Source organism: Molossus molossus, unplaced genomic scaffold (genome assembly GCF_014108415.1).
Source record: "Molossus molossus isolate mMolMol1 unplaced genomic scaffold, mMolMol1.p scaffold_m16_p_13, whole genome shotgun sequence".
NCBI lineage: Eukaryota > Metazoa > Chordata > Mammalia > Chiroptera > Molossidae > Molossus > Molossus molossus.
The window spans coordinates 89269078-89405707 of record NW_023425348.1 but is presented as its reverse complement, the minus strand read 5'-3'; the positions used below and the strand labels follow the sequence as shown (position 1 = coordinate 89405707).

The 136630-nt window shown below is 49.7% G+C and overlaps 11 protein-coding genes, 1 long non-coding RNA gene and 9 other non-coding genes across 27 annotated transcripts; 18 read left to right on the top strand and 3 right to left on the bottom strand.

Annotated features, from left to right (window-relative positions):
• Positions 1-565: 565 nt before the first annotated feature.
• Positions 566-1364, top strand: LOC118628844 (microtubule-associated protein RP/EB family member 1-like). The gene is given in 2 exon segments (XM_036259826.1): positions 566-1056; positions 1058-1364. Coding segments are annotated over 2 exon segments (798 nt in total).
• A 10592-nt stretch (positions 1365-11956) lies between these two features.
• CHRM1 (cholinergic receptor muscarinic 1) lies at positions 11957-23873 on the top strand. The gene is made up of 2 exons (XM_036259159.1): positions 11957-12268; positions 21369-23873. The coding sequence occupies exon 2, from the start codon at positions 21445-21447 to the stop codon at positions 22825-22827; it is 1383 nt and encodes a 460-aa protein (XP_036115052.1). The 5' UTR covers positions 11957-12268; positions 21369-21444; the 3' UTR covers positions 22828-23873.
• Positions 23874-38222: 14349 nt separating this feature from the next.
• On the bottom strand, positions 38223-44272 carry SLC3A2 (solute carrier family 3 member 2). 2 transcript variants are annotated; one of them, XM_036259268.1, is made up of 9 exons: positions 43713-44272; positions 43173-43346; positions 42481-42575; positions 40598-40666; positions 40444-40502; positions 40137-40317; positions 39886-40029; positions 38831-38914; positions 38223-38718 (listed from the first exon to the last, which is right to left on the bottom strand). In XM_036259268.1, the coding sequence occupies exons 1-9, from the start codon at positions 44140-44142 to the stop codon at positions 38362-38364; spliced, it is 1593 nt and encodes a 530-aa protein (XP_036115161.1). In that variant the 5' UTR covers positions 44143-44272; the 3' UTR covers positions 38223-38361. The 2 variants fall into 2 exon arrangements, with proteins under 2 accessions (XP_036115161.1, XP_036115160.1); XM_036259267.1 differs by lacking the exon at positions 39886-40029 and having other exon boundaries at positions 43713-44251.
• A 16923-nt stretch (positions 44273-61195) lies between these two features.
• LOC118627990 lies at positions 61196-64597 on the top strand. 2 transcript variants are annotated; one of them, XR_004959231.1, is made up of 11 exons: positions 61196-61250; positions 61580-61630; positions 61919-62004; positions 62221-62271; positions 62608-62643; positions 62815-62862; positions 63419-63465; positions 63642-63676; positions 63886-63922; positions 64255-64301; positions 64538-64597. It is a non-coding gene; the product is annotated as an uncharacterized LOC118627990 (long non-coding RNA). The 2 variants fall into 2 exon arrangements; XR_004959230.1 differs by lacking the exon at positions 61196-61250 and having other exon boundaries at positions 61300-61630.
• Positions 61701-61770, top strand: LOC118629144. Its single transcript, XR_004959387.1, has one exon. It is a non-coding gene; the product is annotated as a small nucleolar RNA SNORD26 (small nucleolar RNA).
• On the top strand, positions 62076-62147 carry LOC118629143. Its single transcript, XR_004959386.1, has one exon. It is a non-coding gene; the product is annotated as a small nucleolar RNA SNORD27 (small nucleolar RNA).
• LOC118629142 lies at positions 62461-62535 on the top strand. The gene has a single exon (XR_004959385.1). It is a non-coding gene; the product is annotated as a small nucleolar RNA SNORD28 (small nucleolar RNA).
• LOC118629149 lies at positions 62905-63031 on the top strand. The gene has a single exon (XR_004959392.1). It is a non-coding gene; the product is annotated as a small nucleolar RNA SNORD22 (small nucleolar RNA).
• Positions 63507-63573, top strand: LOC118629141. Its single transcript, XR_004959384.1, has one exon. It is a non-coding gene; the product is annotated as a small nucleolar RNA SNORD29 (small nucleolar RNA).
• LOC118629145 lies at positions 63742-63811 on the top strand. Its single transcript, XR_004959388.1, has one exon. It is a non-coding gene; the product is annotated as a small nucleolar RNA SNORD30 (small nucleolar RNA).
• LOC118629146 lies at positions 63990-64057 on the top strand. The gene has a single exon (XR_004959389.1). It is a non-coding gene; the product is annotated as a small nucleolar RNA SNORD31 (small nucleolar RNA).
• LOC118629148 lies at positions 64342-64467 on the top strand. Its single transcript, XR_004959391.1, has one exon. It is a non-coding gene; the product is annotated as a small nucleolar RNA SNORD22 (small nucleolar RNA).
• A 5881-nt stretch (positions 64598-70478) lies between the features above and the next one.
• On the top strand, positions 70479-74673 carry LOC118628738 (metallothionein-2A-like). The gene is made up of 2 exons (XM_036259670.1): positions 70479-70662; positions 74654-74673. Exons 1-2 carry the CDS (start codon positions 70479-70481, stop codon positions 74671-74673), a joined length of 204 nt encoding a protein of 67 aa, XP_036115563.1.
• On the top strand, positions 73904-74094 carry LOC118629202. Its single transcript, XR_004959434.1, has one exon. It is a non-coding gene; the product is annotated as a U2 spliceosomal RNA (small nuclear RNA).
• A 1507-nt stretch (positions 74674-76180) lies between the features above and the next one.
• Positions 76181-82616, top strand: WDR74 (WD repeat domain 74). Of its 2 annotated transcripts, XM_036258411.1 has the most exons (11): positions 76181-76346; positions 76428-76534; positions 76615-76736; positions 79147-79222; positions 79359-79505; positions 79670-79771; positions 81192-81292; positions 81379-81434; positions 81858-82003; positions 82092-82148; positions 82391-82616. In XM_036258411.1, exons 1-11 carry the CDS (start codon positions 76283-76285, stop codon positions 82568-82570), a joined length of 1158 nt encoding a protein of 385 aa, XP_036114304.1. In that variant the 5' UTR covers positions 76181-76282; the 3' UTR covers positions 82571-82616. The 2 variants fall into 2 exon arrangements, with proteins under 2 accessions (XP_036114304.1, XP_036114305.1); XM_036258412.1 differs by lacking the exons at positions 76181-76346; positions 76428-76534; positions 76615-76736 and adding an exon at positions 78852-79052 and having other exon boundaries at positions 82391-82609.
• An 843-nt stretch (positions 82617-83459) lies between these two features.
• STX5 (syntaxin 5) lies at positions 83460-101369 on the top strand. 2 transcript variants are annotated; one of them, XM_036257932.1, is made up of 11 exons: positions 83460-83588; positions 84234-84477; positions 85667-85737; positions 85909-85964; positions 86084-86154; positions 91363-91479; positions 91564-91620; positions 91799-91880; positions 92341-92447; positions 92616-92737; positions 100357-101104. In XM_036257932.1, exons 2-11 carry the CDS (start codon positions 84253-84255, stop codon positions 100514-100516), a joined length of 1068 nt encoding a protein of 355 aa, XP_036113825.1. In that variant the 5' UTR covers positions 83460-83588; positions 84234-84252; the 3' UTR covers positions 100517-101104. The 2 variants fall into 2 exon arrangements, with proteins under 2 accessions (XP_036113825.1, XP_036113826.1); XM_036257933.1 differs by lacking the exons at positions 83460-83588; positions 84234-84477 and adding an exon at positions 85404-85457 and having other exon boundaries at positions 100357-101369.
• Positions 101370-102475: 1106 nt separating this feature from the next.
• On the top strand, positions 102476-115676 carry NXF1 (nuclear RNA export factor 1). 2 transcript variants are annotated; one of them, XM_036257929.1, is made up of 21 exons: positions 102476-102644; positions 104621-104804; positions 105022-105172; positions 107072-107155; positions 107241-107345; positions 107464-107544; positions 107662-107731; positions 107851-107939; positions 108063-108170; positions 108350-108459; positions 110267-110303; positions 110593-110661; positions 110742-110797; positions 110993-111100; positions 111457-111515; positions 111621-111736; positions 111851-111893; positions 112461-112533; positions 113056-113238; positions 115131-115191; positions 115308-115676. In XM_036257929.1, exons 1-21 carry the CDS (start codon positions 102617-102619, stop codon positions 115344-115346), a joined length of 1854 nt encoding a protein of 617 aa, XP_036113822.1. In that variant the 5' UTR covers positions 102476-102616; the 3' UTR covers positions 115347-115676. The 2 variants fall into 2 exon arrangements, with proteins under 2 accessions (XP_036113822.1, XP_036113823.1); XM_036257930.1 differs by lacking the exon at positions 113056-113238.
• On the top strand, positions 105256-106326 carry LOC118627607 (transcription factor BTF3-like). The gene has a single exon (XM_036257931.1). The coding sequence runs from the start codon at positions 105400-105402 to the stop codon at positions 105880-105882; it is 483 nt and encodes a 160-aa protein (XP_036113824.1). The 5' UTR covers positions 105256-105399; the 3' UTR covers positions 105883-106326.
• Positions 115677-115840: 164 nt separating the features above from the next.
• TMEM223 (transmembrane protein 223) lies at positions 115841-116914 on the top strand. Its single transcript, XM_036258934.1, has 2 exons — positions 115841-116153; positions 116566-116914. Exons 1-2 carry the CDS (start codon positions 115841-115843, stop codon positions 116856-116858), a joined length of 606 nt encoding a protein of 201 aa, XP_036114827.1. The 3' UTR covers positions 116859-116914.
• A 64-nt stretch (positions 116915-116978) lies between these two features.
• TMEM179B (transmembrane protein 179B) lies at positions 116979-119467 on the bottom strand. Its single transcript, XM_036258933.1, has 5 exons — positions 119292-119467; positions 118299-118486; positions 118083-118217; positions 117838-117916; positions 116979-117633 (listed from the first exon to the last, which is right to left on the bottom strand). The coding sequence occupies exons 1-5, from the start codon at positions 119385-119387 to the stop codon at positions 117472-117474; spliced, it is 660 nt and encodes a 219-aa protein (XP_036114826.1). The 5' UTR covers positions 119388-119467; the 3' UTR covers positions 116979-117471.
• TAF6L (TATA-box binding protein associated factor 6 like) lies at positions 119463-136401 on the bottom strand. 2 transcript variants are annotated; one of them, XM_036258932.1, is made up of 11 exons: positions 136293-136401; positions 130648-130807; positions 130125-130211; positions 129312-129462; positions 129104-129154; positions 128536-128630; positions 126443-126517; positions 126078-126298; positions 125596-125728; positions 120388-120516; positions 119463-120266 (listed from the first exon to the last, which is right to left on the bottom strand). In XM_036258932.1, the coding sequence occupies exons 2-11, from the start codon at positions 130792-130794 to the stop codon at positions 119493-119495; spliced, it is 1863 nt and encodes a 620-aa protein (XP_036114825.1). In that variant the 5' UTR covers positions 130795-130807; positions 136293-136401; the 3' UTR covers positions 119463-119492. The 2 variants fall into 2 exon arrangements, with proteins under 2 accessions (XP_036114825.1, XP_036114824.1); XM_036258931.1 differs by lacking the exon at positions 136293-136401 and adding an exon at positions 136079-136208.
• Between the last annotated feature and the right edge of the window lie 229 nt (positions 136402-136630).

Sequence of the window (136630 nt, the reverse complement as noted above, 5' to 3'; positions counted from 1 at the left end):
ATTTTTTTTTTAATTCTGACCACCTGTTTCACTATAAATAAGGTGAAAGGAGTAAAGAAAATATTTTCAAGGATGTGTAGCCAGCATTTATTTTTAAAAACTCCTGGAAATCAGTTAGAAAAAGGACTTCTATGTCCATTAAAACAACAAAATAACACTAAAAACAACCCCCAAAAAGTGTGTGTTTGTGTGTGTGTGTATTTTATAAATTGTGTTTTTAATTTTTTTTCTTTATTAATTTTGAGAGAGAGGGAAAGAGAGAGAAACATCGATGAGAGAGAACATCAATTGGCCGCCTCCTGCATGCCCCCACTGGGTATCAGCGTGTGCCCTGACCTGGAATCGAACCGGCAACCTCTTGGTGCATGGGTTGATCAATGCTCAACAGTGAGCCACACCAGCCGAGCTAAAGTATTTTTAAACATCCTTTAAGACATTGGTGTGTAATGGGGGAGTGTGGATTCATCGTGTGGGCGGGCAGGATCGGATGGTTTGAAGGAGACTAAGGCGGAACCGAAGCCGAGCACAGCAGTGGACTTGGTTCCACCCAGAGCCGAACACGACCATGAACGCATATTCAACGTCAGTCACCAGTGATAACATAAGTCGACACGACATGCTGGCATGGATCCATGGGTCCCTGCAGTTGAACCTGACAAAGATGGAACCATCGTGCTCAGGGGCTGCCTATGGTCAGTTTATGGGCATGCTGTTCCCTGGCTCCACTGCCTTGAAGAAAGTGACATTTCAAGCTAAGCTAGAACATGAATACATCCAGAACTTCAAAATACTACAAGCAGGTTTGAAGAGGATGGGTGTTGACAAAATAATTCCTGTGGACAGATTAGTAAAAGGAAAGTTTCAGGACAATTTTGAATTTGTTCAGTGGTTCAAGAAGTTTTGTGATGCAAACTATGATGGAAAAGAGTACGACCCTGTAGCTGCCAGACAAGGTCAAGAATCTGCAGTGGCTCCCTCCCTCGTTGCTCCAGCTCTGAACAAACCGAAGAAACCTCTCAGCTCCAGCAGTGCAGCTCCACAGAGACCCACTGCGACACAGAACTCCTGCAGCCCCTGAGGCTGGCCCAGGTGTGGCGCGAAAGGATCGTGGTGTGGGCGATGGGGATGACGAAGTAGCCGAACTGATGCAGCAGCTCGAGGTATTGAAACTTACAGTTGAAGACTTTGAGAAAGAAAGAGATTTCTACTTTGGAAAGCTAAGGAACGTTGAATTGATTTGCCAGGAGAATGAGGGGGAAAACAACCCTGTGTTGCAGAGGACTGTGGACATTCTCTGTGCCACAGATGAAGGCTTTGTGATACCTGATGAAGAAGGCCCACCGGAGGAACGAGAAGAGTATTAACAGCCGGGACCAGCAGAGCAACATCCAAATTCTTCACTCCAAATCATGTGCTTAACTGTAAAATACTCCCTTTTATTATTTTTAGAGGACTCACTGGTTTTTCATAAGCAAAAAGTACCTCTTCTTAAAGTGCACTTTGCAGAAGTTTCACTTTTTTCCCAATAAGTTTGAATTAGGAGTTTTTACCTTGTAGCAGAGCAGTATCAACATCTAGTTGGTTCACCTAGGGAACAAAGAGGCTGACCATGGGCTCACCATATGGATGCTGGTAACACTGATTGCTGGAGAAGATGTTTTTATGTGATACACGGAGGTGGAGACCTCAGTAGAGAAATGTAAAGACTGATTTGAATTTTAAACTAATGTGAAATCTTGGCAGAGAACGTTTTAATAAATAAATGCCTTAAGAGTATTTAAGCCCTGAGCAGTGGTTAGAGCGTTGGCCTGCAGTCCAGAGAGACCTGGGTTCAGTTCCCACTAAGGGCGTGTACCTCGGTTGCAGTTTGTACCCAGCCCTGGTCGTGCGGGTGGCAACCACTCGATGTGTCCCTTTCACATCCATGTTTCTCTCTCTCTCTCTCTCCCTCCCACTCTATCTGAACAAAATATGGAAAAATGTCCTCGGGTGAGGATAAAAAAAAAAAAGAGTATTTAAAATATGCTTGCATATTTCAAAATATAAAAAATAAATAAATATATATATAAATATCCTTTAAAATATCAAAGAGCTGAGCCCAGCCAGTATAGCTCAGTGGTTGAGCATCGACCCACGCACCAAGATGTCGCTGGTTTGATTCTGGTCGGGGCACATGCTCACGTTGTGAACTAGATCCCCAGCAGGGGCTATGCAGGAAGCAGCCAACTGATGTTGATGTTCTATCTCTCTCACCCTCTTCCTCTAAAAAAATATGTATACCAAAGAGCTGGAACAAGAGTAAGGGAAAACAAGACTAGCCATCTAAGGGTGGGTGATCAGGAACCCAGAGAGGGAGGTGAAGCGCCTGAGCCTCAAAACAAACATAATGGGAAAAGTTATGCACATTCTCTTCGACCTCAGACTCAACTGTTTAACACACTATTGGGGCTCCTGCCGATACTGCTCTGCTGAAGAAAAAGAAATTTTAAAATGTTAAAGGGAAGTTTTTCAAATGTCATTATTTTGGAGAGAATATGGTCATTTAACTAGATAAACTAGTAAAATCAATAAACAATTGAAACTAATAAGAGAGTTCCTCAAGGATGCTGGATACAAAATCAAATTACCAAAATAGCAGAAACCTAGAAGCAATAATATACAGAAAGAAACTAGAAAAAAAATTTTTTTTTTTTTTTATTTTATCCTCACCTGAGGACATTTTTCCATTTTTTGTTCAGGTAGAGTGGGAGGGGAGAGAGGAAGACAGACAGAAACATCGATGTGAAAGGGACACATCGAGTGGCTGCCACCCGCACGACCGACCAGGGCCAGGGCCGAGGACAAACTGCAACCGAGGTACATGCCCTTAGCGGGAACTGAACCCGGGTCTCTCAAGACCGCAGGCCGACGCTCTAACCGCTGAGCCAAACCGGCCAGGGCGAAACTAGAAAATCTTTGAAAACTAAAATACCATTCAAAATAACACCAAAAGCTAAATCCTGTCAGGGAATTAACAAGACTTCCATGGAGAAAGTTTTTGAAACTCTTTTAAGATCATGAAGATTCATGTATGCGTAACCAAGGGACATAGACATCAATGCTGGGGACAGGGTGTGGGGAGTGGATTGGGAGAAGGGTGTCAATGAGGGGAAAAGCAGAAAATGTGTAGCAAAAGTAAATTAATAAAAAATAATTTTTTTTTAAATCATGAAGATTGACCAGCCAGTGTGGCTCAGTGGATTGAGTGTCAGTCCCATGGACTGAGAGGTCCCGGTTCAATTCCCAGTCAGGGCAGCTGATCAATGTTTCTATCTCTCTCTCCCTTCCTTTCTCTCTAAATAATCAATAAAAACATATATTTTTTTAAATCATGAAGGTTATCTTAGTAAATAGAGAGACATTTCACACTCCTGTTTGGAATGAATTATTATAAAGATGTTCATCCTCCCCAAGTTAACTTATAGAAATTTAATGAGGGAATAAGAGGACTTTACAAGGACAAATGATAAGAGAAGGTCATGAACTGAGGATTATAATTCACTCAACCCTTTGCACCTGAGGTTAAAAAAAAAAAAAAAAAATGCATCCTGGCCAGTTTGGCTCAGCGGCTAGAGCGTTAGCCAGTGGACCAAAGAGTCTCAGTTTGGATTCCGGTCAAGGGCACGTACCTTGGTTGTGGTTCAGTCCCCGGCCCTGGTCAAGGTCATGTGGGAGGCAACCAATGGATGTGTCTCTTTCGCATCAATGTTTCTCTCTCTTTCCTTCCCACTCTGTCTGAAAATATAATGGAAAAATATCCTCGGGTGAGGATTTTTTAAAAAAAAGAAAATGCAGTGAGAGAGTGACTGAGTAGCTACCTCAGATAAGATGATCAAAGTCATCAGGTAGGTGCAATAAAGATCAAAGGTAAGCAGTGAGTCTGAAGGCCTTAATGAGGCCTGACCAGTGTGGCTCAGTGGTTGAGTGTTGACTCCTGCATCAAGAGGTCACAGGTTTGATTCCTGGTCAGGGCACATCCCAGTGGGGGACATGCAGGAGGCGGCCAATTGATGTTCTCTCTCATCAATGTTTCTATCTCTCTCTCCCTCTCCCTTCCTCTCTCTCACAAATCAATAAAGAAAAAAAAATGTTTTTTAAATAAAATGAAAAGGAAACAAAGGGACGGACCTGACATAACACCTGAGGTAAGCAGGGGCGATGCAGGGATTTATAAGGAGGCCAGATTTGATTGTGGTATGAGACATCACTGGATGGTTTTAAGCAGAGCATAATATGATCTGAGTTACGCTTTTAAAAGGTCACTTTGGCTTCCTTGTGCAGAATAGGCTGGGGATAGAGGGCCAGGGCAAAGGGTAGAAACAGGAAGACCTACAGAAATAGTACCACAGTACCGCCAGCAGCATTGAGACCGCAGTACTGCAAAACGAAGTGAAAATGGCTTAAAGTGAACTGGTGGGCAGAACTCATGGAGACAGAGAAGGGTACTGACTCTGAATGTGTCTGGGGAGGAAGAGCTCTGCAGGGGTGAGGTCCAATGTGCCACCGCAGACCCAACACACAGGTACCCGCCAGACCCCATTGGTCCTAGTCTCAATTTCTAGATTCACCTTTTTTCCCTGCCCTTCGCCTGGGCCTTGCCCCTATTCTATCAGCCCATCCTCACAGAACATCTGACCCGGGAGAGTCCTTTGGGACCATCTAGTCCATCTTCACATCTATCCCTACTTAATGTATAGATGGGTAAACTGAGGCTGGGAGTGAAGCCATAGCTCCTTCTCTCCCACAAGGTTCTAGACTGGGCCTCCAACTGGACTCAGTCTGATGCCCTGACATATTCGTTATGTCTGGCATCACATCATCCTCCCCAACCAGGCCGTTACCCTCCCCACTGGGCTCAGTTCTCACTGACCATCCTCTATCTTTGTTCACCTTTTCTCCTGTTTTGGAAGTTCATGGGCTCTGGTCTGCCCTGGTACTAACTCATTAACCCTATGGCTTCTGGACTTTGGTTTCTTCTGTTCCATGCCCAGTGCTGAGCAGTGCTGGGCATAGACTCCGGCTGCTCCCTTAGGATGGGGCTGCATGATCACTCTGGAGGAAGTGGGACATATGACAGGCTGAACTGTGGTTTTTATTTATTTTTTTTTTTTGGTATGTGCCCCAGGCGGGAACCGAACCCGGGACTCTCTGGTCTGCAGGCCGATGCTCCAACCTCTGAGCCAAACTAGCCAGGTGAACTGTGGTTTTTAAACAGTGACTACCTGGAAGCCCAACCAAGAGTAGGCCAAGGAAACAAAGGATCCGCATGAGCAAAGCTGAGCTGGGGCCGGGTTTTATCCCTGTCTTCCCCCAGCCCAGGGTGTTTGCAGCCACCTCACTGGCTGCTGGTGGCAGGAAAGCTAGAGTATGCTGGGCACGTGCTCATGGGAGAGGTCCACAAGCCTGCTGGAAATAGATACATACTCGCCAGGAAGTGAGGCAGCTTGAGACCCAAGTGGGGCTGTTTCTCACTGCCCAAAACCAAGACCCAGTCTGGCTTCCTACCTCCCTCCCTGCATCGGTGCCATTTTCTTTTGGGACATAGCCCTTTAGGACTGGGCTTCCCTCTTCTAATAGGCACCCTGCCCCTCCTTTTCTGAGCCTCCTGTCCTTTGTGGAAAGGGAAAGAATGGCAAGAAGGGCAAGGAAAATTGGTCCCACCTACCCCCACCCCTCAGGGCCACATGCTACTAAGCCCGCTGGCCGCTGGCCGCTGGCTGCACACAGCCCCTTCTCAGACTCCTCGGAAGGCTCCAGCTTCACTCAAACCTTCGATGCCCCAGGGAGAGGCAGTTCTAGCCCGCAGGCGCAGGCGCCTCCGCCTCTAGGGCATCAGCCGGAGCTGGGGCCCTAACTCGATTGTGCGCTGTCAATCAGGAGTGCCTGCAGGCGGAATAAACAGGCGGCCTCCCAACTCCCAGGTCCGCTCAAACTCATCAGTCCCTGCCCAGGCTGGCAGGAGGCGCCACCGAGGCGGGGGCGGCGTGGAGGGGGGGGGCGTAGAGCCCCTCTTGAAGGCTGATTACTCCCTGCAGTCCAGCGATGGCAATGGGGGTGGGGGAGGCGATGAGAACACACTGATGTTGATCTTTTGGAGACCGTTAGGGGCAAAAGCAGCAATTAGGCCCTGGCCAGTTTGGCTCAGCGGTTGGACTGCGAACCAAAGAGTCGCGGGTTGGATGCTGGTCAAGGGCTGGGTGGGGTTTCCTCCCCAGCCCTGGTCGGGGTCTACTGGAGGCAATCAGTCCATGCGCCTCTCTCACATCTATGTTTTTCTCTCTTCCCCTCTCTCCCTCTCTCCCGCCCACTCTATCTGAAGATAAATGGAAAACTCGGTTGACTATTTAAAAAAAACAAAAACAAAAACAAAAAAACAGCGATTAGGAGTCAACTGGCCTTCTGGCACCCACTAAGGGTGCGACCTTGGACAGATTCCTAAACCTCTCAGGGCTTGTTTCCTCATCTATAAAATTAATTCTCTCTTCCTCGTCAGGGTATCACAAAAATTAAATTAGTAAAAACATGTGAAACACTGAGTGCTGACACATAGTTGGGGCTATGCGTTTGTTAAAAAAAAAAAAAAAAAAATGGGACAGCAGACACTGGCCTAGGAAATTCCCAGGATACCCCTCTTCCCATAAATGGCCCAGAGTGTTCTCAGCAGGTTAGGCTCTTCGCTGGGGGCAAAGTCTACAAGCTGTGAAGAAGTCAAGAGGGCTGGTCCTAAGCTCTCTGGGCCTGTCTTCCATCTGTAAGATGGATATCACGATCGTGACTATATTATGGAGCTGTGATGAGGATTAAATGAGAAATTGCATGGACAGCGCTTACGAATGCGGTAGCCTGGAGTAAGCGCTCAGTGAAGGGCAACCAACACCTATTCCTTCTGAAAGTTAGATCTGCACCATCCCTTACAGACCTCTGGCCCCAGCCCCAGCACCTGGGCACGGAGCTGGGCGGCCGCTAGGGGGCGCGGCGGCAGTGGGTACAACTGGAGCAACGCGAACAGCCCACGGACCACCACCAAGAGCAGAGGCTCGGATGTTAGCCACGCTGCAGTCCGGAAGGGTGAGGGGCAGCCCCTGCCCACCCACGGACTTGCTGAGCCTGGCGGAGGCGAGGGTCTTGCGGAGAGGTGGATGGGAGAGGGATTGGGTTTACGCTCCACTCGCCCGACCCGATCCCACTCCTTGCCATCGTGCGCCTGGAGCCTCTGTCTCCAGCTAGGTGGGGACTCAAAGAGAAGGCGTACATGTCCACAGGCGTCGCGGGAGGAATGTTACGAGGAAAGGAAGCAAACTGAGCGGGTCCAGAGTCCGGTGACCCCGAAATCGCTCCTGCCTACCCCAGTCACTCCCTGGGCGCACGGACTCTGATATGGAGATAGGGAGTTGGGGAGAAGCCTTGGGATCCGGACCTCTTGCTCCGGTCCCGCCCGCAGTTCCTGCCCGAAGCTCCCTGCGCCCCTGACTTCTCTCCAGCAGTCTCACTCGGGCCTAGTCCTGCGCCCGGGCGCGTTTACCATATGACAGAAACCTGGGGGACCGATGTCCAGGGACTAAACGAAGCAAAGTTGACCATGGAGACTTTATGTTTTGGGCCATAGAAATCTGAGGGGAAAGTACCTGCCTCCATAGCACAGAGGAAAGCGACCCTTTCCTTCTTCCTGCTCACAAATTCATGGTGCTTCCAACTCCTAGGCGGCAGGCAGCAAGTGACCTAGACTCCGAAATCCTGTCCTCATAAGCGGGACAGAAAACGCTCAGGGACTTCCTATGGGAACGCAGCTCTGTGCTGTGGCTGGTCCCACCATCCAGGATGCGTTGTCTCTGTTCCCAGCATTCACTACCCCCACCCCCACCCCCACCCCCACTCCACCGGGGCGCTCTGGAACCCAGCGGAGTCGCGCGTCCCCGCTGTAAGACCCCGAGCGCTCCAGGCCCCGCGAGGCGCCAAGCTCCCAGCCTCCCTAAATCCCCCTTTTTCGGGGTTGGGCAGCAGGACTGCTCCTGGGCCTTCCCCCTGCCCCGACTCCTAGCAGAAGTAACGCGCCCCGTGGTGCGTGGAGAGGGAGTGTTTCTACTGGCCTTGCTTCGGAACCGAACCGATTTCCTGTCCCAAAATGATGTCTGTTGTGGCCACTTTCGCCCCGGCCCTCCAGCGCTGGGGACTCCGGCGGCCCTTACTAGGCTTACTGTATCCGTAGCCCCAACCTGGATTTTAGCGTCTTGTTTTAAATCTGGGAATTAGTCTCTCCCCGGTCCCCGCTGTCGGGGTGAGGAGAGGTGGAGCGAGGGCCTAAAGCAATGGGGAAGGAGGGCAAGGACGGATGCCCTCAAGATGACCAGCTGCCTCCCTCCTGCCTCTGGACCGAGGTCACCTTGATGGCAAGTGAGAACACCAACCCTGCCCCTTCCGCAGAGCTGAGGAGCAACCAGCTGGGCCTCAGAGGCCTGGTGGGGGCGAGGAGGATCGCCCACTTCAGCCTTCTCCCAGGACTGAGGAAGCAGCACTGAGTAGAAAGATTATCTGGGTTTGACTTTTTGACGTGGGTTCAAACCGAGGGTGAGCATTTAAACTGAGGGGCTGCGAGCTCACAGCATAGGAATACGCTCACTTCCTTCACCCCCTTCCGGGCCTTCAGCCAGGATCTCCACATTTTAAAAATGCTGTTCCAGCCCTGGCCGGTTTGGCTCAGCGGTTGGAGCGTCGGCCTGCGGTCCAGAGAGACCCGGGTTCAGTTCCCGCTAAGGGCACGGACCTCGGTTGCAGTTTGTCCCCGGCCCTGGTTGGTCGTGCGGGTGGCAGCCACTCGATGTGTCCCTTCACATCGATGTTTCTCTCTCTCTCTCTCTTCCTCTCTCTCCCTCCCACTCTATCTGAACAAAAAATGGAAAAATGTCCTCGGGTGAGGATAAAAAAATAAATGAAAATAAAAATGCTGTTCCAGGGGTCTCCACAGTCCTGGAACTGCAGCCTACACACTCCGAACCCATCTCCAGGATGGCGTCAGGCACACCAGCCTCGCCCTGCAGGAAGCCTCGGGATGCCCGCTATCTGTAAATGTACTCATCTGTAAAATGGGAATAATAATAGAACCTCCCTCAGAGAACTGTTGTAAGAAACAAATCAGTTCATGAATTTAGAGCGCGTAGCAGCGCCTGGCACATAATAAATGCTCAATGCCAGTTATAAATAACAACAATGGCTTTCACTTGTAGCAAACGTCAGTCCCACGTTTAACATGCAAAACTAATCGTCAAACAGCACGGTTAGAGAGGAGTTTCTAACTCCCAGGACACTGACGAAGAAACTGAGACCTAGAGATCTAGAGAGGGCTACTGACTGGTCCAGGGCGGTTCAGCTAGGAAGAGACAGAACTGGATTCGCACCCAGGGAAGCTTCTACACCCTCCCCCACACACACACCCCTCCACGGTGGGGAGGCTGAGAGGGGGGCCCTGCCGCACGGGGATGACCCCGCGCTCCCTCGGTGGCCTAGAAGAGTGACCCTTCTGCCAAGCTACCCAAAATAGCAACTGGCAGGAGCGGAGACCCAGGTGTCCTGCGCCAGCTCGGGTCCCACCCAGCCAGAAAGAAAACAGAACCGGCTGAGGTCAGGCCCAGCTGCTTCAGAACGGCTGGGGGGTCGCGCGGTGGGGGGCGGGGGACGTACCCCCACGTGCGCCTCCTGCCGCTGCTTTGCGAAGCCCTTTGTCGCGAGCAGCCGCGTTCGTGCGGCACTCGGCGGCTTAAAATAAAGACAATGTTCCCAGCCTCCCCGAGGCTAAATCAGGCGCGGGTGCGGGGGCGGTGAGAGAGCTGGGTGGGAATGCTGCTCCCGGCCCTACCTCCCTTCTCCCTTCCTACCTCAGTTTCCCCATCTGGTCATGGGACCTAGCCATGGAAACCTGGGCTAGTGGGGGCGGGGGGGTTCACCCCTGCCCCCGTGGCTGCACCGCCTTAAAGAGGAAACCGCTTGGGACAGAGTGGGGCTCTCTAGGGGAGGCAGGGGAAAGCTGGACACCCTCCTCTCCCGCCTACAAAATAAGTGTTTTTATTTCTACAGGGACGTGTGCAGAGGCGGTGGGAGAAGAGAAAAGGGAGACCAAAGAGATTGGGGGGAGGGGGCAGAGAGAGCCTGATTCAGACTCGGAAATGGATTGTTGAGCGTGGAGGCCTAACACCCCCACGCTGAGCCACGTGTACGCGCACAAGTGCTCACAGCCCCACCGCGCGCATGAGCCGCAGCCGCAAACCAGGGCCGCCCAGCAGGGGGCAGCCCGAGTCAGCGCCCAAGGGCAGGGACTGGTGGAGTTCTGACCCACCCCTGACCTGCTGGCTGATAAAAGATGGGAGGGGGTGCTCGGATTCCTCTCCTCGCTGCAGTATCTCCTCGACCTCAGAAGGGAGGTGCACTGGGTGCTTGCTGTAGCCTCAGCAGGCTTGGAGAAGCAAAGATGTCCCCACACGTGCCTGCCACGTGTGCCTACCACTGGCATCCCATGGCTGCGGGCCAAGCCCCAGGGACTCCAGTTTCTGCTCCACCTGCTCCACTGGCAACTGGGCTCCAGCCCTAGGTTACCCTCAGACTTTAGAACTGAGAGGTGGTGCTTAGGGCAGGTTCCAACCCCTGACTGGACTCCAGAACCCTGGGCTTAGAGCTAAGGGACCTACGTCCAAACACTCACCCACCACAAATTAGTCACACCTCTGAACTGTGGTTTTCTCATCTACATAATGGGGATCTTGGTCTTTCCTGCCTCTACCCCAGGGCTAGCATGGCCCAGTGGGGCAAAGCACACAGCAGCCCAGGAGGAGCCTCCCCACCTTTCCTCCATGGTCAGCTCCCCAGGAGGTCTCTAGGACCAGGAGAGGGCGGTGCAGGACCCAAGTCTCTATGGCAAAGGGCCCCCAGGGGTTCTATCTCTGAGGAAACTCAACACAGAAATCCAAACCAGCAGGGGAAGGCAGGGGTGGCTGGCCAAGCAGTGGGGGGCTAAGGGAGGTGGGGAGGAAGGGCAGGTTCATCACTTCCCAGGTACACACCTGTGAGCCCTGAGTGGGAGTTAGGGGAGACAGAGTTTGACAAGCTGGGAGGAGAGCTGTCTGTCTGCCTGTCTGTCTGTCTTCCAAGTGAAAGCTGGGGGTGTAGCAGGCAGGGAGATAGAGGCTGCCTCACTTGTCAAAATTAACAAGTTCCACAGTTGGGCAACACTCAGACACACACCGAATACAGACACACGTGTACACACACATCCTGGCTCCAGACCAACAGGGTGACACCTGCATTTCCAAGGGCTGCAGGGTGACATGCATACTCAGGGACACACATGTGGGGCACTCAGCATCATGTGGAGCAGTCACTTAGCCCTGCACTCATCTCCAGGAACCAGACACCCAGATGCCCCACACCCGGCTATGCAGCACGGACAGACACAAGAACGCACAGCCCAGCACGTGGGCACGTCTGCTCGGCCCCTGCTCAGCCCCGGGGCGGGTGCGCCAGCCCTCTGGGTTCGTTCCAAGTTGGAGCCTCTCACATGAGGCCCAATGTGTCATTTCTAAATAGAAGGAATATAGCTCCTTCGCAGCAGGAGGAAGAGCAGGGTTTGGGGCTGGCTGGGTGGGTGGGTGCGTGGGCATGTGCAGGGGGCAGAGCGAGTGTGAGGGAAGGAGGCATGTGAATCCTGGGGCGTGTGTGTCGGGCACGGTGCATGCGGGTTGGGGGCTGTAAGGTTGGGTGGGGGAAGGAGCCCGAGAAAACAGAGTGTGCCTTTGTGAGGGTGTGCGTGTGTGTGCCGCCGAGTCTGTGTGCAGTGGGTGTGGGTGTTTGTCTCCCTGTATCCGCCTTCTCTCCCGTTCTGGACTTTTAGCCTTCCTGGGCTCATCGTCCTCATGTCCTACCCCCTCCATCTTGGGGCTCAAATTGGGGGCCCTGGTGGAGGAGGGGGGCACGCTCCAGGACCCAGTCCCACCCCAGACATTGCCTGAGGCTTCCCTCCAGTTCCCCTCCCTTCTTTTCCTCCCTCCCTCTCTTTCCCTTCCTCCCCCCCCACCAGGCTGGCGTGCCAGGGGGTGGGACATGCCAATCACTGGCTGTGCCTCTCCGGCTGCCAGCACAGGGCGCAGCTCCCCCCGGGAGCCAGGTGTTTGGGTCCCTGGAGACACCGCCAGCCCCCAGGAGGCAGTGGGGTTGAGGACCCTACAGACCCTTCTCCAGCCCCATGGTGAGTACATTTGGAAGGGTTTGGGAGGGGCTCCACCGAGGTGGGGGCTGCAGAAGCAGGGTCCTGGGTTCAAGGTAGGAACCAGACTACAAGGAAATGTGGGGGGACCTCAGAGAGAGGAGGGGGCCAGGAAGAGGTCTAGAGACCAAGGGGGTTCTGCCGCATTGGACATTAACTGCTCCAAACACCCTGTCCTCTGGCTTTAAGTGGATACACCTGATGTTTTTCTGGGGTTCAGCTGGCAGAGGAGATAGAGACCCCCTTAGGAAACTGGACCTAGAGCCCAGAAGAGATCAGGCTGCCACGTAGCAGGCACAGCCCCCAGAACCCCAGGGACAGAGTGGGAAGGGCAGGGGACCGGGGGCAGCCCTTGTCATCAGTGTTCTGTGGGAGGTTGAGACTTCTAATTGGGGTACCAGTCCTAGAACCCCTCCTCTCCTCCCTCAGGGGATTCTGAATCCCACCACCCCCATCTATCTTCAGCCCCTCCAAGATGGACTGAACCAGGCTGCTGCCCAGATGGACAAGCTGGATACCAAGGTGGGTGTTGGGCCAGAAGCCAACAAGAGACCAGGCCAAAAGCCCCAGGGCTCTCCGGGGACAAATGGGCACACGGATGGCTACACTGACCAGGGAACATGGTGCTGACCTGTGCAGGGTCCCAGAGGGCACTCCCTATGTTGTTAGTATCTTGGGCTCCCCCAGGGCAGATCTCAGTCCTATGTCCAGGTAATGCATGGACACTAATGGCATTAATGCCAGGCTCCCATCCCCACACCCCCAGACTCCACCATGGGGGATAGGCTGGGGGCCAGGAGCTCGGATTCTTGCAGAGTTGCCAGCTCCTGGGTTAGCAGCTGGGGCGGGTGGTCAGCTGTCACTGGGTCTTTCAGACAGTGCCGCTTAGGTGTTATTAATGCCAGTAGACAGGGATCCACCTCTTCCCATGAAACATACCTGCAGCTCCACCGAGACTGACCCAGGCCCTCACCAACTGACTGGAAGGAGTCAGTGTCCCTGCAGCCGGACAGTGTCCTGTCCCTGGGTAATCAGCTGCTCACTGAGCTGTCAGATGAGAGCTATTTCTCTGCCCCCTGACCTCAGCCTCGGGGCAGCTGTGATCGCCCCCTTGACATGGAGGGCAGGGGGAAAGATGGCGAAATAGGGCTGCGGAAGACGTGATTCTTGGCTCCGGGGCTGGGGCCTGCAGGTCTGAGAGTGAAATCCCGAAGCGCAAAGAGGACTCCAGAGTGCCAGGAAGGAGTTAGACAGAGATCACGTGAGGCCTACAAGGAACCTCCCCATTCGTTGTGCAGGTGGAGGGACTGAGACTGAGAAAGGGCAAAGGCCATGCTCGTGGTCACAGAAGGGATGTTGAAGGGTCCACTTGGGGCTCGGACCCCATTCTCCTCGCCCTCAGCCCAGCACAGTCACCTGCCTGAGCAGGATGCGGCAGGCTCTAGGAGACAGGAGCTTGGGCTCTGGCGGGTAGCGGTGGGGAGAAGTGGGTGAATATCTCTCTGGGTTTCTGCTCGGCTGTGATGCCATGGTGATGCCTAGAAGGATGGGGGAGGGAGGGAGAGAGAAGAAAGAAAATGGGGAAGGAGCACAGGAGTGAAGAGCAGGGGTGTGCGGAGAGGAGGGTGAGGGCCCAGCACTTCTGGTGCCAGCTGGAGAGTGAGGTCTAGGGCCAGCCTGCTAATGCCAGGCTCTGGCATGGTCCGGCTAAGGTCAGGCCACTGGTTAAGGTCCGTCCACAGTGAGAGTGTGGCGGTGGTTCTGGCTCCTCTTCCGACTCAGCAGTGCATTTATGAGCATTGAACTGATGATGGCTGCTGCCCTCCAGAGGGGTAGTGGGCGCTTCCAATTGAGACAGTTGAGCCTGAAAATGTGATAAATTGTATCTGCTTACCTCCTCGGTCCTGAAGCCAGGCGTCAGGGGTGGAAGTTTTGTGCACCTTTGATGGGTCAAGAGCTACCTTCAGAGAAAAGTTAACCCAGCAGGGAGAGCCACCTCTGACAGCCTGGCTTCGGGTTAAGGCCCCAGCAGAAGGGACAGGTCAGGAGACCTGGCCAGAGGAGCATCCTCCTCACTGCATGTGTGAGGTCTCAGGTGCCTAGCCCACAGCCCCCACCTGGTACCTCCTTCTCCCCAAACTGCCCATTCTCTCCAGTTGGGGTTCTGCATACTCCCAGGCCCAGAATCACAAGATGGCTTCAATTCTTCCTGAATCTTTCACCAGTACCCCTTTCTCTGCCTCCCCCTCTCCACTCCTGGGCCACAGGTAAGATTCTGGAGACCCTGGTGTTCAGGAATCCCTCTCCCAGCAACCTCTCCCAGCCTCCCCCAGTGGCCCTCTCCCCTCCCCCCTCCTCTCGCCATCCAGATCCCCAGCCCCAGGGGATTTGTCCAGGGCTGGCGGTCAGTAGTCTGGCCTGCCCTGCCAGAGAGGCTCTGACCTCATCCCTTAACCCTTTGAGTCCAGGATGACTTTTTCCTCCCCTCACCCTGACAGGCACCATCCCACGCCCGTGCCTGTCTTATCACCTCACTCTGATTCCTGGCGGCAGGTGAAGCAGGGTTTCCTTGGTCCATTCCCGGTCCACAGGTGAGGATGCCGGTGGCCGTGCTCTCAAGCCAGGCAGGGCCTCACCCAGGGGACAGGGGACAGGGGCCTGGCAGGTGAGGACATACAGAGCTGGAGGGAACAGAGGGACCATGTTCTGGAGCTGTTCCTGACCCCTGCGGGCTCATCCCATTGCCCCTGGACCTGAAGCCAGGCAGGATAACTCCATGTATGCATTCATGTATTTATTCCACACATGTTTATTGAGCAACTACTGTGTGCCAAGCACAGGGATAAAACAGTGAATGAGGCAGGCCCCTACCCTGCCTCTCAGAGAGCGACGGCTACACCGCTCCTTCCTACCACACTGTCATCATACTTCGCACAGACAGACGACAGGCGCTGTCCCACGCACACAAGCCAGATCCTAAAGGAAGAACTGACACCTCACTAGTGACTGATTCGAGCCAGGGTTTGGCCAAGCTTGTCCAAGTGGACGAGGAGGCTGTTGAGCTCCCCTCTCCACAGAGCAATTTAGAGTAGGGGGTCCAAGAGGCTCGTCTCAGCGGCAGACTGCCTGGGTCCAAATCCTGGTGGCACTGCTGACGAACTAGCTGCAAGGTCCTAAGGTCGCCAAGCCTCAGTGACCCCTTTTGTAAATTGAGGACAATAAAACCTACTTTGCAAGGAGTTATAACAGGTCAATTAAATCATGCGTACAGCCCTGGCTGGTTTGGCTCAGCGGTTAGAGCGTCGGCTTGCGGTCCAGAGAGACCCGGGTTTGGTTCCCGCTAAGGGCGCGTACCTCAGTTGCAGTTTGTCCCCGGCCCTGGCTGGGTCATGTGGGTGGCAGCCACTCGATGTGTCCCTTTCACGTCGATGTTTCTCTCTCTTCCTCTCTCTCCCTCCCACTCTATCTGAACAAAAAATGGAAAAATGTCCTCAGATGAGGATTAAAAAAAAAAAAGAATAAATCATGTGTACAATGCCTACAGCCATGTCTGGTGTATTGTAAGCAGACGATAAATACCAGTTCTAATAATATTAATAATATTGTTAAAAGCGCCCAACAACCATCATCAGGAGGCCATCAGGAGGTCCTGGGCAGAAAATCACCTCCCTGCTTCCTTGCACCTTCCCGTACCCCACACGTGACACCCTCAGAGGGTAAGTCCCAGCCCATCCCCACAAAGCTACAGACTCACCCTTACCACGTATTCTTACTCAGCAAGGCACACGCTCCCACACAAACACTCGTCCTGCAGCAGGGTTACCAGGTAGGAACGCTGACTTGCCCAAGGTCACACAGTGAGACAAGAGCAAAGAGGGCTTAAAGCTAAACAGAGGCAGTGCCAAGGACTTCCTGGGGGCGTCCTCCCCCAGCCCCCCTGCATCCCCATCAACTCCACCCCTGTGGATGTTTCACAGAGTATCAGAGGCTAATACAGCTTCCAGCCTCCCTTTCAAGTAGATGGTTGACTCTAAGCCCCTCCTTTGTAGAAACTCTGGAGACTGCTGGACCCTGGCACCCTGACTCAGCCCAAGGCTCCACCCCCAGCCACAACAGGAAGCCTGGTTCTTCCACAACCATCTTCTCGCTCACTGTCGGTAGCCTTGAGCAGACAGAGGGTTGCCCTCAAGCAAAGGTTAAGAGGACCTGCCCAAGGACACACAGCAGGAACCGGAGCAGTCTCCAGGAACCTTCTCCTGAGCACATCCCTGTCCCAGAGACGCTCGCGGGAGGATGCCCCTTCTGGTTGTGGAGGACAGCTGCTCTGAGCTGCCCCCCAGGTCTTCACAAGCCCAGGGGGTGGTAAGCATCAGGGTTCGGTTCCCTAGAGCCTCTGTTCTTCTCCTTCCCCCTTTGTCCCAGGTGGGAGGCCTTAGTCCTCAGGGCTCCTAGGTCGGCCAGGTAGGAAGAATGCAGGCTTTGGAGCCCACAGGTCAGGGCAGAGTCCCAACTCCCCCAGACCACCAGGGAGTCACTTAGCCACCCCCACACACCTTCATCTATAAAACAGAGCTAGGAGCCCCCCGTTGGGCTGTCCTGTGGATTAAGGGAAGTAATAGCATACACGAAGTGCCTGGCATGCAGGAGGTGATTAATTATGGTGGCTGTCAGGATTAAAATGAGAAAGTTACAAAGGACTTCCAGTCATTAAGGACAGGGACTCCAGCCTCCTCTTCCGAGGAGCGCTTCTTCTCCCAGGCCCCCCATTCTGAAGCCTGTTTTAACTCATCAGAGACCCAGCTAGCTTGCAACAAGAGCCTGGCAGTGGTTATGATGGGCAGTGGTTGCCACGCTCCCGCGCTAGGCGATGTCATTCCAGCCCCGGCTGAGAGAGCATGTGAGCCATCGGCCTCTGCAGCCTCAGCTTGGGGATTTGTGTCCTTTCTGGTCAGCATCTTGAGATGTTAGCTTCAGGACCCTGCAAAACCTTCGCAGACACCAGGCTGGCCCAACTCCTCCACTGTACAGACGAGCAGTGTGGGGCCCAGAGAGGCGCTGTGCTGGGGTCTGGGAGGGAAGGGACGGGCCAGAGGGGCTGGGCAGTGCCTCAGAGTGAGGAGTCAGGAATAATAACATAGGCCTTTAACTGAGTGTCACTTCAGAGCCAGGCGCTGTGGGTGCCATTGTCTCCGTCAGCTGGGGGTGCAGGGCAGCTGGGAAAGGGTTGCGTGATTGCTGATGACCACGCAGCAGGGAAGGGGCAGCTTTGAGATTCAGAACCCAGGCTGTGGTCCACGGATGCTAGAATCGGGGTGAGGGGAGTGAGGCATTGACCTCAGAGTAAAATGTAAGGGGGGGGGCACAGAAAAACCTCCAAAATCAAGATAAATACTATAGTAATGTAATATTTTTAGAAATCAAATAGCAAACTGCCCCCCACACACACACACACACACAGGCGAGGGGGCCGTCTACTTTCGTAAATTAAGTGTCATCGGAACCCGGGCCGGGATTAGGGCAACGCATGGGTGATGGGGGTGTTTGTGCAAGCACAGGGTTGGAGCCTGTCTTTGTTTACAATTTTGTTGATTGTGGATGTTTTGCATTAATTTCCATTTTTAAATATTACATTAAACTCTTATTTTGATTACTGAGTTTGGGGGCACCTCCTTCTGCACCCGAGGTGAGTGCCTCAGTAGCCCAGCTGTGGTGTCGGACCGGGTACAATGGTGGACAGAGGACTGGGCTCAGCCCTGAAGGCTGCACCATTGGAGAGGCCGCTGCCGGAAGGTGCAGCCTCCCAGGCCGGCAGGCTTCTCTCCTAATAAAGCCTTTTCAAGGCTTGGCTCAGCTTGCCACTGGGGGCTACAGAGCTGCTCGAAGCTGGGGGTAGGCAGCACCCAATCTAGGAGCCAGGAGATCTCAGGCGACACGATGCCTTCTTCCCCCTTTTCTCTGGGCCTCAGTTGCTCCATTTGTGCAATTCGCGTTAAACGCACTGAGTAGATCAGAGGGACAAAAGGTGAGCAGGGTCCTGGCCCGTTTGGCTCAGCGGTTAGAGCGTCGGCCTGCGGTCTGGAAAGACCCGGGTTCGGTTCCCGCTAAGGGCACGTACCTCAGTTGCAGTTTGTCCCTGGCCCTGGTTGGGTCGTGTGGGTGGCAACCACTCGATGTGTCCCTTTCACATCGATGTTTCTCTCCCTCTCTCTCCCTCTATCTGAACAAGATATCGAAAGGTGTCCTCGGGTGAGGATAAAAAAAAAAAAAGGTGAGCAGGGCCACCTGTTGAGGGCGGTGTCCACCAGCAGCCTTATCAGGGGCTCGTCAGGCACGTCTCCTCCCAGCCTCCCACCCAGCGCCTGACTTTGGGTAAGGAAGGAGGATGCAACAAAACTCAGTAAGCAAAATAAATAACATTTCAGTGTCATACTTTAAAAATTCAAATTGGCAAACTCTGGCCCCCCCAGCCAACCATCAGTTTTTAGCAGGTTTCACTGGAACAAACCGCTTGGGCTCAAATCCTGCGTCCTACTTACTTGCGAATCTTGTGCAAATTCTCTTGCTTTTCTCAGCCTCAGTTTCTTTATCTGTAAAATGGAGAGAAGAACGGTGCCTTGGTCATAGGTTCCCCGCTATGATTAACAGCAACAGGCACAGGGGAGACTGGCACTCAGGGAGCACTAAGTAACAGCAGTGATCACTATTGTCACCAGTTGCTGTTGTCACAGTATTAGAGATCCTTAACCCACAAGCAGACGCTCCTGGGCGGCATAGCCCCCCCTGCTGCAAAGGTGAGTCAGTGGGAACCAGTGTACCAGAGCTGGTGTTGGCACTTTACAGCTATTGACTCCTTTAAGGCTCACAGTCATTCCTTGATTTGTTAGTTAGGAACTCATATTATCCCCATTTTGCAGTTGAGAAAACCGAGGCACAGAACAGTTATGCTGCTAGCAGAGATCACATGCCTAGTAAATGGAGCGGCCTGGATTCCCATGCAGACAGCCTGGCTCCAGGATCTGGGTCCTTCAACCAGGGTGTTAAATGTGCTCCCTTAAGTGCAAACTGTCCTGGACACACTGACAGCCACTGTCCTTCTTGCTTGTGGATCTCACTCTGCCTCTCCACGCTGAGAGTCGCTGCCGCACACCAACAGTTCGCCACGAGCTGTGGAGGTGCCCTCCGCCACACACGCTCCAGGTCACACTCTGTCACACCGCGACCCTCGCGCAGGCATGGCTCTCCAGTCTCTCTGTCACAGACCAGGTGGTCAGAACACCGGGGCTTGGCGGGCCCTTGCCCAAAATCTCTCCCTTGGAATTCTTCCAACAGGACAGCCCCTGAAACCACAGATGCAGGTAGGAGGAGACCTCAGTCTCTTCAATGGACAGATGGACGCCTGAGGCCCAGAACAGGAAGGGACCCGCCGAAACACAGCAGCGGGGCCACGGCCCGGCTGTGCTGCTTCCTGCCTGGCCAGGACGGGACCAAGAGTCCTGGCGTTTCCCTTCACCTCCTCTTGGTGCCTGGGCTGGACTCCAGTTTCAAGAGATATTGGGGTGGTCCTGGCCAGGTAGCTCAGTTGGTTAGAGCATCTTCCTGACACACCAAGGTTGCAGGTTTGGTCTCTCTCTCTCCCCCTCCTCTAAAATCAATAAATAAACTTTTAAATAATATTTTTAAAGAGAAAAATCTGGGAGATCTTCTTGTTCCCCTTGCTGCCCCCACTCAGCTAGAGCCCGGGAACAGAGTGGGGAGGTGGAGGGGACCTCCCACACCCCATCTGGGGCCGACCCTCCTTTTCTGGGAGCTGAGTCCCTTGCCCCTGCTGCCTGCTTTTCCTGCGGGTCTTCTGCCACCCGGCGAGTGTCCGGGCCCCGCACACCTTCCCCGCTGCCCTCACAGAGGGCACATGCAGCTTCAAACACTTCTCTCTGTCTCTGTCTCTGTCTCTGTTTTTCTCTGTCTCTGTCTCTCTCTGTCTCTGCCTCTCTCTCTGTCTCTGTCTCTCTGTGTGTCTGTCTCTCTCTCTCTCTCTCTAGCTCTCTCTGTCTCTCTCTCTCTGTCTGTATCTCTTTCTGTCTCCCCCCAGCCCCCCAGCCCCCACACAGGTCCCCTCTGCTCCTAGCTCTTTTCCCTCATCTTCTCTGGGGCCCTCCCTGCCTTCTCTCATCTCCTTATTTGATGGGATTCGCCCCTGGAGCTCCACGTACTCAGAGAGAGAGAGAGAGAGAAGTGAGTTCCGGTCATCCTCCCTACCTGTGTCCCCGTGACCAGGCCTTGCAGCCACGGTTGCCCCAGTGAGCTGGGGATCCTAAGAGACCTTCCTCCTAGAGATGTATGACAGTTCAATTAGGTAATTCAATGAACTGCTCAGCATTTTGTCTGGTGCGTAATAACTACTCAGTAAATGAGCATGTTAATGAAATTTAGTGAAATGCTTTGAAAATTTGGCTGTACTGCCTTCGAAGCACGTCCCCAACTCCTGCCATGTGAGAGAAGCAAGACAGGAATTAGTAGCAATTTCCCAATGAGAACTGAGGCTCAGAGTCTGAATGGCGAGCTGGAATGAGAACTCAGAGCTCTGGATTCCAAAGCCACGCAGCCCCATGCTGCTGGCAAACCCATTCACGGCTGGGAACGTGCGTTATAAATGACCGCGTATGGCCCGGCCGCTGTGGCTCAGTGGATTAAGTATCGTCCCACAGACTAAGAGATCACCAGTTCGATTCCCAGTCAAGGCACATGCCGGGGTTGCGGGCTGGATCCCCAGGTTGCGGGCTGGATCCCCAGTAGGGGTCATGCAGGAGGCAGCCAATTGATGTTTCTCTCTCATCGATCGATGTTTCTATCTCTCTCCCCCTGCCTCTCTCTCTCTAAAATAATCAATTTTAAAAATATTTAAAAATAAATAAATAAATGACCATGTGTGGACACTAGAACAGGAAGGGACCGACCAGTCAGGGAGGGTGACACGGTCCGACGGGAAGTTCTGGAAGGCAGAGGCTGTGTTCCTAGCACCCTCCACTCCAGGCGAGGGAAGGTATCCAGCAGCCCAACTAAAGCCTATGTCCTCTCTTCTCAGGTGATGACCTCCCCCTGAGGAAGCCCTGTCGTGTGACTGGAGGAAGGGGCTGTCCCCTCAGCCCCCCCTGGCCACCATGAACACCTCGGCCCCCCCCGCCGTCAGCCCCAACATCACCGTTCTGGCACCAGGAAAGGGTCCCTGGCAAGTGGCCTTCATTGGGATCACCACGGGCCTCCTGTCACTGGCCACGGTGACAGGCAACTTGCTAGTACTCATCTCCTTCAAGGTCAACACAGAGCTCAAGACAGTCAACAACTACTTCCTGCTCAGCCTGGCCTGCGCCGACCTCATCATCGGCACCTTCTCCATGAACCTCTATACCACGTACCTGCTCATGGGCCACTGGGCTCTAGGCACCCTGGCCTGCGACCTCTGGCTGGCCCTGGACTACGTGGCCAGCAACGCCTCCGTCATGAACCTGCTGCTTATCAGCTTTGACCGCTACTTCTCCGTGACCCGGCCCCTGAGCTACCGTGCCAAGCGCACACCCCGCCGGGCAGCCCTGATGATCGGCCTGGCCTGGATGGTTTCCTTCGTCCTCTGGGCCCCAGCCATCCTCTTCTGGCAGTACCTGGTGGGGGAGCGGACGGTGCTGGCCGGGCAGTGCTACATCCAGTTCCTCTCCCAGCCCATCATCACCTTTGGCACAGCCATGGCCGCCTTCTACCTCCCAGTCACAGTCATGTGCACACTCTACTGGCGCATCTACCGGGAGACAGAGAACCGGGCCCGGGAGCTGGCGGCCCTGCAGGGCTCCGAGACACCAGGGAAGGGGGGCGGCAGCAGCAGCAGCTCAGAGCGGTCCCAGCCGGGGGCTGAGGGCTCACCGGACACCCCTCCAGGGAGCTGCTGTGGCTGCTGCCGGACCCCCAGGCTGCTGCAAGCCTACAGCTGGAAGGAGGAGGAGGAGGAGGAGGAAGGCTCCATGGAGTCCCTCACGTCCTCGGAGGGTGAGGAGCCAGGCTCCGAGGTGGTGATCAAGATGCCCATGGTAGACCCTGAGGTGCAGGCCCCCTCCAAGCAGCCCCCCCGGAGCTCCCCAAACACAGTCAAGAGGCCTACTCGGAAGGGACGTGATCGAACGGGCAAGAGCCAGAAGCCCCGCGGGAAGGAGCAGCTGGCCAAGCGGAAGACCTTCTCGCTGGTCAAGGAAAAGAAGGCGGCTCGGACCCTGAGCGCCATCCTGCTGGCCTTCATCCTCACCTGGACGCCATACAACATCATGGTGCTGGTGTCCACTTTCTGCAAGGACTGTGTTCCCGAGACCCTGTGGGAGCTGGGCTACTGGCTCTGCTACGTCAACAGCACCGTCAACCCCATGTGCTACGCACTCTGCAACAAAGCCTTCCGGGACACCTTCCGCCTGCTGCTGCTCTGCCGCTGGGACAAGCGACGCTGGCGCAAGATCCCCAAGCGCCCTGGCTCTGTGCACCGCACCCCCTCCCGCCAGTGCTGATGGTCCCCTTGCCCTCATCCCTCCATCCCAGTCCCCCAGAGCGCCCGGCAGAAAGCGGGCAGGGGCTGTGACCTCAGGCCCAGGGCCCTGCTCAGTCCTCACCAGGCTTCCCAGGCCCTTAGGTCACCTTCCTGGACAGCCCAGAGAGACCCTGCCAACTCGCCACACTTCGCTGTTCCCAGGCAGGGAGCCAACCCGGGGAACTGGTTTTTCTGTTCCCTGTTGGGTGGGAATGGGCTCTTCACCAGGAAGAAGGCCCGGGAGGAGGATCCGGCCTTTGGATTCCTTGTTTGCATTTAGGCAGGAAGTCTGTCAGGAGCCAGCGGGCAGTGGGCCAGGAGAAAGGTTTACCATTACAGTCGTCCTCAGCCCAGTGGCTGGCCTGGATTGCGGTGGAAAATGGCGCCCCCTGCAGCCACCGCAGGGAACTGGCACCAAACACTGAGAGAAAAACTTGGCTCAAAGGGACCAGCCCCTGCTGGGGATCCCCTCCCTCTGCAGGCATAGCCCACCCTGCTGGGCTCTAGGCACACTCTCCAGGATTGTCCAGCCTCCCTACCAATGTCCTCAGAACATCCCTATGTGGGTCACCCCCAAGGCAAATGTCCAAGCATCAGCTGGGCAATGGCACCAGAGGGGACCAGCTTGGCTAGTCATACATCAAGTCCTGAGGCAGCAGCAGAACCAGACGCCAGGCATCCTGACTATCCCACCATGTCATTTCCGAGTGAGGGACAGGGGTGCCTGCTGTCCGGCGTCACACCCATACACCCTGTCCCAGAGAAACCCTCAGTCCCTCCCTGGCTCCCAGCCGCCACCTGGACGGGTCTGCTCCACGCAGATCTAGCCAGGCCTCCTGCATGCCGCCTGCCTCTGGCCCGCCCCACACAGGCCTGGCCCAGCCAACAGGTTCTCTCTTGTGAACTCCCCAGTCCCCATGCATGACCTCCCAGCCACTCGTATGTCCAGTCCCAGCCTGGCCCCAAATATTCTTTCCTTCCATCCTCAGCAAGTGCTGAGTCTGAATAAAGCCACATGACCAGTGGATGCTAACGGTCCTTCCTCCCTGTGTTGGATCAAGGACCCGGTCTTGGGCCAGGGCAGGATGGGGCAGGGAGGTGCAAGGACTGTGGAATGTGGACCGCTGCCCCGACAGTGGTCCCAGGAGGGGCAGTGCTGAGTGGCTGGATCTACTGAAACCTGTGGGCCAGCACCCCAGGGCCCCCGGCTCGGGTGAGTGGGGCTGTCATAGGCAGACCTGACGACGGGAACTAGAAAAGCTGCACTAATTAAACTGCCCCTGCCCACAGGCCCGTGTGTGTTCTGTCAGCTTTACCAGGTGCAGCTCTCCTGGGGGCCTGGCATCCCCAGGGAGGACGGAACTGCCCCAAAGCCCCATTTGCAGACAGGGAGACTAAGGCCAGTGAACCACGAGGGCTGCTCAGGGTTACCCCACAAAACAACACCACCACCCAGGCTTCCAGACCACCCGTAAGGTCAGTGGTTCAGTTGAAGGACACAGAACTCGGCAAAACTGTTATGGTTATAGTTTATGACAGAAAAAGGACACACATTTAAGTCATAGAGCAGAGTCCAGCAGAGACCAGGGACAAGCTTTCAGGGGAGTCACGAGACAGCACCTAGCTCTCCCAGCAATGATGTGACAGCATGCATGAAGTGAGCATGAAGGAACGCTCACCCGAGCCTCAGTGTCCAGGGTTTCTACTGGAGGCTGCTCATGTCGGCACGGCCAACCCTAGTGACTTAGTCTCCAGCCCCTCTGGAGGTTAAACTGACACCACGTGGCCCGAGGACACCATGTAAGTCACACTGTTAGCATAGACCATCTGCCATCATTTAAAGTCCCCAGGTAAGCAAAGACACTCTTATCAGGCAGGACATTCCAAGGGCTCAGGAGTTATCTCCCAGGGGCCAGGCAGGGCCAACCTTTTGCTTGGTATATGCAAGGTTTGGGTAACCTAGACTGCTCCGCTCATTCTTCAGTGCCCAGTGGCCCTACCCAGTGGCATCCGTATCACCTGGCACCTCGTCAGATGTGTAAGCCCTCAGGGTCACCCCAGGTTTACCGGATCAGAAACTCTAGAGGTAGAGCCCAGCCAGATGTTTCAACAAGCCCTCAGGTGATTGCGATGCAGACTAAAGTTTGGGAAATGCTGGCCTACAGGCATGAGGCCCTGGGTGGGACTACACCCTTGCAGAGAGAGGGGGTGGAGATTCACTCCCGATTCCCAGAATCCTTTGAAAAGGAAGCTTCCAGCACCGTGGGCAGGGCCAATCCACTGAAAAGGTGGACAGCACAGGCTGGCCAGGCACTGGTCGGAGCACAGCACTGTGAACAGTGACTCTAGAACCCAACCCCCTGCCCCTTCCCTCCAGCACAGCCTCCTGGGTTGTCAGCTCTTGTTACTGCCTCCACTTGGCCCGGAGCCCCTTCAGAGCCCAAGGCCCTGCCCTGCGTGGCAGGCAGGGCTTCTGGGAGGCAAAGGTGAGGGAAGCCAAGCGGTGTGGGGAGAGCAGAGGCTTTGCAATCACGTTGGCTGGAGACCGGGAGCGGGGCGGGCGAAGCTGGCCCCTTGGATCAGGAATGGGGCTGGCAGTTCACACTGGTCCCTTGTCCCAGGCACAGGTCCCAGCTGCCTGTGCCCCTCAGCACACAACCAGAGCCTCATTCTCAGTGCCCTGATCTCTGCAAGGGGAATGAGCCCCTCGGGAAGAGTTAAGATGAGGGAGACCGTAGGGAGAGCACCTCAGTAGCTCCACCATCAGTATCGTCACAGGACCAAGCTGCTCTCAGGTAAAGGCCAGAAGCAAAGTCTAGTTTCAGATGCTCACCTTTCAATGCTCCTCCAGCCTGGACTTGAGCGAGCCCGGAGTCCCACCCCCAACCCTAACCCTGACCCCTCTGCCCCAGGCCAGGAGGAAGAACCGGCTTGGAGAAAGGAGCATGGGCAGCAAGCCTGGGTGACCGAGGGCACGTGGTCCAGGAAGCTTCCCAGAGGTGCGTCTGTGTCCCGCAAGCCGCTGAAGCAAGAATCCTGCAGATCCCGCTGCCAGCGATGGAGGCGGCGGCTTGAGCCGGATGGACAGGAGAGGCTGGCTGGACAAGGCATCACTTCACCACCAATATGGCACCCCCACACCCTGAAGGAATCCTTGGCCCCAGAAATAAGGGCCCTTTAGTGCCTGAGCATGAAGTTGGAATAGAATAAGGCAGCTTTGTGAACACCACCCCATCCCCTAGCAGGTTGGAGCTGGCCTAGAGGAGGTACACCAGTTAGGAATCTCTCTCCTCCCATCTGCCCCCCTCAGCAACACCCCCCTCCCCCCTAATCACATCCTATCACTTAGCTCCATCTGCAGGCAATCAAGGGAATAGTCCTTCCAAGCCTGGGCTGCTTCCCAGAGAACAGGACCATAGGACCCATGACAGCAGATGGCCTTGGCCGCCTCAGCTCCTGCCCCCACACCTCGGCAGGAACCAAGGTCCCCAGGGGATCAGCTCGCTTGGCTGCTGGTCTAAACCCTCCCTCTCGCCAGTACACCCACCTCACCAGACAGCTAGGGGACAGATGAGGGGCACCTCGACACCTGGGGTCATCTCTGCGTTTTCCAGATGATTTGGGGATCCTTGGTTTCACTTCTGGGAGCCTGGCTCTGATTTGACGGAACCGACACTGCCCCGACCAGAAAGTCAGACGGGTACCTGCTCTTCTCTACAGCACAAAAGCCTTTTGAATGCCGGTGCCCCACACCAGACACCAGCCTCAGCTCTAAAGAGTTCGAGGTGTTCTTAGCATGTTTGGTAACACACACAAATGGCGTAACTCCAGGAATCAGACTGTCACACACAGTAGGCCTGAAAACTATTCTCTCTTCCCTCCCGGCCCTGTCCTCCCCGGCCCCCACTTCCACTCTTCCTCTTGGTATTCCTGGCTCGGCTCACACGCCATTCACTTAGTCTGGGCGTCACCTTAGATTTCCCCTTGCACTCCTGTGCCCAGTCCATCTGTCTGCCTCCTGAGATGCATCCAGGGTTCTCCATCCCACGGTCTCTATCCCAGTGTAGCCTGAAATGTTAAAGTAATCCCTTAATTCAGAGGTTAGCAAACTTTTTCTGTAATGGGGCAAAGAGTAAATACTTAGGCTATTATGTAGGGAGTCTCTGTGGCAGCTACTCAACTCTGCCACTGTAGCCAAAAGCAGCCGTAAGTGAAACCTAAGTGAACAAATGTGGCTGTATTCCAATAAAACTTTATTTGAATTTTATATCATTTTCATGTGTCACAAAATATCTTTTGATTTGCTTTTCAGTCATTTAAAAATGCAAAACTCACCCAACCAGTGTGGCTCAGTGGTTGAGCATAGACCCATGCACCAAGAGGTCACCGGTTTGATTCCCGGTCAGGGCACATGCCCAGGTTGTGGGCCAGATCCCCAGTGGGGGGCATGCAGGAGGTGGCCAGTCGATGTTCTCTCTCATCAATGTTTCTACCTCTTTCTCTCCCTTTCCCTTCCTCTCTCTCTAAAGTCTATAAAGGGGGGGGGGGGATTATTAAATAAAAAAAGAAAACATTGGTTTCCTTCCCTACCTGCTTCGGGCCACACGTTCTCTTACCCAGGCTCCTCTGCCCCTGCCCAGCGAAGCCCAGGGCTGCACTCGTCACCCAGGGCCCGGCAGGATCAGCACAGCACCGGCTGCATTGCGACGCAGTGGGCGGTAACTGACCGTTATATTTTTGCCGCCTTGGCCAACTGGAAACCAGACAGACCTGCTAGCATTCTACCCCCTCTGACATGTGAACAAACTCTCCTTCCGAATCTTGAAAAGGCCTCAGGATGGCTGTTGCTGTCCCTCTCTGTGATATAATAGGAAATAGATATTTGGTTTTTGTCTCAGTTCCCGACACAGAACTTCTAAAACGCTTGGAATTTCCTGAGTGATGAGGATGGAAGGAGCATCTTTTCTTATTTACAACAAACCCCTTTTACCAAACCTGAGTTCATGCTAAGGAAGTGATGACTCTTGGGGCGGGGGGTCCCTAGATCGCTTCAGGTTAGAAGCTGGTTGTCAGAGGAACCAAACGCTGGTGACTAGGGGGTTGGCACTTTCAGACCCAGCCCTGACTTGCAGGGAGGGGCTGCGATTGAGTTCAATCACTAGCGGCCAATGATTCCATCAATTAAGCCTACAGAATGGAATCTCCATTAAAACCCCTAACAGGAGGAGTCCTGAGAGTGCCCGAGTCAGGCAGGCCTTGCCCCATGTCTTCTACTTGGCCCCTCTGAGTTGTATCCTCTGTACTGTAGTAAACTGGTAACAGTAAGCAACACTTTCCTGAGTCCTGTGAGTCATCCCAGAGAATTACTGAACCTGAGAAGGGTTGTGGGAACTCTCTGAATTTAGGGCCAGGTGGTCAGAAGTACCAGTGACACCTGGGACATCTCAAATGGGGACAGTCTTATGAGAATGAGCCCTGACCCTGTGGGATTCGATGCTGACTGCAGATAGAGAGTCCGAACTGAACTGAATTGCAGGACACCCATCGGTGTCAGGAAAATCAGAGAATTGGCTGGTGTGAGGGGAAAAAAAACACATTTGATGTCAGAAGTGTTATGTGTAAAAACAGTTCCGACTATCTCACAGGTGAGGAAACTAAGGTTAAGAGGTTTAATCAGGGGTGGAGCAAGTGACCTCCAAGTCCGGGCTCTCCTCCTGTTGGCCCTGGCTGCCACCTGGGCTGGTGACTCATTCAGCTGAGCAGTGCCGCGTCTGAGCCCTCCAGCCCCAGAGCCTCACCCTCTACCCCACGTCCACACCCCCCAACGGCTCTCTTGTCGAGGGCTTAAACCCCAATATCGTCACAGCCCACTGGCGCCAGGCTCCCTCATCTACCTCCAGGCCCTCTCCTTTTTCTCTTCATCTTTCAGCCCCTTCTCCTGCCATGGCTCTTCATTCTCTGAGAAGCCCGAACCAGGCAACCTTCCATCCACACCACACATGTCCACAGTCCCCTGGTCCCTCGTTTCCACCGCAAATTCACCACCCTGAACCAACCATCCATCCTTCTTCCCTGACCCTACCCGTGGGCGGCCAGGCACTGCAGGGGGTGGGATTCTGCTACCTCGAAGACTGGCTCCAACCAGACGGGGTTGCAGACCTCAGCAGGGGGCCTCACAGAGCCACCCGCTCTCCTTGCTCCTGTCCGCAGCCAGCTCCTTGCCTCACTCCCAAAGGTGTTCTCAGCTTTTGCCTCTGTCCTCATGCCCTACTCTCCACCCCACAACAGGTGTCCTTGCCTCCTGTGTGTCCATTTAAATGAGACAAGACATCCGGCTGGTGAGGCTCAGTGGTTGAGCGTTGACCCGTGCACCAGCAGGTCACCGGTTCAACTCCAGGTCAGGGCAGTGCCCAGGTTGTGGGCCGGATCCCCAGTAGGGGGCATGCAGGAGGCGGCCAATGATGTTCTCTCTCATCGATGTTTCGATCTCTCTCTCCCTCTCCCTTCTCTCTTTAAAAATCAATAAAGAAAAAAAAATGTTTTTAATAAATAAATAAGACAAGATGTTCCCTGATCATGTGGCTCAGTGGTTTGGAGTGTCGTCCTGTACACAGAAAGGTTGCGGGATCCATTTCCAGTCAGGGCACATACGTAGGTTGAGGGTTCATTCCCCGTCGGGTCGACTATGGAAGGCAACCAATAGATGTTCTCTCTCACATCAATGTTTCTCTCTCTCTCTCTCTCTCTCTCTCTCCCCCCCCCTCCTCTCTCTGAAATCAATAAGCATATCCTCGGGTGAGGATTTTAAAAAAGAATAATAATAATAAAAAAATGTAAAAAATAAATGAGACAAGACTCTCAAACTCTTTGTTTAAGAAATCTTTTTTTTTTTTTTTTTTTTTTATCTTTATTGTTGAAAGTATTACAGATGTTCTCCCTGTTTAAAAAATCTTGCTGCCCTGGCCGGTTTGGCTCAGCGGTTGGAGCGTCGGCCTGCGGTACAGAGAGACCCGGGTTCGGTTCCTGCTAATGGCATGTGCTTCGGTTGCAGTTTGTCCCCGGCCCTGGTTGGTCGTGCGGGTGGCAGCCACTCGATGTGTCACTTCACGTTGATGTTTCTCTCTCTCTCTCTTCCTCTCTCTCCCTCCCGCTCTATCTGAACAAAAAAAAAAGGAAAAATGTCCTCGGGTGAGGAATAAATAAATAAATAAATAAATAAATAAATAAATAAATAAATCTATCTTGCTGCCCTGGCTCAGTGGATCGGAGCATTGTCCTGTGCACCAAAAGGTTGCAGGTTCAATTCCCAGTCAGGGTGAGCATGAAAGGCAATCAATCAATCCATGTTTCACATATCCTCCGGTGAGGATTTTTAAAAAAGAGAAGAAAGAAATCTTGCCATCACTGGGTTCATTTTACCTCCTGCACGTGGGAGAAGAGAGGTGCCAATGCTCCCCTTCTGGCTTAACAAAAAAAAAACTCACAGGTATTTATACCTCCTAGAAAACAGAGATGTGAATTTAAATGTTATTGCCAGGGCAACGCATTATTAAGGAAGACAAGCAATCAGAATCGCAAGCCTTTTACAAGTTAAAGGTTACTTTCAAAAGCCAAAGCAACAGCCTCTTAAATTTCATTGTCTTGACAAGACTCCTTTGTTAGAAATAACATTAGCAAGGATGGTTTTGTGATGCAGAAAAGAATCTGCTTTTATTTCTGCAGCTTCTGAAAAAGAGGAAACATTTTCTCCTTATCACACTGATATTTTGGGCAAGTGGGGGAGGGGTCCACCACCAGTTAGAGGGATCTAGAGTTTTTTTGTGTTTTTTTTTATCCTCACCTGAGGACATTTTTCCATTTTTTGTTCAGTTAGGGCGGGAAGGAGAGAGAGGAAGAGAGAGAGAGAGAAACATCGACGTGAAAGGGACACATTGAGTGGCTGCCACCCGCACAATCCAACCAGGGCCTGGGACAAACCACAACTGAGGTACGTGCCCCCAGCAGGAACCGAACCCAGGACCTTCTGGTCCGCAGGCTGATGCTCCAACCGCTGAGCCAAACTAGCCAGGGCAGATCTAGAGTTTTCAAGGTCAAGCGCTGAAATTCCATTAGTTACCTCCAAGAGGAGCAAAAGTAGGTCTGAAGTGGGTTGTTCACACTGCCTGTCAATCCATCTACCCTTCCCTCAAACAGTGGTTCTGCCATTCTCCGACATCGGGGCTTGTCCAGCCTGAGTGTGCACAGGGGTCGCCCGAATCCACGATCAGACTCAGCTTCTTACTAGTAGGTCTGGGGCTCCCAAACAAACACCCAGTGTGAATAGGAAGGTCCTGGGTGTTTATTCATATACTTTCTCCCCTCTCAAACCTCCAACACTCTTGAGACCCTGACACTTTTGAGAAAATAAAAGCAACCAATGGGTGGAATTCCACGAACTCCCACCTCGTCTAAGCACCAAGCCCATACTGACATACTCACCTTCTCTGTGACCATCTCCCAGAAATGCCTGCCCTCCTCCACCCCCTTTCCCTACCTCACAGTCATTCCTTTCCCCAGAAATGTTCCCACTACTGAAACAAATATGCTGTTATTGCTGCCATCTTTTTTAAAAAGCTGTGTATTGCATTTTTTATGTATATTTATTATTCATTTGAGAGAGAGAGAGAGGAAGGGAGAGAGAAACATACACTTGTTTTTCCACTCATTTATGCATTCGTTGGTTGATTATTATATGTGCCCTGACCAGGGATAGAACCCCGAAACTTTGGCCTATCAGGACCACACTTTAACCATCTGAGCTACCCAGCCAGGGCTGTATTGCATTTTTGAAATTTGCTAAGAGGGTGGATCTTAAAAGCACTCATCACACACACAAAAAAAAACATTCTGTACTAGACTTAGTGTGGTGATCACATTGTAAGATACTGTATATAAATGCCAAATCACTATATTGTTCACCTGAAAGTAATATAATATCGTATACCAACTATAGTTTAATTAAAAAATAAATAAAAAGGACTTTTTAAAAAATTCTGTAACTGTGTATGGTGGTGGGTGTGAACTAGACTTCCTGGGGATGATTATTTCGCAATATACACAAATATTGAATCAGTATGCTGTATACCTGAAAGGAAAATAATGTTGGAGGGGGGTGGGAGTGGGGAGGAGGGGTCAATGGGGGGGGCATTTGTAATACTTTCTGTGGGAGACTTTTTGCATGGCATCCATTTTGTTACAATCTGCTCTGCCATCTCCTGCCCCAAGGCAAGGTCTCTCTGCATACAATGTCTCTGCATTCCTCTAGATAATCATTTACTCTGCTAGCCATTCTTTGCTTATCATTTGTTCCACCTGGGGTATTTACTGGAATTTGCTTCAGGTGGGATACTCATTATCCGTTTAACCTGCTTTTTGCCCTATATATTGTGTAAACTCCCCCTGAATAAACGAGACTTGATCAGAACCCTATCTTGTCTCCATTTCTCCTGTCTCTTGTCCCTGCTCATCCTCACTCCCCCTCTAGAGTCCTCGTTGCTCGACCTGCGGGACGGGTCAACTTTCAACAATAAAAAAAAAAATTAAATGTAAATAACACCTCCATAAAAAAAAATTATTAAATTAAAAATTGTGAGGGAAAAAAAAATAAGCCGCCTGACCGGTGTGGCTCAGTGGATTGATCGTCTTCCAGTGGACTGAGAGATCCCGGTTCGATTCCCGGTCAGGGCACGTGCCTAGGTTGTGAGCCTGATCCCCAGTGGGGGGCGTGCAGGAGGCGGCCAATCAATGATGTTTCTCTCACACTGATGTTTCTATATCTCTCTCCCTTCTTCTCTCTCTAAAAAAAAAAAATCAATAAAAACATTTTTTTAAAAAACAAGACAAATAGAGATTTGTCCTCCAACTATTGCCTCATTTCTTCTCTCCCTTAACAGCAACACTGTCTATAGTCACTGATCCAAATTCCCTCCTCTAATCCTCCTAAACCCCTTCCAGTTGGCTTTTGCCCCAGACTCAACCAAAACTGCTGTTATCAAAGTCACCAAAGACCTCCATGCTGATAAACCCCACAGCCCAGCCTCTGTCCTAATGGACCATTTCCTCCTCGCTTGACTCCAGGGCACCCTCCTACCTCCCTACCTCGCTGCCCCTCTTCCTCATCTCTCCCACCTCTGAAGGGCACCCTCCCTCCTTGGTCCTCTTCTCTTTCCGCTCTACACTGATCCCTGCGGTCATCTCCAATCACCTTGTGCTATTATTTTATTTTTTAAATATTTTTTCTTTATTGATTTTAGAGAGAGAGAAAGGAGGAGGGATAGAAACATCAATGAGAACATCGACTGGCCGCCTCCTGCATGCCCTCCACTGGGGATTTGGCCCACCACCTGGGCATGTGCCCTGACCGGGAATCAAACTGGCGACCTCTTGGTGCATGGGTTGATGCTCAACCACTGAGCCACACCGGCCGGACCACCTCATGCTTTTAAATGCCAGCTGTATGCATGACTCCAAATCGGCGTCTCCAGCTCAAGTGTCTTCACCACGCCAGAGCAGTGTGTCCAGCCAGCATCCTGACGTTTCCACTTAGACATCTGCCGGTTCTCAGAGGCATCAAGCCCCAAATGAGCTGCTCGCTTCCACTTTTAAAGCCTGGCCCTCGGCGGTCTTCCCCATCTCAATAAATGGCAAACCCAATCTTCCAGCTGCTCAGGCCAAACACCTTAACATCATTTCGACTCTGCTCCGTCGAGGGCGACTGTACGGCAATCAGTAAGTACCGTGTGTGAATTAGAAACGAGCACCCCATCAGTGAAGGCAGCTGGACCCAGGACACATCAGGGCCATGGCAAGTGGAGCTTTTCTGAACGTGTCACCCACACCCCACCCCAGCAGCCAAAGGCTCTGTGCCCAACCACACAGGCACTGGCGGTGTGTCCCCAGGGAGCAGCCTCCCAGGCTGTTCCAGTCAAAAGACAATTGTACTTGCTGCTGCTTGGCACTTGCTTCCCGACCTACCCTTTTGCAAAATCTGGCCCGGCCTCCTCCCAGCAGTTCCTGATGACCTTTCCATGAACTCTTTTGCTGCTTAAGAAAACCAAGAACTCCAACTGATACTATCTAGAAACTTGTACAAGTACCACCCACTCTTGAAATCAGAAAAATCCATTTCTCCACGTGGCCTGGAAGTGCTCTGGAGAACACCAGGGACCTTGTCACCAAATCTGAGGGCTAGCTGGGACAGCTCTGCTGGCCTCTCCCTCCTGCCTTCCCATCACCCCGCCCCCAGGACTCCATTCTCTGCTGCTCTTCCTTCCTTGTGGGTCCTCCCCACTGTCCTGCAAATGTTGCCAGTCCTCAGGGCTCCAGCCTTCTCACCCCACAGAGTCACCAAGGCATCCTTCACACTCGCAGTCTGGCCCCCACCTCTACCCCCTCGCCCCTGCTGGAAACCTCTACCTCCAAGTGCGAGAGCACTGAACCCAGCACACCCTCCCCGCCTGTAGTCCATCCTCTTGAACCACCTCTCCAAGCCATCTCCTCCCTCCAGCCCCACAGCCTCTGCCCCCTGAACTTCTGAAACTTCCTGGGCGAGTCCAACCGGCTCGCTGCCCCCAGGCCCAGCCACCCTCAGCCTCTTCCTCCACAGCAGCAGAGCCACAGTGAGCTTTCCAGAACCCAACCTGACCGGGCCACTCCTACCAGGCTCGTTTCAGAGGGTTCCCACCAGTGAAACTGTTCCTTTCTCGTGCCTATCTGAACGTATACGGATTCTGGTGTCCTACTCCAGACCGGAGACAGAACTCTATCTGGGAGAAAAATCAGGACTTTTCTAACCATTGTCTTCGGGCATAACAAAGCAAGTTTGGGAAACATTGACCTAGTGATTCCCAAGCTACTGTGAGAATCATTTTGGAAAGTTGATTAAAAATAGACACTTTCCTCATGACGTAGGGCAGTTAGGGGGCTAATGAAAACAGCTTCTGGGGCTGCATCTGGCTTAGCTCCTTCCTTCTTGAGCGTGGGAAGCGAGGGGCAGGCAGCTCATGGCCCAGCTCTCCAGACGCCAGAGGGCCTGCTAGCTGCCACTCCCACCTGTCCCCCGAGAGGGGCCGGGGCTCCACCTACCCCACCCAGCCTTGCTGCAAATTTGAGTGTCTTCATTTAACTTTTGGTTTATTCATTTTCTATCTTAAAAACAAATATGGCCTGGCCAGTGTGGCTCAGTGGTTGAACATCGACCCATGCGCCAAGAGGTCGTCGGTTCAATTCCCATTCAGGACACATGCCCAGGTGGTGTGCCTGATCCCCAGTGGGGGACACACAAGAGGCGACCAGTCGATGTTCTCTCTCATGGATGTTTCTCTCTCTCCCTCTCCCTTCCTCTCTCTAAAATCAATAAAGAGCCCTGGCCGGTTTGGCTCAGCAGTTAGAGCATCGGCCTGCGGTCCAGAGAGACCCAGGTTCGGTTCCCACTAAAGGCACGTACCTCGGTTGCAGTTTGTCCCCTGGTTGGTCGTGCGGGTGGCGGCCACTCGTGTACCTTTCACATCGATGTTTCTCTCTCTCTCTCCCTCTCTCTCCCTCCCACTCTATCTGAACAAAAAAATGGGAAAATGTCCTCAGGTGAGGATAAAAATAAATAAATAAAATCAATAAAGAAAAAAAATCTTTTAAATAAACAAATATGGCCTTGGCCCGCTTGGCTCAGCAGTTAGAGCAACAGCCCTTGGACCTAAGGGTCGTGGGTACGATTCCTGCTCAGGAGCACGTACCTGGGTTGTAGGTTTGATCCCCAGCCCCCATCGAGGTCGTGCAGAAAGCAACCAATCAATATATCTTTCACATCAAAGTTTCTCTCTCTCTCCCCACCTCCCTCCTTTCCACTCTTACCTAAAAATTACAGTATATGGGGGGGAGTTAGAGTTTAATGGGTACAGTCTCAGATTTGCATCATGAAAAAAGTTGTGGAGGTGGATGGTGGTGTCGGTAGCACAATGTCATGTACTTAATGCCACTGAACTGTATAGCTAGAAGTGGTTAAAGAGGTAAATTTTGTTATGTATATTTTACCACAATTTTTTTTTTTAGTAAAAGTAAATCCACAGAAAACTGCGGAGCACACAGGTGTGTCGAGGCTCCACCCGTGGCTACACCATGATCCAAACCGCGGGCCAGAGGGGAGGCCAGGAGGCAGAGGGGAGGAGAAAACGGGGGGGAGGGGGCACTGGAGCTGGGGCCCTGGGAAAGGACCTGAGGAGGGAAAAGGTGGGGAGCCTCAGGAAGAGAGGCCTGGATTAGACAAAAGCCAGAAGGGGGAGGAGAAGGGAAACCAGGGAGCGAGGTCCAGCTGGCTGGCTGGCTGGGTGTGTCTTCTCCGGACTTGTGCGGCCCCCTCAGAGCAGATGCCGAGTGTGCCCACACCTTCCTCAGAACCCGCGGGCACACATGCAGAGCAAACCAGTGAGCAAACAAGGACTGGGCCTGAACTTGATTTGTCCCCATACCAGGACACCCTTAGAGGCCCAGGCCCAACACACAGGAACTAGTGTTCTTTTCCTTAAGCCAGAAGGACCAAACCACCCCTACTGAAGAGTCTTTAGGAGGACACAACAGGAAGTCCTGTGGATCGACCTGTAAAATAAATACAAGATCCAAACACTTGCAACAACCATCGCAATCAGCCTGCCTGCCTGATAAACCAGAGAGCCAGTTAAAACCCAAGCCAGACTGTGTCACTGCTCAGAACCCTGCAGCTGCCACCGTGTCCCCTCAGACTGCAGGGAAGAACTTATCTGGGCTGGAGGTCTGGCCTTTGCCCTCAGCTACTGGGAGGTGCTCTCCAGGGCCCTGGGATATCCTGACTGGTAGGAGTGTCTGTTAGAATGGGGACTTCAGACATCAGTCTGACACTGATTTACGATGAGGACTTTGGGACATGCTATCTCTGGAGGAACAAGACTAAAGGTATTAGCCCGAAATTCTGCGAGGGGCTGGGAACTAAAGGTCAGACACCGGCTGAATGTGATTAAGTCCAAGGAAACACTTGACACCAAAGGCCCGGGGAAGCTTCCCTACTTGGCCAGTGTCCCTACTATACACCAGGTCTGGTGCCAGCTCCACTGTGAGAAGCTTCCTGCTTGGATTCCGGCTTGTGCGCCCCATCCTTGGGTCAGTTCAGACAGGCCGCTGTAACAAAACTCAAACCTCAGTGCTTCCTGGAGTTCTGTGAATCGTTCTGGCAACAGCCCATTTTAGTGTCCTGAACTGCAGATGGTTCCTGGGGGGGGGGGGGGGGGCACGCCCTCACTGTGCACTTTGCCCAACTCTGCACCTGCTGTGTAACCTCCTTACCACACTCATCTGCCCATCCCGTCAACCAGGCCTCCTCACCCCTTGCCTCTCCGGATCCTCCTCACTCCTCACAAGTGTCAGACAGGCTCCCACCCCAGGGCACTGGCCAGCTCCTTCCTCATGTATCTACCTAGATGACTCCCTCCCTCATTTCAGGCCTTTTATTCAAATGTCACTTCCTTGATGAGGCCTCTGCTAGCCCCACCCCCAAATACCCACCTCTTCTGCTTCATTTTTTCTTCTCTGATCACTATCACTGTATCTACCATACTCTAAAGCTGATTCATCTTATTTCTAATCTGTCTCCTCACCAGAATACAAGCCCAAGGAGATAAGAATTTTTTTTTTTTTTTTTTAAATCCTCACCCGAGGACACTTTTTCATTCTTTGTTCAGATAGAGCAGGAGGGAGAGAGAGAGAGAAACATCGATGTGAAAGGGACACACCGAGTGGCTGCCACCCGCACGACCAACCAGGGCCGGGGACAAACTGCAACCGAAGTACGTGCCCTTAGCGGGAACCGAACCCGGGTCTCTCCGGACCGCAGGCCGACGCTTTAACCGCTGAGCCAAACCGGCCAGGGCGAGATAAGAATTTTTGAACTTTGTTCCTTACAGGAACCCCAGGACCTAGAACACTTCCCGGCACATGCCGAGTGTGCAACAAACTACTGAATGAATGGCCTCACGTATCCTTTAAGGCCACCCCACTCCCACTCTATCTCCCTGAGACTAAGTCTACAAAAGCAGGAAAACTGATCACACTTGGCTGGAGACCCACTGCTGAGAAGATGAGAGTCAGCAAGACCCCGAGACCTCTAGGGGAACACTCTCAGCCTTGGGGCGGAGGCACGGTGCTAACCCTAGCCCTAGCCCCGACACCCCATGCTACGACTTGGTGGGCCCCTTCTCTCTGGGCAGGAGCAGATGTATGAACCACTCAGGCCCTGATCACTGCAGGGAAGGTCCAGGCAGGAAGAGAAGAGAAATTCTTGCCATAACAGAGCGGCGGAGGGAACACAAGACCTCACTAGTCAGGGGTGACTTTTATTTGAAGCCAGAAAATACCCTACTGACGGTTCATCTGTAATCTGTGACAATAAAAAAAAAAGAGAAAACAGAACCCAAAGGGCCTGGAGAGTGGGGGGAAGGGTGGTGGGTCCCGGTCAGGCTACATAGGGGAAGCGGAGCAGGAGCCCTTCGTGGGGCTCCAGTTTCAGGTGCTCCAGCTCAAAAGAGGTGCCCTCCTTGCGGCCTGGCTGGGTGCTGAGCAGCAGCTCAACACTGGAGGGCAAGCTGGAGGGCAGGCTGGAGGCCCCCAGCCTGGCAGGTTGGCCCATGTCCCCGAAGTTGAGCACTACCAGAAAACGCTCGTTCTGGTCCCACTGGCGGATGTAGGAGAAGAGGTCAGGCCCCGAGGAGAGTACATGGAAGTCTCCGTGCAGCAGGGAGCGCTCCTTACTCCGATGGTCACTTAGTCGCCGGAACAGGGAAAGGAGGGAGCCAGGGTCTTCACTCTGGCCCTGCAAACGAGAAGACATAGCAAGAAGGGATGAAGAACTCCCCTGGGTACACACTCCTACAGGCCACCTGGCCACTCTCTGCTGGTCAGGCCCTGCCATCTGAAACCCTTACCTTCACAGTCATGTTGGGGCTTACAAATCCCGAGGTGTTGAGGGAGCTGGATTCATCCCACAGCATGATGGGGGCCTTCATAGGCTGCAAAGCAGGAAAAACAGGACTTGGAAAAGGTCTCGCCCACTCCCCCTTACTCCTCCTCCTGTTCCCACCCCACTGATGCACACCCTCCTGCACTCACACCTAACTTCTACTGGGCAAGCAGCAAGGCAGGCTCCCCGCGCAGGTCCTTGCACACTGTCCCTCACCTAAAGGACTCTTCTCCCAGACAGCCACAAGCCAGCTTCCTCACTTCCCTCCAGTCTCTGCTCAGCTGTCTCAGGGTTTTCCGTGGCCACTCAGTATGAATATAACCCCGACCCCTATTCTCTAGGCCCCTCACCATGCTTCCTTGGCACAGCACTCACCAGCACCTGGCACCTGTACCACACCTGCTGGTGATCACATCTCACTACCTCCAGTCCTTCCGCACACTGCTGTATTCTCCAGGTGTGGCACAGGACTTACTCAGTACATCTTGGTGGGGTAAATGAATGACTGGCTGGATAATTATCAGCTCAGGTGTTAACCTCCATGCCTGTGGCTAGAGCTAAGCAAGTGCCTTCATGGTCTTACCCCTATCACTGCCGTGTACTTCTCACACATCTGGCTACCCCACTAAACTGTGAGTTCCTGGAGCACAGAGCCTGGCACAGAGCCACTGTCCAATGAATGAACGAACGAACGAACGAGTGATGGCTATCATACTGAACACCTACCAGGTACCAGACACTGCATTTGAAATAAAATATAAAAATTTTAAAAATTTAAAGATAAACAGAAAGTAAGCATCATTTAATCCTAACCACCTTATAAGAAATGCAGTATCACAGGAGAGACAACCAGGACTCAGAGAAGTGAAATAGCTTACCAAGGCCACACAGCTACTAACAGGTGACTAAGAGCCAAATGCAGTTCCACCCCTAGGTTCATGCCTGTCCGCCAACATCCACAGACCACTGTGATGGATGAAGACAACCTCCGCACTGTGCTGGGAAGGCAGTACAAAATACCTGTCCAGGAAGGGCAGCTGCCTTCAAGCCAATCTCATCCCCATAGCTGAAAACCGGGGTCCCCGGCAGCGTGAAGAGCAGAAGCTGGTAGAGTTGGAGAAGATGAGCCGGTACAAAGGAAGCCAGGAGACCAGCCTGAGACAACTGTAGGAATGGGCGCACTGGTGAGCCCCAAAGCCCGCACCACCCCCTCCCAACACCCCTTTCCTCCAAAACACCACCTGGCCCTCTCCCACCACTGTGGTACTCACACTCCAGCTGCACCAGCCATTGTCCGTGGCATTCAAATACTGGGTGACCAGTAATTCTGTATGCTTCCCAGTGAAATCGGAGACTGACAGGTATGAGCTAGTCAACAACAGGTCCTTGGTTAATTCCAGTAGGTTCAAGATCTGAGAATGATTGGAGGACCCAGTCCCTGCAATCAAGAGCCTGCAGAGAGCAAAGTGGAAGTCAAGGTTGGTAATGGACAAAAAAGAAGAACGGAAGTGAAGACCTTTGGACGAGGAACTCCCCCTTCCCAGGGCCTAGCACTCTACTGAGGGGTCTGGCACTCACCTATCTTCACTGAAGCTCTTGGTGATGTTCTGCCACTGGGCCAAGAATAAAGGTGCATCCTAGAAGGCAAAAAGCAGAATCAATTACTACCAGGCCCTGGCAAGTCCCACTGTTCTCATCTAGGCTCCGCCTCTCACATGTAAAGGGAACTCACCATCAGATTCTCTATATCCCGAACTTGGAACCCATCTACACCAGCCTGCAACCAATAGCTCAGAGCATCCTATAGGGAGGAGGAACAAAAGAAGAGGGGAAAGATATTAATACTCTGATACAAAGGCTCAGAAAATTCCAGCCAAGACCACCCGGTGCCTGCCATGCACTTCCCCGTGACCTTGGGAGAGTCACTTGAATGACAGCCTTGAATGATCTCATTTTCCCACCTCTATTCTAGAGGTTTAGCCCTTGGTCCTCTCCCATTCTAACCTACCACTGATTCTCTTAATGATATAGCATTTCAATTCTCTACTCCTCCCATGGCAAACCACATGGTTCAGCCTTTGCCAACCACAGAAAAGGCCCAAGAGAAGAAGTGTGTTCATAAGCATAATTCATTATCACTCAGCATGTGTGGAACGCTGGCATACCCATTTTTTAGAGATGAGGAAGCAGTCTCAGAGAAGCAAGGAGGCATGCCCAAGACACAATCAGAGAGCAGCAGAGACAGGACTCAAATGCTAGTCAAGATCCCAAGACAGCCCTGGCCAGTTTGCTCAGTGGTTAGAGCATCAGCCTGCAGACCAGAGAGTCCATGATTCGGTTCCCGCTAAGGGCACATACCTCAGTTGCAGTTTGTCCCCGGCCCCAGCTGGGGTCGTGTGGGTGGCAACCAGTTGATGCGTCTCTCTCACATTGATGGTTCTCACTTCCTCCCTCTCTCCCGCTCTATCCGAAGATAAATGCAAAAATGTCCTCAGGTGAGGATTAAAAAAATAAAGATCCCAGGACAAATGTACTGACTCCTCTCCCCAGTGTCCTGAGGCCTGGGAGTGGTATGAAAGGCAGTCAGAGCAAAGCTGGTCAGAGCAAAGCCAAGGATGAAAGAGTGAAATTCAAAGCATACCCCCAGGGCAGTCTAGATGAAGATTTGAACAGAGAGCCAGCTCTGCAGAACAGGCCCAGGCTTGAAGCCCTGGCGCCCAGCCCCCCTCCCACTGCCCCGTGTCCCTTTCTCTGCTCCATGTGCTCTTTCCTCCATTTTCGTCTCCATTTTCACCTGAGGCTACCACTCTTCATAGCATTGCCATCTGAAAACCTCTCTTATGAGTGACTTTTAAAGGGTCTTCCAGCAATTTGCTGATGAACCAGATGACTTCAAGGGTCCTACGGAAAAGTTGGGAGCACGGAATTCAACTCCAGAATCAAGGCTGCCAGCAAAGTGTCAGGGTCTGCTTCCATTTTTGTCCTACCCATTCTGAACTGGTCAGTGTCCTGGAACCCAGGCATTAGGAGCTTGGGTGACATTCAAAGACCCACTCCCAGCCTGCTGGATACAGAGTTTGAGCATATACCTTCAGGGAAGTCGCCTTAGAGAAATAAGGTTACATGGACCTCAGATCCCAGGCACACTGAGCCCTCTGAACTTAAAAGTGTCCTCATTTACATAATGAAAGGGACCTTGTGTAGGTACACAGGGGATTAGAAAACATATATAAAATACTTGGCATAGTCTCAGACACAGGAAGGCCCCCCAATGCTTACAATTTCAGACTGAGCTGTACTCCAAAACACATCAAACGAGAACTGGGAAACCAGTCAGGACAGATCCCCACTGAGAAAGGATTTACTTTCCCAAAAAGAAGAATCAAACCCATGTTAACATCTGAGAAGCTCCCTTCCTGGCACGTCACCATCACAGTCAAGGAAACAGAAAAAATGATCGGTCAACAAAAGAACAAGCAAAAATATGGGTGCACTGCTGGCCTAGATGAGGGGGCGCGTGCCTGCTCGGCTCCAAGGCTGGAGCAGGACTAGGTGCAAGGACCCACACAGCCCCAGCATCCAGCCCATACCTGCCATCACCACCAGCACACTCACCTTCATCTTGGTGGCCACGGTGTTAACCCGTGTGCGTTGGAACCACAAGTCCTGGCCCTTGTAATTGGGAGTAAGATCCAGAACGACTCGGATGCCTAGAACAGTGGAGGAAAAAGCAGTTGTTGAGAAAGACTTTAGAGTGAGGAGAAAGGAGGAAATCAACAAATACAAGTCAGTAGAGTTATTTCCTTTGTATCACTTGGTACAAAAGCTTCGATTTGAACCCTGGCAAATCTCAGTCCATTGAAACAAGAGACATGAGCTAAGAGGGGCCTTGAAATCTAATAGGGCAGAAGGTTAATAGTGTTAATTGAGAAGACTGATCTATAGAGCCCAGGGCTCCCCACCCCCAAAGTGAACCCTTTTAAAATAAGACAAGATTTTACCTGGGGTTTTTTCCCAAAAGGATCCACTCTTCTCAAGTTTAAAACCCACCAATTTAGTAAAATCCCATTTTGAAAATAAGGGCACTTAAGCCCAGAAGTGAAATGCTTGCACAGCCAAGGAGAAAGTCTCTGAACCACTTGACAAATCCATTTGAGGCTCAAACCTGACATAACTCCTTTATACCTGCCCTAGGAAAACTCAGAAGCAGTCAGGAGTAAACCAGACAAAAATCCTATCCTGCCTTTCCTCTGGCCAGAAGACCAAGCCCTTCCTAGCTGCTGCCCTGCCAACTCCAGGGCACCCACTCTTTTTCTTGGCCGATTGCAGGAGACTCTCGAAATCTTCCTTGGAGCCAAGAGTGGGGTCGATCTGTTCCAAGTTGGTCCCATCGACGTCATCTTTCTGGTTTTTGTGAATTGGGCCCAGCACAAAGCCCTTCACCTTCAGGGTGCTCAGGTAATCGATATACCCCTTCAGGCCTGTAATGGGGAAGAGGGTTAAAGCGAGGCCGGTCTGAGAGACCCCTGATCTCCTCTCCCGGGACTAAGTGTGGAGGACGAGGCTGGATCACGAGGCTTAGAGGAGCTGATGTAAGGAGCTCAGCACATTGCTTCAGAAACCCGCAGCGACTGGCTCTGGGCGCCGAGCGCTACAGGAAGAAGGGCAGATGCTGAGTCAACTATCCTCGAGAGAGGGCTCTCCAAAGGAGGAGCTGCGTCCCGGGCAGCGGCCGCCGCCACGGGGTGCGCTGGAGAACCGTCCTGGCCAAACGGGGGTGGGGTCCGAGCCGAGGACCCGTTAAAGCAGGGACGCGCGGGGGCGGGGTGGGGGTGCACGGCGCTCACCCGCTAGGTCGCCCGCGCCCTGGCCCTGGAATGCCTGAAGGTCGCCGATGCGGTAGAGGGCGCCCTTGTGCCACCAGCTCTGCGCCGGCAGCGCGCGGCAGCGCGGCGCCCGCACGATGATGACCACGGCGCCGGCCAGCATGCCGAGCCAGCCGAGCCAGAAGAGCAGCAGCAGCGCCCAGCGGGTGCGCACCCAGCCGGGGCTGCCCGCCACCTTCAGCAGCTCTTCTTTCGACAGGCCCGTGAACTTGGCCGCCGCCGCCTCCGCTTCGTCGTCGGCCACCTTGATCTTCACCAGACCGTTCTTCTCCGAGCCGCCCGCCATGACCGCGGACACGGCCGCCCCCGACGCCGCGTTCATCGGCTGCTTCTCGGGTTCCAGCTCGTTCAGCTCCACTTCTTTCATGCCCACCTCGTTGTCCTGGCTCATGGTGCCTGCGGAACCGGCGACACGACGCAGTCGGTGATTAGGTGGTGGCTGGACACCTGTCTCGAGCTCCCGGCCCCAGAACGATCTCCTCGCCCCGTGACTCCGTTCAGCTCCCGACAGCTTCTGCCGCCGGGCGGCGCGGCCACGGAGACGTGCGCAGGGAGCCCCGCCCCGGCCCGCCCGTGTCTGCCCCTTAAAGGGAAACTTCCTGGATTGCTCTTTCTGGGGCTGTTTCGGGGGGAGGGGAGCGGTAATAGTGTCCGGAACTGGCCTCCAAATGCTGCTTGGTCCAATTCCTCATCTCGAACCCGTCTATCCGCAAGGTTCCTTCGAGCCCGACGCTAAGAAGCCACCATTAGGTGGGCAGAGTCAGTGATTTTTCCCACCTGGGTCCCCGCTGATCACTACACCACCGGAAAGTGGAAAGTGGGCGCTGAAAGGGGGCGTCCAGCAGCGCGGGTCAGAGCCCACACGGAAGGCTAGTGACTGCCCCGACACTGTCCAACATATTTGCTCCTGGCCCAGCACCCAAACCACCGCCTGTCTGGTCCCCCCAACTTCGCAAGGCCCTTTAAGGCTCAGAGCCAGCCAAACTCAACTTCTGCCTTTTCCCCACCAGGCCTAAGAGGCCTGCTTAGGCCTCTGGGACTTGGGGATACCTCCGCTTCCCCACAGGGCTTACTTCCACTCCTTCAAGACTCAACTTGAGTTCATTTAATTCATCAGGCAGCAATTATTTATGGAACGCCAATTACAATACTTTGCTTTATTAACTTTATTGAATTAATTCTAATCCAGTCTTCTCCAAGATGTTTTACGATGACTCTGTTTGGACAGGAGAGTTGCTGACACTGCGTGCCTTACCCTCCCCTTTCCCCAGTTTCTGGCACCAGGATGTGGGGCAGATAGGAAGAGACTGATAGGCAATCACTGGGCTATAGCAAACATTCCAGGGCTAGGCCTCAGAGCCATCCACCTTTTTCCTACAACGGATCAGAAGATGTGCTCTGGCCAGTTTGGCTCAGCGGTTGAGTGTCGGCCTGTGGACCAGAGAGTCCTGGGTTCGGTTCCCGCTAAGGGCACATATCACCAAAAAAAAAAAAAAGATGCCATGGTCAGACTCTTCCCCACCTCACAGGTCTCCCAATCTCCCCAGGGTGCCAGAGTTCCCTTCCCTCCCCATCACTTCCCTATGTGAAGCCTTGGAGGCAGCTGGTGCTGCAGACGCCTTGAAGATCACCCAACTTTCCAACACAGAGGTCCTTGAATTGAGGGTAAATGGGGCAGAGACAAGGTTCATAGCAGGGGCTGCTGGACATCAACCCCATGAAGTGCCAACACTCAGGAACTTCTTGTTCCTGAGCAGTGCCAGCTGGGTTATTTTCAGAGAGGAGCTGAAGAAAGTAAGTTTTTTTACCCTCTCTTACCTGGGCTGGAAGCCAAGATGGCTGTGTATTTGGAAGAAAGCAGAAACCAAGATCTGAAGAAACAGCAGACAAGAAGGGGTGCCAAAGGAAAGCCAAAGGTGTGAAAGACTTGTCCTCTGCCATCCCCTTCTTCATCCCAAAGCCCACACCCCAAACCCACCCTGACAAAGCCAGACCAATTCCTAAAGGGAAGCAGGCAAGTGGGTAAAGGTTGGAGTTCAGAGCAGTGTTCAATGATAAGAAGTCCAAGGTGCCCTGAGCATGCAGTTAAATGCCAACCAGGGACTCTGCACAGACTTGATCCCCAGCATGAAAGCTCAAGGTTGAAAACTGGGGGGTCAGAAACCCTCCTTGAGATGGTCCAACATAATACCCCCAGATGGTCCAACATATCACTCACAGTCCCCATAGCTCCTGACAGATAAAGCCAATCCCTTCTGCATGGGATAAAGAAGCTAACAACTTACCTCTGCATTTATCACCCACTACACCTGCCACAGGGACCACCCTCCAGCCACATCAGCCTTCAAGCACCTGCCAGCCTCACAACACAGGACTTCTTCAGGCCTCTACATCTTTGTTCATGCCACTCCCTCTGTTTGCCCTTCCTATTCTGCCACTCTGCCTCATAAGCTCCTACTCATTCAAGACTTAGCTCACATGACAGCTTTTCTCATCTCCCCCAAAAGAATTACTTTCCATGCACTGCACACCTACCTGTGCTATAATTCATGTCCCCTTTGTTTATTACATTTCCTGTCTGCATGCCTGTTTGCACTTCAAGACAAGTGTGCTATCTGTCAATGCACCTGCCTGCTCTGAGGTAGCAGAGGGCAGACACTTGTTTGATGAATGGATGAACTACATCAATCAAACCCAAATAATTCCTTTCTTAGGCACAAGTCAACAAAAGCAGCACAGGAACATAAAAACATAAAAGTGAAAAAGAATCGAAACAATACTGTACCGCCCTGGCCAGTTTGGCTCAGCAGTCAGAGCGTCAGCCTGCGGACCAGAGTCCCAGGTTCGGTTCCCGCTAAGGACACATACCTCGGTTGCAGTTTGTCCCTGGCCCCAGTTGGGTGGCAACCACTGGATGTGTGGCCCCAGTGTGGGTGGCAGCCACTCGATGTGTCTCTCTCACACATCAATGTTTCTCTCTCTCACTCTCACTCTATCTCAAGATAAATGCAAAAATGTCCTCAGGTGAGGATTAAAAAAAAAAGAAACAATACTGTACCTTATAAAGATGAAACTATAAGGAAAAAACAAAAAACTTGTAGCTGTTCAACCAAAATAAAACAAAGTACTAAATCTGGGGGAGGGAGAAGACAGAAAAGCAACAGTGGAGAAAGAGGGCAGCAAGTGGCTAGAGAGCCTCAGATCCTACAATTATGTTGACAAATATACATTTTAATATCTAAAATAGGAATGTAAAATATATAATGTGTCAAAAAGAATTAAGCCTTCAAGAGAAACTGAGACACCCTGGACTGAGCACCATTCTGTGTACCAAGGTCAAAGTTTCAATTCCCAGGTTGCAGGTTCAGTAACCGGTCAGGGTGCGTATGGAAGGCAGCCAATTGATGTTTCTCTCTCGCGCTCTCTCTTTCCCCTTCTCCCTTCCTCTCTCTAACATCAATAAAAAACATATTTTTTAAAACATAGAGGAACTGCCCTGGCTGGTTTTCTCAGTGGTTAGAGCATCAGCCCTCAAACTGAAGAGTCGAAGGATTGATTCCCGGTTAAGGGCACATACCTCAGTTGCAGGTTTGATCTCTTGCCCAGGTCAGGGTTATGCAGGAGCTAACCAACTGATGTGCCTCTCACATTGATGTTTCTCTCTCTCTCCCTTCCTCCCTCCGACGCTATCTAAAAAATCAATGGAAAAAATATCTTCGGGTGAGGATTAAAAAAAAGAGAGAGAGGCCCAGCCAGTGTGGCTCAGTGGATTGAGTGTCGTCCCATGGACTGAGAGTCCTAGTTTGATTCCCAGTCAAGGCACATGTCCAGGTTGCTGGCTTGATCCCCAGTAGGGGGTGTGCAGGAAGATGCCAATGGTGGTATCTCTCTCTCACGTTGATGTTTCTCACTCCCTCTCCCCTTCCTTCCACTCTCTCTACAAATCAATGGGGAAAATATCTGAGGGTGAGGAAGGATAAATAAATAAAGAGAGAGAGAGAGAGAGAGAGAGAGAGAGAGAGAGAGAGAGAGAGAGAGAAACTAAGCCCTGGCCAGTTTGGCTCAGTGGTAGGAGCATTGGTCCATGGACCAATGAGTTGCAGGTTTGATTCTGGTCAAGGGTACATACCTTGGTTGCAGTTTGTCCCCAGCCCTGGTCGGGTTGTTTGGGAAGCAACCAGTTGATGTGTCTCTCTCATATTGATGTTTCTCTCTCTCTCCTTTCTCCCTCCCTCCCTCCCACTCCAATGATAAATAGAAAAATATCCTCGGGTGAGGATTAAAAAAAATAAAATAAGAGAGAAACTGAGACAAAGCAAAGAAAAAAAGCAGTTCAACAGTCCAGAGACCAGTAGGACCACACGAAGCCCCGAGTCCTTGGTACTTCACACTCAGGCCAGCAGATGGAGGCGGGCCGTGAAATGCAGAGGGCCAAGTGTACAGAGAAAGTGCTTTCTGATTCCCTGTTGCAAAAATTCCTGTCACGTGTTTCCCAACAGATGAGGACTACTTGATCTCGGCCAAAAGATAAGGACGTTATTTTCCCCCAAAGTGTAAAAAAGTATTTCCAAAGAGAGCAAAGATGGGAAGGATAGTTAGAAACTTAAGAAACTGTCTCTGTCCAACAGACCCTGCAATTCTGCCAAAGCCCAGGGCATTATTCCAAAGACCCAGGAAAAAAGCATCCAGGCTCTGCCTCTAAAATACCGATCAGTCTTCAGCAGTTTAGCATTTGAAAAATAAGTGCTGGCTGAAGTTAAGAAACTGAGCATTTGGAAGTCAAAATGCGGCTGAGATGAAAGCAGAGAAGGAGGCCGATCTCAACCAAAGGGACTAACTGGCAGCTGTTATGGAGAACTGATACCGGAATAATGTTATTTGTTATTACAAGTCCTGCAGGAGGGACACTGGCTGCTAAAGAAGAGTGTTGTCTTAGGGAAGGGTGAGAGATGTGAGGGGATAAAAGCCAGAAAGAGTAAAGGAAATGCAACCAAAGCCATCTCTTAGGAAAAGAGAAATAAATGCACCATCTGAAAAGTATCTGGTACTCAAATAAATTCGATTCAGGCATCCAAAATAGTTAAATGCTATCAGAGTTTTTCAACAATACAATCCTAAAGACACACAATGAGAATTTGGGATCCAAGATTTCAATATGGGATCTTAGAATTCCTGAACAGGAAGTTACCCCTAGGATAGGGACTAAAGAATTACAACTGGTACATAATTATCACAGCCCCAAATTCACAAGTTTTCTAACCAGTGTGAGTCCCCCAAAGCACATGTTCCCAGAGATGCTGCAATACCAGGCTGTGCTATTGTGATATAAGAAATACAGATGGGATGAACAAAATATACCCAGAGACACAGAAGTAATGTACAGACTGACAGTCCTCAGAAGGGGGGGAGGAAAGGGATGAACCACAGAACTTATATGCATGCATAACCGATGGACATAGACAACAAAACTGGGGAAGAGGTGGGAGAGGATAGGGAGAAGGGAGTCAATGTGGGGGGAAAGGAGAAACATCTGTAACAAAAATAAAATTTAAAAAAAAGATAGGCCCAACCGATGTGGCTCAGTGGATTGAGCACCATCCCATGGACTGAGAGGTCCTAGTTTGATTCCTGGTTAGGGCACATGCCTGAGTTTCGGGCTTGATTCTCAGTACAGAGTGTGCAGGAGGCAGCCAATTGATGTTTCTCTCTCATATTGCTGTTTCTCTCTCTCTCTTGCTTCCTCTCTAAAAAATCAATAAAGCCCTGGCCGGTTTGGCTCAGTGGACAGAGCGTCAGCCCGTGGACCAGGAAGTCCCGGGTTTGGTTCCCTCTACAGGCACGTACCTCGATTGCAGTGTGTCCCCGGCCCTGGCTGGGGTTGTGTGGGTGGCAACCACTTGATGTGTCTCTCTCATATCAATGTTTCTCTCTCTCTTCCATCCTTTGCAGGATGAATGCAAAAATGTCCTCGGGTGAGGATAAAAAAAAATAATAATAATAAAATGAAAATGCTTTAAAAATATCAATAAAACCCGGCCAGTTTGATTTAGCGGTTAGAGTGTCAGCCTGCAGTCCAGAGAGACCCAGGTTCGATTCCCGCTAAGGGCACGTACTTCGGTTGCAGTTTGTCCCCGGCCCTGGTTGGTCGTGCGGGTGGCGGCCACTCGATGTGTCCCTTTCACGTCGATGTTTCTCTCTCTCTCTCTGTTCCTCTCTCTCCCTCTCACTCTACCTGAACAAAAAATGGAAAAATGTCCTCGGGTGAGGATAAAAAACAAACAAACAAAAAAAAACAACAAAAAAAAAATCATAGGTCGAGCCTGGCCGGTGTGGCTCCGTGGTTGAGAGTCGATCCATGTAACAAGAGGTCACCAGTTGGATTCCTGGTCAGGGCACATACCCAGCTTGTGGGCCTGATCCCCAGTGGGGGGCATGCAGGAGGCTGCCAATTGATGTTTCTATCTCTCTCTCCCTCTCCCTTCCTCTCTCTCTAAAATAAATCAAGAAAAATTTTTTTTTTTTTTTTTTTTTTTTTTTATCCTCACCCGAGGACATTTTTCCATTTTTTGTTCAGGTACAGTGGGAGTGAGAGAGAGGAACAGAGAGAGAGAGAGAAACATCGATGTGAAATGAACACATCGAGTGGCTGCCACCCGCACAACCAACCAGGGCTGGGGACAAACTGCAACCGAGGTATGCGCCCTTAGCGGGAACCGAACCCGGGTCTCTCAGGACCGCAGGCCGACGCTCTAACCGCTGAGCCAAACCGGCCAGGGCAAGAAAAAATTTTTTTTTAAAAAGAATGCTTTATTAAAAATATCTATCTATCTATCTATCTATCTATCTATCTATCTATCTATCTCATAGGTCGAACCTGGCCGATGTGGTTCAGTTGGTTGAGCATCATTCCATGCACCAAGATGCCACTGGTTCGAATTCCGGTCAGGGCACATGCAGGAGGCAGCCAATCAATGTTTATCTCTCATCGATGTTTCTATCTCTCTCCCTCTCCCTTCCTGTCTAAAAAAAAAGAAATCATCACCCTGGCCAGTCTGGCTTACCTGTTAGTGTTGGCCCATGGACCAAAGAGTCCCAGTTTTGGTTCCCACTAAGGACACGTACCTCGGTTGCAGTTTGTCCCTGGCCCTGGTTGGGGTCCTGTGGGTGGCAATCATTCGATGTGTCTCTCTCTCTTCCTCCCTCTCTCCCTCCCGCTCTATCTGAAGATAAATGCAAAAGAATGTCCTCAGGCCCTGGCCGGTTTGGCTCAGCGGTTAGTGTCGGCCTGCGGTCCAGAGACACCCAGGTTTGGTTCCCACTAAGGGCACGTACCTCGGTTGCAGTTTGTCCCCGGCCCTGGTTGGTCCTGCGGGTGGCAGCCACTTGACGTGTCCCTTTCACATCGATGATTCTCTCTCTCTTTCTCTCTCCCACTCTATCTGAACAAAAAATGGATATAAATGTCCTCGGGTGAAGATTAAAAAAAAAAAGAATGTCCTCAGATGAGGATAAAAAAAAGTTTTTAATCAATAAAAATATATTTTAAAAATAAAAATATTGTAGGTGAGAAATGCATTTAATACAGCTAACCTACCAAACATCAAAACTTAGCCTAGCCCTGGCCAGTTTGGCTCAGCGGTTAGAGCGTCGGCCTGCGGTCTGAAGAGACCAGGGTTCAGTTCCCGCTAAGGGCGCGTACTTTGGTTGCAAGTTGGTCCCCGGCCCTGGTTGGTCGTGCGGGTGGCAGCCACTCGATGTGTCTCTTCACGTCGATGTTTCTCTCTCTCTCCCTCCCACTCTATCTGTACAAAAAATGGAAAAATATCCTCGGGTGAGGATAAAAAAAACAAAACAAAACAAAAAACTTAGCCTAGCCCTTCCACTGAATTCTTATGGCTTTCACACCACTGTAAAGTTGAAAAAGTGTAAGATAAACCACCCTAAAGTCTGTATATACATTTGGTCTTCATCCCTGTTTCCTAAACCCTGTATTTCCTGAACAGAGGTGATGGAAGCATCTTTTGTTCTAATATTTGGTCTTAGTCCAGCCTCTAGACAGAAGGGTTTCTAAGACCCTTGGACTCTCCATTATAGTAAGAGTGTTATTTTGTGTGTTAAGGAGGTGATGGGGGTGGGAGGGGAAGCTTAGATAGTTCTGGAATAAGGGCTGGTTGGCAGAGGAACTACCAGTGATGAGAAGGTTAGAACTTTCAGCCCCACCCCCTGAACCTCCAGAGAGGGGCGGGGCTGAAGATTAAGTTAATCACCAATGGCCAGGGACCATGCCTGTGTAATGGCACGTCCACAAAAGCCCTAAACAAGGGTTTGGAGAGCTTCCAGGTTGGTGAACACATCCATGTGCCAGGAAGATAACACACCCCAAGTCCATGGGGTCAGAAGCTCCTGTGCTTGGAACTTTTCCAGATCTCCTCCTATGTACCTCTTTATCTGGCTATTATTCATTTATATCCTTTATAACAAACTGGTAATAGTAAGAACCCTGAATTCTATGAGCTGTTATAGCAAATTCAAACCAGAGTCCTGGCTGGTGTTGCTCAGTGATTAGAGCATGGGCCCACACACCAAAGGGTCATGGGTTCCATTCTGAATCAAGGGCAAGTACCTCGGTTACAGGTTCAATCCCTGCCCCAGTTGGGGGCATGTGGGAGGCAACCAATCCATGTGTCTCTCTCACATGATGTTTCTCTCTCCTTCCCTCCCTTCCACTTTCTTTCTTTTTTTTTTTTTTGGCATTTATCTTCAAATAGAGCAGGGGGGGGAGAGAAACATCAATGTGAGACACATCAAGTGGTTGCCACCCACGTGACCCCAACTGGGGCTGTGGACAAACTGCAACCAAGGTACATGCCCTTAGCAGGAACCGAACCCAGGACTCTCTGGTCCGAGGACCGACACTCTAACCACTGAGCCAAACCAGCCAGGGCATCTATTTTTGTAATTTTTTCCTTTATTTTTAGAGAGAGAGGAAGGGAGGGGAGAGAGAGATAGAAAGATCAATGAGAGAGAACATCGACTGGTCACCTCCTGTATGTCCCCTACTGGGGATCAGGCCCACAACCTGGGCAGGTGCCCTGACTGGGAATCGAACCCAGGACCTCTTGGTGCATGGGTCAATGCTCAACCACTGAGCCACACCAGCCGGGCTCTCTTCCACTTTCTCTAAAAATCTATGGAAAAAATATCCTGGGGTGATGATTAATCAAAAAAAAAAAAAAAAAAAAATTCAGCCCTGGCCGGTTTGGCTCAGCGGTTAGAGCGTCGACCTGCGGTCCTGAGAGACCCGGGTTCGGTTCCCGTTAAGGGCGCGTACCTCAGTTGCAGTTTGTACCCGGCCCTGGTCGGTCGTGTGTGTGGCAGCCACTCGATGTGTCCCTTTCACATCGATGTTTCTCTCTCTCTCTCTGTTCCTCTCTCTCCCTCCCACTCTACCTGAACAAAAAAATGGGAAAATGTCCTCTGGTGAGGATTAAAAAAAAAAAAAAAAAATTCAAACCTGAGGAGGGGGTCATGGGAAACCTGATTTGTAGCCAACTCAGATGGAAGTGTGAGTAACCTGGGGACACAGCACTTGAGATTGGTGTCTGAAGTGGGGGTGGTCTGTAAGACTAAGCCCTTAGCCTCGGGGGTCCATACAAACCCTAGCTAGTTAGTTTCAGAATTGAATTAAATTGTAGGACATCCAATTGGTGTCTGCACAGAAATGGAGAATTGCTTGCTATGGAAAACCCACACATTGGTGTCAGAAGTATTCTGAGCAGAAAACAGATCACAATGTTTAGTAGTAAACAGGCCATAATAGCAGATTCCTCTCACAGACCCTTGGGAGGCTGCACTCAAATATGAAAATGTTATTTAAGAAAGCTTTTTCTAGCCCTGGCTGGTTTGGTTCAGCGGTTAAAGGGTCGGCCCGCAGACCAGAAAGTCCCAGGTCAGTTCTTGCTAAGGGCATGTACCTTGGTTGTAGTTTGTTCCTAGCCCCCGCTGGGGTCAGATGGGTGGCAACCACTGGATGAATCTATCTCATGTGGATGTTTCTCTCTCTCTTCCTCTCTTTCTCCCTCCAGCTCAATCTGAAGATAAATGCAAACATGTCCTTAGGTGAGGATTAAAAAAAAAGAAAGAAAGCTTTTTCTATCTGTAACAAAAATAAATAAATAAAAATTGGAGGATAAATAAATACATAAATAAAAGCTTTTTTCTGCCTGGCCGGTGTGGCTCAGTGGTTGAACATCAACCCAAGCACCAAGAGGTTGCTGGTTCAGATTCCCAGTCAGGGGACATGCCCAGGTTGTGGACCCAATCCCCAGTAAGGGGCATGCAGGAGGCGGCCAGTCGATGTTCTCTCTGATTGATGTTTCTATTTCTCTCTCCCTTGCTCTTCCTCTCTCTCTAAAATCAATAAAGAAAAAAATATTTGGGTGGGGGGAGTATGTGTCCCTAGCGGGAACCAAACCCAGGACTCTCTGGTCCACAGGCCAACACTCTAACCGCTGAGCAAACCGTCCAGGGCAAGAAAAAAAAAATTTGGTAAAAAAAATATTGAACAACTAGAACTGGAAAAATATCTTCAGGTGAAGATTAAAAAAAAAAAAAAAAAAGATTTCACTGAAGCACTGCTTATGGTAGTAAAAATTTGGAAGTCTGAAAAAGGGCCTGTCACTAGCAGACAAAATAATTTGTAGAAAACTTCTGAAGAGACTACTATGAATGATTAAATCTTTTTTTTTTAATTTATTGATTTTAGAGAGGAAGGGTGAGGGAAAAAGAAATATTGATTTGTTGTTCCACTTATTTATGCATTCACTGGTTGCTTCTTGAATGTGCCCTCAGTGGGGATCTAAACCGCCACTTTGGCATATGGGGATGATGTTCTAACCAACTGAACCACCTGGCCAGGACACAAAAGACTAAACCTTGCCCTGGCTGGTTTGGCTCAGCAGCTGGAGCATCAGCCTGCGGACCAGAGAGTCCAGGGTTCAATTCCCGCTAGGGGCACGTATCAAAAAATAAATAAATAAATAAATAAATAATAAAGACTAAATCTTAAAGACAGGCAAAACATGTCAAAAAGTAGTGCTAAAGAAAATAGCAGGTTCACCTGAAAAATTTCCCCAAAAACTGAAAGGTACAGTGGAATGCCAACAGTATACATTTTAACTGGCATCTATCCCAAAAGGGAGAACCACACCATTCCTGGAGGTCCTTCGGTGGGATATCAAGTTGATTTGTGGAATGGACGGAGCAAATCTTTTTAATTTCCCTGTGCCCAAAACCCACTTGATAAAGTATCTTCAGATAAATCACTTATCAAATGTTAAATGGTAAGAACAGCCCTGGCGGGTTTGGCTCAGCAGTTGGGAGACCAAAGGGTCTCGGGTTCAATTCCAGATTAAGGGCACCAAAATAAATAAATAAATAAAAATAAAATTAAGTGGTAAGAACAGACATCACTCTTGATCTTGGGCCAAAACCCAAAGAAACAACCCACAATTAGGATTCCCAGCAGGCCTTGCTTCCATAAATTTCACTCAAGGCTACAAAAGCAGCCTGAAAACTTCCTTATAAAATTCTGCATTTTCAATTCTCCCCTAAATCAGTATAATTCTTCCCTTAGAGAACTTCCCAATGGCACATTCTTCCACAGTTCAGGAAATAAGGAAATTCTGTTCTCAAATTGAATTTTTGCCGTAGAGGCGAATGTCTTCCTCTCAGCTCCCAGCGGAGTACTGCTCATAAACCAAGCCTCGCTGAGAATCTACTCGGCTACGAACCCTGGCAGTGCTTCTTGCTGCCAGGAGGGGGCAGAGGAGTCCTGGAGAAAAAAAGCCTAAAAGCAGCTTGCATCCGACAGCAATTTTCAACCTTTCATCTCATGGTACACAGAAACTAATTACTAAAATCCTGCAGCACACCAAAATATATATATTTTTGCCGATCTGACAAAAAATATATAGGTATAATTTTTTTTTTTTTTTTTCACCAGAGGAAGCACTTTATTGATGAGTTATCTCCAGGAACCAAAAAGACTATGTACCCTCACCCTCCATCCCTCCAGGACCTTACACTGTTCCACTTAGGGGAAGGGAAAAAAGTGGCCTTTTGGTTTTTCAAAGCCCCAGGCTTTCCCCTCCCTTAGAAAACTCAGTAGCAATACTGCTCCTCCCCCACCCCCCACAATGCCTGCTGCAGCTACTTAGTAACAATTGTGGGTGAAGGAGCTAAGGGAAGTAGAAAGGGATGAACAGAAAACAAGTATGTAGCCCATCAAAGGTCCCTCTGTCCAGCCTCAGTGGCTTGATCCTTCAGTTGCATTTTTCTTTATGCTGAATTACGCCTTTCTGAATCAGATCGGGGATTTCCACTGCCAGCCATGGACCCAGCCCTAGAGCCATGAGATGAGCTAGTCCAAACTTGGGCACGTTCCTGGCCCACAAAGGCTTAAAGTGATCGGTCAGACATATTTTGCCACCCCTGGACATCTTTGCTGTTTTTCCATCCAGTTCAGGGACAGCAATTTCTGGAGCAGTAGTAGGATATGTAATAGGAATGTCAAACTCGATGTCAAACTCATATTTGAGGAGATCATGGATGTACCAGCATTTTCCAAACCACATACTCTTAGCAGGAACTGAACCCCGGTCTCTCCGGACTGCAGGCCAATGCTCTAACCGCTGAGCCAAACCAGCCAGGGCTGGCATGGCTCCGCCGCTCATGCCCAGCCGTGGTCTATAGGTATAATTTTGATTCATTCACACTGGATGGCTGTTTTTGTGTTGACCGTTGCCATTTTTTTATTTGACAATCTAAGGGAAAAGAGGTCAGTGACCCTGACTAAATAGTCAGGTATTTCATGTTTTAAAAATTCTCATGGTACATGGGTTGAAAATTGCTATTATAGAGTTGTAAAATACCCAGATCAATAGTAAATAGGAATAAAAAATATTCACCCACTAGAAAAGCAGCTAATTCCCAGGCTTGGAAGAACCTGATTTATATCAAAAGGTCACCTTGTAATCACTGTGCCTACCTACAAGTTTTGGATAAATTTTTTTTTAACTCTTTATTGTTGAATGTAAAATGTATTACAGATGTTCCACATTTTTCCCCCATTGACCCCCTCCTCCCCACTCCTGCCCCCCTCCCACCTTTTCCCACAGTATTGTCTGTGTCCATTGGTTATGCATATAAGTTCTTTGGTTTATTTCTTCCCACCCCCCAACCCCTTTCCCTTTGAGGTTTGTCAGTCTAGCAATGAATTTGTACTTCTTAATCTCTTCACCTTTTTTACCCATTCCCCCAAGCCCCCTCCCATCTGGCAACCAACAAAATGTTCTCTGTATCTATGAGAATGTTTCTGTTCTACCGGTTCATTTTGTTTGTAGATTCCATTATTGATAAATATGCATTCATTGCCACTTTGTTTGTTCATATATTTTATCTTTTTCTTCAAAAAGACCCTTCATCATTTCCTATAATAACGGTTTGGTGGTGAGGAACTCCTTTACCTTTTTCTTGTCTGGAAAGTCTTTATATGGCCATAGATTCTAAATGACAGCTTTGCAGGATAGAGTAATCTTGGTTGTAGGTTCTTGCTTTTCATCACTCTGAATATTTCTTGCCACTCCCTTCTGGCCTGCAAAGTTTCTTTTGAGAAATCAGCTGACAGCCTAATGGGAACTCCCTCGTAGGTAACTAGCTGCCTTTCTCTTGCTGCTTTTAAGATTCTCTCTTTGGCCCTGGCCGGTTTGGCTCAGCGGTTAGAGCGTCGGCCTGCGGCCCGGAGAGACCCGGGTTCGGTTCCCACTAAGGGCATGTACTTCGGTTGCAGTTTGTCCCCGGCCCTGGTTGGTCATGCGGGTGGCAGCCACTCGATGTGTCCCTTCACGTTGATGTTTCTGTCTCTCTCTCCCTTCCTCTCTCTCCCTCCCACTCTATCTGTACAAAAAATGGAAAAATATCCTCAGGTGAGGATTAAAAAAAATAAAATAAGATTCTTTGTCTTGAACCTTTTGCATTTTGATGATGATGTGTCTTGGTGTGGGCCTCTTGGGGTTCATCTTGTTTGGGACTCTCTGTGCTTCCTGGACTTGTATGTCTGTTTCCTTCACCAAGTTAGGAAAGTTTTCTGCCATTATTGTTTCAAACAGGTTTTCGATTTCTTGTTCTCGCTCTTCTCCTTCTGGCACCCCCAAGATGCGAATGTTGGCACGCTTGAAGTTGTCCCAGGGGCTCCTTACACTATCCTCATTTTTTTTGGATTCTTTTTTCTTTTTACTGTTCTGATTGGGCGTTTTTTGCTTCCTTATATTCCAAATCAATGGTTTGCTTCTTGGATTTACATACTCTACTATTGAATCTGTGTAAATTATTCTTTATTTCAGTTAATGCCTCCTTCATTTCTGATGTGCATCCATAATTTCTGACTGGTCCTTTTCTATGCTCTTGAGGCCCTCACTGAGTTCATTGAGCATCCTTATAAGCAGTATTTTGAACTCAGCATCTGTTAGGTTGCTTATCTCCATTTCGCTTAGTTCTTTTCTTGGGGTTTTGTTCTGTTCTTTCATTTGGGACCTGTTTCTTTGTCTCCTCATTTTGGCTGCCTCTCTGTGTTTGTTTCTGTGTATTACTTAACGAGCGGTATGGGGCTAGCTGAGACCAAATGCTGCTCATTTGAAAGAATTTAGGAAAAACCTGAAGCAGGATCCAAGACAGGCCAATCCTATGGTTAAGCAAGTGGCAACAGCTTGGGTGGGCCTGAAAGTTGGGTGGGGCGAGGCGGGACCTCAGGGAGTCACCAGGGCGGGGCTACCAGTGTGAGCCAAGTTGCTGGAGTCCCAGATATGGCAGCTGTCTGCTGCCCCAGGGAAGGGCTCACCAAAGGAACAAAGGCCTCTGACAGCACGTTTGTCCCAGAGAAAGCCCCCTCTCCAGCCCTCGCTCCAGTGCCAAACAGCTCAGTTCTTCCCTGTATGTCTCTGGTGCCCCTGGAGCTGCCTCTCCTCCAAGCTTAGAGGGAGAGAGTCCGATAAGTTCGTGTGCGGGCCTTTAAGGAGCTGCCTGGGGCTCCAGCCGCTTTAGCTTCCCTGAGCCTCAGTTCCTGCTGGTTTTTCCAGCCAGACGTTATGGGGATTCTCTTCCTGGCACTGGAACCCTGAGCAGGGCACCTGGTGTGGGACAAGGATCCCTCAGTCCTCAAGAAGGACCTTCCCAGCCGAGGTGTCCTCCTGATTTTTATCCGCCACACGTGGGTGTGGGAACAGCCCGTCTCGCCACCAGCCCTCGAGCCTCCGCCCCTCCGCCCCTCCTACCAGTCTGGATGTGGCTGCTGCTTTAATTCCGTAGTTGTAGGACTTCCATTCAGCTTGATTTCAGGGGGGTTTGAATGATGGTTGTTCTGTAGTTTAGTTGTAACTTTGATGTGGTTGTGGGAGGACAGGATACCGCATTTACCTACGCTGCCATCTTGACCGGAAGTCTCTCCTAATTTTTTCTTAACAGGGTCAAAAGTAGAGACTGGGTTTAAGTAACAGTTCTGCCACACTGGTTACATGTACCTGGGTCTGCTACTCACGTTTCCTTATCTGTAAAATGGGGATGGTGTCAATAAAACTACTTTTTGAATTGAGGTAATACACATAAAGCACAGTGCCTGGAAAGTGTCATGGAAAGCACTTAATTGATGTTAATATATTAACACTCAGCAATTTCCACCAGTTGTTTCACCTTGTTTTTCTCATCTCTCATTACTTAACACCCCAGTCTTTTTGCACCAGTCAAGGAAATATATTTACATACATGCACACACACACACACACACACACACTTCATTTAATTTGACCAGTCACGCACCATTTAACAATGGGACTATGGCCCAGCCCCTGTGGCTTAGTGGACTGAGGGTCCTCCCAAGGACTGTGCGGTTCCAGTTCAATTCCCAGTCAGGGCAGATGCCCTGGTTGCAGGTTTGATCCCCAGTAGGGGACATGCAGGAGGCAGCCGATCCATATTTCTCACAACAATGTTTCTCTCTCTCTAAAAAATAAATAAATAAAAACATATTTTTAGCTCTGGCCATTCTGGCTCAGCGGTTAGAGCATTGGCCTGCAGTCCAGAGAGACCCAGGTTCAGTTCCGCTAAGGGCACGTACCCCGGTTGCAGTTTGTCTCCCGCCCCGTTGGGGTCATATGGGTGGCAACCAGTCGATGTATCTCTCACATCGATATTTCTCTCTCTTCCTCCCTCTCTCACTCCCATTCTATCTGAAGATAAATGCAAAAATGACCTCCGGGGAGGATAAAAAATAAAAAAATTTTTTTTATAAAAACAGTAGTTAATTTGATGAATTAAATTTAAAGGGAGGGGGCAGACGCTGGAATCATACTGCCTGGATTTGGACCTTGGCTCTTCTATTTCTTAGCTGGGTAACACCAAGCAAGTTACTTTACCTCTCTAGGTCTCATCTACATCGTTACCTTAATAACTTCTTCCTAGGATTACACATTGTTACAGAAGAGCACATACCAAGAGCTTTGTAAATGTTTATAAAACCTGCATGTACATTAGGTGTTTACCACAAACGAGCTAATAATGCTGGTAGGTCTCAGTAACAATAGTCTACAGGTGACTGGAACCACCTTGGCAATCAGGCAGGAGTTGCAGACAGCCAAGAGTTTACACCTAGGGGCCCTCATCTATAAAAGGTAGTTATTGTACATAACCTCTTGGGATTTGGGAGGATTACTCAGTTCATGCAGTGTGCTTAAGACGGTGCTCCCAACATTAGCTATACTACAGGCCATGATCCTAGCAAAATCGGACCGGACAGCGGGACATTGGTAGCCAGCAAGGAAAATGCAGACTCAAATGGAGCACGTGCGACTTGATTCACTTCCCGAAACCGCACCATGCAAGGGTCTCCGCCTGCGCTTGGCCCAGCCCAGGGCTCAGAACCTGAGTCGCCTTCCGCGCTGGCACTCTGAGCACCAGGCTCGGACTGCGCGCTAGGCGACTGGCGCGAAACCAAGACGAAACCGGCCGACGGTTCAGGAGCTTCGGGATCCATGGAGGCGGACCCCGCACACGGGCTTATGGTGTTGTGCGCGGGCAAGGGGAGCTCAAGGAAGGGTTTGTGGGTAGGCGGCCGTGACGCAGACCTAGGATCAACCCGATATCTGCCGGAAGCCACCCCAGGACTCAGTACCCCAGTCCCACAAGCAGCCGGCGGTACAAACCCCGCCCCAGCGCCATCGGCGCGCCTGCGCATCGCTCTAAGGCGCATGCGCTCCTTTTCGCGCCGCCGGAGACGCGCTCTCAAATCTTGTGTCTGAAAATCTCTACCCACAACTCCCCAGGCTCGCACGCGCTCTCCTTGCGCGCGTGCGCCCGTCACAGTCCCGCCCTCAAATCCCGTGGGCCCCTGCGAGGTGGTATTTAAGTGTCTCGCTGTACGCTTTAGGTCTCGTTTTCCTGCTGCTCTCGGTAAGTGTGCTTTGCGGTTCGAGCAGGGTGGCCGCGTGAGCGTGGCGTGCCTTAGGCCGTCCTGTGTGTTGCAGCCGTTTGAATGGAGGGTGGGGAGACAGCCATGGAGGCCTCGAAGCTGCTGCAGGGCTTTGTGAAGGACAAAATGGCGAAGGCGGGCGGTGCCGGCGGCCGTCTCTGTGATGAGAACTTTTTCACAGACCTGTACCGAGTTCCGTGAGGATAAGAAACTCTGAGACTGGCCTTGCACAGCCGATGCAGTCATTGTTCCGGGAAACAAAGCGTTAGCGAAATCCTTAGTGCTGACCGAATGTCCTCTTTGTGTGCAGGGTTCAGGCCCACGTTTGACCGCTCGGGAACCTGAAACCCGTCTTTTCACAGTAAGTACTTAAGGGCATCCTTGACAGCTGCTTCTCCACTGTTGAGTGTATGGAAGTCCCATGGGATGTGCTACGGGGATGATAAAAATCGAACTCTCTCTTTCTGATGGATTGGTGGAGAACTATAAATTCTGAGTAGCACCCTCCGCAGCAAACGTTTGGGGTTTTTTGTTTTTATTTTTATTTTTTTTACTGTTTGGACCTTTTTATAGGTCTGTTATTAAGGCATCAACATGAGAGAGGTTGCATGGTTTAAAATAAGTGAAAGGTGCTCTTCGTCTTTTTCAGGTATGGTTCAGTTCAAAAGCACTGACAGGTTGGAGGAGGGGACAAGATCTGTCCCTGCGCAAGTCAATCATTGCAGTGATTCTCTGGTGGGTATACAATAGTTGGGTAGTTATGGGTAGGAGCACAGTGTTTAGCTGGGCATCCGATTGGGCTGGCCACTCCATGATGAACATAAAATGACAAGCATATGACTGAACTTAGAAGTGATGTCATCTTAGTGCTGAGAAGTGGGCCAAGAGTGTTCAGGGGTGTTTGAATGGCTGTTATTGGGTATATTTGATGCCTCCTTTTTCTGTCCCTAGCATCTCATCACCAATCCTGAGGAATTCAACTGCCTCCCTGAGTGACTAGAGGTGAGTGTTTAAATGGATTGAGGTGTCATCTCTCCAGTGTTTCCTACAACCAGGAGAGCAAATGGTCAATGCTCCTTCCAGCTGGTTTCTCTTGGAATGATTTTCCTGGAGAAGGAGAGAATAACCCAGTAGTACAGTTCGTTCTCTCGAGTGTGGGGTGTTTTTTTTCCCCCTCACCCACATGTCACTGTCAGATGATTTGAATTGTTACGCTGATGCTCTGTGAGGTGTGACAGGTAATAGCATGTTAGAGTTCTGATGGCAGTTTCTGTTAAATGAAAAAATCGTACTCCATTCTAATATTTTTTTAAGTAATCATTTGTCTCTCATTTACAGGTTTCCCTGGTGATGATATGTTTATCTATGTTAATGGTAAGTAGCTTCTCCCAATACTGTTGTGAATTTACATGCAAACTCACTGTTCAAAGGATAACTTGGTCATATAGAATTTTTAGATTTGTTACTGAATCCCTGATTGGCCCATGCAGTTTTCTGGTTTTCTTGTTCCTGTAGTGAATCTTCTTGATCTCTTGCCTCTCCTAGGTCTCCATTGATCTGTTCAGGGTTTAACTCATGGAAAGAGTTGGGGTGGTAAGTATTTGTAACTTTGTTGTAACTTGCTCCAGAGTCCAGTGCCAATGAGGAAAGCAAGCATCCTGTCTTACCCCTGTTCTAGCCCCAGAGCCAGTAATGGTGAACCCACTGGGGCTGACTGGGAGAGAAGATGAGAACTTGTTCCATAAAGAACTGTCTGAGGCCCTGGCCTTTTTTGCTCAGCAGTTAGAGCATCGCCTTGGGTTCTATTCTGGTCAAGGGCACGTACCTCAGTTGCAGTTTCTCCCCAGCCCTAGTTGGGGTCGTGGCGGGAGGCAGCCACTCGACATGTCCCTTCGCATCGATGTTTCTTTTTCCCCCCTCAACTCTCCCTCCTGCTCTATCTGAACAAAAAATGGGGGACATGTCCTCAGATGAGGATAAAATTAATAAATAAGTAAATAAAAGGTGTTTGGTTTTTCTGTAGGCCTCTTACCTCTTTTTTTTTTTAACGGGTGCAATAAATACCTATGGATGGCGTTTGATCTGTCCATTAACCATAGAATAGCTTTGGCTGTTTTAGATATTTTGCTAATTACATGATCTCATTTAGGAGCAGCTGGGTCCTGTATACTACTGAAAAGCCTCCAGAGTTAAAAGGTTAGTTGATTAATGTCAGTGTTATGCCACCAAGTAGTCAGTTTCTGTGATGAATCAAACTAGCTCACTATGACTTACAAAATGAAAACATTTGAACACCTGAGAAACTGATGATAGTAGGGGAGGGGATACTGAGTCACCAAATTTTTATTGACCACAGCTTTGTCTTTCCCTAGATACTGTTACCAGTAACCTGTTTGTCAACTCAGAGGTGAGTGGTTTCCGCATGTTTGTGTGTGCAGCATGCTAGGTAGAAAAATGCCTTTTTAGGCTTATATATATGATGACTTACATGGAATCTCGTTCGGCTGATGACTTGCTGTTGAGACTCGGAAATCTGATTTTCTAGGAACTGGCTAAGGTGGGAGCAACTTTTAATGCAGAAAGTAAGCATTGCTGACTCCGTCTTGTTTATTTCAGATTCAGCTCCTTCCCTGGAGCCCAAGAATGATCTGAGGTAAATCTCTTGCAACACTTTCAATCTATATAAAATTTTTCAGTTTTGTGTGTGGCACTTTGGATCACTCACCAGTGATGAGTTCAATACCGCCCCAGTCTGATCATGGTGACTGAAAGGTATTTCTGAGCTGTGAGCTTCCTTGGAGTGAAAAGTGACAATGGGAAGTTAATTGAGTAGGCAATATAGCCAATAGGAAGTGCTTTGGCCTACCTAGTTCATGTCAAGTGTCCTTGAACATCTACATCACCTACACTGTTATGCTTTTCCTCTACGCAATAGGGATTCCTAGGGCTGGTTGAGAGACTTAGTTCCCAATCATTCTTTTGCAGGGAAAGTGTAAGCTGTATTTCTGCTCAACTTCTGCCTGAAGTTGGAGGTGAGTAAACCAGATGCGAAGTGTAAGCCAAGCTACAATTTCCCAGTGAGGAAACAGTCACATGTCTTACCTCCTGTCCTAGTCCCAGAGCCTGTAAAGGTGAACCCACTGGGGCTGGCTGGGGGAGAAGAGGAAAGTTTGTTCCAGAAGGAACTGTCTGAGGGATTATTAGGGTTTCTAAACATGGGGAAGGGAAGAATAAATCCCTTTTTGAAAAATCGTACACTCTTTTCCAGGTCTGAGGAAAGAACTAAGCATGTATAATGGTAAGTATTTGCTCACATGTTGCTGTTTTACTTTTTTTAATCCTCACCCGGGGATATTTTTTCATTTATTTCCAGGCAGAGCGGGATGGAGAAAGAGAATGAGAATGTGAATGTGTGAGACACATCGATTGGTTGCTTCCCACACAACCCTGTGACCAGGGCAGGGGACTGAACCGCAACCAGAGGCACATGTCCTTGACCAGAATCAAACCTGCAACTCTTTGGTCCATGTTCTGTGGACTCTTAACAGCTGAGCCAAACTGGCCAGGGTGGTGTTTAGTACTTAAAGTATTAACATAACTTAAACAGAAAACCTAGAGGTGTAAATTGGTTTAGAAAGGTTAGTTACTTGTGAGCTCAATGCGTATTTTTTCCCATCCAATAAGAAAACTCCCCTTTTCTTTTTCTCCGCAGGAATACAACTCTTGGAAGATACAAAAAAGGAATTTTCAATTTCTTGTATAATCTTAACTGTTGAAATTTGCAGATAATAATTTCAGTCTTCAGAAATAAACATTTGTGTATTTTTTACCCTTCATTGTGATCGATGTGTTTGAGTGGGTCTAGTTATTTACCTAAATGGGGTGTAGCTTCGAGGGCGTGTGGTGGGGATGTTGAACGTCCATCTTGATCTCCATATACCATTGCATCTGATCATATGTAGTAGCTACTTGAGAATTTAGTCTCATCCAAATGGGTTGCCTGCATCACATATACCCAATGTTTTCAAATATATTCTCATTTTTATTTGTCTCTGGGCACACTTGCTTTGGGTTTGGGGATGAAACCGGGCAGTGGCACACAGCATGCCTGGGGGAGGGGTGCGCTTAGGTCAGTGATTCTCAATCTTGAAAGCGGTTGTGTAGTTTTTTAAGCCTCAAATCTGCATGGTTGACATGTGCACAGTCCCCACCCACCAGGCAATTCTGATGTGTTGTCAGATAATGACCATCCTTGTATTCCTCAGTATTTGACAGAATGGATATGAAATGAATTCAGGGATATGTAAATTTTAGGATAAGGTCTTCCCTTTATCCTGGAGTATTGGTTCCAGGATTCCTGTGGATACCAAAATCCAAGGATGCTCAAGACCCTTAATGGTGTACTTCCATATAACATGCATAACCGTGTGCTTCAAATCATCTCTAATACCTAATACGCTCTAAATGCCATGTGAAAAATAAATTTCCATCTCCTGGGTTCAACTGAAGCTGCAGCCTGCTCCACCCAGAGAAGCACACAGAACCAATGAAAAGGACCCTGTGTGGCTGGAACCCATTCCCTGTGAATATTCCTGGCATCGGTGTGAAAACACGAAAGTAGTTTCCGTCTGCAATGTCTAGTCCAGACATGTGGAACCCATAGGTGATGGAGGGCCAACTATGCGTTCTGTGTCAGAATAGACTATAAGAAGGCAAGTTAACAGAAAAAGGCTATTCTTTTTTTGTTCATTAAGTGGTAGCCATACAGATTTGAGAGTCAAGAGGAATACGCCCAAGATAAAGGAAGTGTTGGTCCTGAAAGTGGATTGAATGAAGACCCAGACCAGCCCAGCTCGTGTGGCTCAGTGGTTGAGCATTGACCCATACATCAAGAAGTCACTGGTTTGATTCCTGGTCAGGGCGCAAGCCCAGGTTGTGGGGCCAATCCCAGGAGGGAGTTGTGTGCAGGAGGCGGCCAATCGACGTTTCTCTGTCTCAAATCAATTTTTTTTTTAATTTATTTTTTTATCCTTACCCAAGGACATGTTTCCATTTTTGTTCAGATAAGGATGGGAGGGAGGGAGAGGAACATTGACATGAGAGGGACACCGACTGATGGCCGCCTGCATGACCCCAACCAGGGCTGGGGACGAATCACAACTGAGGTACATGCCCTTGACTGGAATCAAACCCGAGACTCATTGGTCTGCCGGCTGATGCAGTAACCGCTGAGCCAAACCAGCCAGGGCAATTTTTTTTTTTTTTTTTTAATTTAAAAAGACCCAGGCCAGGACCCTGGGGTGTAGGGTTGGAGTTTGGTGGATAAACAAAATGTAGCCTGGCTAACAGAACAAAGTGTGCGTGAGGAGAAACGGTTTGCCCAAGGGAGGGAATGTGCAGCTGGAACAGGAAGAAAGCTGGGTCAGCAGAGACGCTATCTCAAGGACACGATGACCTAAAACAGTGTAACTCAGGGCACTGCTAAGAAAAGAAATCGGGCTGCATCGGAGATCAGGAGTATTTACTCCCTTGTGATGCTGCCCCTCACTCCAAGCCCTGTCTGCTTGTAGTTCACCGCGTTGTGACCACCCCTGGCAGGCACTGGGGGTTGGGGGAGTGCACCAGCATTTAAAGATGGGAGGGACAGCCCTGGCCAGTTTGGCTCAGCGGTTAGAGCGTTGGCCTGAGGTCCAGAGAGACCCGGGTTCGGTTCCCGCTAAGGGCATGTACCTCGGTTGCAGTTTGTCCCCTGCCCTGGTTGGTCGTGCGGGTGGCAGCCATTCGATGTGTCCCTTTCACATCAATATTTCTCTCTCTCTCTGTTCCTCTCTCTCCCTCCCACTCTACCTGAACAAAAAATGGAAAAATGCCTCGGGTAAGGATAAATAAATAAATCCTCACCCAAGGATATTAATAATAATAATAAAAAAGATGGGAGGGACAGCAGAGAAACCCAGAAAGACTGCAGCAGTGGGTGGACCCTCAGAGTGCTGGTCTGGTAACCATGGAGGAGAGCCCACAAGCACCCTGGTGAAGGGTGTGTCTAAGCTACAAATAGATCAAAACAGACTGAAAAGGACTGCAAGCAGGTGTGTAGAGCTTTAGCCACAGACCGGTCACTATGCATATTACCTCATCACCCGTGGGAGGTATGTGCCAGAAGCATGGTAGAGGCAGTAGGGGCAAGGAAAGGGTGAGCAAGCACATTGCCCACTGTCAAAGAGTTAGAATAGCAGGAGAGGGGAGGGTCAGCTGTCAAAGTCCCAGGGGTAAACCATCAGACCCAGCTATTAGCTACCATCACTCTAACCCAGATCCGGGAAATGCAGCAAGGAGGTGATGGAACGAGACAGAGGGGCTGATGTGGGGGCCAGGCAGGATCCACTGGAAGTGTTTGGTAGATAATGATGTCTTCCTCAAATAGTATTTTCACAATTTGGCAAATGAGAAGTTCAAATTAAAGCCCAAGTTAATGGCTGCTTGGGCTAAGAAATGAAAAAATATGGGACTGGGATAATTTGGAGCAATGGGGGGAAGTGCCAGAATGATTGAGGCTTGGCTCCTCACATTACTTCTGTACACTGACGACTCAGGACTATAGCGCCTCTAGCCGGGACCTCTTCTCTGAGCTCCAGGTACACCCACAAAATATCCCAATCAGATACTCAGACCCTTGATTCGCTGTCCTGTCCCTGTCTCCTCCTCCCCCAGTCTCCCTACTTCAGCTAAGTGATAACAGCACCAACAAGATGCTCCATCCCAAACTTAGTAACGTGCTCAGCCCTAAGAGCCAAGGTCTTCTCTTGCCTTTGAGTTACATTCTAGAAAAGACAGGCAAAATAAGACAGCCCGCAAATCAGATTATTTGAAATGGCACAGCGGTTCCCAACCAGGGGTGATTTTGCCCCCAGGAACACTAAGCAATGTCTGGAGATTATATATATATATATATTTTTATCCTCACCCGAGGACATTTTTCGATATTTTGTTCAGATAGAGTGGGAGGGAGAGAGAGAGAGAGAAATATCGACGTGAAAGCGACACTTCGAGTGGTTGCCACCCACACGACCCAACCAGGGCCGGGGACAAACTGCAACCAAGGTACGTGCCCTTAGCGGGAACCGAACCCGGGTCTCTCCAGACCGCAGGCCGACGCTCTAACTGCTGAGCGAAACCGGCCAGGGCTGGAGATATTTTTGATTGTCCCAACTTGGAGAGTGTGGGCCTACTACTGGCATCTAATGGGTAGAGACCAAGGATGCTGCTAAATACCCTACAATGCACAGGAATTATCCAGCCCAAAATGTCAATAGTGCTGAGTTTAGACACCCTGAGATATATGATAAATGCCAACAAAGAACAGGAATCTGTGATGTGGTAACAAGGGTGGTCAGGAAAGGCATCTCTGGAGGAGAACATGGGGAGATCGAGAGGTAGAAGGGTCCAGGCTGAGGAAAGAGCAGATCTGTTCCTGCACTTGACGTGGCCTCATTTTAGGTGTTTAGACACCTTCAGTCAGATTCTTTGTCTCTTTAGGGCTGTGGCTGTAAACTTGTAGACTAGTGGACGGGTTCCAGGGACTCTAAGAATCCCTCTGGAAACTGTATGCAAAATTGTGTGAGACAAATATGCATTTATTTGGGGAAAGCCTCCAACGATTCCCAGAAGGTTTGGGGGATGCAATAAAAATAAAATCTATTCCCCCAGCCCATGCGGTGCAGTGGGTTGAGCGTCGCCCCATGGACTGAGGTCCCAGTTTGATTTCCGGTCAGGACACATGCCTGGGCTGGGGGTCGATCCCCAGTGTGGGGCATGCAAGAGGCAGCTGATCGATGGCTCTCTCTCACATCCATGTTTCTATCTCTCTCTTCCTCTCTCTCTAAAAAAATCAATAAAAACATTGAAAAAATAAAATAATAAAATCTCTTCAAGTTGACTAGACATTTCTTTGACCTGCTTCATACTGTGTTGGTTAAGTTTATAACATCTGCCTCAAAAATGACCCCCAAAATAGGAAGTCTAAAATCGTTCAGTCAACTTATAAATATAGAGGAAAGTATCATTAAAAATAAACAGCTTAGCCCTGGCTGGTTTGGCTCAGCAGTTGGAGCGACGGCCTGAGGAGCAGAGAGTCCCAGGTTCAGGTCCCGCTAGGGACACGTACCAAAAATAAATAAATAAATTAAATAAATAAATAAATAAATAAATAAATAAATAAATAAATAAAGTTATCCTTTAAAAAATAGCCCTGGCCGGTTTAGCTCAGCGGTTGGAGCGTCGGCCTGCGGTACAGAGAGACCCGGGTTCGGTTCCCGCTAAGAGCACGTACCTCGGTTGCAGTTTGTCCCCGGCCCTGGTTGGTCATGCGGGTGGCAGCCACTCGATGTGTCCCTTTCGCATAGATGTTTCTCTCTCTCTCTCTTCCTCTCTCTCCCTCCCGCTCTATCTAAACAAAAAATGGAAAAATGTCCTCAGGTGAGGATAAAAAAATAAAATAAAAAATAATAATAAAGAAAAAAATAAACAGCTTAGCCCAGCCGGTGTGGCTCAGTGGTTGAGCACCATCCCATGCACCAAGAGGTCACTGGTTCAATGACCAGTCGGGGCACATGCCCGGGTTGTGGGCCTGATCCTCAGTGGGGAGTGTGCAGGAGGTGGCCAGTCAATGTTCTCTCTCATTGATGTTTCTATTTCTCTCTCCCTCTCTCTTCCTCTCTCTAATATCAATAAAGAAAAAAAAAAGTTTTTTTAATAAATAAATAAACAACTTAGCCCTGGCCAGTGTGACTCAGTAGTTAGAGCTTTGACCTTTGCACCGAAGGGTCAAGGTTCGATTCCCGGTCAAGGGCATGTACCTGGGTTGCAGGTTCAATCCCTGGACCCAGTCAGGATGCATGAGGGAGGCAACCAATCTATGTGTCTCTCTCACACTGATGTTTCTCCATTCCTCCGCCCTCCCTCCCTTTCACTCTCTAAAAATCAATTAAAAAAATATCCTCAGGTGAGGATTAAAAAAACAAAACAAAAACAAAAAAATAAACAGCTTAAAAGTTAAAAATGGGGATGTAAATTGGGGAGGATTGCTATAAGCCTTGAATATTACCAAGTTATATCACTTTCATGACATGAAACATTAAATCACAGAAAGCACCATGCATGTACCAGGCCACGCTTCTTCTGCTCTTGCTCTGGACTCACCTCTGCTCAACATGGACCCTAACTGCTCCTGCTCCACTGGTGGATCCTGCACCTGCGCCGGCTCGTGCAAATGCAAAGACTGCAGATGCGGCTCCTGCAAGGAGAGCTGCTCCTGCGGCCCCGTGGGCTGTGCCAAGTGCACACAAGGCTGCGTCTGCAAAGGAGCAGGAGACCAGTGCAGCTGCTGTGCCTCATGTGGGGGACAGCCTGCTTCCCGATGTAAATAGAGCAATGTCTACAAACTTGCATTCAAAAACAATTTTTTCTCCTTGATTGATTTTAGAGAGAGGAAGAGAGAGATAGAAACATCGATGAAAGAGAACATCAACTGGCTGCCTCCCGCATGCCCCGCACTGGGGATTGGGCATGTGCCCCGAAATCGAACCTGCAACCTCTTGGTGCATGGGTCGACGCTCAACCACAGAGACACCTGCCGGACCAAACCTGCATTTTAAAATTTTTTTCATAAACCCTGCCCGATTGCTACGTTCCTTTTTGTATGAAATAGTTGAATGACAATAAACTTGTCTAGACTCAAAAAAAAAAGTAACCCAGCGGGTGTGGCACAGTGGTTGAACGTCGACCCATGTCTCCAGTTCGATTCCTGGTCAGGACACATGCCCAGCTTGGGCCCAATCCTCAGTGGGGGGCATGCAGGAGGCAGCCAACTGATGTTTCTGTCTCTCTCTCTCCCTTTCTCTCTCTCTGTAAAGACCAAAAAAAGAGTAAATGTACCGCTGGAAAGACTGCTCTTCCCTTGGCTTCACGTTGCCTGTCACCAACACCAGTGATTCTCTGTGAACTTTTCTGCTTCTATCTCTGCCACCACAACCACCTTCATCTTCTGCCTGGAGAATCACAGGAGACTTCGCCTAGTTTTCCCCAGCAGACTATAAACGTCATGAAGGCAAGGTCCATGTCTGATTTTGTTTATCATCGAACGGTGCCTCCTCAGCAAGTACAGATGGCCTCCCAGGGAGCAAATGTACCTCCAAGTTCTTGTGGAGCCCTCACTTCAGCCTCCTGTACCCAGGCAGGACGAGGCAGGGGTAACACCAGAGTGAGAGCGAAGGAGCCACCCCACTTGCCTTTGCTTCAGGGGTGGAACAGGGCTACTGCTGATCTGCCCACCCGGAGATCTGTGCTCTGGGACGCTGGCTGTACCCTGAGCAGAAGGACGGAAGCCTGCTCCCCTGGGGGCTGTGGCTTGCTCTGGTTGGATCTTACAGAATTTGGAGAAAGGTGGGATTGAAAGAAACTGAATTTTGCTTTTGCCCTTGTATTTTTTTAAATTATTTAAAAATTTTTATTGCTGTTGTAATAAATTACCACAAACCCAGTGGCTTAAAACAAATTGATCTTACACTTCTGGAAGTCAGAAGTCCAAAATGGGTCTCAGTGGGCTAAAATCAAGCTGTGTCAGCAGGGCTGCATTGCCTACTGGAAGCTCTAAGGGGAAAATCATTTCCTTGGCTTTTCCAGCTTCTAGAGGCCCCCAGGCATGGCCCAGCCATCTTCAGAGTCAGCAATGGCTCATCAAATCTTTCTCATGCTGCATCACTCTGATACTGTGTGCTGCCTCCTTCTATGCCTCATAATAAGGGCCTTTGAGCCCAGCCAGTGTGGCTCAGTGGTTGAGGGTCAATCCATGCGCCAAGAGGTCGTTGGTTCGATTCCCAGTCAGGGAACATGCCCAGGTTGTGGGCCTGATCCCCAGTGGAGGGCATGCAGGAGGAGGCCAATCAATGTTCTCGCTCATTGATGTTTCTCTCTCTCCCCGTCTCTCATTCTCTCTCTCTAAAATCAATAAAGATTTAAAAAAATAATAATAAGGACTTTTGTGATGATACCAGTGGGATCATAAAATAATCCAGAATAATCTCTCCTTCTCAAAAGCCTTAACCATATCTGCAAAGGAACTTTTCCCATGTAAGATAACACATTCCGAAGTTCTAAGAATTAGGACATAGACACTTTTGGAGGGAGGCCTTGTTCTACAGACCACACCCCCTTATGTGGCCCCTTCATGGACACCCTGGTTTTCCTCTTCTGTTTATTAACATCAGGGACACAATGCTGAGCACCTTGACCTTGTTCTCTAAAATCATGGATTCTCAGAAACCTTGCAAGTTGAAATTATATTAGTGACAATGGAATGACCTGCTCTTGACTGAAGGATCTCAGCCACGCCTGTACCTCTACTTCCAGGTCGGCTGCCCCGCTTCGGTTAAGGTTTCCAACAGAACAGTCCACATTTATATTGATACAGTTCCAAGGAAACAGGACCTCAAGTCCCTTTTCAGACAGGGCTGGATATATATATATATATAAACTTTTTCATACAGCAGGGCTTTGCTTTGAGCCAATAAAATCACTGCCCATTTAAATTTGACCTACACTGCCCGTCGGTGTGGCTCAGTGCTTGAGCATGACCCAGTGCTTGAGCATGACCCACGCACCAAGAGGTCGCAGGTTGGACTCCCAGTCAGGGCCACGCCCGGGTTGTGGGCCTGATCCCCAGTCGGGGGCATGCAGGAGGTGGCCAATCAATGTCCTCTCTCCTCAATGTTTCTAACGCTCTCTCCCTCTCCCTTTTTCTTTCTCTAAAATCAATAACGAAAAAATTTTTTTAAAAAGTGACCTACACTGGCCCCACCCGCTCTCTCCCACCGCTGGATCCTGGATTTAGGAATCAGGAACCTCTGAAACGTCTTTCTCAGGGCACGTTTCCCCCACGGCAAGATGTAAGCGGGTGGGGGTGGGGTGGAGTGACCAGTCAGCGGGGAGGCACAGAAAAGGGCCAGGATGCGAGGAGGACAGGTCCAAAGGCCAACCTTCACTCCGTCCTCACGTCTCCAACCGCACCCTAAGCGCGTTATGATTTATTTAACCGAGGAGACAGGGGCCAATGCAACGTGCCTCTTGTCATTCAGTCAGAAACTGTCGAGCAGGGATCCCAACTCAGTAATTTAGACTCCAAAGAGTGTGCTCCGAGACCGCGGCCTCTCCCAACGTGTGCTGCCGAAGGGACACCGCCACCCGCCGCACCTTCAACTCACCGGCAGAGACCACCGTCCGGCCGCCCCCAGGGGGCGCCTAAGACCCTTCAAGACCAGAGGCTAAAACCACAGTCCTGGAGGCAGAGACCATGCCCGCTCTGAAATCACGATTTGTATGTGGACCAATCCCAAGGTTATTAAAAAGTGAGGGGCGGGTTTATGCAAAACATATCGAGCCGTGATCACGTAGAAAAAACAGTAAAGAACTCGAAGGTCTGTTTCCAAAAATAGGCTATTATTTTGAAGTAAGGATAATAAAGAGTTGAGTTATAGAAGGAGTACATTTGAAAGAAAATCTAGTCGGTGCGTCACAAGAGTCACCACAAATGTAAAAGGTACAGTAATGCTAAGCCTGGCGGGGAGCAGCGACCAAAGGTATCGCTTCTCGGCCTTTTGGCTAAGATCAAGTGTAGTATCTGTTCTTATCAGTTTAATATCTGATACGTCCTCTATCCGAGGACAATATATTAAATGGATTTTTGGAATTAGGAGATGGAATAGGAGCTTGCTCCGTCCACTCCACGCATCGACCTGGTATTGCAGTACTTCCAGGAACGGTGCACCCCACTTTGGGGGATTACTCCTAACTGTTCAAAGTAAGAAATTAAGTCAGCTTTTACCACAAAGCTTTCTTTTCATTTGTTGATGTTTAGTAGTGCTGTTTTTCATGTAACATCTCTTACATGCAGTCTTTTGTTAATTCATGATTGCATTTAGCAGCTAGCTTGGCTGAACATAGGTAACTAACCCATGGAAACTCGCTTTGTGAATTTTCACTCTCAGTACGTTTGTTGGACGATCGAATGTTTCCTTGGCCCAGACGGGCTTTTTCAGCCTGGTGTGTCAATGCGTACGTCTGGAAAATTATCTGTTACTACTTCCCGGTAAATTTCCGGATCGCCCTGAGTGCTTGAGGGGCACGCCTCTTGAAACCCACTCCATGGCTGTGCTTGTGAATGTTGATGACACGTGTGCTCTCTGGTCATTACCTCGTTGATGGCAGAGGGCCGTTCTTCTGCCCGCCCGAGTTGGGGGAAAGAAAAGTCTATGGTTTCTCTTTGGCTTTTTTTTTTTTTTTTTGGTACGTGCCCCTAGCGGGAACTGGACTGGGACTCTCTGGTCCGCAGACAAACACTTCGACCGCTGAGCCAAACCGGCCAGGGCTTTGGCTTCTTTCTTTCACTACTTTAGAGATTGATTAGTTCTGCTTAGTTTAGTTTGGCTCCACGTCAGCTGGTGGACTTTACTATCTCTAATCCTTATCATTCTTAAAAAATCAGATGTGTTCCCCTTTACAAAGAGGAACACCGCCTAAACTACTAATGGTTGAATACCTCGCCAAAAAAAAGTTAGAGGATTTTAGGGGAACGTGAAGTTTGCTTTAGTTCAGTGTTCTGATAGACTCAATACAGAGTATGTGTGCAAAAACGTCAACATCCGGTTCGGGCTGTGAAGAATACCTAGGGTGCCGTTTGTTTCCTTGGTAATACAAAAATAAATGAGGGATGTTATACTCAGAACTATATATATATATATATATATATATATATATATATAGTTTCTTTATTGATTTGAGAGAGAGAGGGAGAGCAAGAGAAAGAGAGAGAGAGAGACATCCATGAGAGAGAACATTGATTGGTCACCTCCCATATGCACCCCCACTGAGGATCGGACCCACAAACTGGGCATGTGCCCTGACCGGGAATCCAACCGGTGACCTCTTGGAGCATGAGTTGATGCTCAATCGCTGAGCCACTCCAGCCGGGGTATGCTCAGAACTCATTGGCAGCTCTTCAGCTGCGCTAATAAGGCTGCTTTTCCGTGGAGGATTTAGGTCTGCCAGGCAAGAACTGGAATGCTTTATTCTTACCTACATAATTGCAGACAGCAAAGTTTCTGATAGTCTATTATTTCAGAGAACAATATTTCTCAGTAAGAAAATCACTCAAAAAAGAGGAACGTTAAAGTTACAGCTTATCCTTGAGAGGAATATTGTTTCTGTTTAACTCTGAGAATTTTTACGCAGTTTGAGCTAGTTTTTACTATCACCAAACCTCAATGTGAGGAAATTAAAATGACGCCCTACCTCCACTTTTCCAAAACAGAGACCTGTTTTAAGATCGTCGGTTTCATTTCCCCCGTCTTTCTTCGTTTTGTGTCTTTTAAAATCGGGTTTGAAACCGTGTGTCACAATAGTTTTTTTTTTAAGCTGAACATGATTATGTTTAATACACAACTTTGGTACAACCAAAAAAAGTACACCACCATAGTAAAATAACAAAAAACACGGGAAATGGTTAACATCTTTAGTCATAAATAAGCTCTCAGAAACCAGTGACAGAGGCACTATATATTCCAGGGGAACTGGAAAAAAAGAAAAGAAAAGAAATAATACAAATGACAACTAAGGGTTAAGGACAGTGATTTGAATGTGTCTGACGTGGACTCGACTTGTACGGAAAAAATAAAGCCACGATTCTTTGGAGCAGGGAGACGGGCTAGGGCTGGCTCCATCCGGCATCGCGGTCCACTAAGGATGAGATCCACTCTCGGTGAAAATTGGTCAGGTTACTCTACAAATCCCCACAAATGTCTCTACATTGTTTTTGCACTGCAATACCGGCGGGAGCAGGAGGGTGACTGATCTCTCCCAGCTCTTTAGATCCCCAGAAACTGCGTTGGCGCGGATCCCCGTCCGCGCGCTGGTGACGCGCACGCTGCGCCGGAAGTGCGGCTGTCGGTTTCCGGGCTCTGTTATGGCTGCTCTCCGGACGCGATGGAACCATGTGTGGGTCGGCACCGAGACTGGGATCCTGAAAGGTGGGTGGCAGGACCGGGCGTCGGGAAGTGGGGAGGCCGCCAGCTCGCGTTCCTGGTGCGACTGACGCCCGCGTCCCGCAGGGGTGAACCTTCAGCGCAAACAGGCGACGAACTTCACGGCGGCGGGACAGCCGCGGCGCGAGGAGGCGGTGAGCGCCCTGTGCTGGGGCGCGGGCGGTGAGACACAGGTGAGCGGCCGCCGGCCGGGCTGGAGCTGGGGTGTCGGTAGCTTCGCTCTCCTCGCCATCCTGCCCTCTTCTGCCCGCAGATCCTGGTGGGCTGTGCCGACAGGACCGTGAGGCACTTCAGCACCGAGGAGGGCAGATTCCAGGGTCAGAGGCACTGCCCCGGCGGGGAAGGCACGTTCCGAGGTCTCGCCCAGGTTGACGGGTAAGATTGAGGCTCCCGCAGGACGGCCGAATAATGGCGATCAACCCTTAGGTGACTTGGTCCTGGGCTGGGTGACAGGAATCTGTGCCCTGCCTTCTTTTGTTCATTCCTATAACAGTCATTTATTGAACACCTTCTGAGTGACAGGCATTGAGCGAGATGCAAGGGCTGCAGGTAAACCAGACACACACACACACACACACACACACACACACACACAGTTCCTACTTTCATAGGGAGTTTGCATCCTCGATGAGTTTTCCACTGGTTTCATATTTTTTTTTGGTACGTGCCTCTAGCGGGAACCGAACCCAGGACTCTTCTGGTGCGCAGGTCCACGCTCCAACCGCTGAATCAAACCGGCCAGCGCGGTTTCATAACCTTTTGAGTGACCCTGAGCAAGTTATTTAATAGTGTACAGGGTGGTGGGAACTGACAACCACAAACAAAGTGATAAAGCTCTTGAAGTAAAGGATAGGAGGGAAAGTGCTATTGGTTAGATTACTGGCCTAGCTTTCTTCCTAAATTGAAGGGGGAGGTTGTGGACAGGCTGTGGAGGTTTGGTGGTGATACTTCTGACAGGTGAGGTCTAGGAGGTTCTGTGAGGGGGGTGAGACATTTAAAGTAGGCTTGCCCTGGCCGGTTTGGCTCAGCGGTTAGAGAGTCGGCCTGCGGTCCCGAGAGACCCGGGTTCAGTTCCCGCTAAGGGCACGGACCTCGGTTGCAGTTTGTCCCTGGCCCTGGTTGGTCGTTGCAGGTGGTAGCCACTCGATGTGTCCCTTTCACGTCGATGTTTCTCTCTTCCTCTCTCTCCCTCCCACTCTATCTGAATAAAAAAATGGAAAAATGTCCTCGGGTGAGGATAAAAAAAAAAGTAGGCTTTGAAGAATTGGCAGAATTTTGACAGGTGGGGAAAGTGGTAAGAGGCTACTGCCTGGACAAAGACCAAGGATTGGTGTCAGGCTACAGGGTACCTTTCAGGGAACATAAATAGCATTTGGGGGTTGATGCTGAGGAACATTTTAATACAAGATGGGCAAGGGAGGTTGGGATTAATTGTAAAAGGCTTTAAGTGCCAAGCTGAGAGATTTGCAGTTTTGTAAGTGGTGGGGAGTTATTGGTTTTGGAGTGGGCAGTGCTGTTGTCAGAGCTGTGACCCTGTAGGAGTGTGGAGGATGAATTGGAGAGAGAGCAGTTGGGAGACTGTTACCACAGCGGAGGCAAGTGATATAGGCCCTGAACCAAGGTGGGGAGGGTAGACAAATGTGAGAAAGAACATAGGTTCAGGCTGTACAGCTCCTAGGGGAGACTTGCTTGGGCTTCTTGGGAGAGGTATTTGATTCTTTTGTTTTGTTTTTACATTGATTTTTAGAGAGAGAGGGAGAGGGATAGAGATTGATGAGGGAAACATGGATCAGCTACTTCCTGCACGCCCCCTTCTGGGGATTGAGCCCGCAATAGGGGCATGTGCCCTAATGGGGAATCAAACCAATAACCTCTTAGTGCATGGGACAGTGCTCAACCAGTGAGCCACACTGGCTGGGTGGGAGGGGTTACTTTGAGGAAGAGATTGACATTTACCACCTGGAACCCAGAACAGAGAATTCAAGAGAAGCTGGTGTTTGACTTTGGCCAAACCCTAAATCCAGACCAGTCCCATTTCAGTCCTTTCAGAGTTACTGATCCTGACCCCTGTGACCAACTCAACGTTCAAAAAGACCTGCAGGGCCAGGTGCCCCCAGATGTAGCTATGGAATCCAAAGGCACTCTGTTTTGGAGTATCACAGACTTGATTTCTGGTTCTGACATTTGCTGAGTAGGCAAATATTTTAATTGCTCAGAGCTTCTATTTCTTCACTTATAAAACTGGTAAACCTGCCCGGCTGGTGTGGCTCAGTAGATTGAGTGTTGTTGTCCCATGAACCGAGAATCCCGGTTCGATTCCCAGTCAGGGCACTTGCTTGGGTTGCGGGCTTGATCCCAGAGCGGGTGGGGCATGCAGGAAGCATCTCTCTCTCTCACATAGATGTTTCTATCTCTCTCTTCAGCTCTCTAAAAAAATGAATAAAAACTTATTTAAATATAAATAAATAAATGAAAACTGGTGAACTCTGTGTCAAGGAAATTAAATAATAGATACTGAAGTTGGAAACTGTCAAGCCCTGTCCAGACCTGAATTACCTGGAGGCTTTCTTTTTTTGGTGGTACATGCCCCTAGCGGGAACCGAACCCGGGACTCTCTGGTCCACAGGCTGGCGCTCAACCGCTGAGCCAAACTGGCCAGGGCATCTGGAGGCTTTCTTAGGAAGAGGGCTGGTAAGAGTCTAGTTAATTTGGGGGTGGGTTGACTGGGGCTAAGAGAACACCTTCACACTTTTTTTTTCAACCTGACTCCCACCCCTGCCTGCAGCACCCTCGTCACATGTGTGGATTCTGGGATCCTCCGAGTCTGGCGTGATAATGACAAGGAGACATCCTCTGACCCAGTGAGGCTTCCCTGCCCTGATCCTGATGGTTGGGGAAGGGGGGAGCCAGGGTAGGAGTTGCATGAGGGCTTTCGGGGAGGAGGATTTGGGACTCGAACTGACTCTAATTTCCTCTCTCATCTCTCATTCTTTTCAGCTCCTGGAACTGAGGGTGGGTCCTGGGGTATGTAGGATGCGCCAAGACCCAGTGCACCCCCATGTAGTTGCCACAGGTGGGAAGGAAAATGCTTTGAAGGTGTGGGACCTGCTGGGGTCTGAGGAGCCTGTGTTCAGAGCCAAGAATGTGAGTGACGGGTAGGGAAGGGCTAGGTCTGAGGCCCAGGGTGACTGGGGTCACTGACCATGAGTCAGAGATCAGGTGGGCTTTAGGGGATGATGACGGAGGGCTGAAGGAAGGTACACACTGAATTCCCCACAACTCTGTCCCCCATCTACCCACCCCACCAGGTACGGAATGACTGGCTCGACCTGCGAGTTCCCATCTGGGACCAGGACATACAGTTCCTGCCTGAGTCACAGAAGCTCGTCACCTGTACAGGGTACCACCAGGTGAGGCACCACCCCACCCCTGCCTCCTACCGGGCTTGAGCAGTCTCCTAGAGAAACAGCCTCCCTGTGTAGGCTCTGCCCCGTTTGTCACAGCCACCTTCTCACCACCCTATCCATGAATTCTCAGAGGAGGGAGCACTCCCTTGTCCATTTCCGCCTGGTAACCTTCTCTTACTGTATTCTAGGATGGAGTTTCCTGAACTCTGACTCTTTCTCTTACTCCCATCTAGAAGAGAGGAGAGGAGAAGGGAGTATTCCCTTCACAGTAGTTTACAGGGTGCAGGTGTCTGGAGAGGAAAATTGGGCTGCATATCAAGAGAATTGGATTTCTGGTCCTGATGCAGCCTCTGATTTGCTGCAGGACCCAAGCTCGACTCTCCTCTCTGGCCTCAGCTCCTCATTTTTGGGGGGAGGGCCCAACTGAGGATCGATCGATTTATTTATTTATTTATTTCCTCACCCGAGGACATTTTTGCATTTATCTTCAGATAGGGCAGGAGGGAGAGATGGAGAAAGAGAGAAAGAGAGAGAGAGAGAGACATCGATGTGAGAGAGACACGTCGAGTGGCCACCACCCACACGAACCAACCAGGGCCAGGGACAAACTGCAACTGAGGTACGTGCCCTTAGTGGGAACCGAACCTGGGACTCTCTGGTCCACAGGTCAACGCTCTAACCGCTGAGCCGAACCAGCCAGGGCCCAACTGGGGATCTTTACAGCCCTGACCCAGGCAGGACTGGGTTACTGTATTTTTGTTGTTGTTAATCCTCACCTGAGGATTTTTTTTTTCATTGATTTCTAGGGAGAGGGGAAGGGGAGGGAGAGAGAAAGAAACATTGATGCCAGAGAGATACATCAATTGGTTGCCTCTCACATGACCCTAAGAGGGGCAGGGGATCAAACCTGCAAACCAGGTACGAACCCTTGGCCGGGAATTAAACTCGAAATCCTTCGGTCCGCAGGCTGCCCTCTAGGTTACTGTATTTGCTGTTTCTTTTGCTTCCGTATATTGAAGTCTGATCTTGGTGATATGCTTCTGCTTAAAACACACATGAGGGCTTCCTCTCTCCTCGTATTCAGGCTAAACATTTCTGCTTGAAATTCAGCATCCTCTGACAATTGGACTAACTTGCTTTTCCCTCCCAAGATGGGAGTCTGGGGGATGGCATTGCCACACTTGCAGACCATGGGAATGCTGCCACTTCCCAACTTCCCCGCAGCCCTGTCCATTTATGCTGCTAACAGCTCTCCCCCACCCCCCAACACTCAGAGAAGAGGGGTACATTTCAGATGAGAAAGTTTCTCCAAGAGTGGGTCATAAACAGGAAAGCAGCATATGAAGGAGTGAGTGCAGATGTGGGAAAGCCACACGGGTATGTGGGGTGAGGGCACCCTTGTGATTCTTAAGTCTTCCTCCAGGTCCGTGTCTATGATCCAGCCTCCCCACAGCGCCGGCCAGTGCTAGAGGCCACCTATGGAGAGTACCCATTGACAGCTATGACTCTCACTCCTGGGGGCAAGTGAGTGTTTAGAGGGCAAAGAGTGGGGTGAGGAAGGACTCCAGGAGGCTCCTGCTGACCTCACCTGCCTCTGGTCTCCTCTTCAGTTCGGTGATCGTGGGGAACACTCATGGGCAGCTGGCAGAAATTGACCTTCGGCAAGGTAGTAGACTGGGCAGCCTTGGTGGGGGGCAGGATTCCCTAGTGGGGCCATTGAACCTTCATTTAGTTGGCAGTTTGTCTGGGTTCAAATCCTGGTTTTAAAAGCTGTCTGACCTGTCCAGCCAGTATGGTTCAGTGGTTGAGCATTGACCTAGGCAACCAAGAGGTCACCAATTCGATTCCCGGTCAGGGCACATGCCCAGGTTGTGGGCCCAATTCCCAGTCGGGGGCGTGCAGGAGACAGCCAGTCGAAGTTCTCTCTCATGGATGTTTCTATTTCTCTCTTCCTCTCTCTCTAAAATCAATAAAGAAAAAATATATATTAAAAATATATATATTGATATGGAAAGTGATTTGAACAGTAAACACGCAATACTTTGTTGTTGGCTAGCTAGCTGGCACTGATTCCTCCCTCATTCTCTAGGACGCCTACTAGGCTGTCTGAAGGGGCTCGCAGGCAGCGTCCGGGGGTTGCAGTGCCACCCTTCAAAGCCTCTACTAGCCTCCTGTGGCTTGGACAGAATCTTGAGGGTACACAGGATCCAGAATCCACGGGGCCTGGAGCATAAGGTGAGAGCCTGCTGTTTCCTGTGTCCCCCACTCATGTTTCTGTATATTTCAGTGTGTTTGGCTCCTTAAAGCCTCTAATTTCTTGCAGGTTTATCTGAAGTCTCAACTCAGCTGCCTTCTTCTGTCAGGCAGGGATAACTGGGAGGTAAGCAGTTGGGTCTGGGAAGGTGGGAACCAAAGATGTGAGAGTTTATTTGCCTGTGGGGAGAAAAAGGAAGCAGCTGGAACACAAGACTGCCAAAGGTGACAGGAACATGGATGGGAGGGAATTGTTTCTCAGAGCAGGAAATGAAAGTGTTGGTACCTGGGAAGATTATTTCACAGATTCTCCTTCCCTGTGGGTCTGTTATTGTGTCCCTGACTCCTAAGCTTTTCTCTACTCACCAGGATGAGCCGCAAGAGCCTCCAGAGCCTAATAAATTGTCCCCAGAAGACACAGAGGCAGATGAACTTTGGGCCTCCTTGGAGGCAGCTGCCAAGCGTAAGCTCCCTGATTTGGAGCAGACCCCAGGAGCTTTCCAAACCAGACGGAGAAAGAAGAAGCGGCCTGGCTCTACCAGCCCCTAAAGGGCCTGAGCTCACTTTGTAAATAAACAACTGACACACATCATGACCCTGAGCCTTTTGTGATGGGAGAAATTAAAGGGGTGGCTGCTCTCTGAGCTGGGGCAGCGGGATACCTGACGTCACAAAAGCCTGGTGGGAGCCAGGTGGGCTGGAGTTGGGGGGAACGGAGTGCCGGTCCAGGCGGGCCATGGGCTGCTGCCAAAACAAGGACGTGAGCACCTCTGGTGGACAGGCCAGGGAGGTGGAATCGGAGGAAGTCGAGGAAGGTGGGAACAGACACCTGGGGTGCCCAGGGAATGTGAGGGGGAAGGTCCAGGAGGTTGGACGGGGTAGGGGAGAGCGGAGTTCAGCGGCCGCGTCATCTTCGCAGGCACCGAAGAGGTCGATGAGGACTCGCAGGAACACCGGAATCCAAAGTCTAACGAAAGCCTTTTGATCACCGTGCTGTGGCGGCGGCTATCCATGTTTAGCCATCGGGGCTCGCGGTCAACCAAGAAGCATTCAGTCCAGAAGCATGGGTGTATGTTCCAGGAGAACAGCCCGGAGGGAATCCAGGAGGAGCCAGAGAAGGGATGACCCCAGTACTGCTCTCAGTCCTCCCCAGCTTCCAGAGAATAAAGTTTCTAACGTGTACTTGCCAAAGCATTCATGCCTCTGCTGCCCCTTTGCCCGCACTGGGCACGGGCACCAGGAGGACTGCGGTCTCTTTAAGGCTCCTCCCCAGAGGCTGGCCCAGCCCTGTGGGCCCCGGCTCCAGTTTCTAGGGGGCGGGGTCGAGGCAGCAGCCTAGCCAATGAGAGAGCAGAGTCGTTCTTGCATTTAGGTGGGGGCGTGCCCCTAGAGTTGCCAGGCTCGAAAAGGCGTGGCACCGCCCTCTAGTCGCCGGGGGTGGAGTTACGTGTGGGTGACGTGGCGGCTTCTAGTCTTTGGTCGGGTTTCTGAGGCTTCCGCGCCGGGGGAGTAGGCGGTGACGACCTAGGAGACTGTGGCGGCGGCGGCGGCAGGTGGCGGAGAGGAGGTAAGACTTGCTCTGAGAGTGGTCTGGCTGCCGTGTCAGCTCGGGGCAGCGGCTTTCCGGGAGCGACGACGGGCTGGGGGAAGGGAACTAGGGGCGAGCGGACAAGTCCTGCCGACCCGGCTTGGGGTGAGCGAATACCTCGGTGTCCAATCAGGAAAGCCTCCATTGAGAAAGACGTCGGCATTAGCTAATCAGTAGTTACAGTCTACAAGGCGGGTCTTGAGCGGGGGTGGGATTTCCTGTTTCAAATAAACACCCAGAGATTTTTTTGCCCCTCCTCCGCCCACCGAAGTGTGTCCCCCTCGGAAGGTCCGTTACCATTTCTTCCTGAGGAATCGAAGGAACCCGTGGATTCAAGAGGGCCCAGTTAGGGCCTGGGGCAGTTGCACAGGCCAGCCTGGAGCCTTGGGGCCACGGGAAGTGCCTTTGGCCCTGTCTCTGCTTCAGGGCCCCCGACCCACGCTCTGGCTGCCAAGTTGGAAGAAGAGTGAGGAAGGGAACGGCTTAGGCTGGAGAGGAAGTGGGCCCTGCCCGTTGCCGGCCAGCCCCAAGATCTTCGGTTGGCTTTGGGGCCCAAGAATTTGCTGGTTGGGGGGAATTTGTGGGGAAGAGGCCTGGGGAATGACACTCTCCCCTCCACAACAGTCCGAGGTTATGCGTCTCAATGATCCCGCGGAAACGCTACGGGTCTAAGAACACGGATCAGGGTGTCTACCTGGGTCTCTCAAAGACACAGGTCCTGTCCCCTGCAACTGCTGGCAGTAGCAGCAGCGACATCGCCCCTCTGCCCCCCCCAGTGGCCCTGGTCCCTCCCCCTCCCGACACCATGTCCTGCCGGGATCGGACCCAGGAGTTCCTGTCTGCCTGCAAATCCCTGCAGAGCCGTCAGGTAAGGACCAGGAGTGGGAAAGGCAGGGGTGAGCTTCATGATCTGGGAGAGGCTGTGTTCCAGCACTGTTGATTGAAGTAATTCTTGCGGGAACCCAATGGAGAACTGATCAGGCTTGGAGGGGGCGGTAGGATCCATTAAGAGGTGGGCTATCTACCTAGAGGCAAACATACAGACTTTGTGTGTGAGGAACCTGGAGGGTAGGGTTGCTATTCCTGAAGGGGCATCTCAGGATGAGAGGTGGCTGCCATATATTTGGCTTGGATGAGGAACAGATTGTAGAAAGAGCCTTTATCCCAGAGACAAGCACTTTGAATTCTACTTCTGGTATAGTTCTACCACAAGTTTGCTCTGTGACCACAGGAAAGTTAGTTGGGCCTGAGTTTTTATATCTATAGAATTAAGGAAGTTTTCTAGATAATTTTTTTTTCCTTTATTGATTTTAGAGAGAGAGGAAGAAAGGGATAGAAACATTGATGAGAGAGAACATCGATTGGCCGCCTCCTGCACGCCCCCCATTGGGGATCGGGCCCACAACTTGGGCATGTGCCCTGACCAGGAATCAAACCGGCGACCTCTTGGTGCATGTCGATGCTCAACCACTGAGCCACACTGGCTGGGCTAGATAATTAATTTTTTTTATCAAAATCAATTTGGCATGCTTTTTAAAAAAATTGCATTCCTTTGTCTTGATCCAAACTTTCTGAATCTTAAGTGGGACCTTGAGTGACTGAAATTTCAAATATTTTTAGTGCTCAGCACTTGTTAATAACTGCTCTTGTATATGATCTCCAAGAGCTTTCCAGTTATTCTCTTTGATTCCCTGATTGAAAGAATAGAACGGTAATGTGAGCTATTTATTTAATGTTTACAGTGTACCAGCTATTTGGCTGAAACAATAGGAGGTGTGTGGATTGTCTTCATGTTATAGAAGAGAGGAAATGGAGATTCAGAATGATTTAAGTAACTTCCTCCAGTTAGTAAGTGATGAAGTCAAGATTTGAATCTAGGTCTTGTCTTCAAATTTGGGCTCTAAATTACTGTTACTACTATGCTTCTGCTAAAATTAGACCACTTGATAGAGAACACCATCAGTACTAGAAAGAGAGTATAGTGGACACCTGAGAACAGTGAAAACTGGTAATGGGGAGGGGGAACTAATGTTTCACTTCTTGACATTACTTTTCAGAATGGAATACAGACACACAAACCGGCTCTGCGTGCTGTTCGGCAGCGCAGTGAATTCACCCTCATGGCCAAGTGAGTTGAGAGAAGTTATTTGGGGGTGGGCTGATACAGTGTCTGAGGAAAAGTAGGCTTGCCTTTGATGGCCTTGGCTGTGAGGGGGCTGGGATTGTTGTGCTGGAGCTAATGTGGGAATAGGTCATCTTCTGCTTTTTCCCAAGTGTTCCCACTAATGCTTGTTTGTAGGCGCATTGGGAAAGACCTCAGCAACACATTTGCCAAGCTGGAGAAGCTGACAATCTGTGAGTGTTCTTGGGGTGTTTTAGAAATGGGGCAGTGAGCCAAAGAGGGTGGAGGAACCTGTACTCCCTGAGCCTTGTCTTTGATGTCATCTGTCATGGCTTCTTATTTATCTCTGCAGTGGCAAAGCGCAAGTCCCTCTTTGATGATAAAGCAGTGGAAATAGAGGAGCTAACTTATATCATCAAACAGGTGAGCTACTCCGCTATCAAGAGAGCCCCGATCTCTAGTCAGATCACTTCCATCATTTTCCATTGCCATGGAAGCCCAGAGCAAGTTTCTGGAGTCAGCACTAAACACTGTGCTCATCCATTGAGTCAGTAGACATTTATTGATCATCTATTGTATACAAAGCACTGTGCTGGGCACTCGTCTCACAAACAGGAGGCAAGATTCTGCCTTCAAGGGTTTATTGTCTAAAAGAGGTATCCAGCCCCATAACATGAATGGGAGGTAAATCTACAGAAAAGATCTTACTAAAGGATGAATGGGATAGTCTGGAATGCTGGGAAAGATTTGTTTTAGAGGAGGTCAAATCTGAGCTGGTTTCAAGGCTTGTATAGAGTCAGTGAACAACATTCCAGACAGAAAACTGTGTGCAAAGGTATGGCTCAAAAAAGGGAAAGTTTTTAAGTCTTTGCTCAGATGTCATTGCTCAGGGAGGCCTACCCTGATTGTACTGTTTAATAATCCAGCAACCAAAACTCTGATTTCCCTTACCTTGCTCTGTTTTTTTAGTTTGTTTGTTTTTTATGGGTTGACTGATTTTAGAGGGGGGGGGGGAGAGAGCGAGAAACATCAGTTTGTTCCACTTACTGTTTTTTGTTTGTTTTTATCCTCACCTGAGGACATTTTACCATTTTTTATTCAGATAGAGTGAGAGGGAGAGAGAGAGAGAGAGAAACATCGGCATGAAAGGGACACATTGAGTGGTTGCCACCCACACGACCCAACCAGGGCCAGGGACGAACTGCAACCGAGGTACGTGCCCTTAGCGGGAACCGAACCTGGGTCTCTCTGGACCGCAGGCCATTGCTCTAACTGCTGAGGCAAACCGGCCAGGGCTTTTTAATGTTTTTTAAAATATGTTTTTATTGATTTTTTTGAGAGAGAGGAAGGGAGAGAGAGATAGAAATATCATTGTGACAGAGAAACATAGATGGGGCTGCCTCTTGCACATTGAGCTCGCAACCTGGGCATGTGCCCTGACTGGGAATTGAACCGGGGCTCTCAGTCCATGGGACTATGCTCAGTCTACTGAGCCACACTGGTAGGCTGTTCTACTTATTTAGGCATTCATTGGTTGATTCTTGTATATGCCCAGACCGGGGATCAAACCCATACCTTGGCCCTGGCCGGTTTGGCTCAGCAGTTAGAGTGACGGCCTACAGACTAGAGAGTCCCAGGTTCAGTTCCCGCTAGGAGCACATACCAAAAAAAACCCAAAACCCATACCTTGGCTTATCAGGACGATGTTCTAACCAACTGAGCTACTTGACCAGGGCAGTTTTCTTTTTTATAGTACTTGATACATTGTAATGTTCTCTATAATTAATTATATTTATTATTTGTCTCTGTTCCCTGCCACCTACCTCATTCCCCCTCAAAGAGAGAGGAAAAAAATGTAAATGCCACAAGCGCAGAGATTTTTTTTCTGTTTCCTTGTTCACAGATGTATCCCAAATGCCTGTAACAGTGTCTAGTGTTTGGTAGGTACTCTATATTTGTTGACTGAATGAGTAATGGGCAGGAGATGAGCCTTTAAAGGTAGATTGGGCTCTGGCTGGTTTGGCTTAGCAGTTAGAGCGTCGGCCTGTGGACCAAATATTTGTGGGTTGGTTCCCCCTGTTCGGGTTGTGCAGGAGGCAGCCAATTGATGTGTCCCTCTCACATCGATGTTTCTCTTTCTCTCTCACCCTTCTACTCTCTCTGAAGATATTTGAGAAAATATCTTTGGGTGAGGAGTAAAAATATAATAATAAAGGTAGATTGGTGGTGGTTGTGATCATTGTGGCCCTTGCTAGGGAGTATGGAATCACTCTGAATGCCATGGGCTGTAAAGATGATTAAAACCTGGATCCCAATTCTGTCTGAAAGACACTGGTACAGCACAGTCCTCCACAGTTGTGATTCCTTGCTTTCCCAGTACAATGTAATAAGAGTAAAATGTGAAGTTGGAAGGAGGGCAAACAACCCTGGAGCATGGATGGGCAGAGAGGCTAGGAAGGACCCTGCTGCAGTTGTCCAGTACGAAGATGATTATGGCAGAGGCCAGAGGACAGAAACATTCAAGAGATGCTGTGCTGAGTAGAAAAGAAGGTTCCACTAACTATTGGGATGTTGCATAGGCATTCAGGAACTACAACTGGATTCAGACAGACTTGAGTTCAAATCCCAGGTCCACCCTTTATGGTGTGACCTAAGCTACCTAACTGCTCTGAGCTTCAGTTCCCTTATAAATAAAAAGGGACTGATAACAGTACCTATCTCATAGGGTCATTGTGAGAATTCCTTTGTTTATTTTCCAATCATTTCCATTATTGAGTGTGTTTGGCTGCCTGGGTTTGGGTATTGCGCAATGAACAAGACAGATGTATGGTCCCTGCATCGAGGAATTTCCTTTCTGAATGGATGAACTAGACACTATACAAGAAAACAGAAAAGACAATTTCAGATAATGGTAAATTCTTTAATAAGAAATAAGGCAAGTGGGTTACTCATGGTAGGGACCTACTTTAGATGGGGTGATATAGAATGGCTAAAGAAGTGACATTGAGCCCTGATTGGTTAGGAAAAGGCCATCATCCAAAGATCTGGTGGGAGCACTTTCTAGAAAGTGGGAATAGCACAGTCTTTTTTTTTAAATTTTTTTTTTATCCTCGTCTGAGGACATTTTTGCATTTACCTTCAGATAGAGCGGGAGGGAGAGAGGGAAGAAAAGAGAGAGAAACATCAATGTGAGAGAGAGCGACATCGATTGGATGTCACCCACACGACTCCAACCAGGGCCGGGGACTGCAAACCAGGTATGTGCGCTTAGTGGGAACTGAACCCGGTTCTCTCTGGTCCACAGGCCGATGCTCTAACTGCTGAGTCAAACCAGCCAGGGCATGGAATAGCAAAGTCTTAAAGTGTGGATGACTTTGATGCATTTGATCAACATGAAAGAGACCAGTGTGATTGTAGCATAGCAAGTGAAAAGGAGACTGGTAGGGGATGAGGTCAGAGACGTGTGGGGCAGACCATATGGAGCTTGTGTGAGTCAGGTAAGGAATTTGGGTTGGATTTTAAATTTAGTGGGAAGTTCTGGGAAGATTGTAAGTAGAGGGGTGGTGTGACCCATTTTTGGTTTAAAAGATTACTTCAGTTGCTATGTACAAGATGGATCGTGGTGGGTGGGGGGCATGTTCTAAGAGGAAGTTCATTTAGGAGGCTCTTGGAGCTTTTTCAGAGAGAGCAGACGGTTTAGACTAGGATGGATTCAGTAGAGATAAGTGGATGGAGTCAGCTGGGTTCTTTGGGTTCCTGCTGGGTTCCATTTGGATTAAGGGAAAAGAGGAATTGGGAGTGGCTCTTAAGTCTTTAGTCTAAGCAACTGGTGAATGGTGGTGCCATTTACTAAAATGGAAAGTAAGGAAGAAGGGGAAATAGAAAGGGTAATAAGAGCTGTTTTCTAGCCCAGCCAGTGTGGCTCAGTGGATTGAACATTGTCCCGTGGACTGAGAGGTCCTAGTTCGATTCCTGGTCAGAGTACATGCCCGGGCTGCGGGCTCAATCCCCAGTAGGGAGGATGCAGGAGGCAGTCATTGATGTTTCTCTCTCACATTGATGTTTCTGTCTCTCTCTTTCTCCCTCTCACTCTATCTGAACAAAAATGAAAAAAATATCCTTGAGTGAGGATTAAAAAAAAAAGAGAAGAAGAAACATCTGTAACAAAAATAAATAATTAAAGATAAAAAAAAGAAGAGAGACAGAGAGAGAGTGAATTGTCCGGCTGGTGTGGCTCAGTGGTTGAGCGTCGACTCATGCACCGGGAGGTCGCCGGTTCAGTTCCTGGTCAGGGCACATGCCCAGGTTGTGGGCCAGATCCCTAGTAGGGGACGTGCAGGAGGCGGTTGATCGATGTTCTCTCTCATCGATGTTTCTATCTCTCTCTCCCTCTTCCTCTTTCTCTAAAAATCAATAAAGAAAAAATATTCTTTTAAAAAATGGTTGGGGCTGGAATACAAATGGGGGGATACTAACTAGGAAGACTAGGAGTGATAGAAGTTGTCTAATCTAGTTTTTCATCCAGCCTATTTCTTGAACTCACTATGTTAGGTAGGCCTCTTTCCTCTCCCTTTTTTCCTTTTCCTCTGATTCCTCCATGGCTGGCTGCCCTGGGCCACGCTTTTTCTCTTTTATTCTCTGGCAGCCTCCTTCATCTCCTTTGTCCGGTGTGGCTCTTGGCAGGCAGGACTGGGGAGTGGATGATACATTGGTCTGGTGTAGAAAGCCTGGCTTGCTGCTCATTGTGTGTGACCTTGAACAAGTCACAACTTTCATTCTTGCAGTGATCACCTTTTTAAATTATTGATTTGAAAGAGAGGAAGGGAAAGAGAGAGAAACATCTTTTTGTTGTTCCACTTATTTATGCATTCATTGGTTGATCCTTTTTTAAAAATATTCTTACTGATTTTTAGATAGAGAGGAAGGGAGAGGGGGAGAGAGATAGAAACATCAATGAGAGAGAAACATCGATCGTCTGCCTCCTGCACACCCCATACTAGGGGTCAAGCCTAGAACCTGGGCATATGCCCTGACCAGGAATCGAACCAGTGACCAGGGACCACACTCAATTCACTGAGCCACACTGGCTGGGCATCATTGGTCGATTCTTGTATGTATCCTGATCAGGGATTGAACCCACAACCTTGGTGTATTGAGATTTTGCTGTAACCAACTAAGCTACCCGGCCAGGGCACAGTGATTATTTTTTAAAGGAATTCTGTACATAGAAATTGTTTCATTGATGCTTCTGGAAAACCATGTTGCCTTTGACTCTTTTTTTCTCCTGAGTACTGCACCAGTGCTTTGTTGCTCTGGGTTCAAGATTTTGGCCTTCCAAATGGTTCTGTGACCATGAACTTGTCCTCATGGTGTGGAGTTGGGCAGTAGGTTGGAGTGGTAAACAAGTCATTCATTTACAAATGGATGAGGCCATATCTCTTCTTTGTTTCTCCTCTGCAGGGATTGAACCTGAGCAAACTGCAGGGCTTGGAAATCCCAGTAGGCCCTTTTGGTCTGACTAGTAACTGCTAGTAACTCCCACTGTGTCCTCCCTTCCATAGATATCCATGTGGGAGACGCTGGCTGAGGACTGCTTGTCTGATACTGATTTTCTGTTGGCTCTTTCACCAGGACATCAATAGCCTCAACAAACAAATTGCCCAGCTTCAAGATTTCGTGAGGGCCAAGGGCGGCCAGAGTGGCCGGCATCTGCAAACCCATTCCAACACCATTGTCGTCTCCCTGCAGGTGGAACCTGGGTGTGGGAGAGGGGGAAACAAAAGGGAAGAAGGTATTGTCTCCCTTTGCTGACCCTTTCTCTTTTTCTTCTAGTCAAAGCTGGCCTCTATGTCCAATGACTTCAAATCAGTTTTAGAAGTAAGGACAGAGGTGAGTAGAGTCTGTGTAGGAGGGATAAGAATCTGGGGGTAAGGGTCCAAGATGGCAATGGGAAAGAGAAAGGTGGAAGGGCAAGCGCAGCAGGGTCATGGGCCGACAGGAGGGATCTCTTTTAACATGCCTGCTTTCCAGAGGCCTCAGGACCTTTGCATGTCTTCCCCACCTCCAGAACCTGAAGCAGCAGAGGAGCCGGCGGGAGCAGTTCTCCCGAGCACCCGTGTCCGCCTTGCCCCTTGCCCCCAACCATCTGGGTAAGTCACAGGCAATATGGATAGTCCTGAGGGGTCAGGCTTGGTTACTCTGGTTATGATGATATTTTCTAGAAGCAGAGGTTCGCTAGGAGGATGGAAGGACAAGGAAGTTGCTAGGCTTTATCCCTCAAAGGTCTACCTGATTTCTGACATTCATGATCTACACTTAGTCTCCCATGTTCTCACCGTCGGGGATGAATTCAATCAGAAGAATAACAGTCAGTAATGTTTTTTGTGCACTCAACTTTATTCACACTTTCTCATTTAATTTTCACAACCACCCTTTGAGAAGACAGCTATTATTATTCCCCATTTTACAAGTGAGGAAACTGAGGTTCAGGGCAGTTAAATGACTTTTCCAAGGTTACAAGGCTAGTAAGTGGGATTCAAATCCAGAGCATGTGTGCTTTGACACTGCTTTTGGCCAATAAAAAGTGCCATGTCTTTTTTCTTCCTCCAGGGGGAGGTGCTGTGGTTTTGGGGGCAGAATCCCGTGCCTCTGGGGATGTGGCCATCGACATGGTGGACTCTCGGACCAGCCAGCAGCTACAGCTCATTGACGAGCAGGTACCCAGGCTCCGAGCTACGGAGGAGTTGCCCCTCTGTTCTCTGTGGGCCTCAAGCAAGTGTTTGGAATGTGCCACGGATGAAGTGGCATGCTGGGAGGGTCCTAAAGAGACAGGCTCTACGCTAAAGAATCCCCCAGTGCTCATGTGTGCACTCTCTCCTCTGAAGGATTCCTACATCCAGAGCCGGGCAGACACCATGCAGAACATTGAGTCCACAATTGTTGAGCTGGGCTCCATCTTCCAGCAATTGGCACACATGGTTAAAGAACAGGAAGAAACCATTCAAAGGTGAGACTGTTTTTCTTCCTCGCCCCAAACAGGGGAGCTTTCTCTTCCCTGTGGGTTGGCATCCTAAAGGTCCCCAGGAAGAGCCCTTTGGAGGAATAGAGTGAATCCTGCCCACCCAGAGGGCCTAGTTCACCTACCTCCATCTATTCATCAAGTGATGATTGAGCACATGTTCTATGTCGGGCACTGTTCTAGGTGCTGGGCACACAGCAGTGAACAGCAAAGTCTCTATTTTATGGAGCTTAACCTTGTAGTGTATATGTGGAATTCATACGTACATACATTGTTAAAAAAAGAACTGACAAGAGCCCTGGCTAGTTTAGCTCAGCGGTTAGAGCGTCAGCCCAAAGAGTCACGGGTTTGATTCTAGTCAAGGGCACGTACCTCGGTTGCAGTTCATCCCCAGCCCCTGTCGGGGTCATGCAGGAGGCAACCAGTCGATGTGTCTCTCTCATGTCGATGTTTCTCTCTCCCTCTCCCCACCTCACTTTATCTGAAGACAGAAATGGAGAAAAGTATCCCAGGGTGAGGATTTAAAAATAAATTTCACCTTTCTTCGGCAAAAAAAAAGAACTGACAAGAAATGTTCAGGCAGTGAAAGGACTGACTATAAAGAGAGTTAAAGTAGGATGATGTGTCAAGAAAGTGACTGACAAGGTATATCAGATTGGGTGGCAGGGAGGACTGTTCTGAAGAAGACATGATGTTGACTGAGGCAGAGACCTGAATGACAAGAGGGATCTAACCATGCAAAGAACAGAGAAAGAATATTCTAGGCAGTGTGGACAGCTAGTACAAAGGGCCTATGATGGAACATTCAAGAATCAAGACTAGTATCTCTAGAAAGTAATGAGCAAAGCCCTGGCCATTTTTGACTCAGGGGTTAGAGCATCAGCCCATGGACTGAAGGGTCATGGGTTCGATTTCAGTCAAGGGCACATATCTGGGTTGCAGGTTCAATCCCTGGCCTTGGTTTGGGTCGTGCAGGAGGCAACCAATCGATGTGTCTCTCACATTGATGTTTCTCTCTCTTTCTGTCTCCCTCCCTTCCACTCTATCAGAAAATCAATGGAAAAATATCATCGGGTAAGGATTAAAAAAAATAATAATTTTAAAAGAAAGTAACAAGCAGGGACAGTGCTTAGAGGTACAGGATGAGGCAGAAGGAGGTAGTCAGAACCCACCAGTGGGAGGGCCTCTCTGCTCATCTGGCGCCACCTGCTGCTATAAGAGATATTTTATCTGCTCCTCTTCTTGATGGCACTGGGCACTCATTCAGTCTATTATAGCAGCGATTTTCAGCTGGTGTCCCCTAAGAATTTTTGAATCATGCAATACCTGACTATTTAGTGAGGGGCACTGACATATTTTCCCTTAGATTGTCAAATAAAAAATGACAACACCCATGTGAATGAGCCAAAATTATACTTATTTTTTTCTCAGATCAGCAAAAAAGTATAATACTTTTTGGGGTGCCACAGAATTTTAGTAATTAGTTTATGTGTGCCATGAGATGAAAAAGGTTGAAAACCACTGGGTTATAGAAATCCAGATATAGCCTTGGACAAAAGAAATAAAGATTCCTGCTTTTGTAGAACTTACAGCCTAGTAGGGGAGATTGATTATTAAAAATACACATACTAGCCCTGGCCGCTTTGGCTCAGCAGTTAGAGCATTGGCTCACAGACCAGAGAGTCCTGGGTTTGGTTCCCGCTAAGGGCACGTCCTTGGTTGGTTTGTCCCTGGCCTGATGGGAGTCGTGTGGGTGGCAACCACTCAGTGTGTCTCTCTTTCACATCGATGTTTTTCTCTCTCTCTCTCTTCCTCCCCCTCTATCTGAAGATTAAATGCAAAAATGTCCTCAGTGAGGATAAAAAATATATATATACACTTAATAGTCTGGCCAGTGTGGCTCAGCAGTTGAGCATCGACCCATGCACCAAGAGGTCGCCAGTTCGATTCCCAGTCAGGGCACATGCCCAGCTTGTGGGACTGATCTCCAGTGGGGGGCATGCAGGAGGCAGCCAATCGATGTTCTCTCTCATCAATGTTTCTATCTCTGTCTCTCTCTCTAAAAATCAGTGAAGAATAAAAAATGTGCATCATTAACTTTTCAGTCTACATATAAAATATAAGAACTTTGCAACCCTCTCCTCCATCCATTATGCTCATGTTGTCATATTTATTGCATCTATATACTTTATAAATCCCACAATGTATTATAATTTTTATTTTAAAGTTTAAAGAAATTAAGAGGAAAAATAGTCTTTTATATTTACTCATATTTTTACCATTTCTAGTGCTCTTCATTCATTCCTGAATACTTAGTTTCCATCTGGTATGACTCCCTTTAGCCTGAAGAGCTTTAGCAGTACAGATTTGCTAACAACAAGTTCTTTTACATTTTTTTTTTTTTTTTTTTTTGGTACGTGCCCCTAGCAGGAATTGAACCTGGGACTCTCTGGTCCACAGGCCGATGCTCCAACTGCTGAGCCAAATCAGCCAGGGCAAGTTCTTTTACTTTTGTCTGAAAATATTTCTATTTCATTCTTCTTTTTAAATTGATTTAAGAGAAGGGAGGGAGGGAGAGAGAGAGAGAGAGAAACATTGATGTGAGAAACATCAATCGGCTGCCTCTGGCACCTGCCCTGACTGGGGACCAAATCCAAAACCCAGGTATATGCCCTGACCAGGAATGAGATTGGCACATGCCCTAACCAGGAATCAATCAGTGAATGGTGCACAGGGTGACGCTCAACCAACTGAACCACACCAGCCAGGGCCTTCATTCCTTTTTTTAAAATAATTTTTAACTAAAAATTTTATTTTTCAATTGCAGTTTGTGTTCAAATGTTATTTTGTATTAGTTGCAGGTTTATAGCATATTCTTGAAGGATATTTCTATGGGTATAGAAGTTTGGATTTATAGTTTTTTGTTGTTGTTGTTTTGTTTTATCGTCACCCGAGGACATTTTTCCATTTTTTTGTTCAGATAGAGCGGGAGGGAGGGAGAGGAAGAGAGAGAGAGAGAGAAACATCGACGTGAAAGGGACGCATCAAGTGGCTGCCACCCGCACGACCAACCAGGGCCGGGGACAAACTGCAACCGAGGTATATGCCCTTAGCGGAAACCGAACCTGGGTCTCTCTGGACCGCAGGCCGACGCCCTAACCGCTGAGCCAAACCGGCCAGGGCTATAGTTTTTTTTTTAAGTACTTTAAATATATAACTACTGTATTTTGATCTGTTGTTCTTAATGAGAAGTCAGTGGTAATTTTTTTTGATTTGTTAATCCTCATCCGAGGGTATTTTTTCCATTGATTTTCAGAGAGTAGAAGCAGGGCCAAGGAGAGAGAGAGGTGACAGAGAGAGACAGAGAGACATCAATGTGAGAGAGACTCATTGATTGGTTCCCTCCAGTACACACCCTGATTGGGCCAGGGATCAAACCTGCAACCTAGGTATGCGCCTTTGACCGGGAATCGAGCCCATGTCCCTTAGGTTCGAGGGCCAGTACTCTAATCACTTAGCCACACTGGGCCACAGCAGTGGTAATTTTATTTTTTACTTATATTTTTTTTCTTTATTGATTTTAGAGAAAGGAAGAGAGAGGGAGAGAGAGAGAAATATTGGTGAGAGAGAACATCTGTTGGTTGCCTCCTGCACGCTCCCCACTGGGGATTTGGCCCACAACCTGGGCATGTGACGTGACTGGGAATTGAACTGGTGAGCTCTTAGTGCATGGGTTGATGCTCAACCACTGAGCCGTACCAGCTGGGAAAATTCTTGTATGTATCCTGACCAGGGATCAAAACCTTCATGTATTGTGATGATGCTCTGGTCAACTGAACTACCAGGCCAAGGCAAGGAGTTTTCTCTCTTTAAAATTACTGTGGAATAATAATAATTTCTTTTTTATATTCACATATTATAATCTCTTACAGTCATACTTTTTTTTAAAAAATGTATGTCTTTATTGATTTCAGAGAGAGGGAGAGAGAGAGAGAGAAACATTTACGATGAGGGAAACATCAGTTGGCTGCCTCCTGCACACCCCCTACTGGGGGTGAAGCCCACAACCTGGGCATGTGCCCTGACTGGGAATCGAACTGAGGTCCTCCTGGTGCATAGGTCTATGCTCAACTCCTGAGCCACACAGGCCAGACAATTACCATCATATTCTTTATTACTAAATTTGGTCATACCAGCTGCATCAAAGCAGTTTCTATATCCTCTTGAACATAACAGTTACTCTCAGTCATTGTCAAGTTTTGGGGAAACTGACACTCAAAAACTAATATCCCAGATCTCCTAACACAATCTTTCCAGTGCTTGGGCTCACTGTCTTTTTTGATTCAACCCCCTTTTTTTTGTTATTCCCAGCTTATACTCACCTTCTAGTTCTCTGGTTTTTCATGCCTCTCAACAGTTTTCATCTTTTGTCCTTTCTGTTCAGTGAGACTCTAGCTTCATATTGCTTAGTTCCTACCCTCTATAGTTTTTTGTTGTTGTTGTTATTCATCACCTGAGGATATTTTTCCATTGATCTTTTTTTTTTTTTTTTTAATCACTTGAGGACATTTTTGCATTTATTTTTAGATAGAGCTGGAGGGACAGAAGGAGGGAGAGAGAGAGAGACACATGTCGACTGGTTGCCACCCGCATGACCCCAACCAGGGCTGGGTACGAACCTCAACCGAGGTATGTGCGTACTCTTGTCCGGAATCAAACCCGAGACTCATTGGTCTGCCGGCCGACGCTCTAACTGCTGAGGCCAACTGGCCTCTAGTTTTTCTTTCTCTCTGTAAGACATTCTTTTGTCCTCTTCCCCATGTAAACTTTTTCCTTTTACATTATCTTCAGCCCTCTCCTTTCCAAGCCACTATTTTCTGCCCTATTCATTTTTGTTTTCTTTTTTTGGGGGTTCGTGCCCCTAGTGGGAACCTAACCCCGGGACACTCTGGTCCACAGGTGACACTCCAACCACTGAGCCAAACCGGTCAGGGCTGCATTTTTGTTTTCTTTTTATTTTTATCCTCACTCGAGGACTTTTTTTTTTTTTCTTTTCTTTTCATTTATCTTCATATAGAGCGGGAGGGAGAGAGAGAGAAACATCGGTGTGGCAGAGACACATCGAGTGGTCGCCACCCACACATACCCCAGCCGGGGCTGGGGACAAACTGCAACCGAGGTACGTGCCCTTAGCGGGAACCGAACCCAGGACTCTCTGGTCCACGGGCTGACGCTCTAACCACTGAGCAAAACCAGCCAGGGCCATTTTTGTTTTCTAACTCCCATTGATTCGTAGTTTTTTCACCACCAGTGTTCCCTTCTGTTAGTTTCATTCATGGACTCCCATTTTAAATCTTTTATATACCAGACTGCATTCATTATTTTTCCAATTTTGTTAAGCAAAGCCAATGTGAGCTTTATTGGATATGAAATGACAAATGCACTCACACTGAGAAATGTAATTATGGCCCAAAGCTAGGAAACCTGATACTTTAGTTAGCCTCTCTGACATGAATAGGCAATCAAGTACAATCCGGGCTCCTGTACTTGGACAGAGATTAGCTCATAGTCCTCATGACCCAGAACCTTGGGCTTGCAGCCACTGGCCTAGCCTTTCCTCTCACTTTCCAGCTGGATTGCCTGGCTCCACCAATATTTTTTTTTATGTGTTTTTATTGGGTTTTAGAGAGAAAGGAAGGGAGAGAGAGATAGAAACATCTATCAGCTGCCTCCTGCACGCCCCCCACGGGGATCAGGCCCACAACCTGGGCATGTGCCCTGACCAGGAATGAAACCACTGAGCCACACCAGCCGGGCTCCACCAACTTTTTTATCCTCACAGTTTGGAAAAGTCTCTGCTCCCAGGGACTCAGGTTTGTATTTGTTTTTTAGGATTGCATGTGCAGGTTGCGAAATGGTTTCTTTTTCTTAGCCATCTCTCAAGAAATTGCCCTTCCTCTGAGGTCTTCTCTTTACCCTGGAGAGATGTGTTCTTCAGTAGGGCTTTTCTTATCCCCTGACTTCCTGTTCAGAACCAGGATTTCCTGTCCTGACTGGAATGGCCTGTGAACTCCCCCCACCCCCTCCGAATTACAAATGCAATACTTATTTACTTTTGATAGATTTTTAGAGAGAGAGGAAGGGAGAGGGGGAGAGAAACATCGATGTGAGAGAGAAACATTGATATAACAGCAAAACATCAATTAGCTGCCTCCTGCACACCCCCTACCAGGGATTGAACCCACAATCCTGGCATGTGCCGTGATGGAATTGTACCAGCAACCTTTTGGTGCCTGAGATAATGCTCAACCAACTAAGCCACACTGACCAGGGTAATACATATTTATTTATTTAATCCTCACCGAAGGATATTTTACTGTTTATCTTCAGAGAGAGAGGGAGAAAAAGGGAGAGAGAGAGAGAGAAACATCCATGTGAGAAGGATACATCAACTGGTTGCCTCCCACACGACCCCAACAAGGGCCAGGGACAAACCGCAACCGAGGTATGTGCCCTTGGCCGAAATCAAACCTGAGACTCATTGGTCCAAGGGCCGCGTTCTACCACTGAGCCAAACCAGCCAGGGCAGCAATACATATTTATTAGACAAAAATCAGTAAATACTGAGATACTTGACTTTGGATGGTGAACACACAATACAATATACAGATCATGTATATTGTATACTTGAAACTTATATAATTTTATTAACCAATGTCACCCCAATAAATTCAATAAAAAAATTTTTTTTTAATCCTCACCAGAGGACATTTTTCCATTTTTTGTTCAGATAGAGTGGGAGGGAGAGAGAGGAAGAGAGAGAGAGAAACATCGACATGAAAGGGACACATCAAGTGGCTGCCACCTGCATGACCCAATCAGGGATGGGTACAAACTGCATCCAAGGTACATGCCCTTAGCGGGAACCGAACCCAGGTCTCTCCAGACTGCAGGGCCGAGGCTCTAACTGCTAAGCCAAACTAGCTAGGGCTCAAAAAATTTTTTTAAAAAAGTACTGATGAGTAAAAAATTGTAATAGCTAATATTTGGAGTCTCTTAGTATGGGTTGAGCACTTTATGTTTGTTAACTCAGATAAGACTGACAACCAGAGAGGTAGGTTTTGTGTTATTCTCATTTTTCTTTTTCAGTTGAGGAAAATGAGAGTTGAGGTTAATGACTGGCTTTGGGTCACCAGCTAATAAGTTGCAGAGCTGATTTTCAAACAAGAGCCAAGGCTTATTTATGTACCCTTCCAGACCTTTTTCTATACACAAAAATGGGATCATATTGTATATAAACACCTTTTGTTTGTTTGAAACCACAAGAGAAAGTTTACTTAAAAAGTTACAGAGGTAGTAGAAGTGAGCCAGCTGGGCTGTATAGGCTCAGGAAACAAGTAATAGAGGCAAAAGAAGAGCCCTTGGAGCTTAGGAGAGAGAAAAGCAAAGGTAATGTGTCTGCAGGGAAGAAGAGGGGGATAGGAAAGATGCGCCTAGATGTTTTTTACTCACATATACTGTGACCATCTTTCCATGTCACTAAATATGCCTCAGTAGCATTCTTTTTAATCCACTGTCCTGTTTCCTCTCCTCTCTGCCCATCCCAGGATTGATGAGAACGTGATGGGAGCCCAGCTGGATGTTGAGGCCGCTCATTCGGAGATCCTCAAGTACTTTCAGTCGGTTACCTCCAACCGGTGGCTCATGGTCAAAATCTTCCTCATCCTCATTGTCTTCTTCATCATCTTTGTGGTCTTCCTTGCCTGAACCCTCTCCACTCTGAGGCACTCCGTGGGGGTTTGGAACCTACCTGGGAGGGCAGGTGGCTAGTGCTGCCACTGAGCCTGTGCAGGGTGCTTGGGAGAAAGGCCCTGTTTTCCTGGAACTGCTAAGAATGGCCACTGCCCCTGATCCCCTACCCCTTGCCTCTGGTGGGCTACCCTGTCCTCCCTCCACCACCCTCAGGCCCATGAAACATACACGGTTCTGGATTTGGGCTCTGCTGTGAAGTGGCTGGAAGGGAGCAGAGGCCAACTGGTGGGTCAATGGGGGAGGTTGTCTCCACTTGGAGATTTTTATAAACCCTCCCTAGCCTCTCCCAAAGGAAACTTTGGCAGCAAGGGGAGATGTTGCCCTTCCTCACATCCTGAGAGTGAGGAGAGGAAGTGAACCCCAGGGACCAACTTTCCCATCTGGGTTATAATTTGACCTCTTTCTTCCTCTCTTCACTATGTGAGGTAGGGGGCCCTGAGCAGCTCAGCTGCCTGCACAACCCCAACTTTGGCTGCTGGCGACTCAGTCAGCCATATGCGCTGCAGCTGTTTTCTCCCAATTACAGCAAGACTGTCAGCCTCACTAGCCATGTCGTCATTTCTGGGTGGGAGCGTCGAAGGGCCTAGGCAACAAGTAGAGTGAGCCCACTGCCCAGTTCCAGAAACGAAAGGGTTGGGCCCATGGCTGTGAGGGACCAGGCTTTGGGCTCCGTACACAGCGGCTTCCAGGCAGGAGAATCAAGTGCAGCAGCAACACTTCATTACTTTGGCAACTTCCCTTCAAAGGGGGAAGCAGGATCTCAGAGTGCATCCCTGACTGGTGGCAACTTCCAGGACCATCTATTTTACCTGCATCCTCTAACTGGTTGGTCCCAGTTTTTCCTTGAGTTGGATGAGGCAGGAGCTCTGTCTGCTGCCAGGAGTGAAAGGTGAAGCGAAGAACCTGTTCCTGGCTTCCAGCTGAAGCTCTTGGAACCCTCCAAGCCCCTCACCAACTCCAAACCAGTCACAGGAGAAGGAGAGACCTGCCTGGAATACCCACCATCCAGGGAGGTTAATATATTGTCATTCCTGTCCGGGACCTACAACCACATCACTGGAATCCTCCCATCTCACACATCACAAGGAAAGCTCAAGCTATAGAGAGAACAATCACCATACACTGGCTTGGCCCTAGTACTTTGCAGGTGTGTGGGAGAGCGCACGTCTTTTCTAGCCCTGGCTTTCCTCCCCTTGGCCTCTCTGTTCAGCAGGTGATCTTGCTAGTCTTCACCACACAGTTGACACACCATGTGGGCCTAGCACAGCCCGTCTGTGGTGTGTGGGGAGGTTTGTGAAGACGGTTGCTCACTAAAGCCTGACAAATAAGTCATTTGACTCTGCAACGCTTCGTGGGGGGAGATATATAGATCAGAAATTCATTTCACAAATAGTGAGTTCCAGCTATGTGCCAAGCATGGTACTGAGCCAGGCGCTAAAGAAAAAAAGCTATGATTTAGTCAAAGTCCCTCCCTGCTCCCTCGGAGCTTACGTTTAGTTTTCTATTTCTTGACAATCCATTTTATAGGCAAGAAAAGCGAAGCATATATCCGTAGCTGGCAGGGGGCTAAGCTGAGACAAACACTTGATTGGATCCTTCTAGGGATCTGTAAGCGGTCACTCCCGCTCCGAGGCCCAGCTTTCCCATTCCTCGGGAACCCTTTGTGTGGCCCCTAATCTCCGTTCTTTTCGGAGTCCTGGGCTTCGGTTGCCGTCTGCTCCAGCGATAACCCCGGAGGCGCTGGCGTAGCAGCACGCAGATGCAAGCCGCGGCGCAGCAAAACAGCCCCAACTGGCAATCCCTTGTCTTGGGCGGGTGGTGTAGCGGCAGAGCCCCGCCCCTGACGCGGATGCTCACCCAGTGCGCACGCGCGGTGGGCGGGGCCCTCCAGGCGGCACCACCCACCACCTGGAGACGTCGACGGCGCGCCGCGCGCTTGGCCGCATAAATGCGGTGGCGCCGGGTGTAGGGGCACTTCGACCTGGAGAACCTGGGCATTCTGACGTCTGTGGCGTTGTGGCCCGCGCCTGAGCCCGTCCTGCTTCTCGCTGTGCCATGGCGGACGGGGGAAAGTCATACAACGGTAAGTGCTGGCCCGAGTCGGGGAGCGGGACGATCTGGGGTCGGGGTGGGCGGCGCCGGCCTAGGCCGCAGCGCCAGGCGGAAGGCCGCGAGGGGCCCACGTCCGCGGGGAACGGTGGCGGCGCGGGCCGGGGGCGAGGTGGCGCGGGAGGGCCTGGCCGGACCCGAGGGTTGGCGCCCGAGTTGTTGACTCCGGAATTCCGGGGTTGCGAGTAGCCGCAGCTCGCAGCGGGTGGCTCGGCAGTGGGGTGACGAGATTCCTTTGAACTTTGTGGGTGGTGTATCCCTGTCATTTCAGTTTGGCGTCCAGACTCTTTTTAGTGTGAGTCAGTACCCTCCTCAAGGGCTACCTGTGTCCTAATATCTATCGCATCCAGTCGGTCTTGCCCCACTTCCTGCCGCTTTGACTTTGACTAAGTATTTTAGACTTACACACCAACTCGATGCTAGACCAAACATTATACTGGGTCCAGCGTAGTGGTTTGGAGCACATGACAGCCGAGGTTTCAGTCCTGAATTGGCTACACCAGCTTGAGTTAAACTCTCAAGCCTCGATTTCCACTCCCTTAATGCAGGTAGAAACAGTATCTACCGCTTAAGTTTGTGTCCGTGTATGTTTGTGTGTGTGTTAAAATGAGATCATTTATATTAAGTGCTTGGTGTATCATAGTGTCTGGCACGGGAGAAAGTTCTCAGTCACTATTAGCTGTGTCTTCTGTTCATTTATTTTTTTTTTCTAGGGTCATTTCTTGAATTTCATTGTTTGCAGGGTGCTGCATTAGAGTCATGGATTTTTGTTGTTGTTGTTAATCCTCACCTGAGGATATTTTTCCATTGATTTTTAGAGAGTGGAAGGGATGGTGTGGGTGGGGGAAAAACATCCATTGGTTGCCTCCTGCAGGCACCCTGACCAGTGCTGGGGGTTGAACCTGCAACCCAGGTATGTGCCCTTGACCAGGAATCCAACCTGAAACCCTTCCTTTCATGGGCCAGTACTCTGACCACTGAGTCACACTGTGCATGGCAAGGGAGTCATGGATCTTTTTATTTTATTTTAAGAATCCATTCCTACACACCAGGATTGAGAGGGTCACATTCCTGGAGAGTATTTGAGGACTCTTGGTTAAGCACTCTACCTGCCACTAGATGCTGTGTCTAGGATTTGTCTTCTGGGTTAAAGGACATTTCTGGCCAAAGAAACAAAGAGCTCACTGCCAAAACTTCAGCATGGCACTGTGAGAATAAAATCTTTATAGAAATTCTTAAATTGGTCATATTTGTAACTGACATCTGTACCATGTAGGCAAAAGAAGCATTGTTTACTGAAACCTGTTGTAATCATTGTGATTGATTGGTTTGAGGGGAGGGGAGAGAGGTCATCATCCAAATATTGAGTGGATTAAATGTAGGTTTGGGAGGCTGCGTGAAAGCAGGTTTCAGGGGGGTTTTCAGAGGATCTGCATTGTGTCCAGTACCACTTTTGGATCACTCTCACTTCCACATTCTGTTTCTTATCTCTGCTTCATTTTTCAAAACCCTTTAGTTTCTCTTTTCTTTTTTTGGATTTATCATCAGATAGAGCGGGAGGGAGGGAGGGAGAAAGAGAAACATTGATGTGAGAGAGACACATTGACTGGTTGCCACCCACATGACCCCAACTAGGGCCAGGGACAAACTGCAACCAAGGTTCGTGTTCTAAGCGGGAACCAAACCTGGGAATTTCTGGTCTGTGGGCCAACACAACAACCGCTGAGCCAAACCAGCCAGGGCAAAACCCTGTAGTTTCTCAATGGTTTTTCCCTGATGTTATCCCACAGAGAGGGTTCTTTCTCTTGGCAGGTGGAGGAGTTTGCGTGGAGGGTGGCTTGCTGTAGTTAGTGTGTACCTCATCCATCAGGGTGCTGGATGAAGACTATCACAGTAAGGCAGTTAGACCAGTGATGGGTGTTCTAATTTGTGTTCTGCTTCCAACTCCAGAGCATGATGATCGTGTTAGTTTCCCTCAAAGAAGAAAGAAAGGCCGGGGTCCTTTCCGGTGGAAGTGTGGTGAGGGGAACCGTAGGTCTGGAAGAGGAGGTACTGGTATTCGGTCTTCCCGCTTTGAGGAAGATGACAGAGATGTGGCAATGAGTGATGCCCAGGATGTTCCCCGAGTACGATAGTAAGTAACCAGTTGTTGTGGTTTGACTTTAGAGACGCATTCATTTATATTGCCCTCTTACTCCATGTCATTTCTTTTCCTACCCACAGGAGTGAGAAATGCCAGGACCAACTTAATGGTTTAACTGGCTTAGTTGTAGCCCAGATAGCCATGCAGCAAGGCCTTTGAGAAGACATTCCTAGCACGTATGGGTGTCTTATTCTCTGTCTCCCCACAGCAACCCCTATGCTGCACGACCCAACCGTCGTGATAATTGTCATGATCGAGACCGCATTCATGTTACTGTGCAGAGAGACAGAATTCCTCCACAAAGAGGGGCTGCTGGCACCAGCCAGGATGGGACCTCAAAGAACTGGTTTAAGATTACAGTGAGTATCTTGGAAATAGATGGTGCAGGGGAAATGGGGGCTGGGCTCAGAGTGAACATGTTTACTCTTCACCTCACAGAATCAGTCTTCTCAGCTGTTTACTCCACAGTCAGGTATCCATCCTTTTACCTAAGGAGCAATATCTTAGAAAATCCGACTGCAGAGTCCAAGACCCCCCTGAAGGCCAACCCTAGACCCCCGCGCGGCCCCGTTTCTTCTCCAACAAGATGAAAGAAACTATTATGAACCAGGAGAAACTCGCCAAACTGCAGACACAAGTGTGCATTGGTGGGAAAGGAACTGCTCGTAGAAAGAAGGTGGTTCACAGAACAGCTACAGCAGATGATAAACTTCAGTTCTCCTTAAAGAAGTTAGGGGTAAATAATATCTCTGGTATTGAAGAAGTAAATATGTTCACAAACCAAGGAACAGTGATCCACTTTAACAACCCTAAAGTGCAGGCATCTCCGACAGCGGACACTCTCACCACTACAGGCCATGCTGAGACAAAGCAGCTGACAGCAATGCTACCCAGCATCTTCAGCCAGCTCGGTGCCCACAGTCGGACTAGTTTAAGGAGACTGGCTGAAGCTCTGCCCAAACAATCTGTGGATGGAAAAGCACCACTTGCTCCTGGAGAGGAGGATGACAACGAAGTTCCAGATCTTGTGGAGAATTTTGATGAGGCTTCCAAGAATGAGGCAAACTGAATTGAGTCAACTTCTGAAGAAGATAATCTTGAAGAAGTTACTGGGAGCTGCTATTTTATATTATGACTGCTGTTTTCAAATTTTGTTTATGGATCTGATAAAATCTAGATCTCTAATATTTTTTAGCCCAACCCCCCTGGACATTGCAGCTCTTTTCAGTTTTTGCATATACATAAATCATTCTTTGCAGCTAATTAAGCTGAAGAGGCCCGGGAATAAAGTTTGAAACAGGTTAATAAAGTTCTTTGCCTAGTATAAAAAAAAAGAAAAGAAAATCTGACGGCAGCTTCAGAAAAGGAGTAGAAGGGACCAGCAGGATTAGGAAGAAAGGAAAGGCCATCTAAGGGAAATGTAATAACTGGGAGGTGGAATAACTCCTCTGGATGTCTCCATTTGGCTCAAGCCAAGTTGTGGGGGTTGGGGTCTCTCGACTTCTGAGGTAGGCAGGGTATAAATAATATGTTGGAACTTTTATTTTTTTTTATTTATTTATTTTTGTTCAGATAGAGTGGAAGGGAGAGAGAAGAAGAAAGAGAGAGAGAAACATTGACGTGAAAGGGACCCATCAAGTGGTTGCCACCCACACGACCCAACCAGGGCCGGGGACAAACTGCAGCCAAGGCACATGCCCTTAGCGGGAACCAAACCCGGGTCTCTCTGGACCGCAGGCTAACGCTCTAACCGCTGAGCCTAACTGGCCAGGGCAACATCTTGGAACTTTTTTTTTTTATCGTCACCCAAGGACATTTTTTCATTTTTTGTTCAGAATGGGAGGGAGAGAGAGAGAAACATCAACGTGAAAGGGACCCATTGAGTGGCTGCCACCTGTACGACCAACCAGGGCCGGGGACAAACTGCAACCGAGGTGCGTGCCCTTAGCGAGAACCGAACCTGAGTCTCTGGACTGCAGTCCGACACACTAACCACTGAGCCAAACCGGTCAGGGCAATATCTTGGAACTTTTAAGTCAGTTTGATTCTTTCGATGAATACAAGTGTAGTTTTGTGTGTTTTTGTTTTGTTTTTATCCTCACCTGAGGACATTTTTTGCATTTATCTTCAGATAGAGGGAGAGGGGGAGAGAGGGAGAAACATTGTTCCAAGTTTGGCAAACTATGTGAAAGGCCACTAAATTGGATCTGCTGTTCAGCCTTAGTTATATAATGTTGCCTTCTCTTTCTCTCATGTAGATTCCTTATGGCAGGAAATATGACAAGTCATGGCTCCTGAGTATGATTCAGAGCAAATGCAGTGTCCCTTTCACCCCCATTGAGGTAAGATAAGGCCTGAGTGGCTGACGGAGGGGCCAGGTAGGCCAGGGGCTCTGGGTTCCAAATCTGCTGCTCTTTTCTCTTGCAGTTTCACTATGAAAACATGCGGGCCCAGTTTTTTGTTGAGGATGCCAGTACCGCCTCTGCATTGAAGGCTGTCAACTATAAGATTTTGGATCAGGAGAACCGTAGGGTGTGTACAAAGAGCCTGGCTTGGCTGGAGGTGGGGATTGGTGCTCAGGGCACTGGGTCTTGGTCCCAGGGCTTAGGCTCTCGTAGCGTTCACCCTGCCCTTTATGTCTTCCTGGCAGATACCTATCATCATCAACCCCTCTCTTCCACCCTTTACTGTACAGAATGAGCTGAAGCCAGAACACATAGAGCAGCTAAAGGTGAGGCAGGCTCTAGTCGTGTGTTTCCACCCCAGTCCCAGCAGTTCTCATATCCTCACGCCCCTCCCCTCAAATAACGCAACCCCAGTGACCACTGAAGCCTTTTTCTTCCTCTAGTTAATCATGAGCAAACGATACGATGGCTCCCAAAAAGCGCTTGACCTCAAGGGCCTTCGTTTAGACCCAGGTATTGTTGGCAGCAGTTCTCAGATGGGTGAAGATGGAAGGGAAGGGAAGGTTTGAGAATGGTTTGGTGCTAATGCTGACCTAGGCACACCTTCTCACACTTCCCTTTCCTTCCTGAAGATTTGGTGGCCGAGAACATTGATGTTGTCCTGCATCGTAGAAGCTGTATGGCAGCTACCCTGCAAATCATTGAGGAGAACATCCCTGAGGTGAGGCCTTGCCTCGGAATTAGGTGGGAGGAAGCAGGGTGGGATAGATAGGGTGGGGTTGGGAGGCAGATTTGTCTCTGCCTCTCTGGTGAAGCTTCCTCCAAAACTCTTTTCTCCTCACAGCTGTTGTCTTTGAACTTGAGTAGCAACAGGCTATATAGGCTGGATGACATGTCTAGCATTGTGCAGAAAGCACCCAACCTAAAGATCCTAAACCTCTCCGGAAATGAGGTGAGACTTGAGACCTGAATGTGTTTTTGGTTGAGGTGGGCAGAGGGTGAAGAGGACTTGCCCGGTGGTGGCAAGAAGCAAAGGAAGAATTTAAGAGATGAGGGTGGGGATTTGAGTGTGGGCATCTAGCTGGCTCTCTTTACTAGGGTCTCTTTCTTGCCTTCTCCCATCCTTTGCAGTTGAAATCTGAGCGGGAATTGGACAAGGTGAAAGGGCTGAAGCTAGAAGAGCTGTGGCTCGAAGGAAACGCTCTTTGTGACACCTTCCGAGACCAGTCCACCTACATCAGGTCAGTTGTAGCCTCTGTTTCCCCTCCTGGGGACCTTCACCCCCTGGGAGGCTGAGTTAACGCACCCTGACCAGTGCCCGTCTGCAGGAGATGTGCAGCCCTAAGCTGGAACCACCTGTCCTTTGGGAGGATCACATGCTCCTCCCTTTTGTCTGTCCATATGCCCCAGCTTTGCCCCACGTCTCCTTCCTGTTGTTTTTTTACCTACTTGTTTGCTGGTTCTATGGTCTTTCTCCTTTCTTCCTGAACACAGCCTTTTCTAGAGTCGCCCTACCTGATTGTTCCAGGAAGGGCACCTCCCCTTTTCTACCATGACTGGGGTGTCTTGTGTGTGCCCCACACACGGAGGTGTCTTGTACCAAGAGCTTGACATCCTGGGCTGAGAAAGCCCTCTCCCTGGGCCTACAGGCTGATGGGCCGTTTCTCCTTTGTCCCATATTGGCTCTTCTTGTCTTTTTGCCAAGAGGGATCCTCTTCTCACAATCCATTTGCCCACAGCTGTTGCCTGGGCTTTCTGCTCGTGCTGAGGTTGAGGCCTCCTGGTGGCCGGTGCCATGGATCTGTCTCTAGCCCAGTGGTGTGAGCTGGGCCCTCCCTGGAGAAGAAACCTGGGTTCCCCAAGACATGTGACCAGAGCCAGGGCCCCGCCAGCAGGCGAGGGGATCCCAAGGCAGGTGCTGGGCGTGGAGGCCACGGGGGCATAGGCTACCAAGGAGACAGAAGTGAACCTCTTGCATTGGGGGGCACTGCCCCTCCCTCACTTGCACACTTCACATCACCCTGTTTGGCCCCGGAGGATGGCTGGTTAGCCAGAGACGGGTAAGATTCCTCAGGGAAGGAACAACCTAAGACAGGCACAGTCGCAGAGGGGCCATCAGGAGAGAACTTGGGGGCCAACAGAGGTGGGGCACAGACCCTCACCCCCCCAACTTTACAGGGGCCTGAACCCTCACCCCTTCTGAGGGAGGTCTCCTGCCCCCATGGCTGCTTCGCTTCCCACGCCCAGCTCAGATCGGGACCCAGGTAGCAGACAGAGACCTGGCCAACAGCATCTGCCCTGTCGCTACAATGAGGATTTGTTTCCCATTTCTACCTTGGACCACAGGGAAAGGGGCAGCTGAAGGAAAGGGCTGTGTCAGGGTGCCACCTTCTTCCCTTGGTTCTCCCTCTTTTCTGAATGCTTCCTTGCCTTGTAGTTCCTTTGCTTTCTCTTTCCTTTTCCTCTCTACTCCCCTGTATCTTTCTCCATCTTCTCCTTGGCCTTGCCCCATCCTACCTTTTTTCTATTTCTTTTCTCCTTTTCTTTCCCTCACTCCTTCCTTGGCCTCCCATCTTCCTGACCCCTGCCTTGCTCATCTCCCTGCCCCAACATCCTGTGCCATCCCTGTGGTGTGTTCTGGTCTTGGCCATGGCCAGACCTGGCAGAACTGATGGATACCTGTTGAGGCAGCGGAGCCCCTGGGCTCCCACCCCATTCCCTCTTCCCGGGGCTGCACAGGTGAGTAGGTAGAAGGTAAGGGGGGCAGGGAGGGAAAGGACGTCCTGGGCTTAAAGCCTGGGCTGAGAGTGCTCCTCCCATGGTGCTCAGGTCAGGCAGAGAAAGGAGTCATCCTTCAAGGTAATCATTTCTGGGTGCCCCAGGTAAAGGGGAGTTGGGCCATTTTTTTAAAGTTCAGAGGCTGGGAAAGTGAGAGAATGAGTAAGGTGGGAAGGATTGTCCCTCGGGTGTTGGTGTATTTGCTCCTAGAGCAGCCCAGGAGGCACGGTGGCTCTGAAGCGTCACTCACTTCTGTCCCGTTCTTGACAGCGCCATTCGTGAACGATTTCCCAAGTTACTACGCTTGGTAAGTTCTAACAATCATTTTTCGTGCTCTTCTAACAATCATAGCATCTCCCACCAAGGTCTTGCCTAACGTGTTTTTATGACCATTAATTTGGGGATTTGGGGCCCTTTGAAAATCCAACAAAGGCTATAATACCTCCTTCCCGGAAAAATGCCTGTAGACAGAATGGTATGTTAGGATTCCATATCTCTTTTATACTTGATCTCTGTCCCCTTTCTCTTAGTTTTCCATTTTATTACCTGCCTTTTTTTTCTGGTTTACACTCCCAACTCTCACTTTCTTTTGGCAGGACGGCCATGAGTTACCCCCGCCAATTGCCTTTGATGTTGAAGCCCCCACAATGTTACCACCCTGCAAGGTGAGAAAGGGGGACAGAGTTAGAACTTGTGTTGGGAGGAGAGTATTGGTTACATGGTCCTACTATCTGTTTAATTCCAGGGAAGTTATTTTGGAACAGAGGCCCTGAAGAATCTGGTCCTGCACTTCTTGCAGCAGTAAGTATCTCAGGGCCCCTGAGGCAGGGGAGAGGTGGGCTGGCCCCAGGACAACTCACTCTTGAGAACTATTGGGTTCCACCCTGGCTGGTTTGCTCAGTGGTTTGAGCATCAACCTGTGGACCAGAGAGCTGTCAGGTCCCTTTGTAGATCTGGACTGTGGAGCACAGACGTTCCCTTTTGTTCTCCCCACAGGTACTATGCAATCTATGACTCTGGAAACCGGCAGCGGCTCCTGGATGCCTACCATGATGGAGCCTGCTGCTCCCTGAGCATCCCTTTCACACCCCAGAACCCTGCCCGGTGAGAATCACATCCCAGAATCTGCCCAGGACCAGAGTTTCTCAACAGATACTGGCGAGCACCTGTTAGCATCCACACTGCTCTGACCACCACCTCCTTTTCCTCTTTTTTTTTTTTGTTAACTTTTACTCAAGGATATTTTTTCCATTGATTTTTAGAGAGTGGATGGAAGGAAGAAAGGGGAGTAGAGAGAGAGAGAAACATCGATGTGAGAGAGACACCTTGATTGATTGCCTCCTGCACACATCCTGACTTCGGCCAGGGATCGAACCCGTGACCCTTTGGTACACGGGCCGACGTTCTAACCATTGAGTCACTCCGGCCAGAGCTCACCGCCTTTTTCTTTTATTCCCCAGAAGCAACTTGGGTGAATACTTCAAGGATAGCAGGAATGTGAAGAAACTTAAAGACCCAAGTAAGTGTGTGATATGAGCAGAACAGGATGTGAGAAGGGAGTGGAAAGGAATCAGCCATGGGGCTCAGGAGAGCATGGCAGCTTCTAACCTTGGCTTCTCCTCAGCCCTGCGGTTCCGGCTGCTGAAGCACACACGGCTCAATGTTGTCGCCTTCCTCAATGAGTTGCCCAAGACCCTACACGACATCAATTCCTTCGTGGTTGACATAAGCGCCCAAACGGTAAGCACTGATTTCTTCCCCAACAGCCTGGATTTGGGGAAAGGGCAGTTCAGAGGCGAGAGGGACTCGGGCTCTGGCCAGGAGCCTGCATGGTAACTGTTTCTTCTCTTTCAGAATACGTTGCTGTGTTTTTCTGTCAATGGAGTCTTCAAGGAAGGTGAGCATCTTTGGAGTCCTGTTGTGGAGCAGCCCTTTCCCCGGCTGCAGTCTTTCTCAGCACTGTTTCCCAGCTACCTTCTCTCCCCTCTTCTCTGACCTTCTCCTGTTATCCCCCAAGCCATCTTCATCTGGCCTACCCTCTACCTATCTTTCCAGTCTGGGATATGGGAGAAGCCTGAGGATTAGGAGGACACAGACTGGAGTCAGGCAGGTCTGAGCGTCTGTCTCAGCCTTGGTCCTGTGTGTCTGTGGGCAATTTACATTACTTCTGAGCCTCAGATTCTTTACTTGTAAAAGAGGGTTAGTAACAGCCATCTCCTGGTGGTGCTATGGAGTGACTTACAGAGTGCTTGGCGCACACAGACTCCATCAGTGGAATGTAAGTGGGTATCACTGTCCTTTCTGACCTCTAACACTCCCCCAGCTCTGCAACCCTGCACCCACATAATCATCCCTGTCTGGCCCACTGAGGGCACTTTGTATCAAGTACGACCATGCTCTGAGAAGCTATTTGCGCACATCAAGTGTGAGCGAGTCTCAGGGGTCGTCACCATTGTCATTGCAGTGGATGGAAAGGCCCGGGACTCTCTGCGAGCCTTCACACGGACGCTTGTTGCTGTTCCAGCCAGCAATTCGGGGTGAGTGGCTTCCCAGTGGGCATCTAGTCCCAAGCCATGGCCAGCTCTGTGGGATTGGAGGGGAGGGATGGAGGCAGGCCTCAGGGTGTCTTAAGAATTTCAGGGAGGGAAAGGAATCCGAGGAGGAGGCTCACATTGTGGTGAAGAGCTTGGCTCTGGAGTTGGCCTGGCTGGGTTTTTCAGCCTGGCTCTACCACTTGGCTAAGGGCCAGTTTCCTCATCTGAAAATTGGTGTAACTAGTCACTTCCTGAATCTGTTGTTCTGTTGTGAAGATAAATAGGGGCTAAGAACTGTTCATGGTTTGGAACAGAATGTGCAATTCTGTGTCAAGTTTAGTAGATGATTCCATCTGTGGAGTTCATGGGAAAGTCCATATCAATAAATGTAATAGCAAAGAGTAGGAAAGGGACCTTGTAAATGTTTTACAATCTGAGTGAAATGTCAGTGAGAATAGGAATAATGTTAGGAGGATGAGATTGTCTGTGGTTGTTCAACTGTCTAAGGTGCTTTCTGTGCCCAAGGCTGTGCATCGTAAATGATGAACTGTTTGTGCGGAATGCCAGCCCTGACGAGATCCAACGAGCTTTTGCCATGCCTGCTCCCACGCCCTCCTCCAGCCCAGTGCCCACCCTTTCCCCAGAGCAGCAGGAAATGCTGCAGACATTTTCTACGCAGTCTGGCATGAACCTCGAGTGGTCCCAGAAGTGAGTATTGGGCATGTGTACAAACAGAGGTTGTAGTGAATAATGAGTGCTCCTGAAATTTTAAAAGCCAACACAGCCCTGGTCGGTTTGGCTCAGCGGTTAGAGCATTGGCCTGCAGTCCAGAGAGACCCAGGTTCGGTTCCTGCTAAGGGCACGTACCTGGGTTGCAGTTTGTCCCCGGCCCTGGTTGGGTTGTGCGGGTGGCAGCCACTCAATGTGTCCCTTTCACATCGATGTTTCTCTCTCTCTCTCTCTCTCTCTCTCTCTCTCCCTCCCTCCCTCCCACTCTATCTGAACAAAAAATGGAAAAATGTCCTCGGGTGAGGATAAAAAAAAAAAAGCCAACACAGATTCTTTAAAAAAAAAAAAAAAAAAGTCTGGCCGGTGTGGCTCAGTGATTGAGCATCAGTCTGTGCACTAAGAGGTCATTGGTTCAATTCCCGGTCAGGGCACATGACCTGGTTGTGGGCCTGATACCCAGTGGGGAGCATGCAGGAGACGGCCAGTCGATGTTCTTTCTCATCGATGGTTCTGTCTGTCTCTTTCCCACTTCCTCTCTAAAATCAATAAAGGAAAAAATAAAAATAAAAAAAAAGAAGAGCCCTGGCCAGTGTGGCTTAGTTGGTTGAGCATTGTACCCTTGCACCTAGAGGTCTCGGGTTTGATTCCCAGTCAGGGCACATGCCGGGGTTGTGGGCTCAATGCCCAGTAGGGAGTGTGCAGTAGGCAACCCACTGATGTTTCTCTATCATCAATCTCTCTCTCTCCCTCTCTCCCCTCAACCTCACCCCTCCTCCCCTCCCTTTCTTCCACTCTCTCAAAAAAAGACAAAACAATGGAAAAAATATTCTTGGGTGAGAATTAACAAAACAAAACAAAAAAATTGTAAGAAAAAAAAAGATGGTCCATGAAAAATTTTCCATATGTATAAATTAGCATAACAAAATTTAAAGCTAAAATGAAATCCCTTTATATATACTGTTCTGCAACTTACCTTTTTTTTTAATCCTCACCCGAGGATATCTATTTATTTTCAGATAGAGTTGGGGGGGGGCAGAGAAACATCAACATGAGAGGGACACATGGACTGGTTGCCTCCTGCATGACCTGAACAGGGCCAGCAATGAACTGCAACCAAGGTATGTGCCCTTGGCCTGAATTGAACCTGCGACTATGGTCTACTGCTGAGCCAAACCGGCCAAGGCTGCAAGTTACCTTTTTTACTTATCCCATGAACATCTTTTCCTATTAGAATAAAGGTCACCAGAGTTGTCGTTTTGTTTTGTTTTGTTTGAGATTGGAAGGGAGTGGGTGGAGAGAAACAATGAATTGGTTGCCTCCTCATGTGCCCCAACTGGGCCAGGGATCAAAACTGCAACTGAAATACATGCCTTTGACTGTGAACTGAACCTGAGACCCCTCCAGTGCACAGGCCAACGCTCTAACCACTGAGCAAACCTGCTAGGGCTAGTTTTGTTTTTTTAATTGATTTCAGAGAGAGGAAGGGAGAGAAATGGCAACATTAATTGGTTGCCTCCCGCGTGGTACCCTGATTGGGGATCAAACCAGCAACCTAGATATGTGCCCTGACTGGGAATCAAACCCACCACCCTTCGGGGTGCGGAACAGCGCTCCAGCCAACGAGGCCACACTGGCCAGGGTGTGTGTGGTCTTCTTGGTAGCTGTTTAATACATATTGCTTTGTGTTCAGTAGACCATTGATAAACATTTGGATTTTTACTTATTTTTCATTTGTATAAATTGTGCAATGATGTATATAATTGTTGGAAAATTTGGGCAGGTGTTGTATAGAATGGATTCTGAAGTGGCTTTTAGTGAGCAGGTGACTGTACTCTGGCTCTAACGGAGGTGCTCACATTTCCCTGCTCCAGGTGCCTTCAGGACAACAACTGGGACTACACCAGATCCGCCCAGGCCTTTACTCACCTCAAGGTGAAGTTTGGGAAGACAGTGGCAAAAAGACAGATCTCTGGGCCTTCAAGAGGGTTGAGTAATGGGCGTGTGGGGTGGGACGACCTGGCTGTATTGACCTTTCCTTTTTCTCTCAGGCCAAGGGTGAAATCCCAGAAGTGGCGTTCATAAAGTGATCCCTAGTCGTCATGTCCCAGAAGAAGCCCCTGTAAATAGTCCTTGGATATTGATGTCTCCTTGCCATGGTAGTCGTCTCTTCCTCTCCGGCCTGGCCTGAGGCCACCCTGTGACTGTGACCGAGGAGGGTGGGCCTCTGGATCCCTCTCCTCACCTGCCTTCAGGAAAACTCTGCAAGACTTTCAGAAGTTTGAGCCTCACTGGTGCCCAGAAGCCAAAGGTTACTTTGTAGAACTGACACTAAACTACCCGAAGGACTGAGGTGCTTTGTGTACTTAACCCCAGAATCAGCCCTCCCTGTACTTTTTAAGATAAAGAGTGATATTGTATTTTGTGTCTTGCGTGCTGGATTATTGTGCCCGGTCCGTATGGTTAAGGGGGAGAAGCGGGGTGAGACCGAGGCTGCCCGCCTCCAAGACCCATTGGAGGAATGGGGGGGCGGGACCCGACCCGTCCACAGGAAGTCCCGCCCCGGAAGCGGTGCTGCACTTCCATGGCGGCCGCTGGGCGACGGCGTCTGGTGTGGCTTGTTTCCCTGTGGGACTTTCCCGTGCACCGCACCCTGCATGACGTGACCCCACCACGGGACGTGCTTCTCTTCGAGCACGAGCGGGGCCGCTTTTTCACGGTTCTGGGGCTGTTCTGCGCTGGCCAGGGCGTCTTCTGGACCTCCCTGGCCGTGGGGGCCTTGGCCCAACCCCCAGTGCCAGCGCGGCCTCCGGATGTGGAGCTCCCAGACCGGGGTCGATGGGACGTGCGCTCCGCGCTCTGGCGCTACGGCCTGGCTGTGGGCTGCGGCGCCATCGGTAAGGCGTGGGCTGGCTTCCCACCAAGGGGGTGTGTGGTGGCTGGTGGCTGGGCACCTCCCCGCTTCCTCGCGCAAGGAGAGCTAAGGGCCCGGACCGTCAGGACGAGTGGGCAGGCCACTCCCCGTGGGAGTGAGGGACACCGGAGATGGAAGTCCCAGAGCACTAAGCCCTCTGACAGGCCTAGGCTGAGGTCAGCCAGTTACTTCAGCCCTGGACTTTTCTCATTAAAATGGGGTTGGATGTCTATTAAGGTAGTGGGGAGGAATGAGTAACTCAAGGACCTGCGGTATAAGAGGAGCTCAATAAATGCCTCTGTGATCAAAAGCATCTCTTTATTCAGGGACACTAGAAGGGTTGCTGCTTAGCTCTCCAGTGAAAACCCTTCACCCCAATCTGCTCTTCCCTGCAGGTACCATGGTACTTGCTGCTGGTCTTCTCTTCTCCCTCCGCTCTGTACGTTCAGTGATGCTACAGGCTGGAGGGAAGCAGGTGACCCTCACCACTCATGCCCCCTTTGGCTTGGGTGCTCAATTTACTGTTCCCTTGAACCAAGTATCCTGCATGGCCCACCGGGGTGAAGTCCCTGCCATGTTGCCTCTAAAGGTCAAAGGCCGACGCTTCTACTTCCTCTTGGACAAAGCTGGACATTTCCCCAACACGAAACTTTTTGACAACACTGTGGGTGCTTACCGTAGCTTGTGAAAAAACAACCTCTGGACACTCACCCCTCCCAGATGGGAATAAAAACTGAATCTTAAGGCCCTGGCCAGTGTGGCTCGGTTGGTTGGAGTGACATCCGGTACACTAAAAGGTCAGGTTTGATTCCCAGTCAGGGCATATACCCAGATTGTGGGTTCCATCCCTGGTCATGGTGCATATGGGAGGTAACCGACTTATGTTTCTCTCCCCAAAGTCAGTAAAAACATGTCCTTGGGTGAGAATTAAAAAAGAAAAATTAACCTTAGGGATGGGGTGACAATGAGAGTAATACAGGGGGCCCAAGATTCATGAACAACAAATAGTCATTCCAATGGCAGGCACCTGAATGTACCCCCGAGTTTTGATGTTTAGCCTTTACTCTTTCCTCCCACCCACCTACCTACAGTGCTTTAACAGTCAGAACTCAGTATCAAGATGAAGGAAGAGAGTAATATAATATTGATACAAAAACAGCTGTAAGAAGGAAGACGGGGGAGGCCTGTCATGTTTCCCTCTTGGAGGGAAAATGCTCTCAGTATAAACAGGGCTGAGTGGGGGCAAGAGGACGGCAGGCACTTGGGCAGGAAGCCTTTGGCTGCAGCACTTTGGTTACTCTTCAGGAATGAGAAAGGCGGGGCCCAACTAGAACATCTGTTTCAGAGCTCCACTCAGGGTCCCCCCTCTCCAGAAGCCGGTATGGGGTTGCTTCAGACTTCAATTGCACGACCTGGAGCACCAGGACCACACACCACAATAACAGATTCACCCAAGAAGAGTTCTGTGGGAGACAGGAACAGGAGTGTGAGGAGTGAGGTCGTCTCAATCCATTCCCACCCACATACCGTGTCTGTTTGCTGTCAAGCTGACAAGCCCTCAGCTCCTCTCAGCCTTTCATTGGTGGGCACCCTTTTCAAACTACAGGTGTTTCTATGAATCTGTATCCCTGGGTCTCCACTTAGTCTTTCATATCCCAGGACCTCACTTCAGCATTGTGTAGGTTGGAGTAAAAATGAAGAGCGGTTCCAGGGGGTGTCCAAGGAATTTTCTGGGCTTCAAAGCAGCTGTGAGGTCAAAAAGACAGTTGTGAGAAAGGGGGTATATACCCCAAATACTCTTGTACCTAAGTGCCCTTTGAGATGAGAACAATCGATGGGGCTAATAAGGGGGTTATAGGGTCCCTTCTACAAAGAGAAGGTAGCCCAGGGATCAGCCCCCCACCCCCATTACCTAACTGTAGTGTTCTGAGAGATGATGGAGCTGCAGAGCGAACTGGTGCCAAATCGGAGGACACAGGCAGACACTAAGACCAGGAAGACGGCCATAGCCGAGATGGCCAGTGCAATGCGAAGCCCTACCCGGCCTCTGCGGAAGGAGACAGCAAGCCTTGTGGTTGAGGTGGGACTCCTCCCCCCTCACCCCTAGCCCTCAGAGTGGGGCAGTCACCTTTGGGCGTCCTCGATGCAGCTGCTGTAGACCCAGAAGAGCAGCAGCAGGAGACAGTAGAGGGCCAGGAGGCCAGAGGCCCCAGCCACAAAGTAGCAGAGGGAGGGAGCTGAGCCTCGGGATAAAGCCAGGATAGAGTGATTCAGGGAGGCCACACCATACAGGGGACAGCTGCCGCTGAAGGAGGCCTGTGGAGAGAAGCTGCTGAATCCTAGATTTCAGGTTAGTGCCTCTGGATGCAGGTTTTTGGCAGGCTAGGGATAACCCAGGCCAGGGCCACACTAGTAAGTTATTTGCACACAGCCAGTTCCTGTTTCTGGGCCAGTAGAGGGCCTGCTGGGGAAATCAGATCTGCAGTGGCCAGAAGGATCGGGGAAATAGGCGGTGTTACAAAATATACTGAACTTCCAAAGTGCCTCTCGAGTTCTGGTCTCTGCAGAAATCCTAGCGTAAAACCAGAACTTGGGTGACCTAAAACTATTTCCAATGTTTTCTAATTTGTTTATTAACAAGATCTCCTGGCTTGGGTAAACACTCAATATTAACTACCGGCTACTGTTTTACGTAACTAATTTGTCATTTACCACACTGTATTTGCAATCATGTGGTAACTTGTTCATCTCCACCACTCTCTGCTTTCTCTCTTGGCTAGCTCAGCACAATGGTGCCTGATTTGAGGATTAAGGCAGGGCGTTGCCGATTTGTTTCGGAACCAGAGGAAGGTTCCGCAGCAGGAGCCACCAGTCGGGGTGTTTGGAGTTGTAAGGCACTCCTGAAGATTTGTCCCATTGATGAAAGAATGACTTAGTAAGACCTGGGCGGAATCGCAGAGCTCGTTTAGTGTTGATACATCGCGGCCGGCCGCAGGCGGACGCCCTCCAGGCCCACCGCGGTGAGGAGCAGCTCGCTGGGCCGAGTGCAAATCAGTTATCTTGGGTCAGGACCGGCCAGCCCACCGCCCCCCTGCTGGCCCCGCCCGCCCCGCAGTCACACCTGCGTTCGGGTTAGCGTTGCTGCCGCCAGGGCCCCGCACAGGAAGGCAGCGGCGAACACCACGAGCTCGATGCGCTGCAGGCAGGACAGCGCCATGGCTCCGGCCGCGGGAGAAGCCGCCCAAGCCCCGCCTCATCCGGCGCGCCCCGAGAGCGCGGAGACCTCACTGCTGGGCGTGGGTTTATTTAGGGCCGCGCCGCCTCAGAGCGGCAGGTACAGCGAGTAGTCCGAGAGCGCCCAGCGGCGGGCCGGGCGGCCGGTGCGGCCGATCATCGGCAGCTTCTGCACGTAGCGGGAGGCCGGGCTGGGCCCGTAGGGCGCTGGGAAGGCGGTCTGGAAGAGGCGTCCGCGGCACCGCCTCCCGGCCTGCCGCCCGGCGATGATGAAGCGGAAGTGGGGGGCGCCGCGCCGGGCGAAACGGCTCTTCTGGAAGACGTCGCGGGTGCCGGCACCGGGGCCCTGCTGCCGGGGCGTCCCCCGCGCCCGGTGCACGCGCGGCAGCGGCCTGTTGTCAGAGGGGGCAGGCGTAGAGGCCGATGGGGGGCCACTGCCCCGGGGGCTCTCGTCGCCCTGCGGGCTGACCATGGCGTTGGCCGTCAGCTGCGGCATCTTCCGCACTGAGTCTGGGGCCACCGCCGGCTCCTTCTTGTCCCCGGGCGGCCGGGGGGTCGTGGGCGCGGGCTGGCCCGTGCCGAAGCGGGTGGCCAAGCTGTCACCGAAAAAGGCGTAGAGCTCCCGGTAGATGTCCGCCAGGGTCACCGAAGGGGAAGGTCCCGAGGGCCCCGCGCCTCCTGGCGGCAACGGGAGGCCAGACCCAAAGCCTGGCTCTGCGCTGCCCCCAGAAGGAGACTCCTGCAGCAGGAGGCTGTCCCAGGGCAGGTCATCAGAGCGCCTGCACCCCCTGCTGCTGCTGGGGCCACTCTTGTTAGGCTCTGCTGCCTGGGCCTTCATCTTCAGCAGCCGCTCCACGGCCACCTGTATGTTAGAGCAGAGGGATTAGGATAGGCAAGAATTAGGAGGAACCTGGGCCCGTCAAGTATTCCAAAGCCTGCTGAGCTCATGCATGGAAGGGAGGCTGGAAAGGGCTGGCACTCACCAGAATGGCTCCATAGACTTTGTGCCCATCTGCTTTAACCTGGGCATTAGATACTGAATAGTCATCTAGCACAGCTTGCAGATTTGTCCAGTAAGTGGACAGGTGTGGGTACAGGACTCGTTCTACTGCCTGGAGTGGAGAGAAAGGGATGCAGTGAGGGCCTCTTTGTCGCTTATTGCCTCTTAAGTACCCTTTCCCATGAAAGACCTAATCTAATCTCTGATACTGGACAGGGATCAGTCCTCCTAAATTCCCTGCTTAGCATATTCAACCAACATTTATCTGGAACCTACTGTATGCCCAAGCCTTCAGTAAGCACTGGGAATAAAGATCGGATACAAAGACAGACCAACCATATGAAGTGACCCACTACAATTGACATGTGCCATATCACTGACATAAGGGCTAAGAGGGTATTGTGATGCCCAGTGCTAACAATTAGTTTGCCAACTGCTACCCCATACATTTAATAGGCAAGTACTGTCAGCACCTAGATCAGTGGTTCTCAACCTGTGGGTCGCGGCCCCTTTGGGGGTCAAACGACCTTTTCAAAGGGGTTGCTTAAGACATAACAGTAGCAAAATTAGTTATGAAGTAGCAACGAAAATAACATCAGGACCTGTATTAAAGGGTCACGGCATTAGGAAGGTTGAGAACCACTGACCTAGATATTAACTGGGACTCAGTTCAAACCACAAAAACAACAGATCAAGAGTACTGGACTCTGATTATATTACTATAAATCCTGTGGTTAATTTGGGGAAAGCAATTAAGTCTTCACAGAGAAGGTTACATCTTTGTTGGGCTTTGATGAGTAAGATAATCCTTTGGTCATTCACAACCTGAAGACTTGAGAATGTTGACAAAATTGACAAGTTCCTAAAAAAATACACGACTGCTACAGACTCAAGATATGTGAAAGCTTAAAAAATTCTGTAACTATGGCAGTTAAAAATCTAACCACAAATAAACACCATGCCATGCCCTGGCTGGTTTGTTCAATGGTTAGAGCATTGGCCTGCGGACCAGAGAATCCCGGTTCAGTTCCCACTAAGGGCACGTCCCTTGGTTGCAGTTTGTCCCTGGCCCCGGTTGGGATTGTGTAGGTGGCAACCAGTCGATGTGTCTCTCTCACATCGATGTTTCTCTCTCTCCCTCCCGCTCTATCTGAAGATAAATGCAAAAATGTCCTCAGGTGAGGATAAAAAAAAACACCATGCCAAAATTTACAAAGTCTACAGACATTTAAGGAAAAGATATCTCAATCTTATTAAACCAAATATTAAAAAATATAAAAAAAAAACACTCCCCCAACCTCATTCTATAAGGCCAATATAAACCTGACCCTAAAACCATACAAGGACAGTACAACTTATGAATATAAATAAATCCTTTAAAATTTTAGTAAACTCAACAGTATATAGAAAATGCATTACATTCCAATGTATAGATTGCACAGTATAGATCTTTTTAAAGACTATACTATGACCAAATTGAGTTTATCCTAGAAATGTAACTAGAAATGTAATTAGAATATCTTAGCCCCGCCCAGTACTCGGTGGTGGCCACTGAGCAGATGGGACTCTTCTCCTTCGTGCATGTTGCTCTGCTTCCTCTGCGACCGTGTCTGACAAATGTGATATGGCTGAGATTGAGAAATTCTGTAAGTTGAAATTTAAGACAGAAACACAAGAGAAAAATCCACTGCCTTAAAAAGAAAAGAACTACTGACAAGGAAAGCTGCACCTGCCTCTCCCATCTGCCGGCCAGGCTGGCAGGGAAGGAAAAGAACCTGCATGTTGGTGAAGGAAGAGCTGGTGCGACAACAGTGAAATTTAGAGTAAAAACCAACCTGGTCCAAGGTGTCCTGCAGACTGTAAAATGCATTTAATCAGAGGGCCATTTTTTGTTGTTGTTCGAAAGATTTTAATTATTGGAACGCAAATTTTTAAATATACAAATAATGTTTTAAAACTAGCACAAAAAAAAAACTGTATATAATTAATAACATTAATAGAGCAGAAAAACCGATTCAATTAAAAAAGGTCGCTGGCCCAGCCGGTGTGGCTCAGTGTTTGAGCGTCGACCCATGCACCAAGGGTCGCTGGTTTGATTCCCAGTCAGGGCACATGCCCAGGTTGTGGGCTTGATCCCCAGTGGGTGATATGCAGGAAGTGGCCAGTCGATGTTCTCTCTCATCGATGTTTCTATCTCTCCCTCTCCCTTCCTCTCTAAAATCAATCAAGAAAAAAAACAACCTTTCTAATAATAAAAAAAAAGTTAAACATAAATTGATGACAAAACTAAGAATATAATTTTCTTAATCTGAGAAAGATTATATATAAACACACAAAGTAAACATCAGCCTAAAATGGGAAAGATTATTAGCACTTCTTTTATTATTTTTTTATCCTCACTGGAGGACATTTTGTATCCATCTTCAGATAGAGTGGAAGGGAGAGAGGGGGGAAGAGAAAGAGAGAAACATCGATGTGAGAGAGGCACATCCACTGGCTGCCACCCACACGACCCCAACCGGGGCCGGGGACAAACTGCAACCTAGGTACGTGCCCTTAGCGGCAACCGAACCCGGGTCTCTCTGGTCCGCGGGCTGACACTCTAACCACTGAGCCAAACCAGCCAGGGCTTTTAAAATTGGAAATAAGACAAAGTTGACAATTATCTTATGTAAAATGGTATTTAGTGAGTGGTCCTAGCAATGAAATACTAAAAGGAAATGAAAGGCATTAGGTTTAGAAAGATGAAATAAAGCTGTCACTATTCGCACGGGATATCATCTACATTAACAACCCAAAGAATCCACGGACAGAAATGATAGTTCAGTAAAGTAGCCAAATCGATACATGTCAATTGTTTCCACACAGCAGTAAAAAACATCATGAAAAGAAGACACCATGACAACAGCTCAAACAATAGCAAGAATCTAGGTCTAAACTTTTTTTAAATCCTCACCCGAGGATATTTTTCCATTTATTTTCAGATAGAGTAGGAAGAAAGGGCGGAGAGAGAGAAACACCTATGTGAGAGAGACACATCAGTTGGTTGCCTCCCACATGACCGGGACCAAACGTTAACCAAGGTACATGCCCTTGACTGGAATTGAACCCGCAACTCTTTGGTCTGCCGGCCGACGTTCTACCCACTGAGCCAAATTGGCCAGGGCATGGACTAAATTTAATAAAGTATATGTAGGTTCTCTTCAGGGAAAATTATGAAAGGATCCTAAAACAATGAAAGCCATAAAAAAGGGATACGACATATTTATGGACAAAAGGAATTAATATCATTAATGATGTCAATTCTCTCCAAAACTGATCTAATAAATTCAATGTAATTCTGATAAAAATTTCAACAGCAGCAAACAATATATTCCAGATGGGCAAGAGTGATTCAACAGAAAAATCCAGTCATATAACCTGTCGAATGATCAGAACTAAAGTTAATAATTATTTGATAATCTCTACAAATGTTAAAAAGGTATTGGCAAGCTAAATTATCTATTCCTATTTAAAATACACTCAGGCCCTAGCCGGTTTGGCTCAGCGGTTAGAGCATCGGCCTGCGGTGCGGAGAGACCCGGGTTCAGTTCCCGCTAAGGGCACGTACATCGGTTGCAGTTTGTCCCCGGCCCTGGTTGGTTGTGCGGGTGGCAACCACTCGATGTGTCCCTTTCACATCGAGGTTTCTCTCTCTCTCTGTTCCTCTCTCTCCCTCCCACTGTACCTAAACAAAAAATGGGAAAATGTCCTCGGGTGAGGATGATAAAAAAAATAAATAAATAAAATAAAATACACTCAGTACAAGAGGAACTAGATAGTTCTTTAACATAATAAAATGGAATGGGCAGGAATTTATGAAATAGTATATTAATATCTGCCATACACGACTTTTGAAAGGATAAGATGTTCATATACAGAAAGCCAGTTAGACAATGTTACCCCAATAAATTCAAAAAAATAAATAAATAAATAAGCCCTGGCCAATATGACTCAGTTGGTTGGCATGTTGTCCTGCACACAGAAAGGCCAAGGGTTTGATTTCCGGTCAGGGCACATGCACCTAGGTTGCAGGTTCAAACCCTAGTCAAGACTTGTACGGGAGGCAACACATCAATGTTTCTCCCTCACATGGATCATTCTCTTTCTCTCTCTCTCAAAGTCAATGAAAATGTCCTTGGGTGAGGATTTAAAAAAAGTATTAAAAACAAAAAATTACTGCCCTGGCTGGTGTGGCTCAGTTGGTTAAGTGTTGGCCCATGCACCGAAAGACGAAAGATTGCTGGTTTGATTCCAGGTCAGGGCACGTGCCTGGGTTGCGGTTTCAATCCCGGTCAGTGTACGCATAGGAGGCAACCAATCAGGGTGCATATGGGAGGCAACTGATTGATTTCTCACATCGATGTTTTTCTCTCTCTCTCTTTCTTCCCCCCTCCCCCTCCTCTCTCTCTAAAGAAATCAATAAAAATAGTTTTAAAATAACCAAAACAGCCCAGCTAGTGTAGTTCAGTGGGTTGAGCATTGTCCTATGGACTGAGAGGTCCCAGTTCGATTCCTGGTCAGGGTACATGCCCAGGTTTCAGGCATGATCCCCAGTGTGGGGGCATGCAGGAGGCAGCCAATCAATCTCTCTCATATCAATGTTTCTATCTATCTCTCTAAAAAATCAGTAAAAATATGTTTTATAAAAATAATAAATTAAATAAAAACAAAAAGATAATAAAAAGAAAAAATTCAAGCATCTAATAAATTTAGACATAAGCATTAAAAAAAAAGAAAGATGCCCAGGCCAGTTTGGTTCAGCAGCTGGAGCATCGGCCCACAGACTGAAGAGTTGCGGGCGGGTTCAATTCTGGTCAAGGGCACATACCTCGGTTGCAGTTCAGTCCCTGGACCTGGTCAGGGTTGTGCAGGAGGCAACCAGTGGATGTGTCTCTTTCACATCAATGTTTATCTCTTTCTCTCTCTCCCCCTCTCGCTGTCTGAATATAAATAGAAAAATATCCTCCAGTGAGGACTTTTAAAAAAGAAAGAAAAGGAAAGGCTATCACTGAGCCTGGCCTAAGGCAAGAACTCAGTACACAGCAGCAGCAAGCATAGACCATTTTTATGATCAAAGACACACAAATGCTACTTTCCTAATTATGAACAGCAGCTCTTAGGGCTCTGTGAGAAAGGCCAGGGTCCTCACCTTCCAGCCCAGGGCATGCAGCCCCACCACAGCCCCGTAGTGGGAGCAGAGAGGCCGCACAGGGTCTGCCAAGACCTTCTGAAGGGAGAGCAGGATCTGCTGGTAGAGGCCACTTACAAGGTCCCCGTGAGTCCTGTGGGAGCAACATGCAGTCAGAGGGGATGAGGCAAAGCATTGCCCAATATGATTCAAGTCACAGCACAGAGAAAACAGCACCTGCATTGCACGGGGTAAGTGAACTAGGTGGCTAGAGGTGACTGGCCCAGGACCTGAAGGCTGAAGGACCAAACCCTTGGCTATCTGTCATCCATTTGCCCAATCCCAGTGCACCATGCACACTGACTGGGAAGCTCTAAGAGAAGAAACTCCCCACCACTCAACACAGGGCCTCAAAGCCAGAATTGTAAGCCCATCTCCCTATCCTAACCCACTCAGCTCTGCAGCTGTCCCACCCTTGATTCAGTTCTAGGCCCAGTGGCTACCAGAAGATGTGGCTGAGAAGGAGGGCAGCACCATCCCGCAGAGTCCAGTGGTCATTCAGGGGGTTGATGGAGGCAGCCAGTGGCTCCAGGACGCAGTAGAGGACACTGCCCACCAGAGAGCGGACATAGGGCCCCAGGCAGAGGTGTGGGTTCCGAACCAGGCTCCGTGCCACTTGCAAGAGCCGGTGCAGCTGCTCCAAGTCATGGCTTACAGACTTGACCTGTTGGTAGAAGAGGGCAGCTTAGGGGCACATGAGGGTACACAGAAGGCTGCCATTCTGATGGCATCTTCCATTAGCTCTACGTGCTACTGGGCCACCTCCTCCCCATAGAACGTTCTCCCCTGCCCCAGCCTGGTCACTTACCCCACTGACCACGTAAACAAAGTAAGGGAGGAGCGCTGCAATCTTGGAATTGGTCTGCAGGTCCTGGAGAGCAATCTGAAAAGGAAGGGGCCAGGCTCACTGCATCCACCAGCCCCAGGTAGACATCAACCTTTTTTTTTTTATCCTCATCCGAGGACATTTTTCCATTTTTTGTTCAGATAGAGTGGGAGGGAGAGAGAAAGAGAAACATCGACGTGAAAGGGACACATCGAGTGGCTGCCACCCGCACAACCCAACCAGGGCCAGGGACAAACTGCAACCGAGGTACACGCCCTTAGTGGGAACCGAACCCAGGTCTCTCCGGACCGCAGGCCAATGCTCTAACCGCTGAGCCAAACCGGCCACAGTGACCTTTTTTTCTTTCTTTTTTTAAATCCTCACCCGAGGACACTTTTTGTTCAGATAGAGTAGGAGGGAGAGAGAGAGAGAAACATCGACGTGAAGGGACACATCGAGTGGCTGCCACCCGCACGACCAACCAGGACCAGGGACAAACTGCAACCGAAGTACGTGCCCTTAGCGGGAACCGAACCCGGGTCTCTCCGGACCGCAGGCCAACGCTCTAACCGCTGAGCCAAACTGGCCAGGGCAACCTGTTTTTCTTTTTTAAAGGACAGTTTAGCACTTGTGTATTGAAGTTTTAAATATTTACACTCTTTGATTCAGCAATTCGACTTCTATAAATTTAACCCAGTATAAAAGAAACCCACTTACAAACATACCCACACCCAGCAATGCCTGTAATAATAAACTGAATATAGCCCTGGCCAGTTTGGTTCAGAGGTTAGAGCATCGGCCTGCGGACCGAAGAATCCCAGGTTCGGTTCCTGCTAAGGGCACGTACCTTGGTTGCAGTTTAGCCCCGGCCCTGGTTGGGGTCACGTGGGTGGCAGCCACTCGATGTGTCTCTCTCACATCGATGTTTCTCTCTCGTTCTCTCTTTGTCCCTCTCTCCCTCCCACTCGGTCTGAAGATAAATGCAAAAATGTCCTCAGGTGAGGATAAAAAAAAAACTGAATGCAACCTAAATGTCTAACATATTTTTTACTGAGAAAAGCAGTTGTTCTAAAACCAGATGTTTTGATAACACCACTTTGGTTTATACTAGAGTAAGCACTACTTATACACAGAAAAAAAAGGTGAGGGTGGTTCTATAGCAGATTTTCACTTCCTCCTTTGTATGTTTTTATATTACAGTACTTCTACAATAAACATTACTTTTATATGCAGAGAAAACATTAACGTAAATGAGTAAAATCATCGTAACCCAGAACCTCTACCACCTGTGCCCTCCAAAATCCTCTGGATGAAAATCTAAAGCTTAAGCTCTGTGGAAGCAGACAACAGGCTAGTGACAAAGGAGCTCAGGTCCCAGGCCCCCAGGCAGCCCCTGCCCTGTGCTTGGGGAACAGGAGCCAAGCTTCTAAGGCAGGAATGTATGATAGCAACTTCCTTGATTTTCAAGGGAAAAATAACAGCAGCCAGACATGTGAAGACATGGAGGATATAAAACTCTAAAGAGGCCACATGGTTGAGAAGACCACCAAACTAGCCCTCATCTGACTCTGGACAGAAGAGGACTGACCACCGGCACTGTCCAGCAGGGCCTCTGGAGCCCAGAGGCTAAAGCAGCAGGGGCTGGCATGAGGCCTGGGGACTAAGAACGGGGAGCAGGTCTCAGAGCAGGCCTGGTGGGCACCCTGACCTGGCTCCCTCTAGTTCATCTTCTCCTCCCCATCTCAAGTCCAGGCAAATGGAAGTTACAATGTTGATGCCCCACTTAGCCCCAGGTCCACAGTTACTCAGAGAGTGGGCTCTGGAACTGAGGGACGGGGAGACTCCCAAAGGCCCTGCTGAGCTGCCCATTTTCCTAAGGAACGGGGTTTCCCCTGGAGCAGGAAGGGGTCAGTGTTGGAGGAGGGCCAGCCTCAGGGCACCACACCCCCAAGGAGAACAGCTTCCACACCCGTCAGTCAGGCCATGTGGAGGGGACCGGAAGTAGGCCTCTGAAAGAATTTCATCAGAATTCAAAAGCTGGACTCTGTGTCCCAAATGGGGGCCTGCTCACTCACCTTCATAAGCTGTGGATCGTCACCCAGTACAGCCCGAGTCACTTGCTGGTAGTACTTGAGAAGGTCATCGGTCAGTGAAGACACAGCGCTGGGCACTGTGAGACGATGGGCAGGAGGTGGTCAGGTGAAGAGCCAGCCCTCTCTCAGACTCCTTTGCCTGCTCCCTCACAATCCCACCCCAACCCCACTGAGCAGCCTGGCCCCGCAAGCTCTCCACACCTCTGCTGTGCACGCTGCCTCCCACCCGTCCTCTGCCAGGCAGCTTCCTGCCTAGTCCTCAAGCCCCGAGCTCTGCTAAGCAGACCCTGGAAGTGAGGTACATCCCCCCAGGGACCCCAGCATGGTGCCCAGACTTCCATGCTGACATCCAACGGGCGACATCATGATTCGTTACAGGTCTGTGCTCCTCTTTCCAGCTCTGAGCCCTCTGGGCAGGGACCAGCGCCCACTCAGAAGAGGGTACCAATAAACACTGTCAGATGAAGACTCGGGTACAGAGGCACCACCCGCAGCTCCTAAGGGAGGAAGGTTCAACCCCTGGGGGCCCGTTCCCCACAGTATGCCTTACCCGATCCTTGAGGTGCCAGGTTCCCTTTGCCATCTAGGTAGGAGACGTGAACTAGAACCAGGGCAGAGAGACAGCTGGCTCAGCCTGGGGTTCTGCCCCTTGTCACACCACACACCCCTCTGAGTTGTGCCCCATCCACCAGCCAGCCCATCACCATTCCTTTGACAGCCCAGCTTTTGTCCCCAACCCATGAAGGGCCCGCATTCACCTCTCACAGCCGTCTCAGCACAGCCTTTGGGGATGTTGGTTGCCAGGGCCAGCTCCACCAGGTTCACCTCTCGGTCTTCAGGGAAGTAGAGCTCACCCTCCCTGGCAGGGCGCAGAGGCAGCACCTCCTGGGATCCATAACCACACACAGCCTGAGCAAAGAGAGATTGGGGAGCAGGCTGAATTCAGGGGAGGGAAGAGGCACTCTCCATAAGGGCAGGGAGCCTCATCTAAGGGAATCCCAGAGAAAAGGGGGGATGCCTGGGGCATCAGGCTCATTGCTGAAAACAGCTGAAGCATCCAATGCTCACTGGGTCAAGATATAGAACATGGCTCCTCCTCCCAGATCCATAGGGGATCTGAGTCCCACCCCCAGGGTATCGGTCCTCCTTCTCATACTCACCCAACTTTGAAAACACTACTCTCTTCTAAACATAATCTTCTTCCCTCAACTCCCTGCCCCAAAACAATTATGCAGAATATTCTAACACCCACACTGCGCTCAGGCTCCTCCCTCACCCAGAATGCCCTCTTTCTTCCTTCTGGATTAGTCTAACCCAAGCCTCCCGTGAAGGCCCAGCGCAAGTCCCATCTCTTCAAGAAGACTTCCCTAACCTCCTGGACCCCGTGGCCCCCTCTCCCTCTTTTCTGAGCTCAGACCTTAGGGGCCTGAGCCCAGCCCTTATCCTACAGTGGCGTGAGCTTTCCTCATGTGTGCATTTGGTCTTCATGTCTTGCTGCGCTACCAGCCCTGAGCTTGGCACGGAGGTAGGTTCATGCCAGCTGAGCCCTCTGCAACTTGCGCCCCACTCACCTCCACGCTGCTCCATCTGAGAGCCCGGTTGAAATCTTCCACGGTCAGCTTCCGCCTTTTGGTGTGTTTCATGAATTGAGAGCTATTCTGGGAGGGGAGGAACAGAATCAGGAGACAGGGAGCAGAGGGTGCAGGGCCTCCAGTGCAGAGGCAGCCTGGGGAGGAGGCAAAAGGACACCAGACCAGCCATCAGAGAGCCTGGACTCCAGCTCTGCTCTTATGCATACAACACCCAATGTCTCGGTGCCTATCTGGGCCTTGGTTTCTCACATGCAGAATGTGAATATGAACCTGCCTGGGCTGCCCCGGCGGGGCTGTTGTGAAGAGCACATGAGAAGGCGCCCAGCAAGTGCTTAGTTTGCCGGAAGCCCAGTTGGTTAGAAGGGGAGCCCTAGGCAGAGCAGGACTGCCTCCACCATATTCCCGAAAGCACAGAGTAGGTGCCTGATACGTTTGGTGAATAAGCCCCTGTAGGAAGGGGTAGCCAAGGAGAGTCGGGGAGTACTGGGGTGGGAGTGCGCACCTGGGTGGCCTCTCTGAGACGGTAGCACACGTCCTCTGCGAGCAGGGCCGCCACCTCATCGCTCAGCTCCAGGCCCGTGCTCTCTGCCATGAGGCGGACTGACTCCCGAGGGATCTCCACAAACCGCCGCTCTTCTCGTTCTGACATGGCCCCGGTGGAGCTGGGAGTGGGGAGGGAAGGTTTGAAAAGCCACCCATCCCCCTGAGAGCCCAGGAGCCTGACTCAAGACCCTCTCAACCAGTCTTGCAACTCCTGCTCCAGGCTCCCCAGCCAAGGACCTATAAAAGCTCTGAGTGTCCAGGTGAAGAAACTGGGAGACTCAGAACAAAAGACTCAAGCTGGCCAGAAGGCAGACAACAGTGACGCCTGAAAGTGCCTGGTCTTGGGATCCACAGATCTGGGTCCTAGCCCTGCCCTACCACTTCCTATGTGAATATGGCCAAGACCTTCATCAGTCTGAGCAACTGCGTCCTAAACTGTAAATCAAGAAATAATCCCTGCCCTCCTGAACTCACAGGGCTGCTATGAGAGCAGAATGCGATTCCGGTCAAGATGGCGGCTAGGTGAACGCGGTGTCGCCTCCTCCCACAACCACATCAAAATTACAACTAAACAACAGCACAATCATCTTTCAGAACTGCCTGAAATCGAGCTGAATGGGACTTGCTAAGGCCAGACGCTGCTTATTTGAGAGAATTTAGGAAAATCTGAAGCAGGAGCCAAGAAATTTAAGAAGCAGCCACATCGAGACCGGTAGGAGGGGTGGAGGGGTGGAGGGGACGGGCTGGTCCTACACCCACATGTGGCGAATAAAAATCAGGGGGTTACCTCGGCTGGGAAGGTCCTTCGTGAGGAGTGATGGGTGCCCGTCCCACACCCGGCTCCCCGCTCAGGGTTCCAGCGCAAGAAAGAGAAGTCCCCATAACTTCCCGCTGTAAAAACCAGCCGGAACTGAGGCTGAGGGAGGCTGAGGCTGCTGGAGCCCCAGGCAGTTCCTCTTAAAGGGCCCGCACAGAGACTTACTCAGACCTACTCCCCCCAGGCTCAGCATAGGAGAGGCAGCTTGAAAGGCACCAGAGAGCCCTGGCCGGTTTGGCTCAGCGGTTAGAGCGTCAGCCCGCGGGCCAGAGAGTCCTGGGTTCAGTTCCCACTAAGGACATGTACCTCAGTTGCAGTTCGTCCCTAGCCCCTACTGGGGTCTTGTGGGTGGCAACTAATCAACGTGTCTCTCTCACATAGAAGTTTCTCTCTCTCTTTCCTTCTTCCCTCTCTCCCGCCCGTTCTATCTGAAGATAAATGCAAAAATGTCCCTGAGTGAGGATTAAAAAAAAAAAGAAAAAAGCCCTGGCCCGTTTGGCTCAGTGGATGGAGCATCAGCCTGCGAACCGGAGAGTCCCAGGTTCGGTTCCCGCTGGGGGCACGTACCAAAAAAAAAAAAGAAAAGAAAAAAGAAAAAAAAAACACCAGAGACATATGGAGAAGAACTAAGCTGTTTGGCCTTGGGGCAAGAGCTGGAGAGGCAGCTTTCTCCTGGACAGACCTGCTAGGTGAGACTGTTGTTCCTTTGGTGAGCCAGATGGACACCATATCTGGGACTCCAGCAACCTGGCTCATACTGTTTGCCCCGCCCTGGAAATTCTCTGAGGCCCTGCCCCCCCACCCAACCTTCATGTCCACCCAAGCTGTTTCCAGTGGCTTTACCATAGGATTGGCCTGTCTTGGCTCCTGCTTCAGATTTTCCTAGATTCTCTCAAACAAGTAGCATCTGGCCTTAGCAAGTCCCATACCTCCACTAAGTGGCTCCAGGCCTGGCACTAGAAGTAGCCAGCCTTGGTTCACAGCTGGGCTTTTCCTGGGCACTTCCAAGCCAGCACAAGAAGCAGCCATTGGCAAATCACTTTGTAGCTTATGCCGGGTGGCACCAGATAGAACACAGGCAGTGGCTGACCTTGCCCCAGAGCCAGTGGCTGAGCACACCCAGTGGACAGCTTCAGAACACATCGAAACACCACCACCCAACCATCTCCACAAGTGATGCACTCAATGAGTGGACTCAGTGGGTACCAGAACCCTGATGAAGTAAGTCTTGTTCTGTGTGGTGGGCCCCTACACAGCTGATCCTCCAAGATAGTCAGAGGCCAGTGGTCATTGGGCACAGCCAGTCTTTGCTGCTGATCAGCCTAAGTAAATCTTTCCCATTGACTGCCAACAGCAATCAAGACTCAATTACAACAGAAGGGTGTACAGTCCACATTAGGGGTGCACCTTGAGGGCCCAGCTGGGAAGATCAGGGAGGCTGTGCCACTGGATCCTACAGGATACCTACAACAATAGGCCACCCTACGAAGCCTAGGAGACATAGCAATGCTACGTAATACATAGAAACAATCACAGGGAAGCAGCCAAAATGAGGAGACAAAGAAACATGTCCCAAATGAAAGAAAAGAACAAAATTCCAGAAAAAGAATTAAACAAAATGGAAATAAGCAATCAATCAGATGCAGAGTTCAAAACACTGGTTATAAGGATGCTCAAGGAACTTAGTGACACCTTCAAGGAACTTAAGGAGAACTCAAAAAAACTTAGAACATCAACAACATAAAAAAATAAATTAAAAAAAAAAAACCAGTAAGAAATGAAGGATGCACTAACTGAAAAAAAGAATAATTTACAGAGATTCAATAGTAGAGCAGGTAAAGCCAAGAAGCAAACCATTGATTTGGAATATAAGGAAGCAGAAAACACCCAATCAGAATACCAAAAAGAATAAAGAATACCAAAAAATGAAGATAGTGTAAGGAGCCTCTGGGACAACTTCAAGTGTGCCAACATTCACATCATAGGGGTGCCAGAAGGAGAAGAGAGAGAGCAAGAAATTGAAAACCTATTTGAAACAATAATGACAGAAAACTTCCCTAAATTGGTGAAGGAAACAGACATACAAGTCCAGGAAGCACAGAGAGTCCCAGACAAGATGAACCCAAAGAGGTCCACACCAAGACACATCATCATCAAAATGCAAAAGGTTAGCCCTGGCCGGTTTGGCTCAGCGGTTGGAGCGTCCGCCTGCGGTCCCGAGAGACCCAGGTTCGGTTCCCGCTAAGGGCACGTACCTCGGTTGCAGTTTGTCCCCGGCCCTGGTTGGTCGTGCGGGTGGCAGCCACTCGATGTGTCCCTTTCACATCGATGTTGCCCTCTTTCTCTCTCTCTTCCTCTCTCTCCCTCCCACTCTGTCTGTACAAAAAATGGAAAAATGTCCTCGGATGAGGATAAAAATAAATAAATAAATAAATAAATAAAAATATCTCTCTTTAAAAAAAAAAAGGCAAAAGGTTAAAGACAAATGGGGGGAAAGGGAGAAACATCTGTAACAAAAATAAATTAATTAAAAAATTAAAAATGAAAAAACAACAACAAAAGGTTAAAGACAAAGAGAGAATCTTTTTTTTTTATCGTTTTTTTTTTGTTTTTTTTTTTATTCTCACCTGAGGACATTTTTCCATTTTTTGTTCAGGTAGAGTGGGAGGGAAAGAGAGGAACAGAGAGAGAGAGAAACATCGATGCGAAAGAAACACATCGAGTGGCTGCCACCTGCACGACTGACTGACCAGAGGACCAGGGCTGGGGACAAACTGCAACCGAGGTACATGCTCTTAGCAGGAACCGAACCCGGGTCTCTCAGGACCGCAGGCCGACACTCCAACCGCTGAGCCAAACCGGCCAGGGCCAAAGAGAGAATCTTAAAAGCAGCAAGAGAAAAGCAGTTCATTACCTACAAAGGAGCTCCCCATAAGACTGTCAGCTGATTGCTCAAAAGAAACTTTACAGGCCAGAAGGGAGTGGCAAGAGATAGTCCAGGTGATGAAAAGCAAAGACCTACAACCAAGATTACTCTATCCTGCAAAGCTATCATTTAGAATGGACAGACATATCAAGAGTTTCCCAGACAAGAAAAAGCTAAATGAGTTCATCACCACCAAACCAGGATTATATGAAATGTTAAAGAGTCTTCTTGAAGGAGAAGAACAACAAAAATATGAATGGCAATTAATACATATCTATCAGCAATTGGATCTACAAACAAAATGAGCAAGCAGAACAGAAAAAGACTCACAGATACAGAGAACTTTTTGTTGCTTGCCAGATGGGTGGGGGCCGGGAGATGGGTTAAAAAGATGAAGGAATTAAAAGTACAAATTGGTTGTTAGACTGATGAACCTCAAAGGGAAGGGGGAGGGAGGGCAGGATGAGATAAACCAAATAGCTTCTATGCATATATGCATAACCAATGGACACAGATAATAGTGTGGGGAAGGCAGGAGGGGGGTCATGGGGAATAAAAGGGGGGATATCTGTAATACTTTCAACAATAAAGTTAAAAAGAGAATAGAATGAGATGATGTATGAGAAAGGCAGGGACCAGTACACTATACAAATGGAAGACATTACCATCGTTCATTATAACCAAAAACTTCATGCCTTCTTCCTTCTGATTCTATCTACTAAACCACTATCTACAACCACTATCTACTAAATCTTTTTTAAAATTTTTTTCTTTATTGATTTTTAGAGAGAGGAAGGAAGAGGGAGAGAGAGATAGAAACATTGATGAGAGAGAACATTAACTGGCCTCCTCCTGCATGCCCCCCACCGGGGATTGGGCCCACAACTTGGGCATGTGCCCTGACCAGGAATCCAACTAAGGACTTCTTGGTGCATGGGTCCACACTCAACCACTGAACCACACCAGGTAGGCTCATTTACCCTCAATAACAGTGAGATGGGGCCTGGCCAGTGTGGCTCAGTGGTTGAGCATCAACCCATGCACCAAAAGGTCGCCAGTTTGAATCCTGGTCAAGGCACACGCCCAGGTTGTGGGCCTGATCCCCAGTGAGACACATGCAGGAGGTGGCCAATAGATGTTCTCTCTCATTGATGTTTCTATCTCACTCTCCCCCTCTCACTTCCTCTCTCTCTAAAATCAATAAAGGGAAAAAAATTTTTTTTAAAAAGCAACAAGATGGGTATTATGTAAGTATTGTGACTATTTCACAGCCCAGGAAATCGAAGCTCAGAGAAGTAAAATGTTAAATGACTTTTCCAAGATCATCCAGCAAGCACCAAGTAGGAAGCAGGGACTCAAACTCCTGTTCCTAATGATCAGGAGTGGCGGGCTGGGTGGGGAACAAGGCCTGGGTTCCCAGCGTGAAGACCTGGCGTTGGAAACCTGCCAACACATAATTTTCTGTTTCCCCATCTGTAAAATGGGAGCATGGAGTCCTGCTAGGTGAAGGCGTGGGGGGAGTTTCCCTATTATGTACCCATATTAAGACCCACAAAGTCCGGTCTGGGACCAAGATCTCCCGCTCCTCGACCTCCCCTGGGCATCTTCAGCCACTAGCCAGACTGGTACGGAGGCGTGGGAACTGACCTCTACCGGCCTCGGTGCGGAGAATCCTCCCACCCAGCTTCACTCATCCCAGATCCTGAGGTGGTGGGGTGCGGTGCAGAAGGTCAAGGGTTACCGAACTTGGGTCACGTGGTCAGCGAAGGGGGCGGGCCCCCAGCGGACGGGCTCTAAGGCGGGTGGGAGTGCTCAGCCCGCTGCAGGACGGGAGTCCTTGGGCCTGCGAGGGACTGCTCACCTGAAGGCTCCGGCAGACGAAGGTGGCTACTGAGACGGCGGCGACAGCGGTAGCGACAGCGGCGGGTCCCTCTGACCCAGCTCACACACTAATTCCCTCTCTCAGCGCTCAGGCCCCGCACTCCACGAGTACAGCCAATCGGCGAGCACATTGCAAAGCTCCCGCCCTCCATGAGGCTTCCAGCCACGCTATTGGCAACTATAAAGGCGCTGTGAAAGACCCAGGCGCCGGGGTCACGTGATGCTAAGGAGTCGCTCTTCTTAAAGCAACAGCTCTTGGGAGTTTGGGGAGTAGCTGTGTACGGTTTGGTGTACGTTTTTAATAACCATGTTCTCAAG

Bases quoted from the DNA above. Each gene is read 5' to 3' on its own strand.
- WDR74 (XM_036258411.1), top strand. From the start codon at position 76,283: ATGGCTGCTCTCCGGACGCGATGGAACCATGTGTGGGTCGGCACCGAG. The intron at 76,535-76,614 runs GTGAGCGGCCGC...TTCTGCCCGCAG, and splicing joins GCGCGGGCGGTGAGACACAG to ATCCTGGTGGGCTGTGCCGA. The intron at 82,149-82,390 runs GTAAGCAGTTGG...TCTACTCACCAG, and splicing joins CAGGCAGGGATAACTGGGAG to GATGAGCCGCAAGAGCCTCC.
- LOC118628738 (XM_036259670.1), top strand. From the start codon at position 70,479: ATGGACCCTAACTGCTCCTGCTCCACTGGTGGATCCTGCACCTGCGCC. The intron at 70,663-74,653 runs GTGGGGGACAGC...TCTGGTCCGCAG, and splicing joins GTGCAGCTGCTGTGCCTCAT to ACAAACACTTCGACCGCTGA.
- LOC118627607 (XM_036257931.1), top strand. From the start codon at position 105,400: ATGAAAGAAACTATTATGAACCAGGAGAAACTCGCCAAACTGCAGACA.
- STX5 (XM_036257932.1), top strand. From the start codon at position 84,253: ATGATCCCGCGGAAACGCTACGGGTCTAAGAACACGGATCAGGGTGTC. The intron at 84,478-85,666 runs GTAAGGACCAGG...ATTACTTTTCAG, and splicing joins AATCCCTGCAGAGCCGTCAG to AATGGAATACAGACACACAA. The intron at 92,448-92,615 runs GTACCCAGGCTC...TCTCCTCTGAAG, and splicing joins TACAGCTCATTGACGAGCAG to GATTCCTACATCCAGAGCCG.
- TAF6L (XM_036258932.1), bottom strand. From the start codon at position 130,794: ATGTCAGAACGAGAAGAGCGGCGGTTTGTGGAGATCCCTCGGGAGTCA. The intron at 126,518-128,535 runs GTGAGTGAGCAG...CTTCCTTTTCAG, and splicing joins ACGATCCACAGCTTATGAAG to ATTGCTCTCCAGGACCTGCA. The intron at 126,299-126,442 runs GTAAGTGACCAG...TTCTACCAACAG, and splicing joins TTGTTTACGTGGTCAGTGGG to GTCAAGTCTGTAAGCCATGA.
- TMEM223 (XM_036258934.1), top strand. From the start codon at position 115,841: ATGGCGGCCGCTGGGCGACGGCGTCTGGTGTGGCTTGTTTCCCTGTGG. The intron at 116,154-116,565 runs GTAAGGCGTGGG...TCTTCCCTGCAG, and splicing joins TGTGGGCTGCGGCGCCATCG to GTACCATGGTACTTGCTGCT.
- SLC3A2 (XM_036259268.1), bottom strand. From the start codon at position 44,142: ATGAGCCAGGACAACGAGGTGGGCATGAAAGAAGTGGAGCTGAACGAG. The intron at 43,347-43,712 runs GTGAGCGCCGTG...TCCCCATTACAG, and splicing joins GGGCGCGGGCGACCTAGCGG to GCCTGAAGGGGTATATCGAT. The intron at 40,030-40,136 runs GTGAGTACCACA...CCATTCCTACAG, and splicing joins ATGGCTGGTGCAGCTGGAGT to TTGTCTCAGGCTGGTCTCCT.
- NXF1 (XM_036257929.1), top strand. From the start codon at position 102,617: ATGGCGGACGGGGGAAAGTCATACAACG. The intron at 107,156-107,240 runs GTAAGATAAGGC...TTTCTCTTGCAG, and splicing joins TCCCTTTCACCCCCATTGAG to TTTCACTATGAAAACATGCG. The intron at 107,732-107,850 runs GTATTGTTGGCA...TCCTTCCTGAAG, and splicing joins GGGCCTTCGTTTAGACCCAG to ATTTGGTGGCCGAGAACATT.
- TMEM179B (XM_036258933.1), bottom strand. From the start codon at position 119,387: ATGGCGCTGTCCTGCCTGCAGCGCATCGAGCTCGTGGTGTTCGCCGCT. The intron at 118,218-118,298 runs GTGACTGCCCCA...CTCCTTCCGCAG, and splicing joins TGCATCGAGGACGCCCAAAG to AGGCCGGGTAGGGCTTCGCA. The intron at 117,634-117,837 runs GTGAGGTCCTGG...TGTCTCCCACAG, and splicing joins CCAACCTACACAATGCTGAA to AACTCTTCTTGGGTGAATCT.
- CHRM1 (XM_036259159.1), top strand. From the start codon at position 21,445: ATGAACACCTCGGCCCCCCCCGCCGTCAGCCCCAACATCACCGTTCTG.